Source organism: Nansenia antarctica, assembly GCF_963989245.1.
Source record: "Nansenia antarctica genome assembly, chromosome: 1".
In the NCBI taxonomy this organism is placed as follows: domain Eukaryota; kingdom Metazoa; phylum Chordata; class Actinopteri; order Argentiniformes; family Microstomatidae; genus Nansenia; species Nansenia antarctica.
Window position 1 is genome coordinate 111,840,104 of NC_137674.1, and position 105,000 is coordinate 111,945,103.

At 46.4% G+C, this 105,000-nt stretch overlaps 4 protein-coding genes across 5 annotated transcripts in view; 2 read left to right on the forward strand and 2 right to left on the reverse strand.

Moving 5' to 3' along the window:
- Positions 1 to 9,623, forward strand: part of LOC308171114 (arf-GAP with coiled-coil, ANK repeat and PH domain-containing protein 2-like) — a 65,841-nt gene extending 56,218 nt beyond the window's left edge. Inside the window, exons 23-25 of the mRNA XM_080545985.1 lie at positions 1,372 to 1,482; positions 3,565 to 3,626; positions 9,519 to 9,623. Coding sequence (XP_080402111.1) covers positions 1,372 to 1,482; positions 3,565 to 3,626; positions 9,519 to 9,613 — 268 coding nt within the window. The 3' untranslated portion in view covers positions 9,614 to 9,623. The remainder of the gene's footprint in view (positions 1 to 1,371; positions 1,483 to 3,564; positions 3,627 to 9,518) is intronic.
- A 12,927-nt stretch (positions 9,624 to 22,550) lies between these two features.
- psmd1 (proteasome 26S subunit, non-ATPase 1) lies at positions 22,551 to 91,097 on the reverse strand. Of its 2 annotated transcripts, none has more exons than XM_080537960.1 (25): positions 90,952 to 91,097; positions 88,541 to 88,584; positions 88,145 to 88,218; positions 87,479 to 87,648; positions 85,151 to 85,359; positions 84,456 to 84,599; positions 83,689 to 83,915; positions 82,137 to 82,200; positions 81,628 to 81,753; positions 80,960 to 81,048; positions 80,375 to 80,453; positions 78,751 to 78,924; positions 76,636 to 76,747; positions 76,160 to 76,356; positions 74,480 to 74,575; positions 72,791 to 72,855; positions 44,639 to 44,753; positions 39,837 to 39,953; positions 36,051 to 36,153; positions 31,009 to 31,178; positions 29,273 to 29,365; positions 28,789 to 28,875; positions 25,797 to 26,075; positions 23,735 to 23,909; positions 22,551 to 22,790 (listed from the first exon to the last, which is right to left on the reverse strand). In XM_080537960.1, the coding sequence occupies exons 1-24, from the start codon at positions 90,965 to 90,967 to the stop codon at positions 23,763 to 23,765; spliced, it is 2,997 nt and encodes a 998-aa protein (XP_080394086.1). In that variant the 5' UTR covers positions 90,968 to 91,097; the 3' UTR covers positions 22,551 to 22,790; positions 23,735 to 23,762. The 2 variants fall into 2 exon arrangements, with proteins under 2 accessions (XP_080394086.1, XP_080394085.1); XM_080537959.1 differs by having other exon boundaries at positions 81,628 to 81,756.
- Positions 54,435 to 66,077, forward strand: htr2b (5-hydroxytryptamine (serotonin) receptor 2B, G protein-coupled; the record flags this gene model as incomplete). Its single annotated transcript, XM_080548498.1, has 3 exons — positions 54,435 to 54,714; positions 63,086 to 63,286; positions 65,020 to 66,077. 3 exons carry the CDS (start codon positions 54,435 to 54,437, stop codon positions 66,075 to 66,077), a joined length of 1,539 nt encoding a protein of 512 aa, XP_080404624.1.
- A 1,252-nt stretch (positions 91,098 to 92,349) lies between the features above and the next one.
- LOC308158854 (uncharacterized protein) lies at positions 92,350 to 95,367 on the reverse strand. Its single transcript, XM_080532564.1, has 3 exons — positions 94,426 to 95,367; positions 93,666 to 93,785; positions 92,350 to 93,580 (listed from the first exon to the last, which is right to left on the reverse strand). Exons 1-3 carry the CDS (start codon positions 95,210 to 95,212, stop codon positions 93,465 to 93,467), a joined length of 1,023 nt encoding a protein of 340 aa, XP_080388690.1. The 5' UTR covers positions 95,213 to 95,367; the 3' UTR covers positions 92,350 to 93,464.
- Between the last annotated feature and the right edge of the window lie 9,633 nt (positions 95,368 to 105,000).

The following is a 105,000-nucleotide window of genomic DNA, read 5'->3' on the forward strand; positions in this document are numbered from 1 at the left end:
CGTCTTCATTGAATGAACTGCTTTCTCAATATCTTGGTTCTTAGACAAAGTTTCAGCTGCTGCTCAATGTATTTAAATATTTGAATACTGCTCAATAATCACTGAAATATTAGACTTAGAATTATGCAGTGAACATACTTAAAGCTTTTCATAAAAACCACATGCCGCGAGACTGACTCGTCCTGAACTGTCGTAAGTCAATCAACAAAGAATGCCCCATCAAAATAAAAGTGCCCATGGTAGAGCTGTCAAAATAGAGCTTTCAAAATAAATGTACTAATACAGATAGAGATAAATACAGAACTACCTTTGCGTCACTAAGTGACCGCGTATCTTCTGAGACATGCGTTCTGTCATCACTTTCAGTAGCGCCTTCACACACAGTGGCGCTGTGCACAAACACTCTTGATCCGTATAGCTCTTGTTTTATTATATTGTGGTTTAGTAAATACTGCACTTGGAGTTACATTCAATGCATGATTTGTGCTATAGAACATAAATAAAGTTTGATTGATTGATTGATATCAAATCAAATCACATTTTATAGTGCATTTCTCACAAAAGTGACCCAATGCGCTTTACAGAGAGCAGCGAAAATGATCTTATTAAATGTAAGCGAGTAATTGTAAAAAACCTTTCCTATCTACCAATAACTGAAGGCAACTATCTTTCCCATAGAGTGATTCGTTACCCTTAAATATAATCCCAATTAGATATTAATCCTCAGTTATTCTTCACAACTGACCAAACCTCTCACTCATTGCGCGGCAGATTCAGACTGTATCATTGTTATTTTCACACACGACAAACATGTGACATGTTCCAGTTTTATTCTTATTCTATTTTATTCTTCAAAAAAAAAAAAAAAAAAAAAAAAAAAAAATCCGGTTTCAGACGGTTTTGATAAAAAACCGTTTCTATTTTTATAAACCGCGGTTTTCGGTTTAACCGAAAAACCGTCCATCCCTAGTGTCTGAGTGTGTGTCTGAGTGTGTGTCTGAGTGTGTGTCTGAGTGTGTGTCTGAGTGTGTGTCTGAGTGTGTTGTCTGAGTGTGTGTCTGAGTGTGTTGTCTGAGTGTGTGTCTGAGTGTGTGTCTGAGTGTGTTGTCTGAGTGTGTTGTCTGAGTGTGTGTCTGAGTGTGTGTCTGAGTGTGTGTCTGAGTGTGTGTCTGAGTGTGTTGTCTGAGTGTGTGTCTGAGTGTGTTGTCTGAGTGTGTGTCTGAGTGTGTGTCTGAGTGTGTTGTCTGAGTGTGTGTCTGAGTGTGTGTCTGAGTGTGTGTCTGAGTGTGTGTCTGAGTGTGTGTCTGAGTGTGTTGTCTGAGCTCAGAAGTTAACAGCTGTTGTTACTTTGATCTCTGATCTCCATTCCAGCCAGGTGTGTTTGTTCCTGAAGAGAGGAGCCAATCAGAAAGCAGCAGACATCGACGCCAAGACTCCGCTGTCCATGGCCGTGGAGGCCGCCAACGCTGACATCGTCACTCTGTAAGTGCTGCCTCTGTGCTGCCTCTGTTACCTATTTTGCTATTCTTCAACAAGTTAATATACAGTGCTGCTTGAAAGTATGTGAACCCCTTGTGCAATTATAGATTTTTGGGGGGTTTTGATTATGAAATGTTTATTTAATCAGAACCAGTCCTTCATCTGACATAACAGGTTTATCTTTACCAATTCTATATGTTGGTTTAGAGGGAATCATGCGTTTAGTACGAAAACTAAATAATAAAGAAATTAGTGCAGGTGCAAAAATAAGTGAACCTCTTCAGTCAATAGCTAGTGGCACCTCCATTAGCAGCGATAACTGAGATATACTGTATATATATATATATATACATATATATATATATATATATATATATATATATATATATATATATATACATATATACAGTATATATTTTTTTTTGTTATAGTATGATATAATATTATGGAATATAGTAAGCGTCACAACAAAAAAATACATAGTATAAAAAAGTATTAAGAGAAAAAAAGAACATAGTATAGTATGACATATTATATCTTTTTTTTTCTTCTTCTTTTTTCCCGTAGTATGATAATAATATATCATGCTATACTATATCATACTAAGGGGGAAAAAAAAGATAGTATAGTATGATATATTATCTTTTTTTTCACTTTATTATTTTTTTCTGTAGTATGATATATTATTATCATTAATCATGAATATCAAACAAATATTAAAGTAAAAAAAGAAAGAAAATGAGATAATATATCATACTATAAAAAAGGGGGAAAAAAACATATAGTATAGTATTATATATTTTGTTTATTTCCACTTACGTAATACAAAAGCAGTGAAATGTAAGGGCAACATGGACACATTTATAATATAGTATAGGGGACTGGTGTGTCAACTCTCTTTACCTAGGATAGAGAAACCTAGGATATAAAGAGAAACCCAGGATATAAAGAGAAACCTAGGATATAAAGGGAAACCTAGGATATAGAGAGAAACCTAGGATATAAAGAGAAACCTAGGACATAAAGAGAAAAAAATAACATACATACTATTTCTTTTTTTCTCCTTTATTGTAATACAAAAGCACATAGACATATTATAAATAACATAGGATATAAAGGAAAATGTTCTTTGTTCTTTTTTTGTGACACTTACTATACTACATCATACTACAACATACTATATATAGATATAGAATATATATAGATCGGAAAATAATAGGAAAAAAATGAAAAAAAGAATATAGTATACTATGTTATTTTTTTCATTTTTTTCACTTCATTATTTTTTTCCTTATTATGATAGTTTGATAATAATATATAATACTATACTATGTCATACTATCAAACTATCATAATAAGGAAAAAATATATAAAGTGAAAAAAAGGAAAAAAAGAACATAGTATATTATGTTCTTTTTTTCACTTTATATATGTTTCCCTTATTTTGATAGTTTGATAATAATATATCATACTATACTATATGATGATACTACATCATACTACAACATATTATACTATAGATCGGAAAATAATAGGAAAAGAATAATGAAGTGAAAAAAAAAAAAAAAGAAGAACATAGTATACTAATGTTACTAGTATGTTACTATACTAGTACCGAAGACAATCACAGCCATGCTGATATTCAGTTTAACAGCACGACCTCGAGTGTGATATTGCTTTTATACAACAGTTCTACAGCGTGATTTATTAGTTAACGGTAATAAGCGACAACAGATTATGATTTGTTTGTTTATTTAATCATAAAAATAAACAAACAATAGTTCCGCAACTGAACTTCAAATGGACGGTTGCCTAGTAACCTGAACACAAACATGTCGTCTAATTAACGGTCATTTAGTAGAACACCTGTGCGGCGGAGTGATACATATAGTTAAAAGTCCCAGTGCTGTTATACTGTAAAACAGCACTCATGGAATGCCTTTTGTCCAATCAAATGACTTGGTCGGAACTAACTGTTGTATACATTATTATCATACTATCATAATAAGGAAAAAAATTATGAAGTGAAAAAAAGGCTGTGATTGGTCCAGTCTCTAACACCCCCCCCTCTCTCTCTCTCCCCAGGCTGCGGCTGGCCAAGATGAACGAGGAGATGCGTGAGGCGGAGGGCCCCTACATGCAGTCAGGTCAATACTCCTCCAGCAGCCCCACAGAGATGCAGTACAGGAAGTGCATGCAGGAGTTTATCAGTCTGCAGCTGGACGACCCCTAGAGACTCTGCTCACACACACACACACACACACACACACACTCACACACACGCACACACACACACACACACACACACACACACACACACACACACACACACACACACACACACACACACACACACTCACACACTCACACACTCACACACACACACACACACACACACACACACACACACACTCACACTCACACTCACACACACAGCGCCCTCTAGAGGACAAGAGAAGAAGAAGAGACAAGAAAAAGAAAAAAGCCCTTTAACAGCAGAGGCCGAGAGCCCAGCACGCCCTTGTGTTCACAGACGTGTGTGTGTGTGTGTGTGTGTGTGTGTGTGTGTGTGAGCCAGGCCCAGCCAGCCAGGTGTCGGAGCTGAGCAGCACCCTGGGTTACAGAGGCGCGGGGGGGGTTCTTGTCTTTGTTTATGTGACCGGGTCAAAGCCATTAACCGTACAGCCAACTGTTTTGACTGCTGGCAGAACAACTGTGGGCCGGCCCCGGTGCCGAGGCTTTGAAGTCCGGGCCGCTGTTGTGTCTTCAGCGCCGTGGTTCTGTCAAACAACAGACGTCTGTCTCCTACGGGTCGCTACGTCTGCGGAGCGGCGCTTTGATCTGCTAGCGCGGTCGCTAACGCGGTCGCGACGGCTCACTCAATAGTCCCCTTCTATATCAGTTAAGCCATAAAGATAATCTGGCCTGGTACACATAGAGATAATCTGCCCCATTTTGGCCCGATTTCCCCCCCTTCCGACCAACGACAGCAAACGCCCGATTATCGGACGGCTCTAAAGATTATCCTACTCGATTATCCTGTGGTGTGAGGTGTGTTAAGAGTCCATTTCTCCCGGCAATCCGCTCGGAAAACGGTCGGGGCCGACGATCGTAAATATTAAACAATATTTGTTGTTCAATCCATGATTGTTTTATCTTCATGTGTGGGGTCTCTCTCAGATAAAAACATCAGTTAAGATTTAGAACATCTTTATGTGCGTACCAGGCTTTAGGCTTCTATTATCAGGCAATAATCAGGACTGTTGGATGACAGTGTTGACCACCAGACTGTTGAGTGGCTGGGGGGGCTGGGGTAGGGGGGTCTGGGGGGTCTCTGCCATACACACACAGGTGGGAGTAGGTCGGTCTTTAACTACCTGAGGGAATTAATTATGCACATTCCTGAAAAATGCTTATGCAAAAATGTCAAGATGTTGTTCTGCGCTTGTGTGTGGTTCCCTGGAGTCTGAACCTACGGGTTGTGTCGTTTATTTGTTTTCATGTCGTTTATTTGTCAGCCTGGGGACGTTTATTAACGTGTTCATTTTATTTATGCCTGAGGGGAAAAAAAACTATTTTAATTAAAAAAGATTGTATCTTTCTTTTTTAAGACAACAATTGAACCACGTGAACATAATAGTTGGCGTTCCGCTGCCGTAAGATGATGTTATTGTACATATTCATTTCTATATCATATTCAGTATTGGACAGAATATTCTGTAAAAGAGTTAAAGAACTGGATCATGTAATGTCCACTGTGTTTTCAGAAGCACACTTTGCACAAGGGTGTGTGCCTAACCATAAGGCCTCCTTGTTTCGTTTTTTTATTTTTTATTTTGTATTGTTGTGATATTTTATACACCGGATATTTTTAACAGTATTACCTTATTATCTTTGGTTTTTTAGTCTGCCTGGTAAACAGTACTGCCAGCTGTCTGTCTGAGGTGGATATTCAGGATTGTCAACTTGAGAATCCACTTCTTTGTCTTTGACTTTTCACAGCATGAACTGACTTGATTCCTTAGATGTTGCCTGACGTTTGGTTCTGATACGTTTGGTTCTGATGGGTTTTAGGTTCTGATGGGTTTTAGGTTCAGATCAAGGATATGAAGGTGGTCCATGGCACCACAGAGGGAGTGCAATAGTATAGAAGATTATACCACATGTATCCATGTACAGCATTTTACCACATACTAGTTATAGGCTATACTTACTTCAAATAATAATAGATAATAGAGCTTTAAAAAAAAGAGACGTAATAAGAATGTGAAAAGAACGAAGCTCACGAAGTTGTATTGTAGGTGAATGAAATAATAATGCAATGTATCCCTTATACCCCCCCCTACCCCCATATAGCCCTCTGCGCCCCAGGGCCTGATGGGTAATTTCAAGGACACTAAAGCACTTGTATTAGACGTCATTGTTCAGTTATGGTGATTCATGCTCATTCAAGTTCTTAGACGGCGCCTCCTAGGGCTGACAGGAAGTGACCTCACTGCTGAGGGCCGAAGATCAGCTGAACTAAAAGTTATTTCGGTCGATTATTCCTCCCCTTTAATAATACCAATGGGTATTGTATTTTATATGGTTGGAAAGCCTGATTAGTCACCTTTACAACGAGATACAACTTGTCAGGATCATGCATTCATGGAATGAGCAACACAGGTGACTAATCAGGCTTTCCAACGATATAACAATACAATACCAATTGGTATTATTAAAGGGGAGGAATAATCGACCGAAAAATAACGTTTCTGAACTTTTTTTTTTAGGAGTTTAGAACAACACAGAGCAATACCTCCATGTTCTCTGTCAGCCATGTACATCTGAGGAAAGCTGAGAGACAGATAATAATAATAATAATAATAATAACACCGCTGAGACCTGTGTTGTGACCAGCTGGCGTGTGTTAGCATACTGCAGATGTTCGGAGAGGAGAGTGGGTTTGGGTGATTGTCAGTGTAGCTCTGCGCTAGTTACATCTGGAGTGTTCATGTCTGGAGTGTTCATGTCTGGAGTGTTCATGTATGGAGGTTTGATAGGGGGGGTTAAAGAATAATCAGCGCAATACTTATTAAGGCCACAAGGGGGAGTGCTCTGTTCAGAAATATCCCCCCCACCTACAACCCACCCCGAGAGAGGTCGCCTAGATGACAAGTGTTTAGACGTGTGTTGACATCACTGTCTGCAGGCTGACATGACACCACCATGCTGCTCATGGACTGTAGGTTAGGTAGACATGTCCTTCATCTCACACCTGTTTGGTTTTTTCACACTTTTCACATTCAGTCAGTTAGGCAAATGTCTGGTCCCGTGAGTAGAAGGATAGTTGAACAATTTAACCTCCGTCATTCTTTAAATCAACTGTGACCGAAATGAGGTTTAATAACAGAAACACTAGTCGTGTGTGTGCGTGTGTGTGTGTGTGTGTGTGTGTGTGTGTGAGAGAGAGAGAGAGAGTGTGTGTGTCATCATCAGCCAATCAGTTAGGCTCAATGTAACCATAATGGCCGCCCTCCACTTCAGAGCAGCAATCAGCTGATCACAGAGCCATTAATCACCTCCCATTCAGCACCATTCATCTCCTGTGGAGGAGTGGGAAAGAGAGGCTCCCTTCATTCTGCAACACATTGTTCCACAATTAATGGAGCCTCTCTCTCACCTCCTCTTTCAGAGGCTCAAACTAGTGATGAATAGTTTGTGATTAATGACGTTCAGATGAACGTGTGCGGGGGGGGTTTACCACCACGTCTTAGGATCCCACGCCTCCCCCCCCCCCCTCCACCATTAAAATACTTTATGATGATTTATCCACTTCTTTCTGAAATGAAAGAACTTCATTTAAGTGTACGAAGGAGTTGAAGGAGTCCTGATTGAAGTGTAGAAACGAGGCGACGCTTGTCGAGCTGTTCTTCTTCAACCTGCAAACTGTTACTTATTTGCTCTGTCATTGCTTCTCTTTCTCTGTAACTTCACTTTTTGGTTGTGTACTACTGTCTCTCTGTCTCTCCTCCTCTCCTCCTCTCCTCCTCCCTGGACCTGTGCCTTTCTTCTTCTGTTGTCTTGTTTCTTGGGGGGTCTGAGTTCAGCACAGCTGTAATTTTGTACATAAATCTGCACTTTAAATACAATACAGTTGTTAACAAAAAACTAATCTCCTGCTGCCAGTGGTCTTTCTTCTTCTCCTTCTCCACCACGTCACATCTCAGTGTAACACGCAGGCCTCCTCCTCCTCCTCTCTGCCTTCACACGCAGACCTCCTCCTCCTCCTCTCTGCCTTCACACACAGGCCTCCTCCTCCTCTCTGCCTTCACACACAGACCTCCTCCTCCTCTCTGCCTTCACACACCGACCTCCTCCTCCTCCTCTCTGCCTTCACACACAGACCTCCTCCTCCTCCTCTCTGCCTTCACACACAGACCTCCTCCTCCTCCTCTCTGCCTTCACACGCAGACCTCCTCCTCCTCTCTGCCTTCACACGCAGACCTCCTCCTCCTCTCTGCCGTCACACACAGACCTCCTCCTCCTCTCTGCCTTCACACACAGACCTCCTCCTCCTCCTCTCTGCCTTCACACACAGACCTCCTCCTCCTCTCTGCCGTCACACACAGACCTCCTCCTCCTCTCTGCCTTCACACACAGACCTCCTCCTCCTCCTCTCTGCCTTCACACGCAGGCCTCCTCCTCCTCTCTGCCTTCACACACAGACCTCCTCCTCCTCCTCTCTGCCGTCACACACAGACCTCCTCCTCCTCCTCTCTGCCTTCACACACAGACCTCCTCCTCCTCCTCTCTGCCTTCACACGCAGACCTCCTCCTCCTCCTCTCTGCCTTCACACACAGACCTCCTCCTCCTCCTCTCTGCCTTCACACACAGACCTCCTCCTCCTCCTCTCTGCCTTCACACACAGACCTCCTCCTCCTCCTCTCTGCCTTCACACACAGACCTCCTCCTCCTCTCTGCCTTCACACACAGACCTCCTCCTCCTCTCTGCCTTCACACGCAGACCTCCTCCTCCTCCTCTCTGCCTTCACACGCAGACCTCCTCCTCCTCCTCTCTGCCTTCACACACAGACCTCCTCCTCCTCCTCTCTGCCTTCACACACAGACCTCCTCCTCCTCCTCTCTGCCTTCACACACAGACCTCCTCCTCCTCCTCTCTGCCTTCACACACAGACCTCCTCCTCCTCTCTGCCTTCACACACAGACCTCCTCCTCCTCCTCTCTGCCTTCACACACAGACCTCCTCCTCCTCTCTGCCTTCACACGCAGACCTCCTCCTCCTCCTCTCTGCCTTCACACGCAGACCTCCTCCTCCTCCTCTCTGCCTTCACACACAGACCTCCTCCTCCTCTCTGCCTTCACACACAGACCTCCTCCTCCTCCTCTCTGCCTTCACACGCAGACCTCCTCCTCCTCCTCTCTGCCTTCACACACAGACCTCCTCCTCCTCCTCTCTGCCTTCACACACAGACCTCCTCCTCCTCCTCTCTGCCTTCACACACAGACCTCCTCCTCGTCCTCTCTGCCTTCACACGCAGACCTCCTCCTCCTCCTCTCTGCCTTCACACGCAGACCTCCTCCTCCTCCTCTCTGCCTTCACACACAGACCTCCTCCTCCTCTCTGCCTTCACACACAGACCTCCTCCTCCTCCTCTGCCTTCACACACAGGCTCCTCCCCTCTGCCTTCACAGCTCCAAACATCCCGGCTACTGCATCTTTCTGTCTCTCCTCTTCTTCCTCCTCTTCCTCATGACATTTCTCTCTATCAAGCCAGTGAGACTTTAACCAGGTATGGCTACCTTACTTTTCTATATTTGATTCTCTTCTCTTTCGGTGTCAATCGTGTGTGCCTGTTGTGTTTCTCTTTCTGACAAGTTTGAGCGCCGTAAATCTCTGAGATACTGTAAATAGGTTTGGCGTTTTATGATTTAGCCACGACTTTGTTTTCTGCGTTGTTTCTGCGTCTGCCTGACTCCGTCCTCGTACCGTAACGAACGCGACTGTAAGACGTTTGTTTGTTTTCTTCCCTTGCAGGAGATGCAACCTACCAGGACATTTTCCAGGACTTTTCCCAGATGGCTTCAAACGACCCGGACAAGCTGATCCGCCACCAGCAGAGAGACGAGTGAGAGAGACGCCTGGACCAGGGGAGGGGAGGGGAGGCTGGGGGGGTCCTGGAGGTGGGTCCAGGGTGTCCCTGGTCTCTGCAGCAGTACAGGAGGCAGCGTGAGACCAGAACCACCCTGTCACTCATCATCTTCATCGATTTTTAGCGGCCTATGATTTTTACCCTAATGACATTTAAATAAACATGTAGGGCTACTGCCATTAGGGTCGGTAAGTCAGACACATGAGTTACTCTGTTGTTGTGGAATGTGTCACATTAGGCCCTCTCATGTCTCATGTCTCATGTCGGTGGTGCACTGGGGGCCTTCTGAGTGGATGTAAACAGAATCAACTCTACTCGTGTGTTTGTTAGTTCTGAACGCACACACGCCAGAAAGGCTGCTCATAAGTCATCATATTGTTTAGGTTGGCAGACCTCATGTACTTTTTTAAACAAGTGGGTAATTTATCTTTGTGCTATAGTTTTTTTTTTTTTTTTTTAAATCAACCCATTTCAATGTGGTGTTTTTTGCTATTGGTCCATAAGCACCCGTTGCAGGTTTTGGCTGGCTATGCAAGTGTGTTGTCATGGCAGCGGTCAGTTAGTTATTATTCAGAAACACACGAGATCTCTTTTGAAAGTGTAGGAAGGCCTATGCAGTATATGTTATTATTATGTTTCAATATCAGATATGAAGGTTAATGGTCTAGTTAGCATGTCGTCATTTTACTTATTTGCACAAATTATTTGTGTCTTTAGTCACCGGTGATGTTTACCAGTTGTGATGGTGAGACCGAGGTGAGCCAGTGTACAGTAGGGGGGTCACAGTTCCTAAAATGTTGAAAGAAAATGTTTAGTTGTGTTTTTTTGTTTAGTTTTGTTCCACCAGACTAGGGGGGTATTCCATCAACATCGCTAAAGGAAAATCCAGGTTTAGTCTGATAAGTTATCAAAAATAAGCCAGGATTTTCCTTTAGCGACGTTGATGGAATACCCCCCAGGTCTCTGGTGAGGGGGGGGGGGGGGCAGCAGGTTATTGAAGGTTTTCATTGTTGTTATGGGGGGCAACTTGCATTGCATTGCATTGTGGGCATACGATAATTGGTGCGTTATTGACAGTTAAAGGAAAATAATATAATTGCATATGTCCAGGCCTCTAAGTACATCAGTTATAATCGGTTGCTGGCGTGCAAGTTGCCTTGTACCTGGTTTCTGACGTGCCTAAAATTGTAAAGTCTCATTTTAGTTTTTTCTGCCTCCTGTTCGCTGGATGGCAAACACATGTGCAACTCTACACATGTGCAACTCTACACATGTGCAACTCTACACATGTGCAACTCTACACATGTGCAACTCTACACATGTGCAACTCTACAAGTCAACCTTTGTTTCTATGGCAGCACACAGGACAAGCTACACTAACCAGCAAGGATACACACTCCTCAACTACCTGGATTGCAATTACAATATGGAAAAAAATCATACTTAAATACAACATGGGATACAGATATTGTACATTTTGTACAGATGCTTTTGAAATATGCCTGAGAATTTAAATATAAAGTAGTGGTACTTGAATCATTAAATAAGCTCGTGTAAATGCTGTCTTTATAATCTGTATTCAGGTGTGATCATCACGTCTCTCTACAACAGTTATTTGTATTATGATCCATGTCATGTTTAAAGGACTATTTACATCCAGTACACTTACTGTAAATCAACGGACTGGAGATTATTACTTTTCTGAATGTTGAACCGTTAGTTTTGCTTTATGTTATGATTTTATAAACCAATTATCCGTCTGTCTGCGTGTGTGTTCATTACCAGGATGGTCGTACGAATTAACTCTTGATCTCACTTGAAAATCTTATTCACAAAATCTTAATTCTGTGCTTCCTAAATGTCCCGTGCTCGTGTGCTCGTGTCATCCCTGGAGCAGAGATCATATCAGCTCGTTCCCAGAAGTCTCGCCCACTCTTCCTCGCAGCGCCGCTTACCTCCTGAGTGATGGATGTCGTTGGGAGTCGAGCAACCTTAACACAACCCAAACACTGATGTCATGTAGAAGACTCTCTCCTCCTGCTTACGGATCTCCTCAGACACGCAGCATACTGCCTGGACGAGTCATCCTCTCCACTAATAATCTTGTTTATTTCTGCGGAGGTTAAAAATGAAAAGCATGCAGCACCTCTCCCTCCTATGAGCTACGAGCATCTCTGTTTAATACTGGAGGTGTTTAGTCTGCCGGGAAGCATTGTCCGGGAATAGGTGTAATTAGAAGAGCCAAACATGCTGGTGTATTATAGCAACAAAACAAACGTTTCACATGGATCAAAGTTGTTTAGAAAGTGTCCTTCGGATCGTGAGAACAAGTGCAATTAGTTATTGTATTAATCTACAGCAGCTGTTGTTGCACATAGCTGGAATATGATACGTGAAGAGGAGGATGGCAATTATGACAATATGCAAATCACATTTAGGAAAAAGACCATCATATAAACAAACGTTACATTTCTCAAGAGTGATTTATAGAATTATGAGAATTACAAAACTGAGAATTTTTTGTTCTTTTTCTAAGTGACTAGCTAGTTTCTTCAGATCTCACAGTGAAAGTACGCCGTGCATCTGTCTGTACAGATGTTATCGCCTGAAGCTCAGACAGACACAGAGGTCATAAAAGCCCAGCAGACCAGGACCAGCCAGGACCCAGCAGACTGGGCCTGCCTGTCCGCCTGGACCCGACTCCTTCTGGGAAGTCTGCGGTCGGTGGCTCCCTGCGGAGAGGCGGAGGGCCGCGGCGGGGGATGTTTCCCTTCCATAAAACACAACTGAGAAGAGGCCAGGCTCCATTAACGTCAGTCACCCAGCCGCCGCGGCCAGGGGTCTCCCCGCTCCACCGACCCTGCCAGGGACTACATCTATCTGGGTACGGTGGAGGAGGAGGAGGAGAAGAAGGAGGAGGAGGAGGAGGGGGGGGGGGACTACATCTATCTGGGTACGGTGAAGGAGGAGGAGGAGGGGGAGGAGAAGAAGGAGGAGGAGGAGGGGAGACTACATCTATCTGGGTACGGTGGAGGAGGAGGAGGGGGGGGTGGGACTACATCTATCTGGGTACGAGGAGGAGGTGGGGGGGGGGACTACATCTATCTGGGTACGAGGAGGAGGAGGGGGGACTACATCTATCTGGGTACGAGGAGGAGGAGGAGGAGGAGGAGGGACTACATCTATCTGGGGAGGAGGAGGAGGAGGGGGGACTACATCTATCTGGGTACGAGGAGGAGGAGGAGGGACTACATCTATCTGGGGAGGAGGAGGAGGAGGAGGGACTACATCTATCTGGGTACGGTGGAGGAGGAGGGGGACTACATCTATCTGGGTACGAGGAGGAGGAGGAGGAGGGACTACATCTATCTGGGTACGAGGAGGAGGGGGGGGACTACATCTATCTGGGTACGAGGAGGAGGAGGAGGGGGGGGACTACATCTATCTGGGTACGAGGAGGAGGAGGAGGAGGGGGACTACATCTATCTGGGTACGAGGAGGAGGAGGAGGAGGGGGGGACTACATCTATCTGGGTACGAGGAGGAGGAGGAGGAGGGGGGGACTACATCTATCTGGGTACGAGGAGGAGGAGGAGGAGGAGGAGGGGGGGGACTACATCTATCTGGGTACGAGGAGGAGGGGGGGGACTACATCTATCTGGGTACGAGGAGGAGGAGGGGGGGGACTACATCTATCTGGGTACGGTGGAGGAGGAGGAGGGGGGCTTGGTGGTAGTTCTTTTTACAATAAAACATCTACACTGACGGCGCAGAAGGGTTCTGTTACTGTGGGTGAAAAATGGACGTTTGAAAAAAAAAATTTGGCTGGCTCACAGACTTATTAAAATATCGAAAATGCTTTAAAAATGTGTTTGGGATTTTCAGAGATAGACGGTAAAGATAATGTCCACAGTTTGTCACTTTGTCCACTGGTTTTCTTATTATCTCTCGTTCTATCTGGGTAAATCGGACGAGGGCTTTTGTGGTAGGCCTACTAATATTTGTATAATTATTTTTTTACAATAAAACAACACTGATATTATCGTTACTGTTGAGCGCTGACCTGGAAGTCCTGAATATTTGGGGAGGTTCAAAAAGGTTCTGCTATGTAAGTCGATCAACACAGGACATTCACACATAATTACCTACGCCTGCCTTGCTATTTTAAGGCCCGGTTTCACAGAAAAGGCTTAAACCTAGTACAAGATTAAATCACACTTGCAATGGAAAATTAAGGATCTCCATTGGTCCAAGGACTTTTTTTTTTTACGAATTAGTCTTAATCTGCGTCCATGAAACCAGCCCTTAACGTACGACCGGAACGATGCACTATTTTAAACCACCAGGGCTGTGTGATATATGGAGCAGAGAACATCCTCTCCTGCCAGCTCTGTCAACAGACAAGATAATTACCTCAGATACACTGGCACCAGAGGCTGAGGCTGCACAGAGACAATGGGCTTTGGACAGGATACAACTGTTCTGTCTCCCTCTCTCTGTCTGATGCATCTACCTCAGATCAGCCTCATTAGCAACAGCCCCTCTCTTCTCCTCCTCCTCACCTCTAACCCACAAGAGCTCAGCCCAGCAGACGGCTCGTGTGTTGACTGTGGAGGAATGGCTGGCTATGGGGTTTCATATTTTGGAGCAGGCTCGTGTCAGGGAACCCAAACAGCCCTGCCTGTGTTTTCTAAATGCTGATGATGAATGGGGCGACAGGATGAATAGACGCAGTGTTACCGTCCATTCTTTCACACACCGCAAGCCGCCCATCCGACCACCACACTCACTGACAAAAGGAGGGGGAGGGAGGGAGGGCCGGCCTGTAGCGTACTGTACTGAGCTGTCCTGTCCATCCCCTCCACCTCTTCTCACTTGCTTCTTCATTCTCCAGTCGTGGTGTTTATGTCTCCAGCCTCGGTTCCCAGAATGGGTCGGGCCGGCGTTCGTAGGAGACTCTTTTTTTTACGAGAGGGGGCCAGTGTTGCCAGATGGGCAATCGACAATTTCCAGTCCAACCACGGACGGTCTAAAAAAACAGCCCCAAAAGTAGCCCGATTGGAAGGAAAACCGGCCCAATCTGGCAACCCTGGAGAGAGCTCCTCCCCGGAGGCCCGTCCTCCACAGCCCGGTGAGCAGCCAGCGGTCGGCCGTTCCAACGGGACGCTCCGGCTAGGAAAAACGAGACCAGGCGATAGGTCTGGCCTCCAGCTGTTCAGAGGACCCCAGGACACCCTCCCTCCCTCCCTGCCTCCTTCCCTCCCTCCCTCCCTCCCTCCCTCCCTGCCAGGAATGGGGGAACCCGGGGCTGGAGAGTGACGGCTATCGACACATCCTCCTCCTCCTCTGGATCGACCGGTATCCGCCAGGAAACTTGAATGGAAGTGGTCGTATCACAGCCAGGAGGTTCCATACTACCTCTTTTAGGGGCTTTCACACCGCCAAGGGACCGTTCCGGTTCGCGTTCACGAACCGGCCGGCTGGCTACGTTCAGGCCGAAAATAAATTGGTTCGGACTCGCCTGAAAAGTTGGTTCGCAACGGGGAAAAAAACAGAAAATAGTGGTTCTCAAGCAGGAATCAAAACAGTCACGTCGTCACTGTGGGTGTGTCATATTCTAGGCTGCAAAGACTATCAAGAAGGAAGGAGACAAAGGAGACAGCACCAAGGTTCGGAGGTTCTGGAACGGGAACGGTTCCGCGGCGGTGTGAAAGCCCTATTTGTGAGGTATTAGAATTCACATTTAGAGCTTCGCACTTCTGGGGAGTCACCAGTGCTCAAACTGCTGAGCGGTGCCTTGTAGTCAAGTAGATGTGTAGATAGAGGTGTCCTGTAGTCAAGGCCTGTCAGTACTCTGGCTCCACAGCCATGGTTGGGTCCAGGGTTCAGAAGATGACATAACCCTGCAGACAGACAATGCTTTACCTCAGATATCTTATCTGAGCCCTACTAAGGCGCCAGCTATGCAATCGCAGGGTCCCCGGTTCAATTCCGGCCACCGACATATCCTGCATGTCATCCCTCATCCCTCCTCTTTCTCTCTCTCACACATCCTTCCTGTCAATCTCTACTGTCTCTATCCCAATAAAAGCAGAAATGACCCTAACCCTAAAAAGATATTTATAATTCGTGGTCATGGGGCAGACGACTGGAAAGTCGTAAGTAACTAGTCAGTCCTGAGGGAGCAGGGAACCTCCACTCTGGGTTGAATATTTCTCTTCATTACAGACACACAAGTCATCCATCTTCTAATCCACCACAAAGAGCACTGAACTCTTAAAAAATCAACCCTACTAGTTTGTTGTAGCAGCCAACGATGACGTGAGACTGTGTTATGAACATCAGAGGGCGGTTGATAAGGACGGGGTGGCTTCCATCCCCCTTCGTGTGAAGAACATCAGCTGGTTCTTTTTAATAGAAGTGGCTTGTGACGCATACAAACATACAAACAAACAAACAAACGAACAGACAGACCGCTGTCTCCATGTTCTTCTGAACGACGCTAGCCCCTCGATGGGAGGTCCGGCGACCAGCGCACTCTGCCCTCAGCAACAGGAAATGTATGAGGTACCCGCCACGTCAGCCAAGATCCACAACATCCCTCCACAACATCCCTCTCTCCCTCTCTCTCCATCCCTCCCTCCCTCCCTCCCTCCCTCCATCCCTCCAGTTAAAATCTGGAGCCTCGTAGAAGAGTCAAAACAGTCTGTCCTGTCCGGGCAGCACGTCACTCGATGGCCCATAAGTCAAGCGGACATGCTCGGGCCGTGACCCCGCCTCCTCCGTACACACAGACCAACCCCCCCTCCATCCCTCCCTCTCCGATGACCAGGCGGTGGGTCTGCTTCTGCTTGTTTGGCTAAATAACAAGTGTGCCGTTGACCCGCGGTGGTTCTTTCATCAACGCTTTACTCACCAGTACGGCAACAGACGGTGACGATACAGCCGACAACGCCAAAGGTATGTGCGGTGCCAACTAACTAACTCACTCGCCCCCCCCCTCCCCTCCCTCCCTCCATCATCTCTATGGCTCCTCGGCGTACGTTTTAATTCGTTCGTTCATCGGTTTGTTGACAGACAGACACTGAAGGCGCCGGTCTACTGGCCGGCCATAACGGCTCCCCAAGGGTCACGCCCCCCCCCCCCCCCCCCCCCGGCCTCTCGTTGGACGCCTCTCGCTTCGCCTTGTACGGTCTCACGCGTTCTCTCAGCCCCCCCATGGAGATCTGGCCTACGACAGATTTCGGGTTCTTCGACACTTCTAAAGAAGAAGAAGAACGAGAAGTAAAGAACACCGCGGCCCCTCGTTTTTTGTTCTGAACGCTGACTGATGCTGCCCAAGATACTGGGAGAAGAAGAAGAAACAAGAAACAAGGCCGTGTTTTTAGAAGCGGTTATGGGTTAACCACGAAGGTCGACAGTTTTAGTGACGGGGGAATGATGCGTGTACTGTTTAGTATCTTCTTTTTACTGTTCAATACAATAATCTCTGTAGTTTAGTCGGTGGGTTAGCGGTTAGCCGAGCCAAAGGGGCGCAGATGAGGAGGAAGTATGACGCCAGATGACCGTACAGACAACACGACTGTCGAGACGGAGGTGAAGCGATCTGAGTTACGATCTGGTTCTTCCAGGAATAGGGACATCATTTTCCACACTTTTTTTTCTTTTACAAAAAAATGGTCGTATCCCACCCGCATGGTAGAGGCGGCGTACGGGAAGTGGCGGGCGGCGGGCCTCATCTTCCTCTGGAAACAGGGAGGAGAGACGGAGGGGAGGAGGAGGAGAGGCCTGTGACTAAACATTTCCTCCTGTCAGTTTGGGAATGCGGGGTTAATGTTGTGAGACAGGGGAGGTGAGACACACACCCCCCCATCCACCCCCCACCCCTCAAACCCAGACCGGCCCACCCGTGTGATAAGATCAGTCTATACTTAAAACATGTCAAATCTGATCGATCTCTTCAAAGAAGAGTCTATGGCTGTCCATCGGTTGGAGAATGATGACAGCCAATGTACTGAGAATGTCAAATGAGACCAGGTTCCAGACCATATCACTCCAATCACCTCTAGTCTATCTATAGACATGTTCCCACAGAGATTTACCGGAATTAAATCGGAATTCTACACGAGTAAAGACTTAGGAATGAGGAAGTCTGAGGAAGTCTCGTACTCAGTAAAAGTCTGCTGTGATGTGCCTGACTCAAGTTCTGCAAAAGCAAAAGCAGTGGATGTCAGAGCCAGGAACGACTGCCAAGCCTTTTCATTGATGGAAACGTACAGCTAAATGATACCTCTGACCTGTCTCTGACCAGCTAAATTAGATCTCTGACCTGCAATTAGAGTAGCACTGGTGATTTCCCGGCACAATAGTTTTGTCTCCAGAGACCCATATACCAGAGGTCATGCGGAAAACAGGGTAGTGGTGGTGGCCTAGTGCATCAGAAGGTCATGAGTTCAAATCCCACCTGGGAACACCACCACTAGTGTGTCCTTGAGTAAAGCACTTAGCCGTAAATTACTCCAGGGAGACTGTCCCTTTAATCCCTAATTGTAAATCGCTTTGGATAAAAGCGTCTGCTAAGTGGTTGAAATGTAAAAACAATTTCCCAAAAGGCTAGCATCGCCTTCAAAGTAAACCATTTACCAAGGATAACAGGCCAGAGGAAATGGGTCACTTCAAGCGGATACAAACATGCACTTAAGACACCAAACTTAAGACTGTACTTTAAGTTACAGTACATCTATTATTAAATCACTTAATTTCACACATTGGCATCAATACCAAAGACCTGACCTGAACTGCATTGTGTCAAAACCCAACGAATACTGCCTTCACAATTAGTCCATGCTACAAATACTTCTACTGAGATTCCATCAGGGTCTTGTTAGACCATTAGACTAAAGGTTAGACCATTAGACTAGAGGATAGACCATTAGACTAGAGGTTAGACCATTAGACTATAGGATAGACCATTAGACTAGAGGAAAGAGGTTAGACCATTAGACTAGAGGTCAGAGGATAGACCATTAGACTAGAGGATCTGACCTCTAGGTTAGATCATTAGACTAGAGGATAAACCATTAGACTAGAGGTCAGACCATTAGACTAGAGGATAGACCATTAGACTAGAGGTCAGAGGTTAGACCATTAGACTAGAGGATAGACCATTAGACTAGAGGTCAGAGGTTAGACCATTAGACTAGAGGTCAGACCATTAGACTAGAGGATAGACCATTAGACTAGAGGTCAGAGGTCAGACCATTAGACTAGAGGATAGACCATTAGACTAGAGGTCAGAGGTCAGACCATTAGACTAGAGGTCAGAGGTCAGACCATTAGACTAGAGGTCAGAGGTCAGACCATTAGACTAGAGGTCAGACCATTAGACTAGAGGTCAGGTCAGACCATTAGACTAGAGGTCAGAGGTCAGACCATTAGACTAGAGGTTAGACCATTAGACTAGAGGTTAGACCATTAGACTAGAGGTCAGAGGTTAGACCATTAGACTAGAGGTCAGAGGTCAGACCATTAGACTAGAGGATAGACCATTAGACTAGAGGTCAGACCATTAGACTAGAGGATAGACCATTAGACTAGAGGTCAGAGGTCAGACCATTAGACTAGAGGTCAGAGGTTAGATCATTAGACTAGAGGATAGACCATTAGACTAGAGGTTAGACCATTAGACTAGAGATCAGAGGTTAGATCATTAGACTAGAGATCAGAGGTTGGATCATTAGACTAGAGATCAGAGGTCAGACCATTAGACTAGAGATCAGAGGTTAGATCATTAGACTAGAGATCAGAGGTTGGATCATTAGACTAGAGATCAGAGGTCAGACCATTAGACTAGAGGTCAGAGGTCAGACCATTAGACTAGAGATCAGAGGTTAGATCATTAGACTAGAGATCAGAGGTTAGATCATTAGACTAGAGATCAGATCATTAGACTAGAGATCAGAGGTCAGACCATTAGACTAGAGATCAGAGGTTAGATCATTAGACTAGAGGTCAGAGGTTAGATCATTAGACTAGAGGTCAGAGGTCAGACCATTAGACTAGAGGATAGACCATTAGACTAGAGGTCAGAGGTCAGACCATTAGACTAGAGGTCAGAGGTCAGACCATTAGACTAGAGGTCAGAGGTCAGACCATTAGACTAGAGGTGAACACGTCTGCATACACTCACTGGAATAGAAGTAAAAGCACAAAGACAGCAGCAACAGTTGGCCCCTATGACAGAAATAATAAAGAACATTCTCAAAGTTACATTTCATTAGAGGTATTATTATAATGTGTGTATGGCAAGCTGGGAAGATGGAAAGGAAAGTTTGCTTTTCTCCAATGTCGGGACGATTAGGAAGCAGAGAACAGCGAAGCGTGCAGCAGACTTGGCCTTAACCACCCTGGTCTGCTGGGGGCGGCTGTGGCTCAGCCGGTAGGGCCGGCGTCTAATGATCGCAAGTTTGGCAGCTCGGCGGTTCGAACCCCGGCTGGCCACGTGTCGAAGTGTCCTTAAGCGAGGTACTGAACCCCTAATTGCTCCAGGGTCGCCTTCTATGGCTCTGACCCCTGACCTAGAGCATAAAATACATTTCATTGCACTCAAAGACAAAGGTCGAACCTTCCCTGACACTCGATGTTAGAAGAGGTCTGAGCACAACGCTTCGCACAGCGAAGTACAAAGATGGTACCGTTTCACAATAATGGTTTAAAGCTGACTACCGACACTAAGGCCAAACATCCGCGTGTCAAATGAAAGCCATGCCACCGTCCACACGTGCCTCGTTTCACTACGGCAAGACTTCTGAGAGCTCCGGTCCCGTCCCCAGATGGCGGCGGTGAAAAGGGAACATTTTAATAGCGACCGCCACATCATGAAACACTAACGACCTTAAGGCCTTAAACACAGTTGCTTCTAACGTTCTATAGAACACTGCCTCCTTACCCCCAACTGTCATTCCTGCCACGGCCTTCAAAAACAAACAAAAACCAAAACCAACTGTGGAGACGGAGACCAGAGACGCCACCCTGTGCCACTTAAACCCGATCAGTACCAGCCTCACCCGGTCGGTGAACAAGTTAACAGTTTTCAGTTCGTAGCCAAAAGAGGCAACATAACAGTGGGGATGTTTAAACTGTCTGACCTCGGTACCACAGAGAGGGTGAGTGGTGGTGGTGGTGTATGTGTACATGTCAGGAAGAAAGTGTGTGTGTGTGTACAGGGGAGGAAATTAGGTGTTGGCGTACCTGAGGCCCTGGGAAGCATCACAAAACAGAATCGCTCCAGAATCACTAAAGTGACACAAGGTATTCCTCTCATTTTTGGGAACATTGGAACAAACATCTGTGTGTTTTGATCACTGTGAAACACCTGTGAAACGCCAGGATATCAGGATCCATATTTCTGTACTGTTTGTCCTCATATTGTATTTTGTTATTTTACTGTGTCTTTGCTGATATGCACCTGGACCGTGGACGTGTCTGAAATAAAGTTAAATTGACGACATAAGCCAGTTGACTTGAATGACGAACAATCATTTAGCACCTGATGTTCTGCTTATAATCATCTCATTAAGGAAGCTAACCTTGAGTATGACCCCTCTCTACTGTCCTGTAGGAAGACCACCCTGTACTCTAGACCACCCTAGCCCCTCCTCTGTCCACTAGACCAGAGGTTCCCAAACTTTTTTTAACCAAGGCACCCCTGAAGCTTTCCCCCTTCTCCAAGGCACCCCAACTCTACGAAGATTTAAAAAATGCCTCGGAGCTTAAACTAAAAACAATACACGATGAATTGGTTTGAAAATGTGTGTTTATATATAATACATAAGTATTGCCCCAATGAATTTTAACAAGATAATAAAAGTCATAAATGAACTGTAATGGATGGGCAAGAATGCATAGGTCAGTCAAACTATCGCTAAATTAAATAAAATTGTGGCCCTCAAGGATTGTACAATATGGGAGGAGACTCAGAGGGAATTCTTCACACAAATAAAATATCAAAGGCCTGTATAATCAATCAATGGAACAATGCTTTTTTGGGGGGCTTAAAATAATGCCTTAAAATGTAATTCTCATTTCAATGCTCATTCTGAGATTATTATTTCACATCTGAACCAAACGGGTAACTCACAACTATAATAATTTAACAATAATAATCATGACAGAATTGTAAAAATGGAGAGAAATACAAAACAAAGAAATATGTTGTATCAATATCATCTTCCAATTGTTCTTTGTATGGCAAGTCGTGCTCACTGACAAAAGTGATCAGTTCATCTCGGAGCTCATAGACACGGGATAACACCTTGCCCCGCGACAGCCAGCGGACCTCTGTGTGTAATAAGAGCCCCTCATGCTCGGACCCCATCTCATTGCACAATGTGCTGAACAGCCGTGACTTCAGCGGGCGTGATTTAACATAATTAACCATTTTCACCGCTTGGTCCAAGACTTCAGTGAGGAGTAGTTAGTTAGTAACTAGTAGGCCTAGTTAGTAAATTAATATCTTTCAAATCTGAGAAATATATATTTTATTTGCTTATGAACTCCATTGCACATGTAATAAACAAATGTTTATTAATGTATTATTATAATTTTATATTATATATATTTTTATTTTTTTTTACGAGCAGATTTGGCGGCACCCACTTTGGGAACCTCTGCTCTAGACCACCCTAACCCCTCTCCTCTGTCCTGTTCCTGGTGTTGTGTGTGAGGCTGGTGTCAGACAGGTCTGCAGGCCAGGCTGTGTGTGTGGGTATGTACGTATGTGTGTCTGCAGCAGCTGTGATCAGGAAACAGCGCTGGGAGAATGTAAACGTCTCTAAATGCCTGGGATTAGAGAGAGATTACACCGCGTACACTCAGCGCACATGGGAACAAAAAATAAACACACATGCTCCAACGGCCTCCAATATATATCTGTGTTTTATTGTACTGGACAGAAAATTATACCATTTAACAAGAGAATGTAAAACACCCCCTGTCTGACGCGCCGAGGGGGCCCAGACAAGGGAGGAACGTGTAAAAGAGGGGGAGGGAGGAGAGGGGGAGAGGGGAGGGGGAGAGGGGAGGGGGATGGGTTGGGAGGGGAGACAAAAGAGGTGCATGCTGGGGTCTCAAGATGTTTCCTCTGAAGAACGCCTCCTCCTGCAGAAGAGAAGAAAGGAGGGAGAGGTTAGAGGAGAGACACACAAAAGAGAAAAAAAAGTAATTCTTCCTTCTTCTAACATTGTGACTGCCAATGGCCCCTGGCCAGAACACACTAGACAGATTACTGTTTCTTATGATAACTGAGGGAGAGATGATTCACTTACTCAGACAAATGTATTTGTCGTTTTGGATAAAGATCGTCTGCTAAAATGCCAAAAATGTAAATGTAGACGTAAACGTAGACAGAGCAAAGAATGAACAGAGCAAAAAAAACTCAGAACGGAGGAGAGACAATCCGTTCATTTAAGAATGAAACGTTCTCAGTAACTTAGTCAGCAGGACCTTGTAGGAGGTAAATAACCTGGCCCGCTGTGATCTACGCTCCTCAGATGAGTTTAACAATAACAGGTTTTCTTTTCTCATAGAGGAGATCGTTCCCGTCTCTAGAGGTTTGACAGCGTGTCTAAACAGCCTGTAGCCAGTCTAACTGTCTAAACAGCCCCTCCGCCTGGCGGCTCGCACCTCATCTCTGCCTCGTCACCCATACGTCCAGCCCCTTCATGGGAGGCAAGACTTGGCCGACCCAAGACAAACACGACAGGGCGGCGATGGGGAGAATCGACAAGGCGATCCAGCCCTGCTACCAGGCCTGTTCTATAGAGAAGGTAGCGTTGCTTACATACCGCAGGTAGTGATGGGTGAGAACCACCTTAGGGTTTGGGCACGGGAACAAAAGCAGCCAGTCGTTCTGCAACGTACCGTTGTGGCTTATCTCACTACTATCTTTGCTAGCATATCAGCCCAATAGAGCTCTCAGGTCTTCTGAAGGGGGGGTCTGGAGGAGGGGTCTACCCTGTCATCACCTACCTCAGGGGGGGTCTACCCTGTCATCACCTACCTCAGGGGGGGGCTGGAGGGGGGGGGTCTACCCTGTCACCTACCTCTGGTCCTGGAGGGAGGGGTCTTCGTCTATTCGTCGATGTACTCAAAGGGCTCGGGGGCTTCTGGCTCCTGCTCCTCTTCCTCGATCTTGGGGCCGTGGGCGGAGACTGCTTCCACTAGCTCCTCCTCCTCCTCGCTGGTGTCCCGCATGATGATGATGCCGCCCGTGTGCAGCTGGTGACAGACAGGGACAACCGACCAATCACAATCAGCGAACTCAGCTGGTTCAACCAATGGCAGACAAGTCCCTTGCTTTTAAGGGTCCTGTGTCACCCACCCCGTGTTCACCAGAACCCTCATCTCCCCCATCAGATATCACTAGGGGTGGGCATCAATGATCGACGATCGATAATTGATCGATAAGGATCTTGGTCGATCACAAAATATTTTGCTCGATAATCGTTAATACATTTTTTACATTTTTTATAATAATAATAATGGAAATTAGTTTGTCCACGTGTCACCAGATTGCGTTCGTCTCTCACCCCTGAACATGTTAACATGATCATCTTTCTGAACAAGAACCAGTAGGCCTGCCGCCTACAGTCTCTCGCTGGAGTTTAAATTTAAGTTAAGCTGGACGCTCTTAAGGACACTAACGTTTTCAGTCATCCTCCTATTTGTGAGTAACTGTTTTTTTACTGCTCCTATGGTGAGTTACTTATTTTCTATATTTTTATTTATAACGTAAAATTTGTTTTAAAGTTAAACAATTTAGGCTACTCACTGCCTTGTTTAAGAGGATTGTTATCTGACTGTAGTGTCTAGTTTGAAAGTGAATGAATGAATGTGTGCAATGGCAACACAAATAAAGTTTTTTCCCCAAGGAAAAAAAAAAATGTTTTAATGAAAAACGTTTTTTATTTTATTTTTAAATATATATTTTTTTTTTATGAAAAAAAAGCTTATCGATTCATCGATAATTGATCGTTAATTCTTGCGATTATCGAAAAAGAAATTTTTATCGTTTGCCCAGCCCCTCCCTCCCTCCCACTCCCACCCTCCCCTCACCCATATCCTCACCCCAACAGGAGAACATACAGCCGCCCCCGACTGTTTAAATCTCCCCCACTCTCCTCTGTCAACACAGGGCTCAGATGCTTACGCAACCATTGGACAACTTCTAACAACGACCTCAGAGAGCCGCAGAGAGCCGCAGAGAGCTCACACCCTGTACATGTTTCATCTGTTTACTTCTTCGATTTGCTTTTCATTCATTGTCATTTTTCTTTTCTTACTATGCTTCTCTCTTGCTGTATTTTTTTATACTGAATGTAAAGCACTTTGATTTGCCCCTGTTGTAATGAAATGTGCTGTACTAACAAACCTGCCTTGTCTAAACTACTGAGGCAGAGGGTCACAAGGGGAGGGAACATGTCAGAAAACAACAGCTGAGGAAGAAATGGTAAACAGACTGACTTACATAGCGCCTTTATCCAAAGCGCTTTACAACGGCCTCTCATTCACCCATTCACACACACATTCACACACCAATGGCGGCAAGCTGCCATGCAAGGCGCCGGCCGGCCCGCTCACTGGGAGCAATTTGGGGGTTCAGTGTCTTGCCCAAGGACACTTCGAAATGTGGCCAGCCGGGGCGCAAACCGCCCATCTGCCGACCTTGCGATCATTAGACGGCGACTCTACCTCCTGAGACACAGCCTCTACCTCCTGAGACACAACCGCCATGTCTGTGTGTGAGAGAGTGTGTCTGTGTGTGAGAGAGTGCGTGTGTGTGAGAGAGTGTGCGTGTGTGTAATATTTCATTCTTTACTGAGGAGAAGTGTCCATATTTCATGCGGGCCAGAGGTTTCAGAGTCCAGAGGTTTACTGGCCAGTGTGTCAGAGTCAGTGTGGATGTCAGACACACAGCCAGAACAAACACGGGGAGATCGTTTGGTTGGAGAGATTAAATATTCAACAGAACAGAAATATGATAAAAGACAGCTTCATCACTGGGGCCACACACAGAAACACACATCACACAAATCTCTCTCACACACGCGCACACACACACACACACACACACACACACACACACACACACACACTCGCCCGTACCGGTTTGAAGGGCTGGTAGCGGCAGGTCTCAGGCATGTTGAGGACCTTCAGCTGGGCGGGCATCACCCTGGCTGGGTTCTCCATCAGCTGGAAGCTGGGCTCCGGATCCTTCTTCTTCTCCTTCTCTTTCTCCTTCTCCTTTTCCTTCTCTTTCTCCTTCTCCTTCTCCTTTTCTTTCTCCTTCTCTTTCTCCTTCTCCTTCTCCTCCTTCTCATCTTTCTTCTCCTTCTCCTTTTCCTTCTCCTTCTCCTTCTCCTTGTCCGTCGTTTCCTGGACCTCCTGGTGGTTGAGAGAGAGACAGAGACAAGGTTAAGGATGGTTCCCTGGTGTCCAGCCAAACACACGACACAGACATGAACCCCTGTAGCAACGCATTCAATCACTCAACAGTATTGGTAGTATAGCAGAGTATTGGTAGTATAGTAGAGTATTGGTAGTAGAGTATTGGTAGTATAGTAGAGTATTGGTAGTATAGTAGAGTATTGGTAGTATAGTAGAGTATTGGTAGTATAGTAGAGTATTGGTAGTATAGTAGAGTATTGGTAGTATAGCAGAGTATTGGTAGTATATTGGTAGACATTGCGTAGGTTGTGCAATGTGCATCACCCCCAAAATACTGTTTTCAACGTGTGTTTGTCTTCATATTTTAGTTTCCAGATAACATCAAAAGCTTTGACTACAGCAGATGTAGCGCCTGACCCCATGACTACAAAGCCTCTTCAATAGAGGTTTTACATCTGGTCTGTGCAACCGGCCCAGGCTTTTGAAGGGATTCTGACTGGCTGATAAGGCTCTCCCTGAGTTGAGCTTGCTCTACCTTTATTGTGTTGCCCTTGGTGGAATGATTTGTTACGCAATTTGGAGCGCTCCACAAAAAGACAAGCTGACTGACTTCACATTAACTATCCAAACATTACAATTCCCCCCCACCCTCCACCCCCCCCACCCGCCCCACCCTCCCCGTCCATCCATCACCTGAGGGAGTCTCGGCTAATCGAAAAATAAACAGGTTATTGATGCTTCTGGGGGGTTGAGGCAGAAAGACTACAAGAATACAAGAAACTCAAGAACAGAAGTTTACTTGAACTTTCTTTTGACACTTACCTCACGCCCACTGGAGCCTAACCTTTTTTATGTTTTATAGCAGTTCTGCTTTATTGGGATAGAGACAGTAGAGATTGACAGGAAGGATGGGTGAGAGAGAGGAGGATAGAGACAGTAGAGATTGACAGGAAGGATGGGTGAGAGAGAGAGAGGAGGATAGAGACAGTAGAGATTGACAGGAAGGATGGGTGAGAGAGAGAAAGAGGAGGATAGAGACAGTAGAGACTGACAGACAGGAAGGATGGGTGAGAGAGAGAGAGAGGAGGATAGAGACAGTAGAGACTGACAGGAAGGATGGGTGAGAGAGAGAAAGAGGAGGATAGAGACAGTAGAGACTGACAGGAAGGATGGGTGAGAGAGAGAGAGGAGGAGAGAGACAGTAGAGACTGACAGGAAGGATAGGTGAGAGAGAGAGGAGGATAGAGACAGTAGAGATTGACAGGAAGGATGGGTGAGAGAGAGAGGAGGATAGAGACAGTAGAGATTGACAGGAAGGATGGGTGAGAGAGAGAGGAGGATAGAGACAGTAGGGGTGTAACGATACATCGATTCACATCGATGCATCGATTCATTGACTAACGATCTGATTACATCGACGCAATGTAAAAACATCGATCTATATCGTCATCTTAAAGATACACCTTTATTTTGAAATGGCACATTCTGCGTGACTGTCACCATTTCCGTGCAGCGCGCGACTAGCAGACGTTTACACTCTGCTCGGTTGGGAAAACTCAACATGTTGACTGACGCTGGCTGCGTTCAAAACACGCTCTGGAAATCTGATCAGCACTCGCGGAACGCCTCTTGTCCAATCAAATGACTTGACGTTGAACCCAGTGTTGCGCTCCGGCGCTCTCAGAGCGAGTTGACGAACGCAGCCCACATGTTACTGACGCTGTCATATCGATCTTGAATCGAATCGAAATCGTATCGTGACTGACATTGTGATATCGTCAAACATTGTATCGTCATACAAACAAATCGATATAATATCATATCGTGATGAAGCTGGTGATTTACACCCCTAAGAGACAGTAGAGATTGACAGGAAGGATGGGAGAGAGAGAGAGGAGGACATGTGTAGCACCACCATCACAAGCTGGACACCCGTGGCAGGGCAGCTAACAGCTAATGAGTGGCGTCAGCCTGTCTCTGTCTGTTGACTAATAACAGACATACGTGTGAGGAGGACAGCAGAACACCCTCAGGGTTCAACGCCTGAACCCCTCTGGCAAACTAAGGGCATGAACAACACTAACCCCACCCCCCCCCAACCTCCCCATCTCTCTTAGACCCCCCAACTTCAACCAAACTCCACGGAGCAAAGACTTCTCCTGAGACCTGTGAACCATCCCTCAACGGGGAGGTGAACTCTAGCATGGTGGACCTCTCAGAGGTGATAACGCCCTGGGGTTGGACACGCCACTGACAGCAATACTGGCGTTAGTCTGACAGGGGCTGTCGGCGAGCGAGCGTGTGTGTGTGTTCCAGCTGTGTGCTTCATGGGTGAGTTGGTCAGGGCGGTGGAGAGGAGAGACTTTACCTTAAAGGGATAGATAGATATCTCACTGACGGTTCACTCATCCACTCATCTTAATATCCGTCGTAACTCGAATGACAGTTGAAGTCTTTGAGACGGACCGTGTCCAAGTTTTTAGAAAACGATGAATGAAGTTATGAAGTTAGTGAGAGAGTGGGACTCTAGGGACGACACACTCTTGGGACTACACACTCTTGGGACTACACACTCTTGGGACTACACACTCTTGGACCACACTCTACTCTTTAGTGACCTTTAACCTCTAGCAGACCCAGAAACGCTCTGAGGTAAAATAAGAGAATAAAAGCGTGTGAACGGGTCGGTTCCTCCTCTCCTCACACTCACCACTTCCATCTTCTCCTCCTCCTTCTCTTTCTTCTCCTTCTCCTTCTTCTTAGCTTTGGCAGTGATGGACAGAACTGCGGTGGAGACCTAGCAGAGAGAGAGAGGGGGGGGAGAGACCAGGAAATGAAAAAGGTATTTTAATGTAAAACTACACCTAAGGCCCTCGACGCAATTACAGAGACGTTAACATGCATGAGATGAGTCAACAAAAAAATAACAGACTACCGGTAATGTTAATAAAGAGCATGAATGTTCTGAAGCGAGGCTACGGCTGAGGAGCTAAAACAACAACATGACTCCAGACTAGGAGGACAAGGAAGTGAAATGCTCTAATTATGAAAAAAAAATATTATGAGCAAAAAAAAAATAATAAAAAAATATATATATGATAAAACCCTCCAAAATAAGTTGTTGACTGAGGCACCTCTAGGTGTGTGTCTGCGTGTGTGTGTGTCTGTGTGTGTGTGTGTGCTGACAGCCTTACCTTCTCCTTCTCCTTCTCCTTGGGCACCTCCAGGGCGGGCGGGTAGGCGAAGGTGGAGGGTTTGCAGTTGGAGCGATACTGCACCTTGGGCATCTGGACAGGGGGAACAGAGCCATGTGACTGAGCTACAACACTCCTCTCACACCTAGCTACAACACTCCTCTCACACCTAGCTACAACACTCCTCTCACACCTAGCTACAACACTCCTCTCACACCCAGCTACAACACTCCAAACCCATTTTAGACACGCATGACACAAAGTAGGACAGTGGTTGAGATCACGTCACTGAGCTACAACACTCTCACACTCACATCTGGAGAACACGTTGAAAATAAACACATCTCAGACCATGTGACAGACGCCATGTGACTCAAAGTAGGACAGTTGGTTCTGATCTCATTCAGGGACGTAATAAGTTGAACCATGAGGAGGAAGAGGTGGATGTGGAAAACGCTGACAGACAGCCGGGGTCAAATGATGTAAACAGTTCATCACATCGCCTGACCAGAGCGTCGAGGCAGTTAAAACATTAGCTGAGACGCACCTCTTCTCCCTGACCTTTGACCTGAGGTGAGCCTGCCTCCCGACAACCAACTGCACTTTTCTGCACTTTTATTTCTGCATCTGTTGTGTTGTATCTGTATTCTGTATTGCACCCTGTTTTAATGTACTTTTATTTGATTAGTTCTTCTCTTTTACTAGTGTCGTATCTGTCGAGCACTGTGGGCGGCTGTTCTGTCGTTGTAAATGTGCTGTAGTAAGTAAGTAAGTAAAGCTTTGCTTATATAGCGCCTTTCGTACGAGTTGAAATGCAACTCAAAGCGCTTTATAAATAAACACGACTTGACCGTTAAACCACTTCACATCTCGCTGACGTTTCATCCTCTCCCTCTCCCCCAACAAAGTGACCAGACGCGCTTTCACGACTGTTCCACTCTGTGTTATCTGCCTTCCAGTGTCTGGGGGGTACGCCGGGGGGGGGGGGTACGCTGGCTGGAGGACTCGTCGAGAGGCAGACTGCTACGCTGGGATATAAAAGAGTCTGGCCTCGTAACCGCCAGCAGCAACGTTCCCTCTAGGAGAGGGGGGGACACAGAGAGGACAACGAGGCTGGGAGGGGGGGGGGGGACACAGAGAGGACAGAGAGGCTGGGAGGGGGGGGGGGGGACACAGAGAGGACAGAGAGGCTGGGAGGGGGGGACGGGACAGGTGCAGGCAGGCCAGGCCTTTTGTTTCAGGATTTAATTCCTCCACTTAGGCCAATGACTTTCTCTGCTGCTGTCCTTGGCACCCCCCCCCACCCCCTCTCCGGTGGATTTGGGATTTACCCAGTCTCAGTGGCCTCTCTCGGGGGGGGGGGGGGATCAGGAGAAGCCCACATATCCAGAGTAAGGACATTGTGTTTCTGGTGTCAGGCGCTTTTAATTTGGAGGACCGAACGGGGGGGGAATGTGATTCCCACCTAATGTCATTGTGTCTAAGCCCCCGACGTGTCTCTGATCCTGGGAGACTGGAGGGGGGGGACGTGTGGGGGGGGGGCGGACGACAGGAGAGGGGACACTCTCCCAAGGTGACAGAACTCTCTTGCGTAAAAAAACGCAAAACAACTAGGAAGTTACCCCTGGTTCTTGTTGGGGCAGGCAGGTAACTGACGCACACACACACACAGGCACACACACACAGACACACACAGACACACACACACACACACTCTCTCTCTCTCTCTCTCTTACCTTCAGGTCCTTGTTGAGGCCGATGATGGCGGTGGGGGTGAAGGCGAGGGACAGGAAGTGGGACAGGGGGAACCAGAACCAGAACTGAGTGAAGACCAGCAGACCCACCACGCTGGGCATGTGGGTGTGGCCCGTCCTGGACTGCAGGGAGATGGTCACGTTACGACCACCTGGGGAGGGGGGGGGGGGGAGAGAGAGAGAGGGTTAATATAATATAATCATATATATGTACCATTTATATACAGTATATGGTCCCAGACAGGAATCGAACTGAGTTGTTAACGCCGTGCTAAACCAACTGAGCCACACAGCTCAACTTCAGACGGTTAACACTTGTGTGACGACTACATATACATACATACATATATACTGTATATATAACAGTGCCCGCCCCCACTCTCCATCCCACCTCCCCCCAGAGCTCACATATCAGAGGAACCGAGACGAACAAGACAACAAAAAACAAGGGGGGGAAAAAGCAAGGAGGCCAGGAGAAGATGAATGGTTCTCCAAGGTGTCTCTGAGAACGCCAGATCCTTAATCATTCTGCTGCACCTCCAACCTCCTTATATAATAATAAGATAATAATATTCTTATATAACGCCCTGGCCGGTAGGACAGAGCTGCTGTCATGCTCACAAAGCTGATCTGAATTTAGGAAATGGGGAACAGTGCACAGGCAGAAACACCACGTTGCTCTACATCAGCGTGATTTCTCTTAATCGCAGGCCAAGGAGCTCGCGCCTCCCTGGGTCAGGAGCTGGCGTCTCCCTGGGTCAGTAACGACCTCTCAGCCTAACCAGATTAGAGGAGAGGAGGGAACACATGTCATTAAAACAATAAACTGGCAACGCTGGCCGGAGAGGACGCCAAGACTTTCCGCTTTTTTGCGTGTGTGTGTGTGTAGGTGTGTGTGTGTGTGAGGGAGATTAGATGATGAAAGGGAGATGATGAATGGGTCAAGGGGTTGGGGCAGAGCTGGAATAATAGACTTCCCTTGCCTTCTGGGAGGAGTGGAGGGAGAGAGGGAGGGAGAGAGGGAGGGAGGGAGCGAGGGAGGGGGAGGAGGGAGGGAGGCAGGGTGAATAGGATGGGAGGGAGGGAGGGTGAAGGAGGGAGGGAGGGAGAAGAGGACTGAGGGAGGGAAAGAGGGGAGGCAGGGTGAAGGACAGAGGGAGGGAGGGAGTTAGGGTGAGGAGGAGGGAGGGAGGCAGGGGGAGGAGGACTGAGGGAGGGAGGGACGGAAGTGGAGGGAGACAGGGTGAGGAGGGCGGGAGGGATGCAGGGAGTCAGACAGTCAGTGGCGCGACAGAAGACCATCTCTACACAAACGCTTTCTAAAACGCCGTCAAAACAACAGTTACCAGGGAGGATCCCTCAGAGTCAGACTGACCAGGGAGGGTCCCCTCCTCAGACTAAAAGGGAGGGTCCCCCCCTCCTCAGACTAAAAGGCACCGCTTCAGTTGAGAAATGAAGACAGTTGTTGGAAACGGTTCCGAATGTGAGATATTTAAGCTTACGAGACGATCGGCGGTTTAAATCATCGTCCGTCACCGTTCCGTTGCTAGTGTCCGGTGATAGCTGGTGTTAGCTGGTCCTTTCTGAGGTAATTAAAGCGAGGGCTTGGCTTCCCGATGTCGACAGCTCAAACTGCCTCTTACGGGTCCTGAACCGGTGGATTTACCGGTGGCCGTCAGAGTGAGTCAGTGAGTCTGAGTGTGTGAGCAACACGGACCTCCTAAAAACCTGAGAAGGGCCTGAGAGCCGTGTGTAACTCACTGACTCTCACCCCCCCCCTCCTTATGTGACTAGGCCGGCATTCGGAAAATTCGCCAGAGCTCAGACTGGGTTCAACATCATAAAGAGACCGAGTAATTTGATTGGACAAGAGGCGGTCACATGGATGCTCCGGCGCTCTCCGAAAATTTAAGAAGTGGCCAATAGATCAACGACCGTTGATTGTGATGGTATAGTGTAGCTCGCAAGTATAGATAGATACTTTATTGATCCCTGAAAATAGGCTAAAATAAAATAGATTTAGATCCCCACTGCTACCTAGTTAACTAGAACACTACTTTACACTGTTAGCAGGCTCACAAAACAAGCCGCGTTAGTCGCCTAGCGAGCGTGTCGTTGATTTTCAACGACTTCGAAACGCATTTCCGTGTTTCAAAACAAAAGTCTGTGGGCTGTGAGGTTGTTCAATGCTCCCCAGCTTCAGGGTTGGAGTCCTGGGTAATGAGCAGCAGAGAGATGGTTAGGGGAGATGGTTAGGGGTAGGGGAGGTTGTATGCATGGGAGAACAGGTAGGTTTTGAGGTGGGATTTAAAAGTGGAAAGTAAGAGGGTGAGTCTCTGAGTGGTTGAGGGAGAGAGTTCCAGAGGCGGGATGCAGCTCGTGAAAAAGCCACGGCCTCCGAAGATGGATGCTTAACAGGTCCCTGGTCATATGGGTGTGCATGGAGAGGCCAGGCCCGGTCATATGGATGTGTATCTGAGGTCTGGTCACATGGAGACAGGGATTAAAGCAAAAAAAAATCTCCTGACTGAAAATTTGTTCAAGCCAAGTCATATTCTCATTTTAACCTCCACTATATGTTTGTATTTTATAACGTTAGCGTTTTAAGGGAAGAAGATTCTTTTGAACAGCTTTTCTATTGCCAGTTTGCTTTTATGTGATACGCTCGGCGGAGAGGGTGATTGGCTGCCCTTTGCCCCCCCTTGAGGCCCTGTTTAAAAGTAGGGCTTTGGGGAGGGCCAGGAAGATCATGGCTGACCCCGCACACCCAGGACACGGTCTCTTCGCCCCGCTCCCCTCAGGCAGGAGGGTGCGGTCCCTAAAAACTGTGAAGGCCCGACATACAAACAGCTTTTTCCCCACAGCCATCCGGCTCCTAAATGCCGCTGACCCCCCCCCCCCTGACCTGACCCCCTATCTATCTATCTACCCTCCCTCCACCCCCACTGGACTGTCTGGATATGAACACTTGAACACTTGATCTCTGCACTTTATATTTATATTAATTATGACTCTTGCACTTCGATGTTGGTTTGCACTGTCTTGTCCTGTCTTGCACCTGTCCTGCTGTAAACCGTGCTCCATTGTTCCAAACCAAATTCCTAACATGTTTACATGTCATGGCAATAAAAGTCTTCTGATTCTGATTCTGATTTATGTGATATCAATGCTGTTTTCAATTCATGAAATAAAATTGATACTTATTGCAAGGGTTGACTCTGACATACAAATAATCAGATAATGGGTCTGGCTTAGACAATTAGGGGGAGTGGCTTGTATGAAAGTGGGTGTGGCCTGTCGGTGGGGCCGAGCCGATTCGTAAAATATCTGAACCGTGTCTGTGGCACTTGTGGTTGCTGAGCTAAAGTCCTTTAACCTTCCTTTAACCACTAGGCCGGAAAAGCCTTCATTAAAGTGGGTGGCTGCTGCTGGCGTACGTTTGGGCCCAGGGAACGGGCATGGAAAGAGTCACAGTCACCAAACTCTACACACTCCTTGATTGTATCCCTACATTGTACCAAATCAACTTTCAGAGTCCTAGGCCATTCCTGGGAGGCCTTGCACGCGAGCTAGCGGGAACCTGTAGGGAGCTCTAATGCTTGATGTGAAGTGCCTAGTGTAAAAAGACATGTTCTCACACGTACAGGGGTACAGGGAGTACAACATGTTGCATTTTCATGCCATTAGGGTTAGGGCTTCCTAGGGTTTCCTAGGGTTAGAGATGCATTTGGACTTCTGGAGTACCTCCACTACTTTCAATGGGTTCTGAAGGTCTGAGAGCAAAGGGCTTTCTACCAGGGGTAACTAACCCTGGGTAGAACCTTGGGTTCAAATCTGGAGTGTGTGGGACCAAATGTGTAGATGTGGTGAGCTAATGAAGCTCTTTGAGATTGAGATGAGAAAAGGGCGCTTGTCTCTTTAAGGCCCAGGAGGGAGTTAGCGACTAGCGATGTTAGCTTAGCGCCAGTTTAACAGAAGTAACTTCACTGACTTACCGTGGTCGTAGCGGGCTGGTTGACGGCTTAAAATGACCGTGGAGACCTGTAGACCTTATCCAGCCATAGTCTTGTGTTTCTACCCCGGGGCATAGCCGGTGTTATTCACGGACAAACACTCCGTAGTAGAGTGGTTCTAGTACACTGGACATATGTAGCCAATTGACGGAAATCCGTCGCGACTTGGAAAAAATTGACGGAAATCCGTCGTAGCGACGGAGAACTTTAATCCCTGTGGAGAGGAGGGGGAACTGGAGTCTGCTTAGCGAGTTAAGACGTTGTCTGGACGATCTCAAGGGGGGTCGGAGAGCTCAGTGTTGGGTCTGGTCTGGGGCCTGACACTGATCCAGTGAAAAGCATTATGGGAAGACAGATATGTCCAGAATACACACACTCAGCTGGGAGGGGAGGGGCGATGAGGAAGAACAGACCCCCCCCCCCCCCCCCACCGCGCAGAGAGGCGTCCGTCGATCTGTGTCACACACACACACACACACACACACCTACCTACCTACAGACACCTACACAGCAAGTATAAAATCAGTTTTTTCCCATAAATGAAGCCATGTCTTGTCCCTCTGTGTGTGACCTGGTTGTGTGTGTAGACAGTGTTTCAGACACACACACACAGCTGGTGTCTCTCTGGGGGGGTTAACAGACAAGCCTAGCGAGCGTCGGGGCTAGCCCGTGTACGGGGCAGGTCTATACACTTAGGGTGAGAGTGTGTTTTTGCCAAGCTCTTGATGTGAAGCTCTCAGGGGACCACACACACACACACACACACACACACACACACACACACACACACAGCCATGTGGCTGTGCTTAGTTCAGGCCTGCCAGCCGCTAATGCACCTTAGCATGAGCAGACTACCATCACATGGGTGGTCAGCTGTGGAGGAGGCGGGGGTGGGGGGGTATACACAAACTTGAACAGCACAGAGACACACACACACGACAGACAGACAGACACGAGACAGACAGACAGACACAGACAGACAGACAGAGACACACACACACACACACTGACCTGCGTCCAGGATGCCCTGCGCCAGGATGGCCCCAAACTTGGCCATGACGTCGTCATGTTTGTCGTTGATGACCTTGGAGTAGAGCTGCCTGAACTGGTTCACCTGGGGGGGGGGGGGGGGGGGGAGGAGGAGGAGGGGGGAGACACAGCCAATATGTATTAATATCTACAAAACATTCATTCCTCCTTCCGATCTGAATATTAAAAAAAAATAGCAATCAAAGAGATGCCGCGCCTCATTCTCGCTGTTTCAGTCTCTCGTAGTTCGTTATCGTCATAGTTCGTAAATTCGCTCAGAGCGCCAGAGCGCACACTGCGTTCAACGTCATAAAGACGTGATTGGACAAAAGGCATTCCATGAGTGCTGATCAGATTCCAGAGCGAGTTTACGAACGCAGCCATAGTGTTGTGGGTCGCCTGTCACTAGTGCCATTCACGTGAACGCGTATTCGCTTCTTCTCAATGCCTATGTCTTATTTTCATGTAGTTCGATGCGATCGTATATTTTAGGTTTGAAGTTTTAAGACTAGCACATCGCAATACGAACTTCAGAATGACACTAATGATAGATTTCTCAATTTGAATATAGGATACTATCCAAAGGCTAGCAAATAAGATTGCTTCCATTGAGGAGGGACTATAGTTACAAACATGTTTTGTAAATATTCCTAGATATTCATCCCTTTTGTGGCCAATCTTCATCTAAAAGGGTTAGGGTTAGGGGTTACGTTTTTAAATAATTACAAAATATTGAATACATTTGAAAATTAAGGATACATCATTATCAAATCAATAGTAGTCAAATGTGTTATATGCATACACATACACTCACTGGCCACTTCATTAGGCACACCTTGGGGTTGGACCCCCTCTTTTGCCTTCAGAACTGCCTTAATTCTTTGTGGCATAGATTCAACAAGGTGCTGGAAACATTCCTCAGAGATTTTGGTCCATAGTGACCCTATAATATCACACAACAGCCCGTCTGGCACCAACAACCATGCCAGGTTCAAAGTCACTTAAATCACCTTTATTTCCCATTCTGATGCTGGTTTGAACTTCAGCAGATCGTCTTGACCATGTCTACATGCCTAAATGCATTGAGTTTTTATTTTCTTATATTATTTGCGTTAACAAGCAGTTGAAAAGGTGTACCTAATGAAGTGGCCGGTGAGAGTATAATATGTTATTATTCATATTATTGCCTTTTCAAAATCTTTGGATTTGGACAAGTAACTTGAGCTCTCGGACAAGTAAAAGATAAGTTCTCTTGTCCGAAGGACAAGTACCTGAAAAAGCTTAATGTCAAGCCCTGGACCTTCTTTGTATAAATTCTGTAAAGCGTCCTTGGGTTTGTGAAAGGCTTTATATAAAACCAAGATTTTTATTTTATTTTATTTTTTACTGTTCCCCCCCCCAAACAGCCTAAACCACTAGGCTACTTCTTATTCAATGAAATATACTCTGTGTGTTTGCTGGAGCGCCTGGGAGATCTTTCTAGAACATGTGGCTCTGCTGGGTCTGTGATTAAGCAGACTTGTCATGCATGTCAAAGCACACATTTGGCACTGACATTAAGCCTAAGAAGCCCCCCCCCTAATACAATTACAGGATGAAACACTTTCATGAGAGCCACTTAAGCAAATGTAAAAGGTTAATTCCAAACCCCCCCTCCCCCCCCTTTACTCTACTGAATGAGCTGGCGTTCCAGGCTGGGTGGGACAGGCTTGCCAACTGCTCTCAGTTCACCATGTTTGGGGAACAGGGAATAACCACTGTTATCTGCAGGGTTCCCACACCTTCTGAAACATCCCATTCAACCACCTTTCAAGACTCAGTTCCCTGAAATTCAAGGACCCAACACGGCATAGTTTGAGACAGAACTAGTTGACGAGCTAAGTAAAACATTTTTGAAAATATATATTTTTTTAAGAGAGAGAGGGGGAGAGAGAGAGAGAGAGAGAGAGAGAGAGAGAGAGAGAGAGAGAGAGAGAGAGAGAGAGAGAGAGAGAGGGGAACTTTCAATGACCCATGTCTATTTTCAAAAGCTTTTAAGAGCTTGATTTCATTTTCTCAAATTCACAAACTTTCAAGGATTTCAAGGACCTGTGGGAACCCTGAGAAAAGTCTCTAAAGAGAGGGAAATGTTGACGATATATTTATAAAAAGTGTCCCACCTGCAGTATTAGTTACTCGACTTGAACACAAGTGCACCGAAAACCCCTTCCTGTACAAGAGTACTTCAAAACCTTGAAATCCCTGGCCTAACATCTCAAATGAGCCAGAGAAATTACTCTAGAGAGAGAGTGTGTGTGTGTGTGTGTGTGTGTGTGTGTGTGTGTGTGTGCGCGTGTGTGTGTGTGTGTGAGTGAGTGAGTTACAACGTGCTCAGTAAGTGTCTGTGTACATAAACAGCCTGCGTTGGCCAAGGTGAGGTGTCTGCCACCCTGGTCAACAGATGCCAGTAGGACACACAGGACAGACTTGCACAGCTAAATCAAGAGCTTTGAATTACACACGGCAGGTCTTGCTGTAAACACAGGCACAACTGTACCGCCTGCCTGCCTCCTGCCCCCCCTCCCTCCTGCTCGCCTCCGTTTATAAAAGGCTCTTGCACAACCTCACATAGCCGCCTGAGCTCAAAGGCTGTCGCTGTGGCGGTGGCAGAACAGTTTCTCTGGAAAATGAGTCTGGCGTTTCTTAAATTATTGTGACTAAAGCTTCTTGTGAACAAGGGGGTGGGAGGGTGGGGGGGGAGAGAAGGAGAGTGTGTTTTTACTCCTCTCATCCCTCTCCAATTCCACCATTTCTTAGCTTGTGTCTTGTCTTTATTTCAGGTTAAAGGGGGTGGGGGGGGGTGGGGGGTGCATTGTGTTCAGCAGGCACTGATGATGTCATCACTCAAGGCCACATGATGTCATCACTCAAGGCCACAAAGCTCTTTGCTTGGAACAACTCAGCAGCTTATCATTCTGAGCCTGAGTTCAGGATGTTCTTGGAAAGAAAAGTTGCGATCGGAGCCGGCCGCCAAATTCAATCCCCAAACGAGGGAGGAGGAGGAGGAGGGGGAGGGGCTACTGGCTGGTACTCACCTTGGGACAGGTGACCTGGTCTACTCTACTGACCTTGGGACAGGTGACAGGTGACAGGGGACAGGTGACAGGGGACAGGTGACAGGGGACAGGTGACAGGGGACAGGTGACAGGGGACAGGTGACAGGGGACAGGGGACAGGGGACAGGGGACAGGGGACAGGTGACTCACCTTGGGACAGGTGACAGGTGACAGGGGACAGGTGACAGGGGACTCACCTTGGGACAGGGGACAGGGGACAGGTGACAGGGGACAGGGGACAGGGGACAGGTGACAGGGGACAGGTGACAGGTGACAGGTGACAGGTGACAGGTGACTCACCTTGGGACAGGTGACAGGGGACAGGTGACTCACCTTGGGACAGGGGACAGGGGACAGGGGACAGGGGACAGGTGACAGGGGACAGGTGACAGGGGACAGGGGACTCACCTTGGGACAGGTGACAGGGGAAAGGGGACAGGTGACAGGTGACAGGGGAAAGGTGACAGGTGACAGGTGACAGGGGACAGGGGACTCACCTTGGGACAGGGGACAGGGGACAGGGGACAGGTGACAGGGGAAAGGGGACAGGTGACAGGTGACAGGGGACTCACCTTGGGACAGGTGACGGGGGACAGGGGACTCACCCTGGGACAGGGGACAGGTGACAGGGGACAGGGGACAGGTGACAGGTGACAGGTGACAGGGGACTCACCTTGGGACAGGTGACCTCGGTCTGCTGGATCATGATGAGGGCGGAGGCGATGAGCGCCCCCTGCCTGACGTAGTTGACGGGGTCGTTGGTCATGGGCTCCAGCAGGTTGATGGCCTCCTGGAAGAGGAGGAGGAGGAGGAGGGGAGGAGGAAGAGGGGAGGAGGAAGAGGGGAGGAGGAAGAGGGGAGGAAAAACATGATAAGGCAGGCTTCTTTGTACATCACATTTCATACAACAGGGGCAATTCAAAGTGCTTACATACAGCATTAACACTAGAACAGCCATGAGGTGATGAGTAAAGAAACATGTTATATCTTTGCACTCGATCAAATTTCAGGACCCACCTTTCATGACTTCGCCTAGATATGTGCGTTCTACCACCCAGTATCCTTACATTTTCTAAATCACATCAGGATAAGCCAGTATGAAGCTATTTTGCAGTTTTTCTGTGTAGGCAGCAGGCTAATTTACAAGCTGCCAACTAGTGGTCGTTGTGTGTAAATAGCAGCGTAGCATTGTAAAGAGGCCTGAGGCGGCTCATTTAGTAGGTAAAAAAGACACAGCTGTTCTAGTGTTAATACAGAAAAAGAAGGATAGTATTAAAAAATATAAATAAAAAATGGCAAGAAATATAGATAAACATTTAACAACATAATAAGAAATAGATAAAACATTTAATAAGATAATAGTTAATGGATAAAAGACATTGATAGAAGTGTTTGTGTTTAGTCATAACTGCTGCAAAAACATGAAGGTTTTTTAGCTTAGATCTAAATATCTTTAGGTTAGTTTGGGCCTGTTTGATTTCTTCAGGGAGTTTGTTCCAGGAGCATGCAGGCAGCGTGACTGAAAGCTGCTGCACCGTGTTTTGTTTTCACTCTTGGAATGATCAGTTGATAAGAATAAAAACAAACAAAAAAAACTAATAAACGACATGACCCAACACCTTCTGACATGCCCTCTTCACCACTGAGAGGAGGTTGGCACGGAAAACAGTTAAACAGTCGAATTTAGTAGCTAAGTGGCATTAGCTTTGAAACCACACTCACTGTGAGTATTGTAGAGGGTGCTAAAGCCCAGCTCCTTCAGGCTGAAGAGAGGCTCAGGAGGGTGGAGCAGAGCCCCTCTCAGCCCTGCTCAGTGTCCTGAGGCAGTGTTTGGACCAGGAGCTTTCCTGGGTATTAAGACTAAAGCGCAGGCGAGCGGGTGGCTGCCCAGCTGCCTTGGCACAGGCGCCTGGCTTCTGAGAGCGGGGGGGTGGTGGTGGTGGTGGTGGGGGTGTGTGGGCTGTGCCAGGGCTGAAGGCCTAAAAGTGAGGCCTAAAAATCACCTCAGATCTCTAACCGGATGTGAACAGATCCAACTTTTTCCGTCGAGCACGTTTGTTAAAACAAGGCTGGTTACACGACGCACGCAGAGAAACTACAGGAGATCGTAGAGGGTCTTTCCCTGATCGGTCCTGCTGCTGCTGCTGCACTCTGGGTAATGCCTGTAACCCCCCCCCCCTCACCCCAACCACCACCACCCTAGAGGGAGGAGTCCGAAAAGAAACGCACGTTCGACAAACGCAAGGTGGGAAAATAAACGAACGTCTCTCTCTCTCTCTCTTTCCTTTCAGCTCGCCGTGGTAACGGCGTTAACGAGGTCGATACGTCTGACAGCGCTAAACGAACGCACCGGCGACCACATTCTCTTCCTGATTGGTTGACGGGGGTTTTAATTGAGGGTATTTACTGTCAGGGTGGATCAGCGGGGCGGGCTGATGATGATGACCAGGGAACACAGAGCCTCGCTGTTACTGTACTCAACATCACTGCAGCAGTCACATTTTACATGTTAGACGTTTAGCAGACGCCTTCATTCGAAGCGGCTTACACACCGAATACATTTGTCTCAGTAAGTGAATCATCTGTCCATCAGTCATCATAAGAAAACGAAATCTATGTAAGGACCAGGGGCTATTGGCAGTCATAATGCTAGAAGAAGGAAGAATTTAGACGAGAATTCGAGAATTCTCTACTCTACAGTAGAGAAACTGTACAGAGGGGTAGAGGGGATGAAGAGGTCTTAGACCGGAGGAGGGACTGTAGTATTTCTACCTTCTGAAACGATGGCTAGGACTGGTGATATCAAGCGAAAGGTTCTTTATATAAAAAAATCTGCTGACATACACTTGTGATCACTTGTTTCAATTCAATAAAACGAGCTAGTAGATATTCACTTTCAATTCGGGACATTACAATTCGCATTTCTCAAAAACGACAAACAAACTGTCAACTTATATGACGTCTTGCTGCAAGGCATTCTGGAACCTGCAGTTCTACCCCATTCTTAACTAATACAACAGAAATTTACTTCTTTTTAACTCTCAACGATAAATAATAACTCTTAACTGTCAATCAATCATGTAACCTATAAAGTTACAACAGGGACAGTTACGATGTTGTCTGAAGAGACAGGTCTTCAGACGGGCATCTCAGCCTCACATCGTGTGTGTGTGTGTGTGTGTGTGTGTGTGTGTGTGTGTGTGAGAGGGTGTGTGAGTCTCACACCACCAGGGCCTCCTTATCCACAGAGCCCAAACGAGTCCGCCTGCTCAGAATACGGCACGCACGCCTAACAACTAATCATGTCAGATGTGAAAGGGATATTTAGAACACACGTCGTGGTGGTGGTGGTGGTGGTGGTGTCTAGGCCTTTTCCACTACCCCCCTGTTTCTGTTGGACATTAATCACACTTAATATATTTTGATTGTGTTATGATTACGGTTTTACCAGAGGCGGCTTATAATAACAGCACAATGTGCCGTTCCATGCTGAGTGTGTTTTGCTGCCGCAATTCATCTGGCAACAAACGGTGTTGCTACTAGAATATTAATAACGGCACCAAACGTCCACACTGATGGATGGATGGGGGGGGGGAAAGGGGTCCAAACCGACTTCGTCTGCACTTTTCCGGTCAACAAACCGAACCGAGAGCAGACAGACACCACACTGCAAGAACAAACATCCAGACCCTCAGGTGTGCAATTTAAAGCGGGGGAGGCTGTGCTCCGTCTAACAGGTCTGACACACTTCTCCACTACAACACCATCCATCCAGCCATCCATCCCTCCCTCCCTCTGTGCTCTGTCTAACAGGTCTGACACTTCTCCACCACAACACCATCCATCCATCCCTCCCTCCCTCCCTCCCTCCCGTCTAACAGGTGACACACTTCTCCACCACAACACCATCCCTCCCTCCCTCCCTCCCTCTCTCCCTCTCTCCCTCCCTCCCTGAAGGAGTGCGCGGTGCTGGAGGAGCGACTACGCTGTAGGGTTATGAGTGAGTCCAGAACGTTCTAGGGCCCGGGTGTACTGGGCTATGACTCAGAACGTTCTAGGGCCCGGGTGTACTGGGCTATGACTCAGAACGTTCTAGGGCCCGGGTGTACTGGGCTATGACTCAGAACGTTCTAGGGCCTGGGTGTACTGGGCTGTGACTCTGCTTTGGTTCTGGAGCCGAGCCCAACCCAACTGAGAGTGATCAGCCCAAGGTCGGTAAGCTGTTGTGGGCCAGCGTCCCTGCCTCCCCTCCCTCCCAGCCTGTTAGTTCTTTCCTTTGATATCATTTTCGTAGGGTTGTTTTAAAAATCATTATCCTTTGGATATGTAGCCTAATTTGCGAGCATATTTCATACATAATATGCTTCCTTCAATGTCATCTGTAGTCTGTGATGATAATAATCATTTGGACTGACGGTAAAATAGTTGCTCGGCAACAGAGGCTATATGAAGCCCGCGGTGTGCCTAGCGTCAGACGAGCGTATGAAAGGGCTTTGATCAGAGACGTGAGATACCCCTGGGCTCAGCATAGGTCACCTCATCATCAGTGACGCACACGCCCCCCCCCCCCCCCCTTCCCTCACACGGGACCACCGATAACAAACCAACATATTAAAACATAGAAAGCGGCCAGCAACGCGAATGTGCGGAGAAACTGTACAAGGTTCACCGCATGACACGACAGAAGAGAAGGATGTGACCATGTGTAATTGTATCTAAATAAAGTATCTCCCTACCTATATATCTATCTACCTACCTCTTTCTCCAAACAGCAGTGGAGCCTAGTGGCTCTCCAGGTTGCTGCCTCTACAACCCCTGACCTGGCTGTGACCCCTGACCTGACCTGGCCCCGACCCCTCCCTGCCAGACCCTGGCCCCGACCCCTCCTTCCCGGTGAGGGAGCTAGCGATCTGAGATGATTTGGTGAAGAGGGGGGATTCACCTCGTTGAGGTGAGCATGATTTAACGGGAGGGGGTGAAAAACAATGAGAGGGGGGGGGGGGGGGGGGGCAGGGGCTACAGATATGAGAACTGAGGTGATTTGGGGGTGGAGAGGGGGAGCTAGAGATCTGAGGTGATTTGGGGGGGAAGACGGGGAGCTAGAGATCTGAGGGGAGCTAGAGATCTGAGGTGAGTTTTAGTAGAAGGCGATAATAGGGAGAAGGTTTTTCCTTCTATCAGTGGCCCCGGGCCCGAGCTAGAGTACTCTTCCTGCAACGAATGGTGGACTGCTGATTCACATGCTTAGTATTCAAATGTATTGATTGTAAGTCGCTTTGGAATAAGGCGTCTGCTAAATGCCAAAACATTTATGTAAATGTGTACATTTGGGGGAGCTAGAGATATGAGGACTGAGGTGATTTGGGGGAGAGGGGGAGGTAGAGATATGAGATCTGAGGTGTATTTGGGGGGGAGAGGGGGAGGTAGAGATATGAGATCTGAGGTGATTTGAGGGGGGGGGGGGCACTCTCTCACCTTGTTGCCCGTCCCGGCACAGCAGATGCCCAGGGCCATGGCGGCTCCACAGCGGACATGGGGGTTGTAGCTCTCAGACAGGAGGGACACCACGCTGGGACACTGCTCTGGAGTCCTGCACAGAGACACAGAGACAGAGAGACAGACATTTAAATGAGTCCTGGACAGACACACAGACAGAGAGAAAGACATTTAAAGGGTTAAACACCAGAGAGAGAGAGAGAGAGAGAGAGAGAGAGATGGGAATTCAAGCACTTTCAATAACCCATGTCTATTTTCAAAAACTTTTTAAGACCTTGATATTTTTTCACCCCTCAAATTCACAAACTTTCAAGGATTTCAAGGACCTGTGGGAACCCTGGATACAAGTCAGTCCATTTCCCAGTCTTGCCCCCTCTTCCGCCCATCAAGCGAGGTAAGAGCTAGCTACAGGTGGGCAGTAGAGAGGTTTGGTTGCTCATTGTAATGCAGGGCACTGTTGAGGCCTAGCGAGAAGCTGGATTTGTTGTTGAGCGCTTCATACTTCATAGCAGAAGGCTTCTCACAGCGGAGGTTGTTACGCCTCCCATTGATCTGCCAGGTGCGAGTGAAGAGCACGAGAGCAGAGGCACGCTAGTGAACGGGGGATGTTTGATCATCTCACAACCTTTGAACACCAGGTCAGACATGAGCGCTGACAGACAGACAGACAGACAGACAGAGAACATAAGAAGTTCTCAAAAACCAAAACATTCATAAATTATTTGCAGTATATGTGCAGATGATCTCTCTCTCTCTCTCACACACACACACACACATTTTAACCATTTATTTATGTCCACATAGAAAAAAGACATACAGGGACACAAATACTAACGTTGCAGTTACTACACAATCACAATTCATGGACCAGCGGCATAACTTTCCTTTTTTTTTTTTTTTTACACATTTCAGGGGTACAAGTAGCAGCGTCACCGCCATACTTTGCAAGGCGTTTAGCCTTCTTCTTTTTGGGCATCCCCAGTTGTTGGAGCCCTCTTACGACCAACCTGTGTGTCTGTCCTAGGCTGCCAAATATGAACACAAGCAGTCTGCATCTGTACCCTAGTTCTGAGATGGTATTCAGGAGAGGTTGGTACTTAATGACCGTGGTCATGAAGGCTTCCTCTAGGCTAGGGTCAAATGTGCAGGCTACCTCCAGAACGAACACCTCTCTACATACTTCATTGACAACAACAACATCTGGTGTATTGGCAGACAAATGTGTAAAAGTGTCTGGGTTACTGCAGAGATGGAACATGGTGGGATTGACACAGGAATGTTTGTACATTCTCACTGAGGTTGGAAAATGAGATATGTCCTTTACTATCAAGTCCACTATTCCACACACACACACACACACACACACACACACACACACACACACACACACACACACACACACACACACACACACACACACACACACACACACACACACACACACACACACACACACACACACACACACACACACACACACACTTCGGAAAGTATTCAGACCACTTCACTTTTTCCACATTATGTTGTGAGAGAGACCCTATAAAAATTCTAGTTATTGAGTGACTTATTGATGAACTTTTTGCATTTGAGAGTCATATCAAAGGGTCTGAATACTTGTGTAAATTAGGTACTTCTAAATGTCATTCAATTAAATGGGAAAGTGTCCAAACTTGGACTGGTACTGTATGTATGCTATGACGCTCTTAAAAATCAACAAAACAAAACTCAACAAGTTGAATCAAGTCCATCTTAAATCCAAGGATAACAGTTCATGTTCATCGTGTTATTAATATCTGTGTTTATATCCGGGTCTGTGATCCTCATACCAGGAGCAGGCCTGTGGTGTCGCCTCCCGTGGTGGAGGGAAGCCTCTGGCCGACCCCTCCAGCCCTCTAACTTTACTACTCTACTTTCCACCATCTTGTATTTCACACGTCCACGCCAGGGCTTCTTCCCCCCCCCCAATCACATTTTCCTGGCCTCCTCCGTACCGTACCGACCGACCGTCTCACTATAAGAAGCCTAGTCGGTCACGTGTTCTTTTTCGTTCCCGAGGCTCGAATGCCTTTTAACAAACTCTCCCCAAGCCCAGGCAGCTGTGTCAAGATGGTTTCTTTAAACAATTTACACAAGGTGATTATGGCCATTCCCCTCCTCCCGTCCTACCCTTCTATATACCCCCCCCCGTTCAGGGTAGGAGGGTGGGGGCGCGGGTACGGAGCCAGAATATGCAGTTCAGAGCAGATTGGGGCTGAGTGATGTCGGGTTTGGGAACCGAATCTCTCATTTATGCATCTTAGCATCTTAGCTAAACTGCCTGACGGCCATCTGTCGTTACGCGCTTAAGATGTGATGTGAAGGTAAGGGCTTCTGTTAAGATGTGAAGTGAAGGTAAGGGCTTCTGTTAAGATGTGAAGTGAAGGTAAAGGGTTCTGTTAAGATGTGAAGTGAAGGTAAGGGCTTCTGTTAAGATGTGAAGTGAAGGTAAGGGCTTCTGTTAAGATGTGAAGTGAAGGTATAAGGGCTTCTGTTAACAACAGTGAAGATGTGAAGTGAAGGTATAAGGGCTTCTGTTAACAACAGTGAAGTGGGACTGGAGAGAGAGAGCCGTTATGAGCCACTTGACTGTTGCTGCTCCTCCAGACAAGACACAGGTAACGGCCTCTGGCTGAAGGCAGCTAACGAGACGCTAGGGTGTTAGCGACGCGTGGGCCCAAGGACATGATTACTATGAGACTACGGAGTTCTGTCAACCAAGAGTTCACACTCAAGATTCATCTAAATCATATTTAATGGTTTAAAAAAAAGAAAGAAAAAAAGTGCATTTACAACTGGTATGGAATAATATGGCAAGAGTTAAAGAGCACGGTTCACTCAAGGTAGTGACTCAAGGTAGTCCTAAGTCCCTGAAATGACGGCGATGTGTGTCATACGACCGACCGGCGTTGGAAACGTGTTGAAGGCCTAGCCCAGCGTAATGTCCTGCGTTCAGGAGTGTGTCAGGCAACGACCAAACTGACAGTTGGGGGGAAAAAACAATCGACACCGTGGGATGAGGTAAGCGGCGTTATATCGAGCGTGTTATCCGTCTGCTCCGCTGTGAAAGGCTGTTGATAAGAGCAACATTTCCCTGGGCCTGAACTGTGTGCAGATTGAGGAGATTAACCATTACCGCCTTAAATTGTCCCAGACAAGTTCCAATTCCCTGTAATAGCCGTTGAGGATCCATCAGTCAGGTTGTTAAGCGCCGTCGGGGGCCAAAAACAAAACGATAGGTGGTAAACCGACTCCCAATAAAAGAAACAGGCTCCCTAAGCCCCTTCTCCAAAAAGTAGCATCATCCTCCACATCGCAAATCCCTCTCCATTACTCCTGAGCCACTAGCTCGCAAAAACGTCACATTACACCAACTCTCCCAGAAACATGACGCTCCGCTGCGAATTAAGAGGTCCATTCTGTTCCGCTGAGAAAATACCACCTCACTAGTTTGATATGGGGGGGGGGGGGGGGGGGCAGGAGGAGGGGGGGGGGGGGGGCGGGGGTGTTGAGAACAGGAGGACAAGATAATCAACACACGGCTCCAGATAGATCACAGTAATTACTCCCTTCAAGGTCAGACGTATTATATTCCTACGGTCGCATTCATGGTTTAGGCCGAAAGGTTCAGATACAATTTAACTGTCGTCGGCAGAGTACACAACGAAACGCATGCGTAGGTCAAAGGTCAAACGGTAAAAGGAAAATAAGAGTTAGTCACACAACCTCGGAGGGCAAATCAGTATGCTTGAGAGTTCCTCCATCTCTCCGTATAGCCAATTAAAAACTAATCGTCTACTAACCGTCCCACAAAAAACACAAACAAGCTGGAAAAAGAGGGATTTGACTAATCGGTCAGTCTAGTAGAAATGGCGAGCTGTAATCAGATGCTGAGGTAATCCCCTTCTCTCTGAAACACTGTTGCAGTGTCAATACACTCTGGAAGGTTCTGTGCAAATAAATCGCTACGCCTCCCCAACGGTCTCTCGCTGAGTCGTCGTCCCCGTCGCTGCAGAGGCACACTGCCGCAGACTAATCTCACCTGGCCCCCTTCGGATTTAGCAGATCATCGACGTTCTAGAATACCAGGGCGTTCTAGAATACCAGGGCTTTGTCTGATCATGAAAGATGTGGATCGCCTTTCAGCTTCACCAAGGTGTCACCTGACGGCTAGAATAGCAACAACAAACAAACAAATCTATTTTTGTTCGTCAACCCCCCGACCTTCTGGAGTTAGAGAGAGAGAGACCTGTAACCAAAGACTTGTGAAGCACTTGTGGTTAGGTTAGTTGAGTCCTCTCTATAGCTGAACAAAACATTTCTGCAGCTTTGGAAGAAAATTCAAAAAGCAGCCCCCCTCATAATGGTTACAAAGTACAGTACACACACTTCTCAAATTTGTATCGGTGTGTGGCCATGCACTGACTGGCCGTTATCTTTCCAAAGAGTTTTTATTTGAGGCCAATTCAACCTGAAAACAAAACAGCAGCTACTTATCATGAGCGACCTCACAGAGGTATGGGACGTGAAGTGTTTGGCAGTCCGCTCGCCTTTTCATTTTCTTTGCGAGGGCAGTGAAGCGTGACACGCTACGAAGACCAATTTCTTAACCCTTAAGAAGCAATTAAGGCAATTAATTCTTTCAATGCCAGATAGCAAATTTACCTTAAATTGTACCTTGCTGCCCAGTCAGATTAGCAAAATTAGTGAGGAAAAGCACTTGCGTGTGGTCTTCCATAAGCAGCTTTCTTAATGCACCGTAAAAAACTAAATTAAATTCAGAAAAAGAATGTCTGAAAACATAATCTAAAGTCGAAAGAGCAACAAAACCCAAGTGAGCGCACACGTTCATTGTTATTCTCTCAAGCTTGAAGGTATCTGGAGGACTTGGCCCGTCGCACCAAATGTGTCTCGAAAAAACCTGAGTCAGCCAGAAAAATCAGTGAAATTGTATTTATTTATCTAAGTAATGTTCTCAAGTAGCATGCGCGGTGTTGGTAACAGGAGGCGGGGAGCAGATATCTGAACTGCGCTGGCGGCCTGTCCTTCAGCAACTCCTTACATCACAGGATGTGGAACATCCAAGAGTTCCACACACGGATCAGGCAATCAAGGAGGTGTGACCTGTGACCTTTGACCCCTGCCCTTCCGTGTAATGAGAAGGCGTTCGGTTCTGGAGTGTGGGCAGTCGACCGCCAGCTGTCACAACTTCCAGAGCTATCGAGTGTTCGTCAGCCTGATCCCTGAGTGGGACAAGAAGACGCTCCGAAGATTTGGAGAAAGCTAAAAGAGAACTCCAGGACAGTCAGACACTGAAGGGGAACTCATAAAAAAGACCATCAGTCCTCTTATCTGGAGACTGCCAGCTGAGCTGAATTAGGAGCATCAACGTTTACATTATAGTCATTTTAGCAGACGCCTTTATCCAAAGCGACTTACATTAGTAAGTGTTATCATCTATTCATCAGTCATCATAAGAAAAACAAATCTATGCTAGGACCAGAGGGGTCATTGGCAGTCACAATGCTATAATAATAACAACAATAGTATTATTACTACTATTTCTACTATGTACAGTAGAGAAACTGTACTTTAGTGGGGATGAATAAGTCTTTAGGAGGGACGGTTAAGATGGAGCCTGAAGAGATCTGTCAGTCTTCAATCGACGGCGGAAGACAGGTAGCGACTCTGACTCTGCAGTCCTGACAGAAGTGGGCAGCTCGCTCCACCAGCGGGGCGCCAGGACCGTGAAAAGTCGTGCGCAGACTACCAAGTGGGTCTCCCGTGTCTGTAACGGGCCACTCTGTTTGTTCCCCAGATTGTGCGTCACGGTGGAGGTCTGGGTCTGGTTCTGGCTGCTCTGGGCACGGCCAGGCAGGATGTGTACGACCTGCTAAAGTCCTGAGGTTCATCTCTCATGAGACCTTCTCCTCCAATGTGTTTTGAGCAGGTGGTGAGGATAGAGGACATAAGGAATACATGAAAGACTTTTGAAATTTGGCCATAGCATTCTAGGCATTGCAGTTTATACTATACTATACTCAAAACCTCAAAAACGTTTGGTGTATTGCCACACAACATGGATGATTGTAATATGTATTTGCGTTCTGCAGAAGGATAGGAGTCGATCATTATTGTACCAGGATGATGACACTGTCTTTTTTCCCTCTCTTCCTTTTTCTACATGTATTTACAGTAGAGAAGATGTACAGGGGGGTAAGCGGGGATGAAGAGGTCTTCAGGAGGTCAAAGACATCCCTCCTCTTATCTGGACACTTGGGAGCGTGTTTCAGCTAAAGATATTCGGTGTGTTTTCTGTTCTACACAGGGAGACGAGCGGGCGGGTGCACGCACGCTACGCCCAGTATGACCTCTGACCCCGCGGTCTGCCCTCCGTGCCACACAGTGGACGTACACCGTTTCCTGGGCAAGGCACATTCTGTACATATCTGCTGCTTTAGGGGGATTTGTGTGTGTGTGTGTGTGTGTGTGTGTGTCTGATTTCTTTATAAAAGAACTGCAATGGAAGAGCAGTGGGGAAGTAGTACATTTAACATTTTGGGGAATTTAGGAGACGCCTTTTATCCAAAGCGAATTACTTTAGACAAATGTGTTAGTTGTAAGTGAATCATCCAGTCATCGCAGTGAAAAGTAACCCAGAGGCCCTTTCTGCCATTTCCAACACATTACATTTTCTCAACTTCTAAAAGCTTTTTATTTTTTTAACGCATCTTTTTAAAAGCCTGAGGGCTATAAGAAAGAGAGAGAAAGAGCACATGAATAACATTCAAGGGATGATTCACTTACTTACTTAGACAAACGTATTTGTTGGTAAGTCGCTTTGGATAAATGCCAAAAATGTAAAAAATTTACAAAACAGTAATGTCAATGGTTGAAACACAGTTCCAGAAACAGAGTTTCACACCGCTAACAACCAGTGCCCCCCCTCCTCTACGCGCCCTCCTCTCCATCGCCTCTGCTGCAGGAGAACAGAGTGACAAATATAAACAGTAGGTCGGCTGTGTTGAAGGAAATTACCTCCCAGAACCACTGGCGTGCTGCCAGCTCAGAGACATTCATCTGCTCTCTCCTGAGCCTGACTCATGGACAACCAAGGAGGGGGGAGAGAGAGGGAGGGAGAGAGAGAGAAAGCGCAAGTCCATCAGAGAGAGAAGGAGGGAGGGGGGGAGAAAGCGCAAGTCCATCAGAGAGAGAAGGAGGGAGGGGGGAGAGAGAGAAAGAGAGAGAAAGCGCAAGTCCATCAGAGAGAGAAGGAGGGAGGGGGGGAGAGAGAGAGGGAGAGAAAGAGAGAGAAAGCGCAAGTCCATCAGAGAGAGAAGGAGGGAGGGGGGAGAGAGAGAGGGAGAGAAAGAGAGAGAAAGCGCAAGTCCATCAGAGAGAGAAGGGGGGAGGGGGGGGAGAGAGAGAGAGGGAGAGAGAGAGAGAGAGAGAAAGCGCAAGTCCATCAGAGAGAAGGAGGGAGGGGGGAGAGAGAGAGAGAGAGCAGGCATAGAGAGGAGTGAGAAAGAGTGGGGGGGGGGGGGGGACATGTGAAAGTTTTAAACCTGTGATCGCAGTAGGTGATGCGAATCCAGAACCAGGGGTAACAACTTCCACCAGCACGAGACAAAGGAAATTCCTCAGCGTGGAACGTTCCGGAGTGAGTTCATATTATAGGCATTTCTTTCTCTCGAGGGGAGGATTGTGTGACACAACAAAACATTTTTTTAATATTGGGAGGGTGTGTATGTATAAAAACGTGAGGCGACAGGAACACCACGGCAGGGCTCAGCAGACTGAAGTCTGAGAGGGTTTGAAGTGAGAGGTTTGGTGACGAGCCACACGTCGTACTAGTACTACGCACCGAGGTATTGCGTGACTGGAGAGTGAGGAGGATTTAGCAGCTGTGGAAGCGATGCCAGTGAACGGAGCGACGACTACTACTACTTGAAGGAGAAACACGAGGGCTGTTGTTAGGTGAAAGGTAAGAAACTCTGCTACTGGAATCTCATATATTAAAAGAATAAAATAAACTGTTCAGTCACACAAAAATCTACTGGAGGAGGTTAATGATGCTATGGTGTTTTTTTAACATCACTTTCACTTCTAATAAAAAAACAACATTTATTTTGACTAGAAAGTCTGAGGTATTCAGTGATCAAGTGAATTTCCCCTCAGTGGAGAAGACTCTGGCAGACACGGGCAGGGTAATCAGACTGATTATTAGACAGAACGGACACCGAAAACAGCAGCTTCTCCCTGTTGGTTTCTTGTGAACGCTTTGAGCTAGTGGGCTAAAATACTAAGGAGGGTCAAATAATTAGTATTCACTTCAAAGACTCCTGGAGGTTGTCACAGACGACAGTAAAGGCTGGAGATATACTGACACTGATTTTTCAACGTTGTAACATGAAGGAAAGGATGGACTTCAATCAATAGGATGCAGCACAAAATCTGCTCAAAATATAAGAGGCTCACAGGATTAACCAAACTTGAGAAAGCTGTCTGAAAATGATTCACTGAATTTAGAGTAAAATCATTTAGGCTACATTTGAGAAAGATACTTCATTGTGGCTTCAAGAGGTTTAGCTACAAAGACATGTCATAGATACAATGCACTGCCAGTGTTACAAGACTAGACAGCAACACAAAAGCAAATACATTTGACTTCAAATTAAAACCTAGAAAGTGTACACCTACAGTATGAACCTATTCACAACTGGATATTAGCTCAAGAAGCAATTCTACGCATTTGTGAAATGGCATGCCATGGATTTCAACTATTATTAGAATTAAACCAATCGTTATTAAAACAAACCAATCAATTTAAATAAACGTAATTGATGACTTATTTCAATAGAAACCGTAACACAATTTCATATACCCAGAACAAGAACTAAACAGCACAGCCAGTGTTTCAGACGTACAAAAATGGGGCTAAAAATACAGTAAACATGTGCGAGCAGAGCAGTGATTCCAGCTAATAGCTAGCCTCCTTCCTTGGCTAATTGCTTCGCCGTGGCCTGGAACCGATAGTAATGACTGTACAGGAAAAAATCCTACATCATTTGTTATCATAAATGTCACTCATCATTAAGACTTCAAACTGAGGCGAATGTCCCTTTCAGAGATAAGGAGGGGGTGTGTGTTAACATTGTGTCTCTCTCTGTTTTCTTTTAAACACTTTTTTACTAGAAACTTCTTGTTCTGGAAGGTACAGAACCCAGGAGAGGACGAGGACAGAGGAGGACCGCGCCGTCTGGACTACGAGACAGAGGACGACATTCTGACCTAACCACCCGTCTCCTTTACTGGGTTTTAAAGTTGAAAACAACCTGTGTTTGGATTATTTCCTGCAGCAGCGAGAGCTTTGGAGACGACCCCCCCCACCTCCCGCCCTCCCCCCCTCCCCTTTGAGCTCCAGCTTTGGTTTGTCATTCTAACCTGTGAGGACGACAGCTTCGGGTGGGGTCGTGAGGTTGGAACTTGGTGGTTCCAAGTTCGTCCACCAGACCAGGAGGATATGGGCCTTCCGTTGCTCCGCCCCTGAGCTGCCCTGGCCCCCCCCCCCCCCCCCACGCTCCGTGCCCCCCCCCCTGCCCAACGGGATACCCCCGATCACCATGCTGACCACACCCCCGGAGCCACCAGCCAGAGCAGCCGAGGCCCCGCCCCCATCCGACAGGCCCCGCCTCCCTCCCTCCTCCCCTGAGGCAATCACCCCACCCCCCGCAGTACCATGTCCCAGCCAGAGGCGGCGACAGCGACACTGTCTGTTCTCGACGGCTCCGACAACGACGGCGGGCCGGGCGGGGCCGAGTCCGAGCTGCGCTGGGCCGCCCTGCTCATCGTCATGGTTATCATCCCCACCGTGGGGGGCAACATCCTGGTCATCCTGGCCGTGTCCCTGGAGAGGAAGTTGCAGAATGCCACCAACTACTTCCTGATGTCGCTGGCCGTGGCCGACCTGCTGGTGGGGCTGCTGGTGATGCCCATCGCCCTGGTAACCGTGCTCTACAGTAAGTCACCCCCACACGGGGGTCACACAGGGGTCACCGTGCTCTCAGTGATTCCCACAGCATGTTAATACTTTGGGGGGCCCCCAAAGTATAATGGCTCCCCCCAAAGTATAATTTGTGCCAGTGTGGAGTTTTCTGTCATATATATAGATATAGATCATGTTCTTTGTTGGTTTGTGAGGATGTTCATACACACTTGGTAAGATGTGTGTGAAAGATGTGGCTCACCTTTTTTTTTGGTGTCATGAACTCCTTATGACAACGAGGGGGGGGAAATACCAACTGACTTTTTGGGCGCTCGGTGGTGTAACGCAGTAAGCGTCGACCATGTAACCGCAGGGTTTCAAGACATATCCTGCATGTCATCACTTCTCTCTCTCTCACCCTTCCTTCCTGTCAAACCTGTACTGTCTCTATCGCAATAAAAAGAGTGATATGAGTGGGATGACCGCCCCCGCTAACTTTAATACCAACTGACTTTTTGAATCACCAACTGCCAAAAAGAGTTCCGAAGCACTCGCCACCTAGAGTGCCTAAAGTGTTTTATAGCGTCTTTATTTTATAGTGTTTTATATATATATATAGCGTCTTATTCCAAAGCGGCATTTACAACGGGCCTCTCGTTCACCCATACGTGTACACACACACACACACACACACACACACACACACACACACACACACACACACGGCGGCTCTACCTCCTGCGCCCACAGCCCATTCTCTGGCTGCGTCGCCAGTCTCTGTACCCACCTACAGAAAGGACCCGTCAATCACTACACTAACCACCTCAAAATAGTGGTCGACACCAAATCACCCATGGACAAGCTACTGAAAGGACCCGTCAATCGGTACGGGCACTACACTAACCACCTCAAAATAGTGGTAGACACCAAATCACCCATGGACAAGCTACTGAAAGGACCCGTCAATCGGTACAGGCACTACACTAACCACCTATAAATAGTGGTAGACACCAAATCAACCATGGACAAGCTACTGAAAGGACCCGTCAATCGGTACAGGCACTACACTAACCACCTATAACCGTGGTAGACACCAAATCACCCATGAGGAGCACTGTGACAGGATGACCCCCCCCCACCCCCCGCCCCCCTTTAAACAACATCAATTCCAATAAGCCCCCGGAGCTGAGGCCCACGACACATCGCTGCCGTTCCTCGTCAGGAGGAGGAGGGCTCGCTCCTCGTTCTTGTGCTTCGCTTGACTCCCATCAATTAGGTCTGAATCTCCACTTGGCTGCCTCCCCCTGTTCCCCGTGGACCTGCCGTTTATAGAGCAGCTGTCAGCGCGCAGACACAGACGCCGGGAACACCTTAGCTCACCCCTTTTCAGTGAAAGCACGTCGCCAAGCAGAAAGCAGTTCTAACCTGCAGTTAGTGAAACATTTTTTAATAGGACGGTCGTCCCCTAACTCCCCTACTCGTTTGGTGACGACGGACATTAAACATTTCGTCCTTCGTTAGCAGAAACAACCGAAAGCGAAATGAACACCACAGGCACCACACGCAGATTAATGAGCCTTGGAGAGATGGCGCAGGCCGGGTTTAAGGCAGAGGGACGCGTCGGAGGTTCTGTTGAGCCACAGGCCTCGGCTATAAACGAGTTAGGAAACAGCAGATGAAAAACAAGATAGCGGCCAATGAACAAGCTACTTCCTTCAGGCTGCGCAATCACGGTAGTGGCACTGTGCTGTATCGGATCCTGATAATCATGATGACCTAGTCTCTCTCTCTCCCTCTCTCTCTCTCTGGTCTCTCTCTTTCTCCTGTTAAGTCTCTCATCGCTCACTCTAGTCACTTAAGGCTGTGATGAGAAAGAAAGAAAGAAAGAAAGAAAGAAAATCAAGATAGCGAGCAAACTAAAAAGCGTTTGCGTTCGATTCGACGACGTGACGTAGCTGTACAAATACAGCTGTCTCAGAGTTCAGAATTACGCCTCTCCTCCTCCTCCTCCTCTCCCTGACCTGCTGTAAGACTAGACTCCCCTGACACAGATAGTCAGGATTATTAAATGGACTGCACTTATACAGCGCCTTATTCCAAAGCGTTTTACAATGGCCTCTCACTCACACACCAATGGTGACAAGCTACCATGCAAGGCGCCAGCCCCGCTCATTGGGAGCAATTTGGGGTCTTGCCCACAGGACACCTCGACATGTGGCCAGCTGGAATTCGAACCGCAGATCTGCCGACCGTGCAAACGCTGGACGCCAGCTCTACCTCCTGCGCCACAGCTGCCCCAATTATTAGTCCTTAGTCATTCTGTTCAGAGTAAACCGCCCTGCGACACGCCACAACATCACAACACCCATCGCCCTTGTTCTATATCATACAGTACATATCACCACAAGACCAATAGGATGCATATTTATATGCATATATTTTATTATATGATATTATCATAACTCTATGTATCATATTGATATTCATCTTGTGTATATTCAGTCTTAAATTAATTCATTTATAGGCTACCTGTACTGTAATACCTCGAAACTACATGTCGTTGTCTAAGTACTTATGTATTTACGTGCGATGACAATAAAGTTGAATGTAATCTAGAATCTGATCAACACCCCACCTCATCTGTGCATGGCAGGAATCTGACCTCCCCCACCGCCTTCTCTGCATAACAACCATATGTGGTGTGCCAACAGCAGGCAGAGGCAAGAAGAAGGGTGGTGGTGGTGGGGGGGGCACATGGCTGAGACCTGTTATTCAGGTCATACGCCTGAGTCAGTCAGAAACACACTTGTGTAAACAAGTCACATACACCCTCAGAGGACTGGGAAAGGGAACTTTGGTGTGTGTGTGTGTGTGTGTGCAAGCAGAGCTTTGTCTGTGGATGCGAGTGTGTGCGCGCGTGCGTGCGTGTGTATCGTGCATCGTGCAACGCATGGTATTTAGTTGCAGCTGTCTCTCTCCTGGCTGCAGACGGAGCACGCAGCAGCACGCAGCAGCACGCAGCAGCACGCAGCAGCACGCAGCAGCGCAGGGGGAAGAGAGAGATCAGGGGAGAGTAAACACACATAAACCCTGTTTATAACCGTGTTTACGTGCTTCACGCCCAGGCCTTTAGAGGCTCTCTGCCCTGGAAGGACCAGGGTCCACCTCCGAACGCCGCCGCTAGCCGAGGAACAGAGTGTGCTGCAGTCACACAGAGAGAAGAACTTCCAAATAATACTAACCTGAAACTTACCAGAGTCCAGAGCGCGACAGGGGTGTTCATGTTATGTAAGTACAGTAGTAATACCGCTAATACATCAACTTGGGGTCTCTCAGAACTCTATACGCAATAAAACCATTTCGGCTAAACAACATTTAGGAAAGAACAAGAAGTTTATAACCTCTCAAGCTTCTCAGTGTCTTCCTGGAAGAAGAAAAACATTTCTAAAACCCCTCGGCTACGGTCCTGTTGCCGGGGGAAGAAAGAAAGTGTCTGGCTAATCATCGTGTAGCTTTTTAACATTCGATATTGACGAGAGAGAGAGAGAGAGGGTGAACCAAACCAGATCGTATCATTCAGTCGGTGCTGAGTGAGGGGAGGCTATGAGGCGGGTACGACGGCTGCCTATTACAGTTGTAAAGGAGTCCCAAGGCCCTTTCCTCCACATCTGCTGGGCAGATGAAGGCAGAACTTAGTCAACACCTTGGAACATTAAATGGTTCCACTGTTTAAAGGTGAGCTGTAGGCTGCGGCCTAGCGCTGTCACGGCACCGACATGTTGCCCACAATGCAACAGGGCAGGCTAAATATCACCATGACAAAGCAGAATCATGATAATAGGGTTGAACTTTCACTTACAAACATTAAGCTGCCGTACCAACTGAAGGTGAATGAACAGTTATAGTTCTAAGATCCTCTTAATAATAAACACAAATAAACAAGTATTAACAAGACCTATGACGATGTCTTCTCTCCACTGGTTTCACATTGTACGCTTTGACGAAACGTCGGCCCCTAGGTCTCAAATTAAGTGTCCGACTACGTAATCTTCAGATTACCGTCGGCAGTTGAGAGTTATGCAGTCGTGTTGGCATGCTACGCATTTCATTATGGTGCAGGAAATCTGGAGGACAACAAACAGCTACCTGCCTTTAAACAGCCCTCTACCTGCCTTTAAACAGCCCAGCTACCTGCCTTTAAACAGCCTGACTACCTGCCTTTAAACTGCCTGACTACCTGCCTTTAAACAGCCTGACTACCTGCCTTTAAACAGCCTGACTACCTGCCTTTAAACAGCCTGACTACCTGCCTTTAAACAGCCCAGCTACCTGCCTTTGAACAGCCTAACTACCTGCCTTTATACAGCCCAGCTACCTGCCTTTAAACAGCCCAGCTAGCTGCCTTTAAACAGCCCTCTACCTGCCTTTAAACAGCCCTCTACCTGCCTTTAAACAGCCCTCTACCTGCCTTTAAACAGCCTAACTACCTGCATTTAAACAGCCGAGCTACCTGCCTTAAAAACGACAGGTGAGAAACAGCTAAGAGAGCATTACAATGAACAGCGCTTTCTCTGATAGTTTGCTCTGGTCCCATACGGCAGGGCTCTTGCTCTACCGGGTCAGAATAATCCGTAAGGTCCCCTCATGTTCCCGTAAAGGTGTACTCAACAATAACGATCAACGTGCAACGTTTTCACTGTTGGCAAACTGTAAGAACACTCCTGCAGTCTCAATCTGAATGGATAAACATATTTTCATATGCGCCTTTCGGTAGTATCATATAAAAACGTTATTTCCCATAACGCTGGTATCATATAAGTGTGGTTATGGTTTACGTACCGTGATATACAGCGCATAAACTCCGGCCTACAGTATAAACTTAAACACCCCACTGAACATGGAACATACCACATTCCAAACAGTCGATTGATTGGCTAAATAAAACGCTGTTGCTTGCTTGTTTATTTGTTTAGACGAAAGCTACTTGCAGGATTTAGGGCAGGGGGGAGGAGGCTGTAACCATAGCGCCACGTTTACAACAAGACAGCTCAACGAGAAGTGTTTACGTTCAGGACAGAAGGAGAAATATTTACTTATATATATTTGAGCCAGAGCACTAGTGGAGCACACAACCTGGCTGTGAAGCTAGCTAGCTAGCAGTACAGGTCCATCTGTCTACCACCTATGCAAAGGCAGGTCAGAGGTCAGCATCGAGACTTAACTGCCTGGCAGTCCCAGGGGTCATAGGTGCAAGGAAAGCCCTCTGTCAGAGCAGAGGAACACAGAACATTCTTACCCTTCTCCACTAATGAGCTTAGAGGTCTTAGAGAGGTCCACGTTCGTACAAGGGGCTGACTGCCTTGGCAGAGTGCTCACCGAGTCTCCACACACACACACAATTTTATTTGGAAAGGTGTCCACTCCAGATTAGAATCCTCTATAATTATATTTCATAAAATATGTATGTATTCTATACTCAACCTGTCCCTGCATGCAGAGTAGTTTGAGTAGTGCCCTCATGCATATTTAGAGCGTGGAGCATCTCCGTAAACCAGGATGTTGAAGTATTTCAAAAGGTAAACAAACAACAACCCCAAATGATTGGGACAATGATTGGCTCAACCACAGAACTAACGACACAATCACACTACGCACAAACCTTACAAATAAGAAAGGCAGAAAACCCGAAATAGAGGCGGTGGAGATTCCTACTCAACGCCTTATTCTCTTCTATGGGACATTCGTTGTCAAACACGTAAATAAAGTGTGTGACGACGACAAAGCTTTGGCTCGGGGAAAGATTTAGAACGAGTTTAGTTACGCTCTCAAACGGAGCGAGAACAGGATTCCTAGGATAAAGTATGGCGTCCCAGAAGCGGTGTGTGTGTCTAGTGTGTGTGTGTGTGTGTGTAGTGTGTCTCTAAGAGGTTCTGACAGACATCAGCAGCTCAGGTTCAGCACGTTTGCGTTCGGTGGAACGGGACATTCTCTAAAGCAGCAATAACAATAATTATAGTAATGACAATAATGATACTCAAAATACAGCTGTTTAATAAGACCGCCTTTTTAAGCGTTTTGGTTAGAGTCCTAACGGGCCTGTCTGCCTTGGAATGGTGACCTCACCTCCCTATACTGGAGTGCTGTGGCTGTGTTTCACCTTACCCTGGAGTGCTGTGGCTGTGTTTCACCCTGCCCTGGAGTGCTGTGGCTGTGTCTCACCCTACCCTGGAGTGCTGTGGCTGTGTTTCACCCTGCCCTGGAGTGCTGTGGCTGTGTTTCACCCTATACTGGAGTGCTGTGGCTGTGTTTCACCCTATACTGGAGTGCCGTGGCTGTGTTTCACCCTATACTGGAGTGCTGTGGCTGTGTTTCACCCTATACTGGAGTGCCGTGGCTGTGTTTCACCCTATACTGGAGTGCTGTGGCTGTGTTTCACCCTATACTGGAGTGCCGTGGCTGTGTTTCACCCTATACTGGAGTGCTGTGGCTGTGTTTCACCCTATACTGGAGTGCTGTGGCTGTGTTTCACCCTGCCCTGGAGTGCTGTGGCTGTGTTTCACCAGCACTCACTCAGGTGAAGGAACACAGAGAGGCACGGCAACACGACAAAAATCTGGTCTGGGCAGACCAGAAAGCATCCTATGTACAATACACAGTAGGATATGTTTACGTTTTTTCCCTCTCTTTACAAAAACAGAAATCAATGATTTTGCCTGTGTTAAGTAGACACAGACGACAGCAATTACAAAGGGCCAAGAAAAAATATACTAACTCACAGGCACTTTCTAACAAAGTTTATTTAAAATATATCCCACTGTAAATATTTCTAAATGTTAAAAATAAGGAGAAAGGCCAGGGCAAACAGTACTTCACCTAAAACTGATGCAATCCCCTAGCGTATTCGACGTGGAGCGCACTCACACAGACAGGGATGGGTTGTTTAATATTGAGCAAGAAACATAGTTCAGAAATATTCCACAGAACACTGAAGACAATCAGAAACATTTGGACATTCTTAACACCCATTCCGCGGCACGAAGTACAAGCAATAGACTAAATTGTAAAAAAAACTAAAAATCATATCAGAGAACCTGGCCAACAGCAGCATATTTAATAACCCTAATGTGTAATGGCACAAGAATACAGCTCAATTACTCACCAATTTCCAAATCTGGGATGATAAACACTTATTGACAGAGGGGGCTTAAACAAACCCACGTGCAGAGCTCTCAGCTCCATACACAGTCATAAGAAGAGAATACTTGTTTTCCACTGAATTCATTCTTCACTAGAACAAACAAACAGGAATGCCTCCGTCAGTGCTGGCTTTAATCCCTAGCTGCTGAGGCACATCTCCCCAATGTTGGTGAGTTTAGCACGCTAAAGATGGCATGTAGAACACAGGGCTGGGTTTAGCATGCTAAAGGTTTGTTGAGGACGTGAGTGGATGCAAAGAAACGTTGTTACAGATCTAATAGGGTACTTCCCCCCTTCACATTTACATGTTTGGCATTTAGCAGACGCCTTATTCCAAAGCGACTTACAATCGATACATTTGAATACTAAGCATGTGAATCATCAATTCACCAGTGACCAGTCAATTCACCTCCTCAAGAGATGAATGAAAAAGAAAAGAAAGCATGCCTTTAAACCATACATCAGTATATCAGAGGTCGATAGTACAGTGGGACGGGCTGATTGGCATGACGATGAACAATACTTCATCCGTCGGTTAAAAAAACGCCCAGACTGTCTGCCTTTTTTGTGAGCCTTTCATCTCTTTATCTATGGACAGATGCCTCTTCCACATACACACCCCCTGCTGAGGCCTAGGGTAAGGCCTGGGCATACTGTTCCACACATACCTTCAGATCAAGACATGATTCACCCATGACACCCCTGAGCTGACGCAGCTGCCTGACAGAGTCTGCAGAGAGAGGCTCAGAGGCGAGCGCAGTACCACTTTACTTTAACGCAGAAGAAACCTGCAGAATACTAAACAAATCCAATCAGATGGTGGTGAGGTGGCAAAATCTCTCAGTAAAATATAAATGAAATATGAAAAAACATCTTCTCCTGCAGTTGTATCTGGGTACTCCCCAAAAATATATTCATATATTATATTACATATGAATATTTAAATCTAAGCTAAAAAACCTTCATGTTTTGCAACAGTTATGACTAAACACCAACACTTCCATTCCTATTCGTACCATTTTCTTATCTGTTTACTATCCTCCTCTCTTGTTGTATTTTTTAAATATGTAAATCACTTGTGGTGAATTGCCCCTGTTGTATGAAATGTGCTAGATAAATAAACATGCCATGTCTTGCCTAACTCCAAGACTCTCCCTCATGTCTCTCTCCGTCTCACTCTAATTGGCCCATCTCTCTCTCCGTCTCAGACTCTGATTGGCCGCTTCCTGAGTTCCTGTGCCCCATCTGGCTGTTCCTGGACGTGCTGTTCTCCACAGCGTCCATCATGCACCTGTGCGCCATCTCCCTGGACCGCTACATCGCCATCAAGAAGCCCATCCAGCACAGCCAGTACAAGTCCAGGGCCAAGGCCATGGCCAAGATAGCCGTGGTGTGGTTTATATCGATCGGTAAGCAAGCAATATATATATCGTTATTTTTTAATGTGTGTGTTTTATATTCGTGCAAATGTTAGGCTTTATAAGTCGTAACATTAGAGCCAGAATAAAAGCCAGATGTAACAAAAGCAGAAACAGTATAAACATCCACCACTACAACAACAGAGCATCGCCACAGCAACAGATCACCATCACAGTAAAGTGAGGACAGTTGAAGGTGAGCTGTGGGACAGCCAGCCGCGTTAACGGTCCTGATAGAACCAAACGGTTGTAATAAACGCTTGTAATAAACCAGAGGTGGTTAAAGGAGTTTGGGCTCGTTCCCCTCAGGAAGGAAACTCATTTCACATAACCGCCCTTCCTTGTAAGTAAGAAAGTCTCCAAGCAACGTTATGGATCACAAACTTGCTTTTCTTAGATTAGGTTTTTCAGCCCAAATATCATTCAATACATACTCCAGAAACAAGCATTCAAACTATAACCTTATCATAGGACCCATAGTGTAATAGCCTAGCCATCCATCGATTACTAATAGTAACTGAATGCACAGCGAAGCGAAGTTTCCGCCATTTGGAACGAAATGGGGGTTACGAGGTGGAAGGGTATTGGACTTAGTAGATTGATCATTGCATCTTTTTAATCATCCCTTTCCTCCCCTATACATACAGAGGCTGAGCCACTAGAACGTTCTTTTCTACAGACATCTGTCATACGAGGCGACGTCAAACCGAAGCCCGTGGGTTTATGCCCATTGACGTGCGCGATGTAAAGCTTGACCCAAATGGGTAATTCACCACAGTTCCAAACAGACAGTTTGAGACAAACATCCAACGCTTTAATTTCTCTGATTAATGATCTTATTATTACTTCAGCATCCATCAGTCCATCGTCTGCGTCTGTGTTGCTGATGACTAGCCAGCGAACCCCTCGGTACATAAGCACACCGGGCTTTTTAATGATCTGTTATCCATTATATATCAGCTTTCCAGTAGGAAATTAAATTAAACATCGCAGCGCTCGTTAACGTCGTCAGCCCAGACCGGTGCTCTGGCAAGGGCTTCTGGGAGGCTGCGGTAATGGGCGGATTTCAGCGGGGCGTTCGTGTTCATGTGTATATAACCTTTATTTCACCAGGAGAAGTTAACAGGGCATACGAAAAACATAGAACACAACGTGTCTAGTGTATGGTGCTGTGACTCAGCATGCACCCGCTTTTCACTCGTTTTCTACACTTTTTGGACTCGCTTGACTTTGCGTTTTTTTATTCGTTCTCTGAGCAAACGCAGACGGTCACTGGGAATTATGAGCAGCTGCAGTAAAACAGTGGAGAGGAGCGTGTTCACCATCAGGACTATCATAGCTGGCAATAAATGGATGCTTGATTTTTAAGGACACAGGATGAGAAATTCCAAGAGTCACTGTTTTTTTGCTACCTCTGTCGCCCCTAAGCCGTGACAGCACGAAGTTTATACAATCCTATAGTCCAGCAAATTTCAAAAAGGAAAAGCAGATTTGGGGAGTGTTCATTTCCAACAATAAAACGCAAAATCAATAGCAGCGTAACAGCGTGACCACTGTGGAAATCGAGGGCTGAGAACATACGAAGCCATTACTGTTTCTACTCCAAAAAAACACCTTACACTCCAGTATCACTTGGATCTAAATCTAAATTAATTCAGAACTGTAAAAAGCTGATGCTTGTGTTTTATAAACCACTTCTCTCTTTCTCTCTCTCATTTTCACAGGTATTGCAATCCCCATCCCCATCAAGGGGTTGAGAAACTACCCTCTCCCGAACAACGTCACCTTCAACAGCAACCACACCTGCCTCCTGAAACCCGACAGCTTCCGCGAGTTCATCATGTTCGGCTCCCTGGCCGCCTTCTTCATCCCCCTGACCATCATGATGGTCATCTACCTGCTCACCATCCAGGTGCTGCGCAAGAAGGTCGGCCTGCTGAGGTCAAGGGTCACCCAGCGGTTCATGCGGCCGACCGTCTCCACGGTCTTCCAGCGGGAGCAGCAGCAGCAGCAGGCCTCCTCCGCGGCCTCGTCGCCCACCGAGAAACTGCCCATGATGGAGGGGGGGCTGAAGAGGGAGAGGTTGCCACCGGGAAACTCTACCCCTACCGCCGGCAGCACCAGCCCCACCAACCCCATCACAGGGGACGAGGTGCCCATCCGCCGCATGTCGACCATGGGCAAGAAGTCCATGCAGAACCTGAGCAACGAGCAGCGCGCCTCCAAGGTCCTCGGCATCGTCTTCATGCTGTTCGTGGTCATGTGGTGCCCCTTCTTCATCACCAACGTCACCTCCGTGCTGTGCAACGCCAGCTGCGACGTCCACGTGATCGGGCGGCTGATGGAGATCTTCGTGTGGGTGGGCTACGTGTCGTCCGGCATCAACCCGCTGGTCTACACCCTGTTCAACAAGACCTTCCGGCAGGCCTTCACGCGCTACATCACCTGCGACTACAGCAGCAGCACCAGCGCAAGCAGCAGCAACGGGCCGAGCCGGCACGCCAGGGAGCAGCAGCTGCTGCACGGAGGAGGAGGCGGAGGCGGAGGCGGAGGCAGGAACTTGACGCGGATCTCCTTCCGCTCGTCCGTGGCGGAGAACTCCAAGCTGTTCATGAAGCGGGGCATGAAGAACGGCCTCGGGCCGGTGGGGTACCAGAGCCCGCTGAGGCGACGGCCGCCGCAGTGCACCGCCCAGTCCTCCGGGGGCAGCGTTGTACTGGACACCCTGCTGCTGACCGAGAACGAGGACTGCAAGCCCGAGGAACACGTCAGTTACGTGTAGAGGCCTTGGAAGAGGTTAGGAGATAGAGCCGCCGTCTAATGATCGCAAGGTTGGCAGATCGGTGGTTCGAGCCCCAGCTGGCCACATGTCGAAGTGTCCTGGGGCAAGACCCTGAACCCCAAATTGCTCCCAATGAGCGGGCCGGCCGGCGCCTTGCATGGTAGCTTGGCCGCCATTGGTGTGTGAATGGGTGAATGAGAGGCCGTTGGAAAGCGCTTTGGAATAAGGCGCTATATAAGTCAGTCCATTTACCAATTTATTTGCCTTGGAAGAGGTTGCAGTCGGCTATGAGAAGACGAAAAACACCTCAAAGATCCGGGAAAAAAGCACAACCTCTAACAACTCTTGGGAAGTCTCTACAGGGGGACGGGCTCAAGGAGTGACACGAAAAGCATCGCCATCTCTTTCACGGATTACTTTTTGCGCTACGCGAGCGAACGTAGTATGTTTTGAATGGAAGAATAAAATGGATTAAGCTGGTATCTCTGTCTCTACACACACACTATGTCCTAGAGGTAAGAGGTCCTCAGAGGTCCTCAGATGCTGATGTGGAGAAATTGCCGAACATTTTATCTGTGAAACGAGAGAGAAAAAACAAAACCCAGGCACTCTGAGGTGAGCTGAGGCCTCAATAAAAGACTAAAGCCGACAGAGGGGCTCAGGTGGGATCGTCTCTAAGGAGGGCTGCCAGACAAACACGCCAGGAATGAAGACGTCCAACTGTCTGGAAACTCTCATCGGGTACATTGTGTATTCCCATGCTAATCCTGTCACCTTGAGCTATTTTAATCTGCCGCGGACAATTTCCATTAAGGAGACGACATGCTTGCCTATTGGAGAGGACAAACACTCCTCTGCCTTATAATAAACTAGACATTCTTCTTCTTCTGCCTCCACAACACAAAGCTCTGTAATGGAATACTCTTTATAAAAAATGCCCACCCATTATAACTGCTATTTTTTTAATTTACATGCTTTTTAACCGTATGAACCATTGAATCATTGTGTTGTCATGCCAGAGAAGTTGTTTTTCCCCCCCAAAGTGTTATACTATCCAAGCGGATTATTTGTATGTAAAACGCAACAGACAAAACCTTTATGAATGGGAAGCTTTTGCAGAACATGTCAAGTTTAAATGCAATCATGAGGGTATGTTTTAAGTACTGGTCCGTGAAAATGTATAAAGCTGTGCTTGGCTAAAAGTTAAATCCTAATTGTGTTTGCGTATTTGACAGCTCTTACAAGTTCACCCAAAAGAGGTGACATGATTTAGCTACTACAGGCCTGTTAAGTCCTGTTTACCGATTACTTTGATCATTTTAGTGCTTAAATGACATTACGCTATATTCCTGGCATCTACGGCTTAACTTTCACACAAGGAGCTTTTGTAAATGTCTCTATGATGAGCTGATAATGACTGAGGCAAAGCTAACTGGACACAGAGAGCCAAAATAAACACCTCATAAACCTCAGAGGGTTCATAACGACAAACACCGTCTGAGAGGCACAACACAATAGAGCGGGCGTGTGTCACCATCATTTTAATGAGTGCCCATAAAGAGGGGAAGGGGGGGGGGGGTAGTTTACACTCTGCACACGCGACTCTCTCAACAGTCACATATCCAAAACATTTCAGTTTCTTGCCAACTTTCCAAATTAAACCAAAAGGGGGGATATTGTAGATGCTAGACACAATTGTTTGAATTCTTCCAAATAAACGACTGCTGGATAAAAAAGTTAAACGTGCAAGTCCAGTGCACACTATGCCATTCATGATGTAGGCTAAACCATGAACACACAATAAGAATATCCTTCAGCCACCAAATGTAAACAAAAGAGGAGTCGCCCACACGACTAGTTCATAGAGAGCCGAACATCATCTTACACTTAAATACATCATCTTAAACATCATATTTCTGTGATCGTGAGATTGTCGTGGAAGGAGGAACACAGTCATGGCCTCTCTGAGGGGGGGGGAGAGACGCCAGTAGCACAGCCCCCCCATAGTCTGACCTCTGCTGACCCCTAACCCACTCAGACTCAGCCACTCTGAGACACAAGTCCTGCCTCCCCAAGAGTGTAGTAGGAAAGGAGCCTGGTTGGCCTGGGAGCCATGGGTGTGTGTGTGTGTGGGGGTGTGAGTGTGTGTGTGTGTGAGCGTGGGGGGTGTGTGAGGGTGTGTGTGTGAGGGTGTGTGTGTGTGTGTGAGGAGGGGGGGGGGGGTAGTTCTGCTGAATTGTTGCCGTTCAGCAGGCTCTCTAAACACAGGAAGGATTTACGTAAGGTTTATCTAACAGCCAATTGATCATGGGAATATCACAGAGCCTTTTTTGGGCTTAAAATAGTCTCCCTGATGTTCCCCCTGCTTGGCCCGCGCCTCTGTTTAACGAGGCAGCGCCGGCCCACGGGTAAGTCAGGTCGTACGATGACTGATGAGCCTTCATAAACAGCTAGAGGAGAAAAATGTGTGACTGAGGACGACATGAGAACTGGTGATGACACATCACAGGGGAGCGAGGAAGTACTTTGGTTGCCACCAAAACAAAAACGTACGTCACACAGAATGCCAAACACTGCCATAAAACATCTCGCAAACGCTCCCTCACACTTTGTTACAAACTGTACAGATGCGAAGGGGGTAGCAAACATTTCACAAAAGTAAAATGAATTCAAAAATCATTGACAATCAGTTGCGCTTAGAATTAGGTGGGCTTGCTTAAGAAATTATTATTGTTGTTATTATTCAAATGATATCATGCTACTCCTCCACCTTTAAGCTCTTCACACCATTCCAACTTTAAAACGTACAGAGGTCTAACCCAAGTTGCTATGACTTCTGGTTTTGATACCTATTAACCTTTCTAAAAGGACACAAACATGAAAGTGCACTTTTCAACATGGAGGTCGATAGAAACTAAAAGGTGCAATCTTCCAACCCCTATCGATCTTACAGCTTTTAGGCTACTAACACCATTTCAACTGTAGAAAAGTTTTTTGATACGTATTGAACTTTTTAAACTATTACGTTTTTTTGTAACCCCAAAACCTCTCATCAGGTTAACAGGATGGAATGTTTGAGGCCCAGAATTCTTCCCATTGTTACCGTAACTGCTTTGGAACTTTCACCACTCCTGAAAATAAATAACAAGTAGACCTGCGGAACACATTCTTAGAATGATTACACAATTCTGCTCTCTCTCCCACTCTCTCTCTCTTTCTTTCAACTACTATTCCATATAATCGCAAGGTCCGTGGTTCGATTCCAGGTCATCGACATATCCTGCATGTCATCCCCCTCTCTCTCACCCATCCTTCCTGTCAATCTCTACTGTCTCCATCCTCCTCTCCCTCACCCATCCTTCCTGTCAGTCTCTACTGTCTCTATCCTCCTCTCTCTCCCTCACCCATCCTTCCTGTCAATCTCTACTGTCTCCATCCTCTCTCTCCCTCAACCATCCTTCCTGTCAATCTCTACTGTCTCCATCCTCTCTCTCTCACCCATCCTTCCTGTCAATCTCTACTGTCTCCATCCTCCTCTCTCTCACCCATCCTTCCTGTCAATCTCTACTGTCTCTTTCCAAATTAAGCAGAAATGCCCTAAAAACATATGTTCATCAACCCCTGATAAAAGCTTTGTGAAACCCATTAAAGCGTTTTATAACACCAAAAACTCTCATCCAGTTAACCAACCAACTCTACCATTCTCAACCACTCCTTCAACCAACTCTACCATTCTCAACCACACCTTCAACCAACTCTACCCACGCTTGTCCTATGTAACATTCTATCCAATTCAATTCAACTTTATTGTCCATGTGCAGTGCACTAGGAACATGACTTGCTATTCTCCGTGCTGAACAAGCTACAGTACAACAACAACAAGACGCCAACACAACAATAGTCCAGACACACAATATATACAGCACCAATACCAGTGAATATATATACTGTACAACTTAGTGCAAAAACATGTAAAGTGCAAGGTGCAATGATCAGGAGTTATTGAGGAGGGCTGTGGCTTTGGGGAAGAAACTGTTCAAGTGTTGTGATGTTTTTGACCTGGTGGCCCTGTACCACTGTCCAGAAGGGAGTCGTTCAAACAAGCTGTGAGCTGGATGTGAGGGGTCAACCAACCCAACCATCTCTAACTGTATCCCCTACCATAAAAAAAGACTTTCACTTTCCTTCTAACTACCCAGCAGATCTATCCCATCAAAAACATCTTTAAACCTTTTCCAATAACCAACATGAGATTTTTGCAAGCCCACAAAGTTTCTCCTGGAACTTTCTTTCCCCGAGTTTAACGAGACTTCCGAAAACCACCACTCAACCGAGAAGGGTTAGATTTTAAAAGGCACTAAAGAATTAAAGTAAATAAACAGTCTAGTGACTCCAGACGTGAAACAAAACACACAAGTTTCTGAAATCGAAGGTCAAAAACATTACCCTGGATCTGACATCCAACTGCAGGAAACTGTTTTTCTTACATGCTGAGGTGTTCATCATCCTCTGATCAGGATCTCAGGTGTTCAAAACGTTTAATCTGGATCAGAATGATCCAGGATCAGATGGAGCTGGCTGGTTCTGAGTCGTGTAGGGGGGAAATCAGCCAGCTAGGTCTGATCCAGGTTCAGAGAAAAGCACCGGGATCATTCTGATCCAGATTAAACATGAACACTGTGGGCCCACAGCATCCCTCACACTGGCTACAGCTCAACCCAGGTACAACATCCTTCATACTGGCTACAACCCAGGTACAGCATCCTTCATACTGGCTACAACCCAGGTACAGCATCCTTCATACTGGCTACAGCTCAGCCCAGGTACAGCATCCTTCATACTGGCTACAACCCAGGTACAACATCCTTCATACTGGCTACAACCCAGGTACAGCATCCTTCATACTGGCTACAGGTCAACCCAGGTACAGCATCCCTCATACTGGCTACAACCCAGGTACAACATCCTTCATACTGGCTACAACCCAGGTACAGCATCCTTCATACTGGCTACAGCTCAGCTCAGGTACAGCATCCTTCATACTGGCTACAGGTCAACTCAGGTACAGCATCCTTCATACTGGCTACAGGTCAACTCAGGTACAGCATCCTTCACACTGGCTACAGGTCAACTCAGGTACAACATCCTTCATACTGGCTACAACCCAGGTACAGCATCCTTCATACTGGCTACAGGTCAACTCAGGTACAGCATCCTTCATACTGGCTACAGGTCAACTCAGGTACAGCATCCTTCATACTGGCTACAGGTCAACTCAGGTACAACATCCTTCATACTGGCTACAGGTCAACTCAGGTACAACATCCTTCATACTGGCTACAGGTCAACTCAGGTACAGCATCCTTCATACTGGCTACAGGTCAACTCAGGTACAACATCCTTCATACTGGCTACAGGTCAACTCAGGTACAGCATCCTTCATACTGGCTACAGGTCAACTCAGGTACAACATCCTTCATACTGGCTACAGCTCAACCCAGGTGTTCTCAGCTCTTAACCCAGGTGTCATCAGCTCTCAGCTCTTCTGATGCTAGCTTTCTCTTAGGGCTTTCACACCGGCAGTTCCGAACGCCGGTTCGCGTTCGCAAACCTCCGAACGTTGGCGCTGTCTGGCGAACGATACACTGGTATGAACGTGGGCTCGTTCGCCAGACAGCGCCAACGTTCAGAGGTTTCCGAACGCGAACACGAACTGGCGTTCGGAACTGCCGGTGTGAAAGCCCTATCTGTGTACCACATGTACAAAAGAAGAGATTTGGTGACGCTGCATTCTCATTTTATGCACCCAGATTGTGGAATGCACTGCCAGTTTACATTAGGGATGCAACCTCAGCACATATGTTCAAGTCAAGACTAAAAACCCATCTTTTAAAATATTGCCTTTAAATGACTAAATAATTAAATGCTGATTATATAATGATTGAAGCACTTTGAGCTGCAACGTTTGCAGGAAAGGTGCTACACAAATAAAAGTTATTAGTATTATTATTCTACTACTGCATGTACTAGGTTACTTAAAAAAAAAATACCAGAATGGTTCCGTTCACAAACTCTGACCCGATGGTTCTGACCGCAGACAATTCATTTGCCGGGCCTCACCTGGGCCGTAACTAATCCCTCTGGACTCGTAACCGGTCCGCGGCGAGCAGGCCGAGACCGCCACGGGTCGGTCCGTGGTGAAAGACTTGTCAATCTCTCATTCTTTGAGACGAGAAACCGCAGAGTGTGAAAATGTGGGTTAACAGTTAAACAGCTCAGGGGCCAAAAGGTGGGTATGTACCGGTATGTATGGCAATCACAGACGGAATATCTGTAAATCTGAACAAGTCTGGGCGGAAGACATCTATCTCACTGTTTGTTTTGGATTTTTCATCGGCGAGAGAATGGGGGGAGGTGGGCGGGGGAGGCAACATAAACCCCCCCCAGCAGTACCCATCCGAGGACATACTCCAAACGCATTTGGAAAGTCTGCCCAGGGCTATGGGAGGAATGCGCCACGGTCTTTGTTTATACGTGTTAGGAGCTGATTAATCAACGTTAGCTGTTAGCTCAGCCGACACTCTGGGAGCGGTCCAGGAGAGGGCTGTGTAGACTGACCTCTGGTGGGTGAACAGAGGATTGCAGTGTGTGTATAGGGGGGGGTAGGGGTTGGGGGGGTATGCAAGGCTGCATTACAGTGGAGAGCTCCTCACCTGAACATGATGAAGCCGATGGACTCCACCGCTGCCCTTCTGACGTCATCGTTCACGTCGCTCACCTGTCAGGTAGAGAGGACAAGGACAAGGCATCAGCGACAGTCAGAATGACCGCAGGCTCATGTCTACTAGTCATAGTTACGCTGCCACAGACAGACAGACATGAATCAGGGTTCCCACACCTTCTGAAACATCAAATCCAAGCACCTTTCAAGACTCAATTCCCTCAAATTCAAGGACCCAACACGGCATAGCTTGAGACAGATCTAGATGAGAATTTATATAATAGGAACTATCCGCTCAGACAACAATTAAAAAGAGAGAGAGAGAGAGAGAGAGAGAGAGAGAGAGAGAGAGAGAGAGAGAGGGGGGAATTCAAGCACTTTCAATGACCCATGTCTATTTTCAAAAACTTTTAAGACCTTGATTTCTTTTTCTCAAATTCACAAACGTTCAAGGACCCGTGGGAACCCTGATGAATTCACAGTGGCTTGAAAGCTGCGTTGTCACAGCAGGCTGCTAGCGTGAGTGTGAGCAGACTGCCACCTGCAGGCCAGACTGAAGCACCTGCCACCTTCGCAACAACACTCGTACGTCTACTGAGCTCTCCTACGGCTCCACTGAAGAATAAGACACATACAATTCCAAGAAATTGATCGACCCCAAAAAGGCACAGGAGCTTGTCGGCTTTCCGATGCGGGGATCCTGATGAATCAAGTCAAAATGTGACATTCAGGGCCGGTTTCACAGACACGGCTTAAGAGTCTACTCCTGGTACTACATCACATTTTCAATGTAAGAATCTCCATTGAAGATAGTTTTTAGTCTGGGATTAGACGCCTTAAGCCTCGTCTATGAAACTGGCCCATCATTTACCCATAATTCCTAGGTGGTATTCCATCAACGTCGGCTAAAGACTTATCAAAATAAGCCTGGACTTTCTTCTAGTGACGTTGATGGAATACCCCCCCGCCCCCTATACTTCCGTGCTTTCATGTTTCCCTGTGCAGCCTGTGTTGTGTGAGAGGAGAGGAGAGGAGAGAGGAGGAGAGGATGAAGGGAGAGGAGGAGAAGATGAAGGGAGAGGAGAGGAGAGGAGGAGGGGAGGGGAGGAGAGGAGATGAAGGGAGAGGAGAGAGGAGAGGAGAGGAGAGGAGAGGAGAGGAGACGAAGGGAGAGGAGAGAAGAGGAGATGAGGGGAGATGAGATGAGAGGAGAGGGGAGGAGAGGAGGGGAGAGGAGAGGAAAGGAGAGGAGGGGAGAGGAGAGGAGAGGAAGGGAGAGGAAGGGAGAGGAAGGGAGAGGAAGGGAGAGGAAGGGAGAGGAGAGGAGAGGAGGAGGGGAGGGGAGGAGAGGAGACGAAGGGAGATGAGATGAGAGGAGAGGAGAGGGGAGGAGAGGAGAGGGGAGGAGAGGAGAGGGGAGGAGAGGAAGGGAGAGGAAGGGAGAGGAGAGAGGAGAGGAGAGGAGAGGAGATGAAGGGAGAGGAGAGAAGAGGAGAGGAGAGGAGATGAAGGGAGAGGAGAGGAGAGGAGAGGAGAGGAGAGGAGAGGAGAGGAAGGGAGAGGAGAGGAGAGGAGAGGAGAGGAGAGGAGAGGAGAGGAGAGGAGAGGAGATGAGAGGGGAGGAGAGGAGATGAGAGGAGAGGAAGGGAGAGGAAGGGAGAGGAGAGGAGGTGAGACTCACAGCGACGTGCAGCAGGCGTCGTATGGCCTTGTTGTTCCCAGAGCCGCAGTAGGCCATGCCCACCGTGTACATGCCTGAGCGCCGCAGGATGGGGTCCTGACCGCACAGGGAGGGAAGACACAGATGTGGTCAAAGGGTTATTCCAACAGCCTCTCATTCACCCATTCACACACACACATTCACACACCAATGGCGGCCAAGCTGCCATGCAAGGCGCCGGCCGACTCCCACTCTTTCTTTTTATCGTTAGCCCTTAATTATTATCACCACTCAGCCTGTCTTGCTCAGAGGTCGTAGGTTTATGTATTTAAGAGACGATTTTCTAGGAAGGTCTCTCTTTTTAACTTCATGCATAGAGAATAACAGATAGGTGACTATCGGTACACACACCTACTGCCTATAATGCCTATTTTTGGTTGTCTGGTAAATGCGTTGAGACATTTTGGTTCCGTTTAATGTTCTGAAAGTAAATAAATGTTTGATTTTGAACCCTCCGGTTTATTCACGCTTCAGTCCTAAGCAGAAACTGGCCTTCAAACTTAACAGAGCATTATTTTATTGTTAATAATTATTTATTGGCTAAGATGAAAAGATATACTGGGACAACATGTTTGGCCATATCTCCCAGGCCTAGAGCCTAGCTGAGGAATAATATCAACAGTCGTCAATAACAGGCTTCGTACTGCAAGGAAAAAGGATGTAATAAACATGACAACACAGAAAACCAGCTGGGAAAGGCTCAGTGTTTCCCATGGCGGCAGGCACAAACCAAAAATATTATTACACGCGAGCGACGCATTCTTCGGGATTTCACATCTACTGTAGTTTGATGACAGACCTTTGACGGTGCGAGGGGACCAAGGGACCACCCACCAGTCTCACAAAACCCTGTGGGGAAACACTGAGGCTACTGGTCCAACTCGATGATGTGAGGACACAGAAGTAGCAAGCAGGTTAATCACTACACTAGTGGTGGTGTTCCCAGGTGGGATTTGAACTCATGACCTTCTGATCACCAGTCAAACTCACTATACACTAGGCCACCACTGCCCCGATAATGTCACTTGTAGAGGTAGTGGATAGTGGCCTAGTGGATAGTGATTGTGGACTGGTGATCAGAAGGTCAGGAGTTCAAAGGTCGAGACGGGCTCTCACCTTGTCCCTGCAGAGGCTCTCTATGAGCGTGTCATTAATGAGCTGCATTGTGGGTAATGTAGTCAGGCTCTCACCTTGTCCCTGCAGAGGCGCCTCTCTATGAGCGTGTCATTAATGAGCTGCATTGTGGGTAACGTAGGCGGGCTCTCACCTTGTCCCTGCAGAGGCTCTCTATGAGTGTGTCATTAATGAGCTGCATTGTGGGTAACGTAGGCGGGCTCTCACCTTGTCCCTGCAGAGGCTCTCTATGAGCGTGTCATTAATGAGCTGCATTGTGGGTAATGTAGTCAGGCTCTCACCTTGTCCCTGCAGAGGCACCTCTCTATGAGCGTGTCATTAATGAGCTGCATTGTGGGTAACGTAGGCAGGCTCTCACCTTGTCCCTGCAGAGGCTCTCTATGAGCGTGTCATTAATGAGCTGCATTGTGGGTAACGTAGGCAGGCTCTCACCTTGTCCCTGCAGAGACTCTCTATGAGCGTGTTATTAATGAGCTGCATTGTGGGTAACGTAGGCGGGGCTCTCACCTTGTCCCTGCAGAGGCTCTCGATGAGCGTGTCCGCCTCCTCCATGCGTCCGTACATCACCATGGCGATGCCCACCGCCAGGCCGCGCAGGATCTTCTCGTGCTGCGTCTCCTGGGCGTAGCCCACCATGTCCTCTATGGCCTGGGCCGACTTGGACCCCAGCATGACCAGACCCAGGGCCAGGCCCGCTGCCTCACCTGGGGGGGGGGGGGGAGACAGGTTGAGGTGGGGAGAGGACAGGGGAGGGTGGGGGTGTGGCCTGGAGTGCTTTTTTCTAGACTTCTCGAAAGTCTTGAGTTCTTATTACGTTATGTTATAGACAGATAGACAGTTTATTGATCCCAGAGGAGAGATTCAGGCGTTACAGCAGCTCACAAAACAACAACAAAATATACGATAGAATACTGCATCATTGAGCCTGACAAAATCATCACGTTTTTTATCTTTCCATTGCCAGGTGTGTCAGGGACGCCTACCTGTGACAGCATCATCCTGGTACAGGTTGGACTTCAGCAGGTCGTACACATCCTGCCTGGCCGTGCCCAGGGCAGCCAGACCCAGACCCAGACCTCCACCATGACGCACAATCTGGAGGACAAACAAATATTGGAGTAAACTACCTGAAACAGGGTATACAGGAATCTTGAGGTTAATTTCAATACTTTTCTAAGACTTTTTAAAGACCCTGTCAATATTTTTCCAGACCTCACCGCCACTTCCGAGCCAGTGTTTCCTCTACATGCATTTCATCGTGGCGGACCGCCACGATGGAATTTCCTCCGCCACCATTCAGATTTCTCAACCCCAAAAAAAAAAAAAATTTAGGCCGCTTTTCAGACCTTCACAGCGCTAGACACACCCACAAGCGCTGAAACTGGACCAGTCCGTGTGTGTCGCGAGTATTGAACTTGAGGCTGCGTTCGTAAATTCGCTCTGAGAGCCCCGGAGCGCACACTGGGTTCAACGTCATAAAGGGACCAAGTCATTTGATTGGACAAGAGGCATTCCGTGAGTGCTGATCAGATTTCCAGAGCGTATTTACGAACGCGCCCTGGCTGTCACCCGAACACCGCGAGCTAGCGTAGTGTAGTGTAGTATAGGATGCGTAGTGTAGTGTAGTGTAGGATGGAGAGAGAGAGGAGAAGCCTCTCTATGTGTTACCTATGTCCAGTGTACTAGAACCACTCTAACAGGAGTGTTTGTCCGTGAATAACACCGGCTATGCCCGGGGTAGAAACACAAGACTATAGCTGGATAAGGTCTACAGGTCTACACGGTCATTTTAAGCCGTCGACCAGCCCTCTACGACCACGGGAAGTCATGTTAAAAGTGAAGATACTTCTGTTAAACTAAGCTAAGCTAAACATCGCTAATCGCTAACTCCCTCCTGGGCTTAAAGTGACAAGTAATAACGTTGTGAAAAAAAACGTCAGATCAGTGTTTTTGTTTTTATTGACAACGGAATTACATGCTGGAAAAACATGCAGACACAGACAATAAGAGACACACGGGAGAAGTACAGGAAAACATTTTATTTTTTTGGGCCATCCTCGAGTTTTGGCTGAAATTACGTCGTTGTTTTGAGCGCGCGTGCACGCGAAAAAATCGCGAGCGCGCGCTGCGCGCGCGCGGTCAGCACTACCCGCCACCATTGTAAAAATTCCTGGAGGAAACACTGTAACATGTCAGTCGTAACGTGTCAGTCGTAACGTGTCAGTTGTAGCGTGTCAGTAGTCGTAGTGTGTCAGTTGTAACGTGTCAGTCGTAACGTGTCAGTTGAAGCATGTCAGTTGTAGCGTGTCAGTTGTAGCGTGTCAGTTGTAACGTGTCAGTCGTAACGTGTCAGTCGTAGCTTGTCAGTCGTAGCGTGTCAGTTGTAGCGTGTCAGTTGTAACGTGTCAGTTGTAGCGTGTCAGTTGTAGCGTGTCAGTTGTAGCGTGTCAGTTGTAACGTGTCAGTCGTAACGTGTCAGTCGTAGCTTGTCAGTCGTAGCGTGTCAGTTGTAGCGTGTCAGTTGTAACGTGTCAGTTGTAGCGTGTCAGTTGTAACGTGTCAGTTGTAGCGTGTCAGTTGTAACGTGTCAGTCGTAGTGTGTCAGTTGTAGCGTGTCAGTTGTAACGTGTCAGTTGTAGCGTGTCAGTTGTAACGTGTCAGTCGTAACGTGTCAGTTGTAGCGTGTCAGTTGTAGCGTGTCAGTTGTAGCGTGTCAGTCGTAGCGTGTCAGTTGTAGCGTGTCAGTCGTAGCGTGTCAGTCGTAGCGTGTCAGTTGTAGCGTGTCAGTCGTAGCGTGTCAGTTGTAACGTGTCAGTCGTAGCGTGTCAGTCGTAACGTGTCAGTTGTAGCGTGTCAGTTGTAGCGTGTCAGTTGTAACGTGTCAGTTGTAACGTGTCAGTTGTAGCGTGTCAGTCGTAGCGTGTCAGTTGTAACGTGTCAGTTGTAACGTGTCAGTTGTAACGTGTCAGTCGTAGCGTGTCAGTTGTAACGTGTCAGTCGTAGCGTGTCAGTTGTAGCGTGTCAGTCGTAGCGTGTCAGTTGTAGCGTGTCAGTCGTAGCGTGTCAGTTGTAACGTGTCAGTAGTCGTAGCGACTCACGTCGTTGCTGGCGTTCTTCAGCTGGCTGAGCAGGTAGTCGATGATGTCACCGCCGTGGTTGGCGTGGATGAGGCCCAGGGCGTACAGGCCCCCCCCCTCCTGGTAGGCGGAGCCTGGCGAGGTGTCTTTGGGCAGGTAGGTCGCCATCAGCTGGAGCGCCTCCTTCTCATGACCCTGAAACATTAAGAAATTAAATACAGTTCTTAATAAAAAAGAAAAATATATATATATAGTTTTTGGGCATTTCTGCTTTATTGGGATGGAATTAAACAGTTCTTAATAAATAAAAGCAATTACATTTCTTTTTAGGGCATTTCTGCTTCATAGGGATAGACAGTAGAGATTGACAGGAAGGATGGGTGAGAGAGAGAGATGAGGATAGAGACAGTAGAGACTGACAGGAAGGATGGATGAGAGAGAGGAGGATAGAGACAGTAGAGATTGACAGGAAGGATGGGTGAGAGAGAGAGGAGGATAGAGACAGTAGAGATTGACAGGAAGGATGGGTGAGAGAGATGAGGATAGACAGTAGAGATTGACAGGAAGGATGGGTGAGAGAGAGGAGGATAGAGACAGTAGAGATTGACAGGAAGGATGGGTGAGAGAGAGGAGGATAGAGACAGTAGAGACTGACAGGAAGGATGGGTGAGAGAGAGAGAGGAGGATAGAGACAGTAGAGATTGACAGGAAGGATGGGTGAGAGAGAGAGGAGGATAGAGACAGTAGAGATTGACAGGAAGGATGGGTGAGAGAGAGGAGGATAGACAGTAGAGATTGACAGGAAGGATGGGTGAGAGAGAGGAGGATAGAGACAGTAGAGATTGACAGGAAGGATGGGTGAGAGAGAGGAGGATAGAGACAGTAGAGATTGACAGGAAGGATGAGTGAGAGAGAGAGGAGGATAGAGACAGTAGAGATTGACAGGAAGGATGGGTGAGAGAGAGAGAGAGAGAGAGAGAGAGAGAGAGAGAGAGAGAGAGAGAGAGAGAGAGAGAGGGGTGGGGTAACATACAGGATATGTCGACAGCCAGAAACAAACCAGGGGCCGTGAGATGATGTGGTCTGTGCCTTTTAGTGTGCTACACCACTTACGCACCAGACAGTTCATAATATTAAAACAAGAAAATAAATCTGGAGATATCACAAAAAACATTGGTCTTAAATGTCTAGTTTGTTCACCAAGGTGAACTAAAGGTCTAGTGATCAGCTCACCTTGTGGATGACTCCCAGTCTTAAATGTCGAGTGATCAGCTCACCTTGTGGATGACGCCCAGTCTTAAATGTCTAGTTTGTTCACCAAGGTGAACTAAAGGTCTAGTGATCAGCTCACCTTGTGGATGACTCCCAGTCTTAAATGTCTAGTTTGTTCACCAAGGTGAACTAAATGTCTAGTGATCAGCTCACCTTGTGGATGACTCCCAGTCTTAAATGTCGAGTGATCAGCTCACCTTGTGGATGACGCCCAGTCTTAAATGTCTAGTGATCAGCTCACCTTGTGGATGACTCCCAGTCTTAAATGTCTAGTGATCAGCTCACCTTGTGGATGACTCCCAGTCTTAAATGTCTAGTGATCAGCTCACCTTGTGGATGACTCCCAGTCTTAAATGTCTAGTGATCAGCTCACCTTGTGAATGACCCCCAGGCTGGCTGTGGCTGTGAACTTGGCCCAGTTGGTTGCTCTGGCGAGCCACTCCAGGTTCTCTCTGTGGAGGAGAAGACAGAAACCCCATCACTGAGTTAATAATAATAATAAATAATAATTAATTGTATTTATATAGCGCATTTCCGAGGCTCAAAGACGCTGACAATATGGGGGAAACCGAAAACACAGAAACAACAAGCAACAGATAACATGAGCACATAGAACACACCGAGTTGTCTATCGTGTTCTCACAGTGACGCACTAAAAGTAGACATTGTTTTTCTAAATAAGACAGACTGCTGCATAACATAATGCCATTTATTGCATTTAGAAGATGTGACATCCTCCGTAGGTTTGTCAGGTGGATGGATTGTCTCGGCAAAAGAGAAGTGCTCACTAACACAGATTTAAATACATTTGTGAACCAAATTTGAGATAAATAGGCCTCATTGTGTACATAGAAAAAGTCTTAGATCTTTGATTTCAACTCGTGAAAAATTGGAGCAAAAACAGAAGTGTTGCGTTCGTATTTGTGTTCAGGGTAGCTGAGAGGCACCGTGGACGTACCTGAGGAACTGGTCGCTTGTGGTCCCCGTGTGCATGAAGGAGTTGGCTATGACCGTGGCTGTGTGGCACACTGAATTTCGGACCGCGTCCTGGAGGGGGAAGAGGAGATAAAACACTCTAGCAGAATCCTCTCAGTAAAACTGCCATATAGTGGCGCTGTGCCATGCTGTGAACTTGCCAGCATCATCATTTAAACATTAAGGCAAATTAACTATATATGACTATATATTTAGTAATGATAGAGTAACTATGGATAGTGGATAGTGAAACGACATGCTCTTCAAACTGTACATAGAACATTAATGTATATAGTGATAATTATCCTAATTGACCAGTATAAATATATATATTGTGAAAAAAATGTAGTCCATATTGCCTAGCCCTAGCAATACATAATTTAAGTCTAACACATATAGGGCCGGTTTCACAAACAAGCCTTGAGCCTAGTCCTGGACTCAATATCACGTTTCAATGTAAAACCTCCATTGAAGATGCTTGTTAGTCTGGGACTAGGCTCAGGCTGTGAAACCGGCCCATAGTCCCCTGTCTTATCATACCTCTGATAATCTGTCTGTTTTACCTGTGATAATCTGTCTGTTTTACCTGTGATAATCTGTCTGTTTTACCTGTGATAATCTGTCTGTTTTACCTGTGATAATCTGTCTTACCTTTGTGTTCTTGAGGATCATCAGGTCTGTGTTGTTGTTCCTGATGAGGAACTGCAGGTGCAGCTCGATGGCCATCTCCCCACTCAGGATCTTTATCATCTTGGCGTTCTGGTCCTTGGGCTCGTCCTGCTGACAGACAGAGACAGGTGGTCAGGGACAGGTGGTCAGGGACAGGTGAACAGGGGCAAGTGGTCAGGGGCAGGTGAACAGACAGGGGCAGATAGAGAGGGGCAGGTGAACAGGGGCAGGTGAACAGACAGGGGCAGGTGAACAGGGGCAGGTGAACAGAGGTTTGAGGGCAACAATACAAAAGAGACCTGGGGGGTATTCCATCAATGTCGCTAAAGGACAATCCAGACTTATTTTGATCAAGTCTCACGAGACTGGATTTTAAAAATAAATCTCAGAGGACTGATCAGAATAAGCCTGGATTTTCCTTTAGCCACGTTGATGGAAGACCCCCCAGGAATGTTAGAAGGCGGGTTAGGGTTACAGGGTTAGAGTCTCACCATCTCTGCAGGCTTTCCAGCCGGGGAGCTGCCAGGCTTGTCGTCTGTCTCCATAGCGTCTCCACTGGAACCAAGGACAGGGTAGAGGGGAAGGACAGGGTACTGTTACTACTCAGGGTATGTACAGGAATCTGGAGGTTAATTTCAATACCTTTCTAAGACTTTTTAAAAGCCACTTGGAGCTGTAACCGTTCACATCAGTGACACCTTTAACTTAACAGTTTTAGTTTGCAATAGACTAGAGTTAGACCACTATCATACAACGGAATTTCCGGTTCATCTTAGTTTTTTAATAAAACTAATAAATTCACAAACTTTTACTAAACGTTTTTAGGACTCAAACTCTTTGGACAGAGTCTAATTCAGAAAAATACCAACAAAATTCAAGACCTCATAAAATCGTGATAAGACTTTTTAATACTTATTAAGGGTCTTGATTTTCCCAAAATGTATTTATCAACTTTTGATACTTTTCAAGACACCGCGGATACCCTGCTAAGGCTGCCGCCATTGAAACATTCAGCATTCACAATGTGTGATGGTATTTTGACCCTCACTTCACACTCACCCTCTCTTTCTCTCCTTCCTTCCAGCCTTTCTTCCCTTGCTCCCTGTCTTCTTCCTCTTCCTTGCCCTACCTATCTTTGTCCTGGGTGGACACAGGGCCAGTGTTAGTGGCACTCACACTCTCTCTCTCTCTCTCTCTCTCTCTCACTCACTCCATATTCTCTCTCTCTCCATATTTTCTCTCTCTCTCCCTCCGTCCTGTCAGTGTTGGTCGAGCAGGGTACTACGCTCTCTCCCTCCCTCCTGTCCCCCCTCCCTCGCTCCCTCCCTCCCTCCACCCCTATCCATCTCAACCCTCCGATTCCTGGGGGTGCACATACAGGATGACCTGTCCTGGAAGAACAACACAGCAGCCATCATCAAGAAGGCACAACAGCGGCCCTTCTTCCTGAGAGGCCGCAAGGACAAACAGACTGAAGCTCACCAGGGCCATCCAGGCCCTGAACACAGCAAAGACCTAGGTTCTGGGCCCTGGACAGTCTGGACGGATTGATGGCAGCTGCTGGATTGAAAAATCTGGTGTAGTGCTGAGGCACAAATGTGTACATTTCAAGCCTGCAAACTGCGACACTTTAAATGAATGTGCAATAACACTATGTGCAATATGACAACCCTAGGGTACATAAGGTTGCAGAGAAATAGGAAATGTTAGAATAGGTATAGCATAGCATAGAGTACAGCACAGTGTTTTATCTGTACAGTATAGTATAGTGGATAGTGTACATAGCCTTTATTTATGTAAACCAGCTCCTTTCCCTTCTTGTTTTTTTTGTGTTTTTTTCTTTCCTAGCACCAGGGGAGCCACCCCTCCCAAATGTCGTTGTTTGGTACCTGTACTATAGCAATGACAATAAAGACCATTCATTCATTCATCTTTGTCCTGGGTGCCAGTGTTGGTGGAGCTGGGTACTACACTCCCTCCCTCGCTCCCTCCCTGGGGGGGGGGTACAGTCTACCTGTCTTTGTCCTGGGGGGTACAGCCTACCTGTCTTTGTCTGGGCTGGGCACGGTGCCGGTGTTGGTGGACCCGGGCACGGCGGGGATGGGCGTGCCCACGGTCCGCAGGTTCTGTATGACGGAGGAGAGGAACTGCTGGCTGGCGCTCTCGTACAGGTCGAAGCAGATCTGGTACGCCATCAGCAGGTTGTCCTCCTTCACCAGCTTCTCCAGGATGTCACTCACCGCCTGGGGGTCGTCCAGGAAGATCAGACACTGCAGAGAGAGAGGAGGGGTGAGAGAGGAGGGGGGAGAGAAGAGGGGAGAGAGAGAAGAGGGGAGAGAGAGAAGAGGGGAGGGAGAGAAGAGGGGAGAGTACAATGATAATGATAATAATAATAATAATAAACTTTTATTTGTATAGCACGTTTCCTGCAAACGTTGCAGCTCAAAGTGCTATCAAATCCCACTCCCTGTCAACAGACTATTTCAGTTTATATTTTAAGTGCCGTTCATAGTTGGAAACTAGCTAATCGACCAGGGGGTATTCCATCACCGTCACTCAAGGAAAATACGCTACATTTTTACAAGACTTACAAAAAAAAGCCTGGATTTTCCTTTAGTGACGTTGTTGGAATACACCCCTACTCTGTGACATATCCAAAGAGACTTACATTGGTCCCAGTAGGACTCAAAGCCACAACCTAAGCCTTTGTCAGCACCACTGTGCCACAGAGGACCGAATCCAAGCCCAGTTTCAACCCCCCCCCCACCCCCCCCCCCAACACGTCCCCGTACCCCGCCCCCTCCGCTCACCTGGCAGACGTTGATGAAGTCGGGCTTCTCCAGGTTCATGTAGAGCTTCACCAGAACTCTCAGAACCTCGTTACGGAACTTCTTGTTCTGCATCAGCGACATGCAGACCTTCAGGCTGTAGGCCAGGAGCCCGCCAACGTCGTTCTGGAGGAGAGCGGAATAAAGGAGAGGAATAAAGTTGTCTGTTTTTTGAATAGCATCAGTACAAACCACATAAAAACAACACACATCTTACAGAAGAACACATATTTGTGGATTGAGAACATATAAAATCACATCAAGACACGACCGTGCCAACTAAATAAACCCTGGCTAAATGTGACTCGGTCTGGTGAAAGGAATGTCAAAACTGTATTCTGATTGTATCTTGTATGTTCTTGTGTATTGTATGCTCTTTGTATGTTTCTTGGTGCATTGTTTTTGGTATGTTCTTGTCTTTTTTGTTCTTTGTCTAAAACAAGTGTTTCAGTATGCTTTTACATGCTTCTTTTTACGCTTTTACACTGGGTTGTACTGTCTGTACTTCTTACCCAAATCAATCAATCAATCAATCAACCAATCAACCAATCAAAGGATTAGCTGGGCTAGGCGACTGACCGACTCCAGGATGGTCTTCTCAAAGATATCGAGGTTAGGGGTAGCAGGGTTAGGGGTAGCTGGGTTAAGGTTAGGGGTAGCTGGGCTAGTTAACTGACCGACTCCAGGATGGTCTTCTCAAAGATGTCGAGGCGTCGCGTCTCCAGGGCGATGCCGATGGCCTGCTTGTACTTGTGGTCGCCGAGGCAACGCAGGAACATCTTGTTGACGATGCCCTCCAGCCGCGGGTCGATGCTCTTCTTCTCCTCGTCCTCCGGCAGCTCGGCGTTCTCCACGCGCTGCTTGGTGTAGTGGTCGATGCATTTGGCTGCAGGGGAGAGAGGGCGTCAAAGAACAGCTCATAATCAAGCAGGGTTCGACAGTAACGCTTGCCCGCTTGCCTGGAGCAAGTAAAGAATTCGCCGGGTTTGTTTGCGCCCGAAGCCCGAAGACGCTGCTGGATCCTGGATATTTTTACCTGTGTGTAGGAAGAACAACAGACGGCGCAGGCGCCAGACCAGACTAGATAGCGTAGCGGGGAAGCGTTACTGTCGAACCCTGTCAAGACTGTGTAATTAGAATTACAAGTTCAGATACCAAAACTTCATAAAGTGTTGCTGTAGATTGAAGACCCATCTCTTTAGGCTACATCTTAACTGTCATCCTAAAGACCTCAGGGATTAAAGCAAAAAAAAAATCAGGCCAAATCGGGGCCGGTGGCTTTCCGTGCGCAAAGCGCGCGTGCGATTTTCCGTTTTACGTTCTAATGCTTTGACTTTTCTTTCGAAAAATGTGAACACATTTCCGCGTTGTAGAAAATCAATGACACATCGCTAGTCAACTTACACGGCTTGTTTTGTGAGCCTGCTAACAATGTAAAGTAGTGTTCTAGTTAACTAGGTAGCAGTCCAATCCATTTCGCTGCAGTATTTTGGCTTGACTAGCGAGTTTGTGTTGTGATTCTCAACAACGTTGAAACGTAGTTTCACCCTTTTCCATAGTTTTGAATAATAAATGTGTGGACTGACGATGTAGCGCAACCCAACTTATTCTAATAATTATTTAACATACTTTTATTCTGATAATTATTCCCCCCTCCTCGCAGACTTACATGGTCACATTATTATTGGATTGGTTGTTTGCGTGCCGGGTGAAGTTAGCTAAACATTTAACCTGCTAGCAAGAGAAACATAATGTCACTCTCCAAAGGTCTAAAGAGGAAAGTTGACGGTGGAAACAGGGCATTTAAAGAGGAATGGACAGCGAACTATACGTTCATCCTACCTGGTTTCATCAATGCAAAGCCGTTGTGAGAGACTCACATTTTACATGCTCACAATGAATGTTCCCTTCCACCTATACATGCGAGTCGTCCTTTTCGTCAATGAATGCGATAGACGCGCTAGAGGAATCGATTGGTGCATAAAAACCTTGAGAACTGCCGGATTAAAGTGACGTCCATAATACTAATAAATAATAATAATAATACATTAGACTTATAGCGCTTTTCTAGACACTCAAAGACGTCCATATCACCAGATAGCCAACAAATAGTGACCGATGGGAGATGCCAGTTTTCTCATTAAGTGAGATTTAATAGCCTAATATTATTTTTGCTATTTTTAATGAATGGCTCATTGTAATTATTATCCATAGTAATGTAGCGTGTTTGCTCTGTCGTTTCAGGAGCATATAGGCTAAGCGGATTCAGCTTTTTTTTTGCGCCTATTTTGTTGTCAATGTTTTTCATAAAATTAAACTGCATTTGCTTTGTTACTGTTCACATGTGTGGTGCAGTCACATTCACATAGCCTACAAGTAAACATTAAGTTTGAATGATTTACTGAGCTGGCGTTACTTTTTTCAAACCACACACCGCATGTCGGCTATTTCAGCACCACGCATTGTCCACCTACTTATCACTATGAGGGGTTCAGCATCAGTGCACCCCGCTCTGTTACTGTCGCATAGTTGTAGCCAATAAAGGCCTATATGAAGGCTATATAGGCTATTATATATCATTTATATACCTAATACCAACATCAAAATAGATTGTATGCCTCTACAAATCATATTACACCAGGTAAAATCCGTCACAACTTGGAATAAATCCGTCGCAACTTGGAATAAATTGACGGAAATCCGTCGTAGCGACGGAGAACTGTAATCCCTGAAACCTCCTCATCCCCTCTACCCCCCTGTAAAGTTTCTCTACAGATAAAATAATAATAATAATAATAACAATAATAATTCTTCCTTCTTCTAGCACGGCAACTTCCAATGGCCCCTGGTCCTAGCATAGATGACTTTCTTATGATGACTGATGGATAGATGAATCACTCACTTAGACAAATACAGGCTATTTGTTGTAGGTCGCTTAGGATGAAGGCGTCTTGCTAGGGCCTAAAATGCCAAAAAAATGTAAACAAAGTGTTGACATCACTCACCAATAATGGTCTCCACGTACTCTGTGTCGTCTGTGACGTTGAACAGGTCCCCGGCGCCCAGGGCGTAGTTCAGGGACTCCTCAAACGCCCCCAGGTGGTAGAAGACCTTAGACGCCACCAGGGCAGCGAACTCTCTGCTGCGGAACGTCTCATCCTCATACAGCACCTCGCTGGGAACGGCAACAACACTTGTTTATAAAGCTCTCACTGGCACAGCACCAGCATATCTGAAAGACCTTTTATATGGGCATTTAGGCCCTAGCATATCAGCCCAATAGAGCTCTCAGGTCTTCTGACGCTGGTTTTCTCTGTGTACCACATGTACAAAAGAAGAGGTTTGGTGAGGCTGCTTTCTCATTTTATGCAGCCAAATTGTGGAATGCACTGGCAGTTTACATCAGGGATGCAACCTCAGCAAATATGTTCAAGTCAAGACTAAAAACATATTTTTAATATTGGCTTAAAATGACTAAATAATTAAATGATGATTATATAATGATTAAAGCACTTTGAACTGCAACGTTTGCAGGAAAAGTGCTATACAAATAAAAGTTATTATTATTATCAGCAACATCAGAAAAACCATCCCACATTCAAGTTTAAACCGTCATAATAAGCAGTAATCTTGCATTATTGTGTTTCATTCGGGGGGAAAAACACACTTACATTTTGTCTACAGATCCTGAAATCTCAGCCCAGAAGTCATTGACGATGGCGTTCAGCTTATGCAGAGCAAACTCCTACGAGGAAAAACCAAGAAAGGTTAGACACCCAAAAGTACAGCCATCGCCACATTTACAGCCATGATCACCAACACTCCTTCTGTGGAGTACTACAGACTTTTACTTCAAGCAAACACCACAATTAATCAAATCCTTTTTTTAATAATGACTTCACTAGTTCCAATATTCCAATTATGCCATGCCAGCAGGCGAAAAGCCTGTCTAGTACACCCCAAAGCTCTCCAGCACCTGGGTTGGTTGGTGACCACAGAAGTAATATCACTACCTAACCCATACAAATATGACATACTACTTAAACAATAATACTTAATCATCATACCTTAAGCTGGGGCTCCTCCTCATCCAGCAGCGAAATGATTCCAGCTGTAGAAAAACAACATTGCATTTCATTTAGTCATGATTCTCAAAGTGTGTAACACCCAGAGAACCTGTATACAGGGCTGTGAATGAATGAATTAATTAATTAATTAATTTTGCCATTTAGCAGACGCTTTTAAACCAAAGCGACTTACAATTACGAATTACAGGGACATTCCCCCTGGAGTAACTGAGGGCTAAGTGCCTTACTCAAGGGCACACTAGTAGTGGTGTGGTTTCAGGCGGGATTTGAACTCACAACCTTCCGATCACAAGTCCAACTCACTATCCACTAGACCACCACTACCCGTGGTGGTGGTCTTTATTGTAACAGGTACAACGAAATGTAAATGCGAACCCTAGGTGCTAACAAACAAACAGTCCTAAAATAAAATTAAAAAAACAAGAATGAGACATAAATAGGGGGGTAAGTGATCAGTAGACATCTGAGAATGTATCTAGTATGTGAACTTATATACACTATATGGCCTATTCACAGGGGGGAGTTAGGGGGAGCATGTAACTGTGTACTTTTATAAACATATAAACATATGGACTAGTAGACTTATATACAGTATATGCAGTGATGCCGGTAACGCGATACTAAGTAACGCGATACTCTAATCTGAATACTTTCCCCAGTAACGAGTATTCTAACGCGATACTATTTCCAAATCAGTAATCGGATTAAAGTTACTTATTCAAGTGGCTGTGCGTTACTATTGCGTTACTACCTCATAACTTAGGCTAAATGCAGTATTTCTTTGTAATGTTCGATAGTAAACAAACATTTCTCGCGTCTTGGGGAGTGACGTCAGTGCCCACGTTTTCAACACGAGGTTACTATGGAAGGCCATGCCCGCAAAAAACGGCTCTCGACTATCGCGAGATTGCAGCAGAATCGCTCACGTGTATCACCACGCTGATTGCACAGTGTAAACAGAAGCGTAGCCTACACAATGGAGCGAGAACAGAGATATGCGTTAAATAGCTGGAAATATAAGGATTATTTTGAGTTTGTGTCAGCAAAGGATGACAAGAACATAAATGTTGATCATTGATAAACTAAATTGATAAGACTCACCCAGTTTAGGATTAGGATTATATTAGGATCATATCTGAATGGTCAGGGTAGGTTTTAGGTTTTGTGAAACCACTCCTTGCTAGTTACTGTTAAATAAAGATTATATTTATTTTATTGTTTAAAAACAAGTATTTATGTTGGGTGAGGCAAAGAAAGACTCTTTATTTTGTTGTTTTAAGTTATTGTTTAAAGTTTAATTATGTAATTTAAGTTACTGTTAAAATAAAGTGAGTTTTGGCAAAACCAGTTTTCATTTTTATGTTGCGGGGGGGGGGGGGGGGGGGGTCGGGTGCCTAGGCAGCTGCCAATAGTAACTAAAAAAGTAACTAGTAATCTAACTTAGTTACTTTTAAAATCAAGTAATCAGTAAAGTAACTAGATTACTTTTTAAAGGAGTAATCAGTAATCAGTAATCAGAATACTTTTTCAAAGTAACTGTGGCAACACTGAGTATATGACCCTTATCACAAGAATGTAAACATATTGCACTATTCCCATGTACAGTTCTTCCAGTTTGTGATGGACCAGGCTTGACATTAGGAGTGATTATATTGCATGTGGATAATCGTGCATTGTGCTAGAAGGGGAAATCAATCATGATTCATAAACCAGACAGATTCACTGAAAACACACAACAACAAGACACCTCTTAGGCTGTGTGTGTGTGTGTGTGTGTGTGTGTGTGTGTGTGTGTGTGTGTGTGTGTGTGTGTGTGTGTGTGTGTGTGTGTGTGTGTGTGTGTGTGTGTGTGTGTGTGTGTGTGTGTGTGTGTGTGTCTGAGAGCAGCATCACTGTTATTGTCTTATGTCAGCTAACACATTGCATGGTCGCTATATTACTCTATCAATTAAAACCACAGCATGTCACTAACTAAACTAAACGTTAACTAGGTGTGAAAGTTTGATAACTAGATATAAGAAACAAACGGAAAGACAGATAAGACAATGAATGTTGGGTTGGTGATAACCTGTCATCTAGCCAGTCAGCTATCTCATGTTAGCAGCGAGCTAACCAGGTAGAGATGGCTCAGTGACAACTTAAACCTTCAAAATACACCATTAAGTATTACTTCTAGTATCTATGAAATGTCCCGGTAGTGAATAAGCTATCTAAGTGTATCAGGTTGAAGTGGTAAGCAGATAGAACGCTATGGAGGTGCTAATGCTAACTAGCGTGTTAGCCTAATGTGACTCAGCTAAATCAATGGTAGCTAGCCTGATGGTAGCATAGCAACTAGCCATGTTTCTGACAGATTTTACTAGTTAATAAGACTTAGTTAAACAACTTACCAGCAGACGTTATCATGTTCGGTTCTTTAATCTCCCCCTCAGCTCCGAGAACCCTGGTTTAGGTTTTTAAACGAACTTCCGGAAAGATAAAAAATATATATATTCACTGGACAATACAGTTGGTCCGTTTCTCCAACGGTGGGATGAGATTTTCTATTTGAGGGCTGCGTTCGTAAATTCGCTCCGGAACTCTGATTAGAACTCGTGGAACGCCTCTTGTCCAATCAGATTGCTTGGTCTCTTTATGACGTTGACCCCAGCGTGCGCTCTGGTGATTTCAGAGTAAGTTTACGAACGCAGCCCAACAGTGAAGGACTCCTTTCCCAGGACCAGCGGGGAAAGGGGTCTAGATTATGCCTGATGAAAATTGTTTTTTTTTTCTGCTCGAAATTATAGTATTACATGCTGTTCCCTGGTCAGTGTCAAGAAAGATAATTGTTAAAAATGATTTTAGGTTAGTCATTATTTTTCTTTAAACGTTTAAATCATTGTATAGAAAGGTTTGTGGTAATTAACAGGCTTCTTTGTGTCAGCATCGCATGAATCAGTTATTTTACCGGCTCATGTCTGCCCCCTAGCGCTGGACAAAGAAAACGCAACACAATATTGGAATAATATTATGGTCCAAGGGGAATTATTGTGAAAACATCAGTTTCAACTATTCATAGACCCTTTGGTAAAGATGTTACAGTGTGACAATACAACTCAGAGAGAACATGAGCAGGGTTAAGTTATGACTTCATTTAGTGGGCTTATGTTCCCTGACATTTGGGGAGATATGCATATGCCATAACTAACTGTGACAATTGCCCTAATGGTATCTGTCATTTGTTGTGTATGACAATTCTTACCAACCCCGTCAAGTCAAACTCCCACATTTAAAAAAAAAGTTCTATGATGTAAGATCAAGTGATGTCACCTGAGAAGGTAAACGTTTTGTCCTACCAACCCTTTGTATCAGTCAGCCCTCCCACGTTATGTAATTAGATTAGATTAGATTTAACGTTATTGTCATTGCAGAGTACAAGTAGTAGACAACGATTATGTAATATCTTACATAAGATCTTACATGTAGCAGATGATACAATCAGAACATAATAGAAGCCAAAGTCTTGATGATGATGTCAGAACAAGTGTCCCATATTTTCAGTCTGAATTTTGGGGCGACCAAAACGTTGTTCATTACAACCAAAGTTATGTCTTGGTTCCTTGTTTGTAACTGCAGATTTTATTTGTTAGTCTGTAGGGAGTTCCCTAGTCTGCAGGGAAGTTTGTTGTAATAAACTGAAGTTGTTTAATTTGCATGCATATATTCAATAGTAGAGACTGTGAAATAAAATACTGAATAAAATAGTTTATGATACACTCCAACTACAACAGGCAAATGTGTGTTAAAATGTTTATTTCTTAAATGAATATACGTATATATATTATATATATATAGATATATATATTATATATATGTATATATATAAATTATGTACAATTCTAATAAACTCAGAAATACAAGTTAAATGTTAACAAATATTAATGTTTTAAAATGTACTATCAAAATATGTGTGCAAGAATTGTCATTTTGGAACTTCTAAGGCAACAATATTTAGCATTTAAGAGTTTCTTCTCAACACTTCACTTTTCACTTGTGACTATTAAAACATACTGCGGCTCAGTGAAAGTACAAGTTTTTCTAACAACTCGTGACGTTAGAATTATAAGGTTCTATCTCCATTTTTGTCAAAATTGAGTTTTTTTACATAATCTGATCCATTAGGTGTTTATTAATGCCTGTGTGGTGTTATTTCTACAATGTTGCCATTTTTGAGTAGTAATTCATAAAATACAAAGGTTCCATCTCACAAAACATAATGGAATGTAAAAACTTTGACGCTCAATATCTCTGAACTGCCCTAAACGGAGATAGAACCTTATAATCCTAAACGGAGATAGAACCTTATCATTCTAAACGGAGATAGAACCTTATCATTCTAAGTTCACAAACTGAAGTCAAGTATAAAACAAATAAAATGTGCTACAGTGTGTAGGCCTAGTAGGCCTACTGTAGACTACAATGCGTAAGGAGTTCACAGTGTGTGTAGCCTACATTTCATCCTTGTTTCACATTACAAGACGGCTCAAGAACTTTGTTCCTTGCTTCATACTTCATATCATCTAAAAAAATAAAATAATATTCTGTCATGTTACATAAACTAATTATTCCTAGCGACAACAGGCCAGCTACGTGACAGGGTAACCCTGGCAACAAGAAGGCAGAGGTTCTGGCTAGTGATTTTCCATGATATCTTAATAAAATAATCCTCTCTAAACTCTTCTGTGACTGATCACCCAGGCAGAAAGCCTAATGGGTCGGCTTGCCATGTGACCAAACAGCAGACTTCAACAGGCATCCTTCTCTAGGCGAGCTACTTTTCCTTTGAGACCAACTGGTAGGCCTATTGGTCCCACTGTGAGGAGGGTGAAAGGTCACCAGTGGGGGAACTTATTGCCCCAGAGTGTCATGCATGATGATGACTGTCCTTTGCTGTTGCGCCAGAGTCTGCAGGAGGTCCGGCTGAGGCTGATAACACCCTGGACTTCAGCGGGACCCCTTCCTCCACGCTTCCCCCGTCACCTGAGAAAACAACAATCTATTTAAAGTGCCGCAACAGACCGACAACGTGGAGAGACACAAGCAGGATAGAACAACACAATCACACCTCTCTGTCTGCTGGGTGGAGATGTGCTCTTGGCCTGGTCTCTTGGCCCTCGTCTGCGGGACAAAGGCAAGCATCGGAACGGCCAAAGGGAGGCGTCGCCCCCGTCCCCAGTGTTGTTATCTGCAAAGCAATAACGGGCGTGTAAACACTTGGCAGCATATTTAGGGCAGTTTGCATAATGAATGCTTCTTTTGTTGTGAAGTCTATTGCAGCCTTGCTTGCGGGTGGGAAAGAAATATGCATGCAAAAAATGTTTCCCAGCCTTGTGAGTGTCATGGCCTGACCTACATACAAACAACCAGTCAGTCACAACATCATTGGAAATGCTTTTGAAATATAGGCCTGGCAACTGGAAACAAGGTGAAAACTTGGCCAACAAAGTTCACTACTACAAAGATTTTAAAAAGGTGTATTACACCTGAGGATTGAGATGAATGCATAGCTGCAAATATTGAAATATAGGCCTCTCTCTCTCTCTTCTGGAAACAATCATAGGTTTTCGGCCAACAAAGTACACTACAAAGATTTTAAAAATGTATGCATGTGTTACGGTCCATGTGAGAAAAACTAGGGTTAGGTGCTACGTCGACTTGGTACATGCTGGCATGTCTAACCCTAATCCTAACCCTAACCCCTAACCCTAGCACCTAACCCTAACCCTAGTTTTCCCACATGTACCGTAACATATGTATGTATTACAAAGTAGTACAATGTAGTACAAAGTACACTACAAAGATGTTAAAATGTAAATGTATTTCACCTGAGGATTGGGACGCATGCATGGCTTTGCAGGTGTTTCTCTTGATGTCCAGGATCCTGTCCTGCATCTTGGGGATGAAGGTGCCCACCCATATGGCCTCGTGGGGGTGCTTCCTGAACACGGCCCGCAGGTGACCCTCCAGGAGGGCCACGGAGACGCGCGTCTGGGCGCTCTCCACCCTGGAGCGGATTAACCCGATCAGCGCCGGGTGACAGTGACCCCCCCGGGTCACCCTGGGTCTGGTGGTCCGTGCCCTGACGTCCTTCAGGATCTCTCTCAGACAGATCTCGTTGTTTAGTGAAGTTTCACTGAAGAACTCTTGTCGGAAGATGAATATGATGATCGGGGAATCTATTGTCCTCTTAATTGCCCCATAACGTGGCGTTTCTCTGGTCCTCTGCTCGTTCCCATTGAGCGCATGTGGAGGGTTTTTCTTTTCTTTATCCTCCCCCACCGGAGTGGATTTGGCACCCAATCCTAAATCCCTTGGCCTCTCTGACAGAGGTATTTCGTTCCCTAGAGGCAAAGTCTTGGTGTCGGTGGTAACTTGTCCAACGTGACTTGTTGCAACAGCAGAATAAAGCTCCGTGCGCTCCTTAGAATAAAACATGTCCTGGACCAACTCCTGTAATATTCCAGCCTTTTCTCCCTCTCCCTCCTCCTCCTGATCGGGTTTGCAGGAGGCATCACTCACCAAATAAATCTTCTCTTTCCCTCCGATGTGATGCACTAGCTGCTGGAAGTCTCTCTCCTCTGCAGGCTGCGCTGTGATCACCGGGCAAGACATGGTCCAAAATAATAATAATATTGATATAAAAAAATTACCAAAAAATATAATATATCCCAAAAAACGTCCCTCTTTACGCGTGAGGATGTCCCCTGTCCTGTCAGCGCATCAGAGAACCCTATGTCTGATATGAAGTTGTGTTGTCAACATGGACTTCAGAAGGCTGTTTGTGACAGACAAGCCCACCCACACGGACAGCCACATAGAAACGTGGGCTGCGTTCAGTACAGTCGCTCTGGAAATCTGATCAGCACTCGTGGATTGCTTCTTATCCAATCAAATGACTTGGTGTCTTTATGACGTGGGACCCCAGGGTGCGCGCACGGCTTTACGAACGCAGCCGTGGACGTGCGGAACCTTTCCCAAGGGCTGGAGAAGGCGGGACTTAGAGGAGGCGGGACTTAAAGGTTCATGGGGGGTTACTATTGGTCACACAGTCTGATAGGCGGGGTCGCCGAGGGATAAGAACCAATAAGGACGCAGACAGATATTGCATTAGCAAGTTAATTTTTAATACATGCAACATTAATGGTAAATACACGAAGGATGGTATCGTTCAGGAATATAGTACATGCAATTGTTTTGATAACCTCAATGGATGGGATTCTCTCTCTTTATCCCTAGTATTCGCAAGGAAAACACTCCTTTCTTCTCTCCAAGGTTGTAGAGGCCTGGCTTTTCAGAGAAAAGAGAAAAATAATTCAGTTAAAATCATGCCTGTTATTAGATTAATTAACCAATAAACCATGTGCTTGCTGCTACACTCTTCTTCTTCTTATTATTATTATTATTATTATTATTATTGGACTTTCTTGTTACAGTGTTTTTTATGCGTGCAACATTGCATTTTTGGCATTTCTGTGATTTAACTTACCAACTGGTCTAAAAACACCAGCCATATCAGTACAAACATTTGTTTTCTTGATTTAATTTCATTCAGTAAAGCACAATGCACCAGAGAGCACTCTAGCCTAGTCAGTCTAGTCAGTCTCTCTACAATCTCCAGGCGCCAGTATCTAACTGACCCTTCGACAGGAGGGGATGATAACCTGGGTGACTGACCAAAGCTAACAGACCCTGACCTTCGGACCGGCTCATTAATGGGTGACAGGGGGCGTTGTCTGTGTCCATGTTGACATAGGCACCAGGCAAAAGTTTAGAGTGGGACAGTGTGTTGAATTGGGAAAGTGTGTCCAAACATTTGACTGGTACTGTAGGTTTAGCCTACACTGACATTCATATTACCTTGTTGTGGTTTTATCTTTTACTGTAGCTACAGTACTTCTGTGTCAGGGGATTGTAAAGTTTTGTTGAGTTTTTTTTGTTTTGTTCAATGAGTAAGACATACTATCATAATAATAATAATAATAAATCATTGTATTTATAAAGCGCTTTTCCGAGGCTCAAAGACACTGCCATATATGGGAAAAACAGAAAACACAGAAACAACAAGCAACAGATAACATGAGACACATAGAACAAAGAGTTAACCAACAGGCACATTAACACAGCAATGTCTAGGGGGGGAGGGGGGGTGGCAGGGTTAGAGAGGAGATGGTTAGGGGTAGGGGAGGTTGTATGCATGGGAGAACAGGTGGGGAGGTGGGAGCTGGGATTTAAAAGTGGGGAGAGTGAGGGTGAGTCTCTGAGTGGCTGAGGGAGAGAGTTCCAGAGGCGGGAGGGGGGGGGGTGCATACTAACCTTTTTATAGAGGATTAGAAGTAACTCTGGGCCAAGGAGCTCACTTGGGCCAACAAAAGATACACGCATACCTAAACGGACTGGGAAAAAAAGCATGTGTAATCCAAAGTAATCCAAAGTATCCAACGTATTATTAATTCAATGACTTTGGAGATAATATGACAATTGCTTGGTTTACAAATCATCCGCCATTTTGTCTTCACACAGACAGTTAAGTTAGCAACACATGACATTTACATTTTTGGCATTTAGCAGACGCCTTATTACAAAGCGACTTACAATCAATACTAAGCAAGTGAATCATCAATCCACCAGTCGTAACAGGAAGAGTAATCTAGCTCAGGCCCGGGGCCATTGGCAGTCTCCATGATAGGCAAGGCAAGGCAAGTTTATTTGCATAGCACATTGCTAGTATAGCACATTGCTAGAAAAAAATAAATAAAAATAAAATAAAGTGTGGCATCAATGGCATCAGTTCCTTATCTTAAGAGAAGTAGAGGTCGTAGCACCTGTGTATACCTGTGATTTTTTTGTCTGACAGCAGATCTCTGAGAGCAGACAGGTACGGGGCAGGTGAGGACCGTGGGCCGGTGTCGAGGTAAGGAAGGGAGGTGTGTTCACCACTGCTGGACATGGAGCTGTTTCCCTCATAGTGGTCGTGTGGAGATGTGGTGGAGCCTGTGGACACATCAAACATGTTACATTTACATTTTTGGCATTTAGCAGACGCCTTATTCCAAAGCGACTTACAACAAACACATTTGACTAAGGAAGTGAATCGTCAATCCACCAGTCGTAGCAGGAAGAGTAATCTAGCTCAGGCCCGGGGCCATTGGCAGTCTCCGTGATAGAAGGAAAAAACAAAAACAAAAAGATATTTTTTGAAGCCTTTTTTTTTTTTAATCCTCTTTTTTTAATTCACATTGACGACAGAGTAGATTCAGAGAAACAGAAAAAGTATTTGGTTACACTGGTTATGTCTTATCTGACATTCTTTGATCTCTCTCGGGACCCAGTCCAACCGGTCACAGTGTCCTGCTGGGTGGAACTGACTGAATCGTGGCCTTGATAAATCTGGCCCATTCCGAGGGCTGATGTAGAAGTTTCATAATGAATGTTGAACACATGTTGAACATGAATATTTATTATTGTTGTTGTTGTTGTTGTTGTTGTTTGGATAACAATAATAATCAGTGTATTACTGGGATTGTATGATGTTGTCGTTCTGCTTGCTTGAGTGGAAAATGGTTTGTGGTTTTAATTAACTAATTCATTTTGCCATTTAGCAGACGCTTCCATCCAAAGCGACTTACAGGGACATTCCCCCTGGAGTAACTGAGGGCTAAGTACCTTACTCAAGGGCACACTAGTAGTGGTGTGGTTTCAGGCGGGATTTGAACTCACAACCTTCCGATCACAAGTCCATCTCATTATCCACTAGACAGGGCCTTCTTGCAACTGCTCTCAGATCAGCATAAATATGTTAGCGAGAGAGCTTGATAAGGCTCGCTCCATAAACACTTCCTCTAGGTGTGTGTGCACTGCCATAAAAGCTTGTATTGAGGAAGTGCTTTTTTAAATGGTAAAGGGTAAATGGACTGCACTTATATAGCACCTTTATCCAAAGCGCTGTACAACGGCCTCTCATTCACCCATTCACACACACATTCACACGCCAATGGCGGCAAGCTACCATGCAAGGCGCCGGCCTGCTCACTGGGAGCGATTTGGGGGTTCAGTGTCTTGCCCAAGGACACTTCGACATGTGGCCAGCCGGGGCTCGAACCGCCGATCTGCCAACCTTGCGATCATTAGACGGCGGCTCTACCTCCTGCCCCACAGCCACCCCTTTCTTAGAGATTCTGTACTAACGTTGAGAGTGAAATGTGTTATCGTTGTCCCTCAGTTGACCCCCAGATCGTCTCCCCCCTGTCCCAGTTTCTCAAGTGAACCAGCAGGTCTTTTATAGCCTGAAACATTGTTTCCCTGTTTTGAGGATTTTTTTACGAGATTTAATTTCTCACGCAGACAATGGCGCTCATCCCGTTGCCAAGACAACCATTGTCCCAGGTGAAATAGAGATGAGGGACGGATAGGGTTTCCTAAAAACCCGGCATTGTTAGCAACAGTGTTGTTTGCTCAAAGATGAGTGATTTAGAGTTGTTGCGGAGATTAAAAAGTTACCATTTCATATCGTGTCTAATCGTACGATGGCCAAAAACCACAACCACTTTCTTACATTACAGCCTGGAGCCCTCTCATTTTGATCACATTGACATTTCTCTCTCCTCTCTTATGACAAGAACTCACAGAAAGTCAAAAGGCACAGCTTTGTGACCACCACAATAGAACTCACCAGAATCATGTTAATGTATCTATATAATATAATGTCATATAAATAATGATCATACAACAATATTCTCATCATTGATGAAGTAGTACTCATAAACATGTGAGTCTCAGACCCTCTCTTACCTGCAGTGGCCACAGCACAGGTCCTGAGGAGCAGAAGAGAAAGTAGTTCACCAAAACCCAGAATGAGTCTTGACTGCATGGCTGGACAGACCCACTTTTACTTCACGTTGGTGAGAAACAACTGTAGCCGTAGCAGTGGAGATACGGTGGCCACGGTGGGGTGTGACGTGTTGAGCCCAGGGATATTATACACCACCCAGAGGACTAGGCTAGAGCCGTCCTCGCCACGGAGGCTCTCCTGTCAGAGAGACAGACAGCCTGGGGCAGCCTGGGGCGGCTGTGTCTCAGGAGGTAGAGGCTGTGTCTCAGGAGGTAGAGGCTGTGTCTCAGGAGGTAGAGGCTGTCTCAGGAGGTAGAGGCTGTGTCTCAGGACGTAGAGGCTGTGTCTCAGGAGGTAGAGGCTGTGTCTCAGGACGTAGAGGCTGTGTCTCAGGAGGTAAAGGCTGTGTCTCAGGAGGTAGAGGCTGTGTCTCAGGAGGTAGAGGCTGTGTCTCAGGACGTAGAGGCTGTGTCTCAGGAGGTAGAGGCTGTGTCTCAGGAGGTAGAGGCTGTGTCTCAGGATGTAGAGGCTGTGTCTCAGGACGTAGAGGCTGTGTCTCAGGAGGTAGAGGCTGTGTCTCAGGAGGTAGAGGCTGTGGCTCAGGAGGTAGAGGCTGTGTCTCAGGAGGTAGAGGCTGTGTCTCAGGAGGTCGAGGCTGTGTCTCAGGAGGTAGAGGCTGTGTCTCAGGAGGTAGAGGCTGTGTCTCAGGAGGTAGAGGCTGTGTCTCAGGAGGTCGAGGCTGTGTCTCAGGAGGTAGAGGCTGTGTCTCAGGAGGTAGAGGCTGTGTCTCAGGAGGTAGAGGCTGTGTCTCAGGAGGTAAAGGCTGTGTCTCAGGAGGTAAAGGCTGTGGCTCAGGAGGTAGAGGCTGTGTCTCAGGAGGTAGAGGCTGTGTCTCAGGAGGTAGAGGCTGTGTCTCAGGAGGTAGAGGCTGTGTCTCAGGAGGTAGAGGCTGTGGCGCAGGAGGTAGAGGCTGTGTCTCAGGCGGTAGAGGCTGTGTCTCAGGAGGTAGAGGCTGGTGGAGGTAGAGGCTGTGTCTCAGGAGGTAGAGGCTGTGTCTCAGGAGGTAGAGGCTGTGTCTCAGGAGGTAGAGGCTGTGTCTCAGGAAGTAGAGGCTGTGTCTCAGGAGGTAGAGTCTGTGTCTCAGGAGGTAGAGGCTGTGTCTCAGGAGGTAGAGGCTGTGTCTCAGGAGGTAGAGTCTGTGTCTCAGGAGGTAGAGGATGTGTCTCAGGAGGTGGAGGCTGTGTCTCAGGAGGTAGAGGCTGTGTCTCAGGAGGTAGAGGATGTGTCTCAGGAGGTAGAGGCTGTGGCTCAGGAGGTAGAGGCTGTGTCTCAGGAGGTAGAGGCTGTGTCTCAGGAGGTAGAGTCTGTGTCTCAGGAGGTAGAGGCTGTGGCGCAGGAGGTAGAGGCTGTGTCTCAGGAGGTAGAGGCTGTGTCTCAGGAGGTAGAGGCTGTGTCTCAGGAGGTAGAGCCGCCGTCTAATGACCGCAAGGTTGGCAGATCGGTGATTCGAACCCCCGGTTGGCCACGTGTCATGTTGAGGTGTCCTTGGGCAAGACACTCAACCTCAAATTGCTCCCAGTGAGTGGGCCGGCGCCTTGCATGGTAGCTTGTCGCCATTGGTGTGTGAATGTGTGTGTGAATGTATGTGTGAATGGGTGAATGAGAGGCCATTGTAAAGTGCTTTGGAATAAGGAGTCAGTCCATTTACCTTTTACCATTAGAAAGAGACGTGAAGCTGATCGTTTGAAATTAGTTGGAGACAACACAAATTAAACTGGTTAACAATTTAGAGCCATCTTTAGGTGTCATGGTGGTGATTTATCATGACAGTCATCTACTGGTAGCCCCCCCCCCCTCCAAAACCCACTGGGATGCCCATTATGGTTATGTGAAAAATAACAGCAGTATGAAAAAAATTAAATGCTTAACAAATAAAATAAACCTAGAGGCAGGAGCAGGCAGGATGGGATAAAGTTAATATGTTGAATTTAATTAATATGTTAATATGTGGAGCTTGGTAAATACTAAATCCTTTAACAACACTAAAAGTAGCCAGGCTAAGCAAACAGCTAACATTGAGAACTCCACTTTAACAGCAACACATACAGTACACCTGTTCTATACCCAATAACCCCTTCACCTAAAGTCCACGTCTGTATTGTAGCTGGGACAGTGCCTTCGCAAAGATTCAGACCCCTTCACTGTCCCCACATGTTCATTTCAAAATGGCCCATCTTCCTGTGACCTTTAACCTGAAGTAACCCCTTTTTTGACACCTTGACCATCTCTAAGTAATGTGATAGGCCTGTATAGATGCCTTGTCATAGACGTGTATTAGCATATCATTGTATACAAAGAGGTGAGAGGAACAAATCCCTTTCTAAAGTCAAGATACTGCAGGGACTTCATGCATTAATAAAGGTTGAATATTAAAAGTTATATTAAAAGTACATACTGTAAAATACCAATGCATTTTCTATTTAATTTAAGTGTGCATTTAGTATACACAGAAATGTGCTAGTGAGACAAACCTTGCATTGTTTTGTTGGACATGAGGAGACTCTAAACCCCTGGTGCCACTTATGGATTAAACTCTGTCTAACTACTGGTCTGGTCTAATGCTACACACTGTCATTAGGGTTTGTGTTTAAGGGAGTCGCACGTTAAAAATAATTTCCTAGGATTTCACTCAAGGGCGTGGACAGTCATGGGTGTGGGCAATCATGATATTCATTACAGCATTTCGTTGTGTTGTAGGCTACTTGTACTCTGTGATGACAAGGAAATTGAATCTACTCCAATCTACATGCTGTGACTGTGAGTGAAATCCAGTTGTGTGACATTCTGTTAAAGTAGGTACGTAAAGGCCAACTAGTGCTCCCCACTGAACACTGTTTTCCACATGATCTCATTCCTCCAGATTGATCATGGCCATTTAGTCCTATTTTAAAGCTCAAATCTACATACTGGGCCTGTAAGTAGCATCCATGCCTCCACATTAACGGATATACATAAATATAATGACAGAATCTCTCCACAAGAGGGCGCTGTTGTATCAGTTTAAACAGCTGGGTTTGTAACCAGAGCGTCCTGTTGCCTCCGGGAAAATAATGAATTAAATTGAACAAAATGCGTCGTCACCAATACGAACTACCTTTCCGGAATGCACGCTAAACAGCACGTCGTGATATTATGTGCACTTTTAAGTAAATCCAGTACAAAACATCCATCTCAAACAGACATGTCAAAGTTGAGGGGAAAGAAGGTGCCAGTTAAACTAAAGTAGATAGGCCAGTCAAACAAGCAGCCTGTTTTTAGTTTTTAAAGTGATGTAGATTTGAGTGACTGGTCTATTTGTGTCCCCTGCTTGAGAATGATTGGACCGGCTTCACAGACAAGGCTTAAGCTCAGTCCTGGACTACATCACACTTTCAATGTCAAACCTCCATTGAAGATGCTTTTTAGACTAAATTAGGCTTATGCCTTGTCTGTGAAACCAGCCCACAGTGTTCCTGATCAGTGGCGGACTCAGGCTGTTTGAAGGGCAGGGCACCTACTGCACAACATGGGACCCCATCAGTGCACATGGTCAAGTTTAGACCATTGGAAGGGCAGCCAAAGGACTCTAATTTTGCCACTCAAAAGGGCACTTTAGTGTGACGTTTTTCAACTGTGGGGGCACATGGTAAAATGTAGACCATTGGAAGGGCACCAATAGGGCACGTCCTCTCATTTTCGCCACTCAAAAGGGCATTTAAGAGAGACGTTTTTCAACCGTGGGGGCACCAGGAGGGGCGGTCCCCCTCCCTGCCCCCCCTCTGAGTCCGCCAGTGTTCCTGTTATGCATGGAACAACAGACGCACTGCAGAGAGAGACAATCACACTGTTGTCCAATAGATCATGACACAGACATACTAGTAGTACATGACATACGCCATTTCATTAGCTAGAGTGGACATCCAGTACCAGTCAAAGGTTAGGACACGCTTTCCCTTTCAACTGAATGGCTCTATGAAATGTGTCCAAACCTTTGACTGGCACTGTCTGGTGGGGCAGCTGTGGTGCAGGAGGTACAGCCAGCGTCTAATGATCACAAGGTTGGCAGATCGGCGTTTCAAGACCCAAATTGCTCCCAATCAGCAGGGCCAGCGCCTTGCATGGTAGGTTGGCCACCATTGGTGTGTGAATGTGAATGTGTGTGTGAATGGGTGAATGAGAGGCCGTTGTAAAGCGCTTTGGAATAAGAATAAGGTGCTATATAAGTCATTTATGTCTGGTCGATGGCTCACGCATATCTGACACATATTATATTATATTGAAGCTACAGTTGCTTAGTTCTCTTCATAGACGCAGGAGCCAAGCATCATAAACCAGAGCCTGAGAATGAATTATTATTATTATTATTATTATTATTATTATTATTACAGGAGGCATTAGTGAGATATAAAGATCTCACCCTGTTTTCAGCACAAGTGCAATAAAAACACGTAATAGTTACTGAACATAGCTGTGTATATAGTATATGTACTAGTGCTGTCAATCAATGAAACACTTCAATCAAGTTCATCACAATAATGATGTAACAGCAATAAGGCTGTGATTAATCATGATTACACATAGTTTACATCATGGAGTTGTACTTGTGTAAGTGGAATAGTGCTTGAGGCAACTTTGCTACTGGAAGTCATCAGAGGAATTCAGAGATTTTCCTGATTTTCATCAGATTCTTTACCTTGCTGGGAGAGGTGCTGAGGTGTGGAGCGTCTATGACATCATCCTCACAGAACCTTGACAATGTGGTTGTTCCACCTTGCTGGAGGGCTTCACGCTACCCTGATCTTCTACTACAGCGACAGTCTGCTGAGCCCTAACCCTACACGCACACACACGGGAGCATCCTTAGTAGATTTAGAGAATAATAGAGTAGTAGGTGGTCCAGTGGTCTGGCACCGCGGTCTACAGTGCACACATATGCCCACCATGTCGGCATGGGTTAGAATCTGGCCCATGCCCTGCTAACATGCCCTCTCTCTCTCTCTCCCTTCTTCTCCTTACTTTCCTGTCTGTCTGTCTTCACTGTATCTGTCCAATACAATGAAGAATATGAGTGGGACTGGGCCACTGAGAAAAAAAGAAAAGAAAGAATAGAGTAGTAGATCATCCTGATGGACAGTGTCTTCGTCAGGCCTGCAGAGAGGCCCACTGGTGTCAACCAAAGCATCCGCATGCTAACAATATCCCTGCCCCTTCACCCTCCTAAATATAGACTGAGGTCATGTTCGATATATATACTGTACACGGCGTAGAAAAACAATCAAAGGTGTGTGAGACTTCTCAGTACATCTTCTCCTGGAAGAGGAAACGTATTATCAAAGAGACGTAACAGTGAGCCAAGGTTGCCTCATCATTTGAAAACAGAAAACTCTGCCAAATCCATAGTTTCGTAGGAGTTTGGCTAACCCTTTCCAGACAAAAGTATTTACCGGTAACTGTCCTATTCCTTGAAGCCTCTAAATGGACTGACTTATATAGACTTACTTATATAGACTGACTTATATAGACTGACTTATAT

Excerpts from the sequence above, each read along its gene's own strand:
- psmd1 (XM_080537959.1), bottom strand. Across the intron at positions 29,366-31,008 it reads GCCTCAACAAGGACCTGAAG|ATGCCCAAGGTGCAGTATCG; the intron begins GTAAGAGAGAGA and ends CCCCCTGTCCAG. Across the intron at positions 28,876-29,272 it reads AGGAGAAGGAGAAGGAGAAG|GTCTCCACCGCAGTTCTGTC; the intron begins GTAAGGCTGTCA and ends TCTCTCTGCTAG.
- LOC308158854 (XM_080532564.1), bottom strand. The coding sequence starts at position 95,212 with ATGTCTTGCCCGGTGATCACAGCGCAGCCTGCAGAGGAGAGAGACTTC. Across the intron at positions 93,786-94,425 it reads GCATGCGTCCCAATCCTCAG|ATAACAACACTGGGGACGGG; the intron begins GTGAAATACATT and ends ATTGCTTTGCAG. Across the intron at positions 93,581-93,665 it reads TCCACCCAGCAGACAGAGAG|GTGACGGGGGAAGCGTGGAG; the intron begins GTGTGATTGTGT and ends TTGTTTTCTCAG.